Below are 139,354 nucleotides of genomic sequence, written 5' to 3' on the forward strand. Positions count from 1 at the left end.
AGCTAGCTGCTGTGAAGGCCCAGCTGCAGAAACCAGGCTGGGGGAGACTCTCAGGTTCTCTTCATCCCAGGGGAGCAGCCTGGTTCCTAGGGGCCAGCCTCTCTCTGCTCTGAGCAGGGTCCAAGCGGGCGGTCTGAAATCTCCAAAGCCCTGGGCAGACTGGACCAGGCGGGGCCGGGGAGCACCTGTGGCAGGATCCCTGCGGCAGCTCCTCCCCGCCCTGCTTGGGGCCGGCTGGGAGAGCTGACAGTTCCAACAGCTGATAAGGAGGAGGAAGGTCAGAGGAGACGGTTCTTCCTGGGGGTGGGATGGGCAGGCTGCAGGAGCACAGCCAATGATTCAGGGGCCGCCGCCCAGGTCATCTGATGGGAATGCAGAGGCCAGGCTCACTAAAAACCTCCCTGCCCTGGCCGGGTGCTGGGCTGTGGGGCTGTCCTGAGGCACTATGAGAACCGCGGCGGCTCTGCAGCAGGTGGTGGAGCCAGGATCCAGCCTCCCCTCCTCCCGTCCCTGGCAGGGTAAGTTCCAGAGTGTTTCACCGGGTCTGTGCCTGGAGAGGCTTCCCCACTCCCCCAGGCTAAGGCCCCAGCCCCATCAGGTGAGGCTGGAGAGGGTGTTCACTCGGCAGGGTGCACCCAAAACTCGCCTGGCCAGGAGGACTGCTGCCTCAATGGGGTTCCAGGGGAAGGACCAGCCTGGTGTTCCCATGTATGAGAAATGGGCCAGGAGCCTGGTGGGTGGAGCTGGACGCTGTCAGGGTGGCAGGGTGAGGTGGGGGCACTGTGTCCCCAGGATCCTGATGACTGGGCTGGCAGGGTGCCTGGTGGAAAGGTGAGGGCTGAAGAGGTTGTGGCCAGGGGTTCTGGTGTCAGCTTGCCACTGACTGATCCCACCCTCTGAGCCTCAGTTTTCCCATCTGTAAGATGAGCCATGGGTGTTGGTGCCCAGGGCAATGTCTGCACGTGGCCAGCAGCCATAGCTGGTGGTAACAGTGCAGTGCTGGTGACCCTGGAGGGGCCAGAGTCATGCTCCCCTGCACCCCGTGCCTCTCATGCTGCCCCAGTCCTCCCGCTATACCAGTGCCTGGGGTCTTGGAGGGGTTCCAACGGCTCCCTGCATCTCTGAATCCTCAGTCCCCCTCATGGGGCCAGGGTCCCCACCTGCCACTGGGGATGAGGCCACCTTCTCCCAGGGCTAGACATGGGTGGGTTTTGAAGGAGGCAGAGGCTGTCGGGGCAGTGAGGAGGGGCACGTGGCCTGACCCAGAGGAGGGCAGAGGAGAGGCTGTCCTGGGGATGAGGAGACTCTGTGACTCCGGGGAAAGTATGGGGCCTCTGTCAGCCCCAGTGTCTCAGCATGCCACCCGCCTGGGGACCTTGCCTCCCTCTCCTGCTGGGGCTGTGGAATGATCTGGAGCTTTCTGTGGCAGCAGCAGCCCCGGGCAAGTTCTGTTCACCAGGAAGGAGCCCGTCCTCATCCTCATCCTCGTTTACAGAGGAAGGCTGGGGCTCAGGGTGGCAGAACTGGCCAGGGATCACAGGCAGGTCCCGCCTGGGGCTAAGCTCCCCTTCCAAAGGCCTGCCTCGGTTTCCTGGTGCTTCGGGGGCAATACCCAGAAACTGGCCCTACCCCAAGTGTCTCTGTGATTAACTCATTCCCTGCAGAGTGGAGGGAGGCGTGGCCCAGGGAGGCTCCTGGGCTGGCCTGAGGTCCATGGCAAGGGGCCCCAGGGTGTCACCCAGGCAGTCGGCTCCAGGCCTGGCTGGGATCCCGCTGAGACACTTGAGTGTCTTTAGGCCTCAAAAGTTCACCCTCCAAACACGTCGCACTTGTTCCAGCCTGCAGGGACTTTTTGTTTCTTTGTTTATTTTAATAGACCAAATTCTTTGGAATCCTTTTAGGTTGACAAAACAGTCAGGAAGACAGTTCAGAGTTCTCATAACACCCCGCCCAGCCGCCTCTATTATTAGCATCTTACCTCCATAGGGTGCGTTTGTCACAACTAATGAGCCAATACTGATGGCTTGTTACCAAGGGCAGCTCACACGTGACTCAGATTTCCTTAGCTTTACCCAGTGCCTTGGTCTGCCCCAGGACCCCACGCTGCACGTGGTCCCCTCCTCTCACCGGGCTTCTCCGGGTGTGATCGCCTCTCACACTTTCCCTGGTTTTGCCGGCCTTGACAGTTTTGAGGAGCGGTCGGGATTGTGCAGGGTGTGCCTCAGTTGGGATTTGTCTAGTTTTTCTCATGAGTAGACTGGAGTTATTATGGGTTATTGGGGGACAGATCTCCAAGGCACAGTGCCATGCGCACCACATGGTGCCAAGGCCACACACTGTCAGCAGGACTCCCCACTGTTGACCCGGACCCTGGCCACCTGGCTGAGGGGTGTTGGTCAGGTTTCTCCCTGTAAAGGTCCCTTTTCCTCCCTTCCCTCCGGTCCTCTCTGGAAGGAAGTCTCTTCGTGCGGCTCGCATGTAAGAGTGGGAGTCATGGTCCCCGCCTTCAGAGTGGAGCCTCTCCATCAATTATTTGGAATTCTTCTGCCCAGGCGATTGGCCTCTCACCCTGCATTTACTCAGTCATTCCGTCACTGATTTATTTGAGGATGGATTTGTGGATATCTATTTTACATTTTGGGTTATAATCAAGTACTAGCTTATTTTTGCTCAAATTACTTTAACTCTTTCAGCTAGCTCCGTGTCCCTTTGACAGGTGAGATTTCACGCCTTCCCCCATGCAGGCACGGACTCACTCTCCTGGCACCCCAGGCCAGGCTCGGCTTGTCAGCTTCCTGGCACCCCAGGCCAGGCTCAGCTTGTCAGCTTCCTGGCCCAGTCCTAGAACCCGCCATTTCTCCGAACCCTAACTTTTGCTGCTGGGGAAAGGCATTAGAAACTGAGATCTGTTTGGGTGCTAGGCGTGCTTACTGCCGTGTGGGCATCTTTGCTTCCTGAAAAAAAAATTTTAAGTATTTTTATTTATTTTTAGTTTTAGTTTTTAGTTTTAATTGTTTTTTTTTTTTTAAGCATCAAGTCTCAATGTATTGACCAGTTTTGCCTCAAACTCCTGGCCTCAAGGGAGCCTCCTGCCTTAGCCTCCTAAGCTGGGACTTCAGACAGATGTCTTTTCTTCCTCTCCCTTCCCTTCCTCCCTCCCTCCCTTCCTTTCCTTCCCTTCCCTTCCCTTCCTTTCTTCCCTTCCCTTCCCTTCCTTTCTTCCCTTCCCTTCCCTTCCCTTCCTTCCCCTTCCCTCCCCTCCCCTCCCCTCCCCTCCCCTCCCCTCCCCTCCCCTCCTTCTTCTCTCTCTCTCTCTCTCTCTCTCTCTCTCTCTCTCTCTCTCTCTCATTTTGAGATAGTCTCACTCTGTTGCCCAGGCTACATGCAGTACAGTGGTTCGATCTCAGTTCACTGTAGCCTCTGCCTCCCAGGTTCAAGCAATTCTCCTGCCTCAGCCTCCTGAGTAGCTGGGATTACAGGTGTTTGCCACCACACCTGGCTAATTTTTTGTATTTTTAGTAGAGATGAGGTTTCACCATGTTGGCCAGGCTGGTCTTGAACTCCTGACCTCAGGTGACCCACCCACCTCGGCCTCCTGAAGTGCTGGGATTCCAGGCGTGAGCCGCCGCGCCCGGCCAGATGTCTTTTTTTTAAGGCCGTCTCAGCTGCCGGAGCATGAAGGCCTCTATGCGCGCATTTGCCACGTCTACATGCACGTCTGAAAGTCTGCCTAGATGCAACATCTGTATCTCCATGAGGTTAAACGTGAGTTCATCCTGACGTCTCCAACTCAGAGCTGTTATGAGCAGGTGGATTCCAGCCTCCTCCCCGCTGGTGGTCTGTAGCCACCCGTTCCAATGCTGGGAAAGCTGGCCTTCACCATCATCCATTCATGGATTTAACGGTTCTGTTCCCCTGTACATGCACAGAAGCATCACAATGGCTGACCCACGCCCCTGCGGGAGGCAACTTCATTTAGTTTTTGAGACAGGCTACCGCTCTGTTGCCAAGCTGGAGTGCAGTGGGGTGAGCGTGGCTCTCTGCAGCCTCGACCTCCCAGGCTTAAATGAGCCTCCTGGATTAGACTCCTGAAGCTGGCACTACAGGCACATGCCACCACACCCAGCTGATTTTTTATTTTTTGTAGAGACAGGGTTTTATCCTGCTGCTCAGGCTGGTTTTGAACCCCTGGGCTCACGTGATCCTCCTGTTGTCTCAGCCTCCCACAGCGCAGGGATTACAGGTGTGAGCCACTGTGCCCGGCCGGAAAGCAACTTGATCGGCCAGAGCACGGCGGTCCGGGGCTCCTTTCGCCTTCAGTTTTACAGAGTCGGTGTGACCTCCTTCCTCCCACTTCAATGAGATTGTTGTACACAATTGTGACACGGTTAATCGCTTTGTCACATTTCACATTCATCCTGGGATTCCCCTGTCCTCCTAAGTATTTTAAAAATATAATTTGCACACATTTAGGCTCCCAGTACCGTCAAGCTCAGTGTCTTTTGGGAAACGGAGTCAGGTATCCACGGTCACAGTGTCATCCGGAACAGTTCCAGCTCCCCGAGAACTCCCCTGTACCCCACCTACCAGCTCCCCACTGTTGCCAGTGCACTCATCCTCTGGCGAAGGATGCATTGAAACCCCACCCTCAGACATAAAAGGTGGCAGATTCTCTGCATCTTGCTTTTCTTCTGCTTAACGTGTCTAAGGGGTCTGTCCTCGTTGACGCTCAGAGAAAGCCTTGGTTCTGTCTCGCCGCTGCCCGCTACCTGTTGTGTGGCTGGAGTGTGATTTATCTGACACCCAGGTTATTTCCAAGGCATTGCTGTTAGAAATGGCCGCATGTGCAGCCTCGTACCAGGCCATTTCCGAGGTCATCTGCAGGGCAAACGCCCAGGAGTGGGGTGCCGGGCAAAGGGTCGGCATAGTCGTGGCTTTATGAGCGTTGGTCATTGGCCCTCAGGTCGGCCCCGCTGGCACCGTGCTCTCGGTGGCCTGCCTAGGGTGTGTCCCTGGATTCCGGGTGTTGCGGCAGGAGGTACCACAGGGTCCCTGGGAGTCTTCTCGCACTCTCTGCAGGGGAGAGATTGAGCAACGTTTCCTACATTTTAGGACGAAGGACAGGAGCTCCGCGCCAGCCCCTCGCTGTTTTACTGTGGTGTTGTCCGTCTTTTCCTCCGAGGCTTGAAGCAGAGGCCGGTCAGCTTCTCTCGAGAGGTTGAATGATCAGCAGCTGCTGGGGCCAGCCTGACTCCGAGCCATGTCCAGCAGCAACATTTGCTTATTGCACATTAAAAGTAAAGGGACCAAGGAACATAAGACAAACTCCAGTGCAAGCGCGGTCACAAGGATTCCTGCCAGTCCTCCCCAGACCAGTGCAAGCGCGGTCACAAGGACTCCTGCCAGTCCTCCCCAGACCAGTGCAAGCGTGGTCACAAAGATTCCTGCCAGTCCTCCCAAGACCAGTGCAAGCACGGTCACAAGGACTCCTGCCAGTCCTCCCAAGACCAGTGCAAGCGCGGTCACAAAGATTCCTGCCAGTCCTCCCCAGACCAGTGCAAGCGCGGTCACAAGGACTCCTGCCAGTCCTCCCCAGACCAGTGCAAGCGCGGTCACAAGGACTCCTGCCAGTCCTCCCCAGACCAGTGCAAGCGCGGTCACAAGGACTCCTGCCAGTCCTCCCCAGACCAGTGCAAGCGCGGTCACAAGGACTCCTGCCAGTCCTCCCCAGACCAGTGCAAGCGCGGTCACAAAGATTCCTGCCAGTCCTCCCCAGACCAGTGCAAGCGCGGTCACAAAGATTCCTGCCAGTCCTCCCCAGACCAGTGCAAGCGCGGTCACAAAGATTCCTGCCAGTCCTCCCCAGACCAGTGCAAGCGCGGTCACAAGGACTCCTGCCAGTCCTCCCCAGACCAGTGCAAGCGCGGTCACAAAGATTCCTGTCAGTCCTCCCCAGACCAGTGCAAGCGCGGTCACAAGGATTCCTGTCAGTCCTCCCCAGACCAGTGCAAGCGCGGTCACAAGGATTCCTGTCAGTCCTCCCCAGACCAGTGCAAGCGCGGTCACAAGGACTCCTGCCAGTCCTCCCCAGAACTGCCGAGGTCAGGAAAACAGGGACATCTGAAAAACTATCCCGGCCAAAAGGCACCCAAAGACGCCAGGCAGTGAAACCAGATGTGGTGTCCCCCACGAGCTCCTGGGTGGGGCAGAAGACAGATGCTAGGGGGGAACTGAGGAAATCCAGTGTGAATTGTGAGTAACAATAGCAGGTCCAGGTGCTTTTACTGAATGTGACGGGTTGTCACGGGGAGTTTATGCCAATGCTCTGCACTGGCTTCCCAACTTTTCTATCTAAAATTTTAAAATGAAAGTGAAGATGAAAAAAAAACTTTAACAAAGCCGGGCGTGGTGTCTCACGCCTGTAATCCCAGCTCCTCGAGTGGATGAGGCATGAGAATTGCTTGAACCCAGGAGGTGGAGGTTGCAGTGAGCCGAGATCATGCCATTGCACTTCAGCCTGGGTGACAGCGAGACTCCGCCTCAAAAAAATAAATAATAAATAAATAAATAAATAAATAAATAAAGTAAAAAGCCACTTGAAAGAGTGAAAACAGCCCAGATTGTGCTTGGCACTTGGTAGCGTCTGCCCAGAGCACAGCAGCCCGTCCCCAGGGCCTGCTTGTTCTGGCCCAGGGCAGCCATTCTCTCTGGGCCCCCACCTTAACCTCAATCCCACGGGGCAAGGACTGTTGCGCCATTACTTGGATAGGGTGACTGCAGGGAAGCGGCTTAGCTAAGGCCTCCTGTTAGCAAGAGGCCAATCTGGCATTTGGGTAACTCATCCATGTCGAATGCTGAGCAGGGGGCCAGGGCCAGCGTCGGATGCTGGCTAAGTGCCTACCATGTGCCAGGCCCCGAGGTGGGAAGGCTGAGCCCCATCCTCACAGCACTGGCGTGAGGACATGGGAGGTGCATTGTCACAGCACAGTGACAGGAGATGGTAGCGCCCAAGTGAGGTGGGGGCAGAGGAAGAAGTAATCTCCCCTCCTCCTTGGTCCCTCCCAGAAGTAAAAGCAACCCAGAAGCATTTCCACACGTGAAATATTTCATGAATATTTCACGTGTGGAAATATTCTGCAGAGTGCCTCCTCCAGGCAGCCTCCTCGGCTGTCTACAGGCGGGACTGGGGGTGTGCAGGGCTCCCCGCTGCTGGCCCCTCTGCAATGGCTGCCCTGGCCCAGCTGTCCCTTCTGGTTCCTTGACTGTCTCCACCATGAGGCTGAGGCTGGGGTCTCTATAGGGTGGCGGGTGCCTGACTCATTCCAGCGGAGGTGGTGGCCAAATGGGGCAAGGAAGGATGTGTAAGAGTTTCCCGGGCAGCCCTGGGAGGAAAGCAAGCCCTCCACCTGTGGAATGCCATGTGTGGGGATGTGCAGGTAGCCCCCTGTTCTGAGGGAGTGTGGGGTGGGCAGTGAAGCTGCAGAGGCCCAGGCTGGACTGAGGAGCCCCTGAGGCATGCCTGCCCAAGCTGGGGTCTCTCCTGCCTACGCACTAGTTTCTGCCCGTGCCCCCCCACCAACCATGTGCTTCAGTTGAGGAAATTCCCTGGGCCTCTCTTGCCTACCCTCAGGTTCGTGATTAGAATCTAAAACCCAAGATGGCTGAGGCCAGGGGCCACTTTGGCAGGAGCCCTGTCAGTCCCCAACAGAGCCCAGCAGACTGCCTGGGCGCAAGCTCAGAACCCCGGCCTGGAGAGCCTCTGTCCTCTTTGGATCCCTGTTGACCAAAGGGGGGTGCCTGGTGAGGTCCGCTACCCTGTCCTGCAGCTCAGCCCCCTCCGTGGTAAGAGAGGGCCGGGGGCTGGCAGTGCAGACCCTCCTCACTGTGGCTCCTGCTCCTCCGTCCCCTCCCACTCCCCTGTCCAGCCCCGATCGCTGTGCCTTTGCCTATCCCGGGACTCCTGCCTGGTCTTCCCTTGCCCTCTCTGACACCTACCATCCTTCAAGGCCCTGCTCAAATGCCACTGCCTCCAGAAAGCTTTCCCTGACTGCCAAGCACAGTTAATGTTCTCACTCGTACCCCCGCCACCCAGCGCCACTCCCGTTCCACAGGCTCAGTTGGCTCTGTCTGATGTGTTCCTCATATTAGACTGGGGCTATGGGTTTGGGGGAGGAAGACCGTGAGAGTGAAGCACACTCCTGCTCACATCACAGCAAGGACACCTGCTACCAACAGGCCTCGTCACTGAGGCTGTTGACCCCGGTCGCCTGACCGATGGGTGTTGGTTGGGTTTCCCCATTTCCACACTGTCCTCTGTGGAAGAAAGCCCCATATGCAGCCCACGCCAAGGGAGGGGTTCATGCTCTGCCCCCAACCTAAGGTAGTCGGAATTCTGCCTGGGGGTCTGTCTCTTCTCCCCCATTTACCCGGCTTCTCCCATCACTTATTTGTGCCATGGGACCTTATGCATGTTTGTTTTCTATCTGGTGTTGACATTACTCCTGCGTTACCTGTGTTTCATTGCTCACATTGTCCCAGCTTTGGCCCCTGGGAGCTCTTTCAGTTGACGCCCATGTCCCTTTGTCATGGTTCCACCATTTTGGGGATCTACCAATTCATTTAACTATGGCTCACACTTCTGAAATTCCTGGTGCTACAAGACACTCCAGGCCCAATGTGATTATTTCCTGCCGGGGAATGTATCTCATGAATATTTCATGTGTGAAAATATTCTGCAGAGTGCCTCCTCCAGGCAGCCTCCCCAGCTGTCTACAGGCAGGACTGTGGGTGTGCAGGGCTCCCCGCTGCTGGCCCCTCTGCAATGACTGCTCTGGCCCAGCCGTCCCATCTGGTTCCTTGACTGTCTCCACCATGAGGCTGAGGTTGGGGTCTCTAGAGGGTGGCGGGCACCGGACTCATCCATGCTGGATGCTGAGCACGGGCAGGGCCAGGTCAGGAAGGCAGGTTGGACCTGGGCGATGCCTCCTGCTGATCATGCCCCGCTGAATCGTAATGACTACAACCGCTCTCCTCTGTGGAGCCCTCCTCTGAGCCGTCAGGTGCTGGGCCTGGGCAGTGCCCGTAAAGCAGCTCCCCTAGGGGCTTTGAACCCAGGCTTCAGAATCTGCTCTCCGTCATTGCAGCCCAGCATGTTCTGTGCTTGCCAGTGGGGGAGTCTCTCTGTACCCACTGTGTGGTACCTGGACCACTACGCTACCCTTGGTGAACAGGGGAGGGCTATGCCAGGGTAGAGTGGCTGAGGCATGTGTCCACCCTGCAGCAAGTGAGGGGAGACCCCGGGACCCACACTTGGCTGGGCACCAAAGTGGTGGGCCCCACCCCTGTGACACTGCCTAGGAGACACCCCAGCTGGTCAGCAGGCAGGTGAGGCAGCAGCTGTGGACACTGGGCCAACAAGGGGCTGCTGCCTGGAGCCTGCACTGGGCACCTGTCATGAGGCAACCCCCTCCCTGTCTCTCTGGTGTCCCAGGGAAGGTGCAGCCAGGGTGTGGCCAGATCCTGCCGGGCGCTGCTCACCGGGGACATGTGGTGGGAGAGCTTGAGCCCCACCTGGGGCAAGCCCATGCCCACTTCAAGCCGGTCGTTCCCTCCCACCAGCTGCCCACACAGCTTTGCCACAGCAGAAGTGCACCTGACTGGGCTCTGTCCCCTCCTGCACATCTGGCAGAGGTGAACCCTCTCAGAATTCATGCGGCTGTTGGCTCCCACCTGGCTTGAGCAGCCCAGAACCCTGTCACCAGCACTTGGTTTGTTAGTCATTTAGCAAACGCTTGCAGAGGGTGGAGTGGTGCTGGGCACGGGGGCCACAGAGAGCAAGGCCGGCCAGCGCCCTCCTAGGAGGAGCCCGAAGTGCAGGGGACCTGCTTAGGAAGCAAGTGGCGATGCTGGATGATGGCCCCAGTCCCAGGAGGGCTGGAGCATGCTCAGGCTCTCCAGGGCCCAGGGCAAGGGCTGGCTGGGCTGGTGGCCAGGGTAGGCTTCTCTGAGGAGGCAACGCACCGAGGTCACAGCTGGAGGAGAAGGGGCAGCAGGAAGCAGTGGGGTACAGATTCCAGGGCAGGTGGCGGGGGTGTGGGATAGCACAGGGTGGTCAGAGCCCACCGTGGGGGGGAGGGGAGGGGGAGGGGAGGGCAGAGTGAGGCTGGCAAGGGTGGCTTGGATGTAACCAGGTGGGGAAAGAGAGGGGTCATGTGCCAAGTGCCTTGTGGTGCCCTCTACTAAGACACAGGGCAGGGGAGAGGCAGGTGTCCAGTTCGGACGGGTAGTGTCTGGACTGGCTACCGGCCATCAGAGAGGTGGAAACCCCTGGAGGAGCTGCTTTATGGGCACGCTGCCCAGGCCCAACACCTGACAGCGTGGAGGAGGGATTCCACAAAGGAGAGGCGGACGGTGGCGCTGGCATGGGCATTCAGTCTGAGCTGGAGCCTGGGGACCTCAGCAAAAGCAGATGGCTCCGAAGTCCCCGCTGGCCTGAGCTCCCTACACGGAGTGTGGCCCTTGGAGAAGGGGAGGAGGGAGGAGGAGGCTGGGAGGCAGGAGAAGGTGCCCAAAGGGTGAGGTTCCTGGGCGGACCAGTGGCCCTGAGAGGCAAGGAAGAGGCAGCTGGGAAGGGACTGCTGGGCTTGGCCATGTGGAACGCACTGGTGACCTGCGCATGGGTGGCTTTGGGGAGCATGGGGTCACATCAATTCGAGGCCAGAAAGTGGGGAATGGAAAACAGCACTTGAGGATTTTTGGGAGGTGGCCAGGCAGTGCAATGGGGCTGCGATTGCCAGCATTTCATTCCTCCCCCCGCCCCCTCCTCCCCCCCCCCCCCCCCCCCGTGACATCTGGCCCAGTCCAGGTGGGCAGCAGGGGACCTGCAGGAATCCCCCTCAGGGCCCTCCTCCCCTCTGCCTGCAGTGACGTCAGCCTTGGAGCCTCGAGCTTCCCCGAGGTGTGTCCAGGCTGGGAGGATTCTTCACTCCTCAGGAGGAGCTGGGGGAGTGTGTGCCCGGGCTGCGTTAATGATTGTGTAAGCCAAGGTCGGGATGAACCCCTGACCTTCAGGCTCTGCAGAATGCTGGGAATTCCAGCTGGGTCCCATCCCTGAGTCAGGAAAATTGGGGCTCTGAGGAGTTCGGGCCTATGGGATTGCGGGTCCTGGGGACTCATCTGTAAGCTGGGATCTGTGTCCCCAGACTCCTGGGAGAATGGCCTCCTCGAGGCCCCTGCCACGTGCCCTCTCCTGGGGCCTTCTCGTCTGTGCACCCTCTCTTGGTCATCCACACCTCGCCAGTCGGCTGGTCCACCAGTGTGTTTCTGAGACTTGGCCTCTTCTGGCTCTGTGATGTTTTTTGGAGAAAGAACCCAGCTCTGTGGCCCTGGCTGAAGTGCCGTCGTGTGGCCTCCACCTCCTGGGCTCAAGCAATGCTCCCACCTCAGCCTCCCGAGCAGCTGGGGCTACAGGCATATACGGCCATGTCCAGCTAATTTTTTGTAGAGACAGGGTTTTGCCATGTTGCCCAGGCTGGTGTCCAACTCTTGGACTCAGGCGATCATCCTGCCTCGGCCTCCTAAAGTGCTGAGATTGCAGGTGTGAGCCACTGCGCCCAGCCCTGGCTCTGTGATCCTAGCCTCCCCACACCTCTGTTCCTCGTGGTTTTAAAGGCAGAGATGCTGGCAGGAGCTGCGGGGCTGCCATGGGGGCCTGGGGGAGGCAGTGAGGGCACTCTGGTCAGCTTCCTCCAAGAAAGGAAGGTCCCTATTCTGAAAGCTCCGCTGGGGAAGCAGCTGGCCTCCCTCACCACCCCCCAGGTGAGAGTGCTGTGCTGAGGGGTCTCGGGTACCTGGTCAGAAGGCCAGGCTGGCCCAGGGAGGAGGAAGGACTGTGGACCTGCTGGGCCTCAGTGTCAGCAATTCCCTGGGCTCCAGGGTGACGCCGGCCCAACGGAGCAGGACATTCCAGCCAGTTGGGGTGGATGTCTTCAGTTTCAGCCCAGGCAGGAGAACTGCTGACCACTTCCTGCAGGCTCTGACCCGGTGGCCCTGCCACCCATCCGGCCGGGGTGGCCATCGATCATCTGGAAAGTCCAGGAGCCCTGTGTCCGTTTTGCAAAGAGCAGTTCCTGAAATCACCGGGCCTAGAGCTCGGCTCATCTGATCAGGGACCGGTTTCAGCAGCAAAGGCCAGAAATAACACATGTTCTGAGCACGGCTGAGTAGGGCACCGTCCTAGCCCTTTCTGGGGGGATGACTCATGACACTGCCATCCAGCGCCCGCTGCTATGGGGCCCCAGGCTAGCAGCTTATCACGCCGGCCTGGATATGCCTGTCCTCCAACTTGGGTGCGTGGAGGAACCAACTTGGGAAGCAATCTCGGGAGAGATTTGTGCCGGTCCTTCCCTCTTGTCCTCGTGTCTGAGTCGGGCTTGGGAAGGCCTTGGGGGGTGTGCGGACATCTTTGCTTGTTTGCATTTCTGCGGAACATGCTTTCAGGAGAGAAAGCATTTTACACGGGAGGAATCGGAGGCCGGGAAAGATGACGGGGCTGCTCAGTGTGGAGCTGGGCTCTCCAGGGGCAGGAGATGTCTCTGAGTCACCTTTCTTTCTTTCGTTCTTTGCTTCCTTCTTTCTTTCTTTCTTTAATTTATTTTTTAAAATAAAATATGAAACGCTTCACGAATTTGCGCGTCATCCTTGCGCAGGGGCCATGCTAATCTTCTCTGTATTGTTGCAATTTAAGTATATGTGCTTATTTATTTATTTTTGAGGCGGAGTCTCGTTCTGTCTCCCAGGCTGGAGTGCAGTGGTGTGATCTTGGCTCACTGCAACCTCTGCCTCCTTGTTCAAGTGATTCTCATGCCTCAGCCTCCCAGGTAGCTGGGATTAGAGGTGCTTGCCAGCATGCCTGGCTAATTTTTGTATTTTTAGGAGAGATGGGGTTTTACTCTCTTGACCAGGCTGGTCTCGAACTTCTGATCTTGTGATCCACCCGCCTCAGCCTCCCAAAGTGCTGGGATTACAGGCGTGAGCCACCACGCCAGCCTATTTATTTATTTCTATTATTATTATTTTTGAGATGGAGCCTTGCTCTGTTTCCCAGGCTGGAGTGCAATGGCAAGATATCGGCTCACTACAATCTCTGCCTCCCAAATTCAGGTGATTCTTTCCCCTCTGCCTCCCAGGTAGCTGGGATTACCGGCAACCACCACCACACCCAGCTAATTTTTGTACCTTTTTTAGTAGAGATGGGGTTTCACCATGTTGGCCATGCTGGTCTCAAACTCCTGACCTCAAGTGATCCGCCCACCTCGGCCTCCCAAAGTGCTGGGATTACAGGCATGAGCCACTGTGCCCAGCCCTGAGTCACTTTTGAAATGTAAGGGCCATGGAATCACCAGGAACTGTCCTTCCTGTGACCTTGGGTAAAGGTACTTCTGAGGTTATAAATTACAATCTTGCTACCAAGCACTTGTCTTTGCTGTCTCCTCTTCCACTCTGAAGGCGCTACCTGGTGAGTGGCTTCTCTGTGCACAGGTTTTCGTGGTCACACAGGTGTGACCAGGGCGGAGCAGCGGAGTGGGGCCGGCAGTGATGGACCACGTCCCGAGCCTGTTTCGCAGCACAAGACGGCCTCGGTTCTGTGGTCCACAAAGCACACCTGACCAGATCTGGCCCCCGGTCTTGTATGATAGATAAAGTTCTATTGGCAGGTGGCCACACCCGTTCACTTATCGCTGTCTGTCTGCTTTGTTGCTCTAAGGGCAGGGTTGTGACAGACCTGAAGGCTGGCAAAGCCAGACCCGCTTCCCCCAGCCCTGCCCAGAGTGCATTTTGCCTCCCGAGTTCTGGAACGACCTTGGAGGCTCCCGTGAGCCTATTCCTGTTGGACAGGGCCAGTGGGAGAGCCGGCAGCTGAAGTAGCCTGTAGCCCCCAGGTCCCTGCATTCCTGAGAGTCACTTTTATGGCAGTTGTAGATTAACCCCTCAGGGTGCGAATGTGCTGGCCTCTCCTTGGCTGCCAGAGTCCATAGTCCCCTGAAGTGGCTGTGGGAGATTTTAGCACTCTGCCTGCTGGGAGCACAGTTGTTTGAGCTAGCCCTGACCCCTGAGAAGCCCTTTACACTCCCGCTTTGCCTGGTTCCTCTCCCTCCAAGTCTCAGCCCACGTGCCTCCTCTTTCAGGAAGCCTTCCTCGATTTCATCCTCCTCTCTTTCCTCCCAGGCCTCCCTTTGCTGCTACATGGAACATGCCTTGCCATCCTGGTCAGTTTCCCGGTCAGTTTCCCCGACTTGTCTGTGAGCTCCTCCTGTGAGCGGCCAAATTGTGGGATGGGTGGGGGTCCCAGAAGGCAGAGCTGGAATGGGGGTGCTGCCATCTCCAGTGGCAAGTGGGGCTCCAAACCGCAAAAAGCAGCATTACCTGGAGGTGGGGGAGTGGGACCAACTGCAGAGGTGCAGTTCCCTCCGAGGGATGAGTCCCAGGAACCCCCGCTGGTGTAGGGGCAGGTGTGGATCACCTTCCGAACCTGACATGATTCACTCGTGACTAGGCTCTGGGACAGCGGGATGAAGACAGAAGCCGCCCGTGCCTTTGGATAATTGCAGCTGTCATTTGCTGCAGGAGGCTGAAAAACACAAAGGCAGAGCCCCTAGCCACAGCACCCCCAGCAGCCTCCCAGAGGGAGGAGCCTGAGCCCTCAGGGCTGGGGCTGCGGGAGGTGGAAGGCAGGGCCCCCTCTTCCCCACCCAGCATCCCCGGCCTCAAGGAGCCTGGTCAGCACTCAGGGTGTGTCTGAGGCTTTGGCAGGAGCTGTCCTGGGACCTTCTGAGATGGATAATTAAAGGGGCTTCCCTAAAAAGCCACAGCTGAAGGGTGTGGCTGGGGGGCTTCACACCCGCGGTGCACATGTGGGCCAGATTTGTTTTTTTCTGAATGAAGGATGCAGGAACAGGTCCGGTAGCTTCTTTGAGTGACCAGGGACAGTCACAGGAAAAGTCTGAAGCCACACTCACTTTTCCCAGGCTGTGGTGGCCATGCCTGCCACTTCTACATTGGCTAGAAATTGTGTCCCCGGCACCTCATCTGCCCAGACTCCTGAGCAGCCAAACCTGGGGCAGGAGACATTTGCTGAAAATGAGCTTGTTCCTCTCTCGGCGACAGGAGCCTCTCCTTGGGGCGGCTTGTTTTACTTTCTCCCTGACTCTGACCTATCTGCTCAGCAGCTTCCCAGCCCGGAGCAGAACGGGGAACTGGGCTAGTATCAACGGCCGGTGGAGAGACGGAGAAACTCTAAGACTCGCCTCGCCTGGCAATGGGTCACTTTGCCTCATAATTCAATCAAACACCAGCTGGCCCCAGAGATCAGGGAAAGGGACAGAGGAGGGCCACTGCTTTCCAGAGCACCATCGCAAAGATTAACTCTGGGGCTTGGTGCTCGAAAGCGTGCGTGTTAGGCTCCCTGGAAAACCCCAGACTCTTGGGAAGGACTTGCTCCCGGGGGTTTCCAGGAATTGAGGGCACCACTGCCTTTGTCTCTGGCTGCTCAACTCATACCTTAGAAAGCCCCAGAGGGCAGTTGAAGGAGGGGTGAGGGACACAGGTTTGGTGCTGGAAGGACTGGGATCTGGGCTGGTTCTGCCACATAGGAGCTGTGTGGCCCTGGCCAGGTCATGCCACTTCTAAGCCCTCTGTGAATCAGACCAGTGGGCATCAGGAGGCACTCACCAGCAGGCATCAGGAGACACTCAAGCTGGTGGGGCCATTGGCAAGCCCCATGTGATGACAATCCTCTTGAAGGACTGAGCATCTTCTTGGCAAGTGACAATTTGAATTTACTACAACCACGTCAGGGAGCAGAAGTGTTGAGCTGCAGGGCACTTAGGAATCTCCAAGCCCAACTCTACCACTTGCAAGATGGGGAGACTGAGCCCAGAGGAGTGACAGATTGTGCTGGGAGAATTGATGGCTGAGCTGGGGTTCGGGCGGGCAGGACTCTATGTGCTTCTGCCCCAGCGTCTGCAGCCTCCAGGTGGGCGTGCTTGGACAGCCCGAAGCCATGAAGGCTCAGGTCCCTTCCTCTGGGAGGCTGCTGGGTGTGCTGTGTGGCGTCAGGGTGCTCTGTGCAGTCGGGGAGGCTCTCGGAAAATCCCCCCAGCCTTGGGCCAGAAGTGCAGCTGCAGAGACAAACAGGATACGGGGTCTCCAGCCACAGCGGGGGACAATGGCCAGGAGAGGAAATGTCTCCAGACCCGTGTGTGGAGGTTGAGCCCGTCTGGGGGTGTTTTTTTCAACGTGGTTTCCAGAAAAACAAACACAGGCGAAGCCAAGCATCTCTGGCTAGGAGAGGAAGTGTGTTCTGCCCACTCTGGAGAATGGGCGGAGGTGTGAGCAGGCAGGAGAATGGGGGGCACCTGCTTTGAGTCTTGGGTCATAGACGGGAAACTGAGGCCTGCAGGAGGAGGAGCTGCCACAGGCAGGCAGCAAGTTGACGCAGGTGGTCTCGGGCCCACTCCCCACTTCTCTGCACAGCCCCTTGCTCTAACATACAAGCAGAGGCACAGGCAGCCCCATCCCACGGTGGGGCGACGAGGCCAGGGCACTGGTAGCAGGTGCGGACCTCCCAGGGGCGTTGGTTCTTCCCCACCTGCCTGTTGAGCATTGCTCCTCTGTGCTCCTTTCTGGGCCAAAGCCGTGAAGAGGACCCGGCACAAGCATTTGTCACACACGCAGAATCTCAGTGTGACGGATCCGTGCACCTGTGCTTGGCGTTTTGGAAAAGTCCTCAAGTCGAATTTAATCTTTATGCAGAATCCCACATCCCCGCCTGCTCACACCCAGCGCGACTGGGAGGGAGTGACCGCTCCATGAGGTTGTGTTGACAGATGCGTGTGCCTTCAGCCTGCCCAGTTCCTGTATGTAGAGCCCAGGCTGGAGATGAATTGGATCTCAGTGGAGAAGCCTCACTGGACGGGGTAGGGAGTCACAGAGGTTGCAGGTGGCACTGGTGGGGGCGTGGGGAGAGGAAGACCTGGGGAGGTGATGTTGGGTGCTTCTGTGGGTATCCACAGCTCCTGGGCACTGGGGCAGCAGATGTCTTGGGGGTGGCTGCTTGCCCAGGAAGGCACCCCACACAGAGGAGAGGTGGGTGTCCAGAGTTGCATCCATTCTGCAGGGAAGTTGCCAGGAGAATCTGGCTCCCAAGATGCTCTGGGCTTCGGTAGTGGGAGCTTTGTAAAGGGGGACACATTACCCAGTCAAGGGCTGAGCCGGGAGAGGCAGAGGGAGCTGGCAGGGTCGGACAGGACGCAAGTTGAGCTCTGGTGGTGGGGGGACGGTGGGAGATGGGGCCGGCAAGTGTCTGCAGGGAAGTGTAAGAAAGGTGGACCTTGCACTGTCCACCCCCGAGGCCCAAGGAGGGGACTGGCAGGACACCAGGCTCGAAGGACTGCAGGCGGCTGAGGTTGAGGGGGCTCTGTTTGGGGACTGATGTTCCCAACCACACTGTCCCATGCCTGCTCCACAGCTTAAGTACCGAGCTGACCCCAAATCCAGTGACACTTCTTTGGAATGAGGGTGTTTGCAGCTGTGATTTCCTCCAGGGTCTCCGGGTGAGATCATCTTGGGTTATTTAGGTGAACCCCAAATCTAGCAACAGGGTGCTTAGGAGAAAGGAGATACAGACACAGAGGAGGAGGCTGGGCGAAGACAGAGGCAGAGCCTGGAGCGAGGTGACCTCCAGCCAGAACATGCCTGGAGCCCCGGAGGGAGTATGGTCCTCCCCACAGCTTGACTGCGGAGTTTCAGCCCCAGAACTGCCAGAGATGACACTTCTGCTGTCTGGAGTCTCCAGTGTGTGGCACTTGGATGTGGCAGCCCCAGGAAACTGACAGAGTGGCCACCAGAGCTGCCCTTCAATGTGGCTGGAGAGGCCACCGTTTTCCTCCTCAGACACAGGCCGGGCCAGGGAGCTGCATCCCCACAGGGAGGAAGAGCTGGTCTGGGAGCTGCTGCTCCTCTGCCTGTCACTGGAGACTCTCTGAAAGTGTCCCTTTGTGCCTCTGAACTCCCTCTCCCCACCCCCACCATTGTGTGGTCACCAAGCATGTTGGTGGCATGGAAGGTGGGGTCTGGCCAGGCCAGGCCAGGCTGGGGAGCCGGGAGGCTGGGCCTGCCTGGGCCCCTAAGGGGCTTGGGCCTCCCATGGACTCTCCTTGGGGCCCTTTTGGGGCAGCAAGTGGACACTCCTGGGGCATCTGCAGTTGCACCCTTGTCCTGGGCCCCGGCCTCGGTGGGGAGGAGGGAGGGTGGGACCTTCGGCTTGCTGTGCAGGATGCAGGGAGTTGAGGCAAGGGACGGCCCCCAGGCAGAGTCTGCGATTAGAGAAAGGTGAACGGGGCGGGGTGGGGGGGGAGCCGAGGATGAAGGATGCGGGCGTGGGCTGGGAGTGGCTTTGACCTGAGTAGCTCACCTGGGGTGGGAGTTATTAGGCCCAGGGCGACTTCACGCCCAGGGGATCAATATCTGAGCTATGTTTGGCTGTCAGGACTGGAGGAGGGAACTACTGGCATCCCATGGGTGGAGGCCAGGGACCAGCTAAAACCCTCCAGTGCATGGGACAGCCCCCCCCCCCAAGACAGATGTGGCCCCAAATATTGGTAGTGCCAAGGTTGAAAACCCCAGCCCTAAAGACTTGAGAACCAGTGGGACCTGGTTCCAGTCTTATCTTCTAGTTGGTCACTGGCCTTAGGCATGCCACATGCCCTCTCTGAGCCTTAGTTTTCCTGTCTGTGAGATGGACACGTTACTATTTAACTTGAGGATTTTCCTGCTTTTATTAAACCAGGTGTGTGTAAAGTGCAGGGTGGAGGGGTCCCTCCCACTCCCTCTTCCTAGAGCTGGCTGAAGCCAGCAGCCCACACACCCACCACATGGGTGCCCACGCCTGTGCTGGCAAGGGCATCAGAGCAGGAGGACAGGCGGGGCCCACAGGCCAACCTGAGCTCAGTTCTGCCTCTTGTCTGAGCTGTGAGTCCAGTCCAGGCTCCCTGAGCAGACAGGGGTGAGATTCCATGCCATGGCCTTGGGTCTGCCTGGCCAGGAAGGTTTCTGCTCTCAAACCTGGCTCAGGCCTGGAGCCAGAGGGAAGGTAAAGAGGTAGACCCACTGGGACAGGCCAGGTTCCAGGAGAGCCTGCGGGGAGGAGGAGGGCCCATCTCTTCCCCTAAATGTTCCCATTGGAGCCAGTGCCCCAAACAGCACCCGGGGCAGAGGCGAGTGAAGTGTGCAAGAGCGTTTGTGTGCACCTGTGTACCTGTCCATGTGTGCACACACATGTGCTAGTGAGTCTGTGTGCATGAACGTGTGTGTTTGTATGTGTGTGCATGTGTGAGCAGGCCTGTGTGTGTGTGTGAGTGTGTGTGCAGGCCTCTGTGTGTGTATGCGCAGGCCTGTGTATCTGTGTGTGCGCAGGCCTGTGTATGTGTGTGCGCGCAGGCCCGTGTGTGTGTGTGTGCGTGCAGGCCCGTGTGTGTGTGTGTGCGTGCAGGCCTGTGCATGTGTGTGCGTGTGTGTGCAGGCCTGTGTATGTTTGTGTGTGTGTGTGTGTGCGCATGGGCCTGTGTATGTATGTGTGCGCAGACCTGTGTATCTGTGTGCACGTGCAGGCCTGTGTGTGTGTTTGCGTGTGTGCGGGCCTGTGTATGTGTGTATGTGTGCATGTGCAGGCCTGTGTGTGTGTGCGTGTGTGCGCAGGCCTGTGTGTGTGTGTGCACAGTAAGTAGAAGAGGAACAGAGAGCAGAGCTGAGGTTGGCAGGGCTGGAGGGCCGGTGGCTGGTGGACTTCCCCAATCTCAGCCTGGCCAGGAACTGGGTGCTCCGGCCTCTACTACAGAGCCTGGGGGCTGGGCAGCAGGCGGGCAGGGCAGCACCTGGAGCCGGTCCAGGAAAGAGCTAATGATCAACTGGTGCGGTGTCTGTGCAGCCACCCTGGGCCTGCCTCTCCGTCACTGGCCCCCAGGCGCAGGGAGGAAGTAGGGCAGGAAGCAGGAGGCGGAGGCCGCTGTGCAGTCAGCCTGGCTGTGGGCGGCCCCTGCCTGCTCCGTCCAGCTGGAGACAGCCCCGTGGGGCCAGCCAGCGCTGGGCCAGGAACGGCCACCTGGTGCCTGCCAGCTACCGCCCTGTGGGCCTGGGAGCTGCCTCTGAGGAGCAGAGCGCAGGTATGGAGGTGGGGGGACTCCGGGACAGGCGGGTGTGGACTGGCGGGGCAGCCTGCTGTCTGTGGGTCTTTGCCATGGTTGAATCTTTACACTTTCTTGAGGACTTTTCTGACCTGTCTGGGATTGGGGTGGAGCAGAACTTCGAGCCGGGAGCCTAGGGGAGGTCGTGGGCACCCTCCGCAGACCCCACGCAGAGCTCACAGCTGCTGGTGGCGCTAGTCTGCAGTGATTGTGGGCAATCTCAGCTTTGACAAAGCACCCTTGCTTCTGGGACTGGCCTAACCCCATGCTGGCCCTTGGTGCGAGCAGCTCTGGGGGTCTGGGAGCAGAGCCAGTGACAAGGATTCCGGGTCCAGCGGGTCTCAGGTGTGACCCCCAGCCCTGGATTAGCTGGACCCATGCTGCCAGACCCATCAGGGTGAGCCCGGCGCCTCTGAGCCTCACCCGGCACCGTGGTGGCTGTAACTGGCCACTGACGCTGCCACCTGGGTCTCTTTTCCAACAGCCAAATGGACCAGAGACAGGGGCTCCAGCCTGAAAATTCCAGGGAGGACCTGGGCCCAGCTTTCAACTGTAGGTGTGCCAGGGCGCATGGTCCTATGTGTGTACACCGCCGAAACCCCTCTGGGCCTGGGTGTGGCCCCCCAGGAGTCCCGGGAGCCCTGCTCTGTCTGTGAAGCGGGAGTTACCGAACTTTTGCTGTTGCTGAGGCTCAGATGAGATGAATAGCACAGTGACGCTGGGGGGAGTCAGTGGTGCCGGCCAGTGCCAGGGCCAGGGGCAGCCTGCATGTGGGCCAGCCACTCAGGGTGTGTGTGGCCTCTCAGGGCCAGGCAGCAGGCTGATTTAGGGTGTCTAGGTTTAGGATGGGTATATGGGGGCTGGGCTCAGACCGCCTGGGGTTCAGCCCCACCTGTGCCGCTGGGCTGTGTGACCGTGGGCAGGCAGAGTCACCGAAGCTGGTGGCTCGCCTGTGAAAGGAGCACGGCGGTGCCTCCCTCCTCCAGGTGAGCCGAGGACGCCGTGAGCACCCTGCAAGGCCGTAACTATGTTAATGTCAACACGGCTGTTGACAGCGATGACAACTGTGTCCTGCGATGGGCGTTGGGCGGCGTTTTACGCATGAAGACATCACTTGCTCTTTCAGCGACATGGGGGAGGATGGCCGCACCACACGCTAGAGAGAGGCAGGGCCAGGAGTGCGCGGGGTGCCGGGTTCCCTGGCTGCCAAAGGGCATGGCAGGGCCCTCTCCAGCGGGTTCTCGCAACTCCGGAGGTCAGAATTCCGAACTCAAGGTATTTCTCGGAAGGCTCCTGGGCGGCTCCTCCCTGCCTTTTCCCTCTCCCTGTGGCTCCCCGTGCCCTTTAGCTGTGATTTGCATCACTCCACCCTCGGTCCCGTCGGTCACATGGCCTCCTCCCCGGCTCCTCGGGGTGCCTCCATGTCCTCTCTTTTACTCACGAGGAAGCCAGGCCTGGATTTAGGGCCCATCTCATCCAGAATACCCTCAGCTTAACCCAAGTTAATGTCACCTGCACAGACCATTTCCAAATAAGGCCCCATTCTGAGGTTCCTGTGGGCATGAATTTTGAAAGGACAGCGTTACCCCAGGATTCGAGGTGACAAGCCCACCCTCCAGAGCTGCTTGGTGGCGTAGGCCAGGTCTCAAGGGCCGTAAGTGTTTGTTCAGTAAGAGCCTGGCAAAGGCTTGGCCAAAGCTTCCCGAACCTGTTCAGGGCTGGCTGGGGGCCCCTTCCTACTTCTTCCAATCCAGATTCACGGGGCCCTGGCTGCGGGCCAAAAGCACTGTCCCTATAACCCACCTGACCCATTCTCCCGGCGTGTATTTTCACTGGTATTTTCCGGCTCAGTAAACTGAGGATGGAGAGGCCTCCCAGACACCCGGGCTTGGCCCCACACCTCCCTGTTCTGGAGCCAAACTCCACCACTTCCCCCAGGGCTGGAGGCTGTTCTGACCCATCCAGGGCCCCCCAAGTGTCTGTCCCGATGAACAAACAGGATACAGGCGGGAAGGAGAGAGTCCTGCAGGCTGCTTGGTGGTGCCCAGCCTGGCAAGCTGGCCCCTGGGAGCGCCAACACCTGCCCGTGGCTGGGGGCTCTGCTTGTGCAGCTGTGACGGGGCCTACAGGACTGAGGGAGGGGGAGCTGGGGAGATGGAGCTCACTTCCTCATCGCCAGGCTCTACGCAGGAACTCCACGCTGAGGGTTGTAACAGCAGGAGGGAAATTCCCTGAGCCTGGGGAGCCCTCCTTTCCTACGAGACAGTCTCTGATCAGCAGCCCTTGCCAGGTCCATAGAAGCCCTGCATGCGTTTCCAATAGGCCCACTGCTAACACCCGTGGCTGGGAGGCAGGCAGGTGGCAGTGGATGGCGAGAGTCTGCTGGGACCCCTGCTCCACCTACAGGGACACAGACCTGGCTCCTGAGGGGCAAAGAGGCAGAGATGAGAGGACGAGGACCCCGAGGTCAGGTGTTGGGAGCTAAAGGCCCCATAAACCAGGAAGCTGGCACGTCCAGGGAGTGGATTCCAGCACTTTGTTGGGCTGCCTCTGTGTGCTTCCGGAGAGGAGACGGGAAGACAGCTGGCCTCACAGGCCAGGACTTCCTGGTGCCGCCACAGACCCGGGGCCAGGCGGTGGCACATGCAGCCACAGGCGCCGGGACTGCAGTCTGGCAAAGCGAGGGCAAAAGCAAAGTCCGAGCCTGGGCCAGGGCGGCCGGGGCATCCCGCACTGCCCCGGAAGGTGCCCAGAGCTCTCCAGGCATGACCAGGGTCCCAGGACACAGGAGCAGGGAGGGCAAAGGCCCCAGGCTGCACAGGGCATGTGACCACTTACAGATGCCCCGCGGGGCGTCCACTGCCAGGCCGTGTTCTGCTCCTGCAGCTCTGCGCATGCTTCCTCCTTTGGAGAGCAGGTCTCGAGGGCCGCACCCTACTGCGGCTGCAGGGGGAGCAGCTTCCCTGGAGGGCCTCTTGGGTGCCTCTTGGCATCAGAGGTCTCCTGATTCACCGCCCCTGGTTCCCGCAGGTGCAGGTCTGGGTCGCTGCCCCTCAGAGATGGTTGGGGAGTGGGAAGGATTTGGCCGTAGACTGACCAATCAGGTTACAGCTAGAGCAGGTGTAAGGTGGGAGGGGGCGTGCAAGGCCACTTCACAGCCAGGAGCTGTTGCCTCTGCAAGCTTTGCTGGCCTGGGGTTGGTCCCACCGAGGCCCTGCACTCTGAGCATCTCCAGGAAGCCTTCCCTGACTGTGGGATTCCCTCCCCCGCCAGGGCTAGGGGACCCTTTCTATGCCTCATAGAACCTGCCTCATGGAACCATCGCTATTCTGTGTCTAAATTCCCAGTGGAGCAGGGCTGGGTCTTCCTCCCTCTGTTCCCACTGCCTCGCTCAGAGCTCGCATGGTGCAGGGGTGGGTGGCGGTTGTTGAAACCAAAGACTTGAGACTGTGGGCTCCTCCCACGCCTGCTCTGCCGATGGAGCCCAAAGTGTGCGGTCAGCTGGGGCCTGGGTGGCCATTTCTCAGGGTGACAGCCATGTCTGTGGGGGCGGGGGGGATGGCTGGGGTGCATGACACGCACCCGTCCCTGCCTGCCACTGACTTGCCTCCCACGAGGGTTTCCTCATCCTGTACTAAATGTCACGGGGGAGCTGCCTCTTGGGGAGCAGCCTCTGTGAAGGGACCCGTTGCCGCAGTGGTGGCCCGAGCCGAGAGCAGTGCCGGGATGGAGGAGGCACTCAAGGGTGGGGAGCAGGCAGCAGGGATGGCAGATGGAGTGTGTGCTTCTGTTTTGATCTGACCGGGGTGTGTGCGTGCGCGTGCGCATGCTCATGTGTGCGCACCTGCATAGGTGAGAGAGTTGCCTAACCCCTCAGAGCCTCGGTTTCCCCATCTGTGCTCCGGGGAGGTAGGCCTTCCCTGGGGGTTGCTGGGCCAAGGTGTCTGGCACTGGGAGGTGTGCCTGTTGGCACCCACTGTCCTGGGGCCATGTGAGGTCAGTCTTGACCGCCTCTGGGTTTTCAAGCTCAGAGCCTCAGGGTGTGGGGGCGGGACTGGGGGTGCTGGGGAAGGAAACTGGGCGCCGTCTGTGCTTGCCATATGCTGAGCCCCGCTGCTGTCTCAGGCACGCTCAGCTGCCCCTGTTTAGTAAAAATTTGAGGTGGGGAAGCAATCAGCCCAGTGTCCCTGGCAGCTCCTGCTTCCAGTTGCTCTGCCCCTGCAAGATATTCTGAGCAGACGCTGGGACGGATTGCCGGTGCGTGGACTTGTCCCCCTGTTCCCAGCTTCAAGCCCCAGGGCTGCCTCTCTGCCCTTCCCAGGTGCCCCACGCCCAGGGCCTCCTGCATCCCCTCACAGCTGCGTCCTGTGTCCCTGACTGCAGACCCCACGCGTCTGGTTTGCCTCCCAGTCCCCTGCCACTTTCCCTGCCCAGAGACCAGGGTGGAGATAGAGATGGGGACAGGGACGGGAGGCTCTGAGGGACGTCCTGGCCGCTGGCAGGCTCCAGCCTGGGGGGCCCGTTGGGGCTCTGAGGCCTGGATAGAGGCCCTGCCCAGCTCTGGGTGTCCTGACCCCAGCATCCACCACAAAAAGGGCAGTGGGACAGCAGGAGGCCAGACCCGCATTTTTGCCCCAAACAGAGGTCAGAGGCTGCCTGGGTCTCCGTGCCCTGCCTGCAGAGGGGATTTTTGCCGGCTGCTGGGGGCAAGGGGACAAGTCCACGTGCTGGAGAGTGTGTCCCAGTGTTTGCTCAGAATGTCTCGCAGGGGCGGGGTGATGCGGGGGCAGGTGCTGACGGAATGCTGGGCTTAGCTCTTTCCACCTCACATTTCCACCACGAAGGGGCAGCGGAGCCTGCATTAGCAGCAGAAGGGAGAGGCTTATCACCACACATGACAAAGCCCCTTCCCCTTCCTCCGCATCCCCATAGCTCCCCGAGGCTCTGGGCCTGAAAACAGCCCAGTCCATGGCATTCTGCGGGGCACGGTTGACCCTTCCCCCCCACAGTCAGGGACCAGGGCTCCCCACAGGACTGGGCCGTCCCTGTGGGCACAGCAGGTGTCTTGACTACATGCTTGCCATCCTCCCCTCCTGAGGCCAGAGCTGAGGAGGACGTGGCTGACCCCGTCTCTGTGGCCACAGCTGGGATCTGTCCCCTGTATGCCTCAGCCCTGGCCCAGGCGGCTGGCCCCATGGCCCCTGCGCCTGCACGTGACACCTGAAGGGGGACTCTGTGTCCTTCTGTGACTTCTGACAGGCCACCGAGCCCTGACTCCCTCAGCAGGATCTGTAGGGCTTGACGGCCCAGGAAAGAGGCAGTGACCCGCTCCTGAGGAGGGGCCCGAGGCACCCAGGAGCTCTGTCTCAATGGAGAAGGGGCCTCCAGGCAGAAAACCAGCAAGAGGAGGCCCCGTGGAGGACAGGAGCACAGCAAACCCAGAAAGGAGAGGGGAGACCCCGCAGCGGTGGGGATCACGGCCACAGCACGGGGTGTGGCCACCTGCTGCGGTGAGGGCCCCACTGGGTCTGAGAGGCGCAGGCACTCCGCAACGCCTGGACCCCAGCCCTGGCCACAACCTCCGTGCTGGTCCTGGAGGGGCTGCCTCTGCTGACCACACCCCCTCTGTCCACAGGGCCAGGCATGTGAAGCCTTCATGGGTCATGGAGAACCTCCCTGCCATGACCACTGAGGAGCCAACCCCCAGGGGGAGGGGGCCTGTGGGGCCGGCGGGAAGTGGCGGCAGCCAGGACCAGGTCCGGACTGTGGCCATGAGGCCCTCTGTGAGCTGGGAGAAAGCAGGGCCTGAGGAGGCCAAGGCGCCGGGGAGAGGCGGTGAGTCCACCCCACCCTCACCACCCACTTCTCCACCCATCCCTCCCCACCTATCCCTCACCTCGCTGTCTGCCTCTGGGCCTCCTGGGACTGGGGCTGGGGCTGGGGTCTGCTCTCCGGCACTTCTCCCTTTCCTTCCTCTGCATGTTTATTTATTATTTTTTTTATCTATTTTTTTTCTTTTTTTTGATTGATTGCCTCGATCATAAATCTTGTGAAGTCACTATTTATCTATTTTTTTTTTTTTTGAGACGGACTCTCGCATTGTTACCCAGGCTGGAGTGCAATGTCGCCATCTCGGTTCACTGCAACCTCCACCTCCCGGGTTCACATGATTCTCCTGCCTCAGCCTCCCGAGTAGCTGAGATTACAGGCACATGCCACCACACCTGGCTAATTTTTGTATTTTTAGTAGAGACAGGGTTTCATCATGTTGGCCAGACTGGTCTTGAACTCCTAACCTCGTGATCCAACTGCCTCAGCCTCCCAAAGTGCTGGGGTAACAGGCGTGGGCCACCATGCCTGCCCCCGCCCCCCGCCCACCCCGAGTGTGTCTACCAGGAGTGACTGCGCCGGCTGAGTCACTTGAGAGGCCAGGGCCCAGCTCATGTTTTTCCAGGTGTGCGTCAGTGATAAGAAAACTGGCAGAGATCAAGGCAGGGGCCTCTGAAGCCACATGTTCAGAGACACTCCAGACACAGTCCCATGGGTTTGGCCTTAGAACCCCCGGGAGTCCTCAGGATGTGGCATCCCTTGTCCCCAGGAAGCACCCAAGGTGCAGACAGGGAAGGGCCAGGCCAGGCCACCCTGCAGTCAGGGACTGGGCCGGGACGTGTGCCCAGTCTCCTGAATCCCTCCCCGTCCTGGGACCCTGAAGGGGAGGAGGAGAGAGACAGGGGAGACCAAGGCCTGTATGGCCCCTCCCCAGCCAGAGACAGCTGCGACTGTGACCCCCTCCCTGGGCCTCCTCCTGTCAATGCCTAGCTTCAGCCTGGTCCCCTTGTAGCTGCCCCCATCCCTGTCTCGGGACTCTGGGGCTTGGCAGGGGTAGCTGCTCCGTCACTGCTCAAGGCATCTATGAAGGAAGATGCATTTGGACCATGGCATCCATGGCTCAGTGCTGTCGCTGGCCCAGAGCCTGTGTGGGGAGTATTTTATACCTGTGATCCTGCCCTGAAGGGTGGACGGCCTCCTGTGCTGAATCACAGGGGAAGTGGTCTGCAGGCACTGCCTGTTGGCCAGGAAGGGCGGCTCGGAGGGCCGGGGCGGGGCCCAGCCTGGGGAACCCACCCCCGCCATGGAATGGAGTTCCCTGCAGAGCAGGCCTCCCGGAAAGGAAGAGGCTGGGCCGTGCCCAGGCCCCTGAGAGCACAAGGAGACTGAGACGCAGGAGGGCCACAGGCCAGCCTCGAACAGAGCCAGTGGGCCCAGGCAGGACCTGGGAGCTTCTAGGGTGGGGAGTGCTGGGAGTCAGAGCCTTTGGCCGGAGCGGCTGGGGTTTCCTCCTGCAGAGGCTCAGCCAAGTACCGAGGCATCGTCTCTGCCTGGAGCCCATTTCTGTGGGCCCAGCTGATGCAAGCTGAGGAGGCTGGATGGGCCGTGGGAAAGCTGGCCTGGGGCGGGGCTCCTCCTCAGCGCCTTCCCCTCCCCATCTTCTCCAGGCAATTTCAGATAGACAGCGAGGCAGCAGCCAAGGCTAGAGATAATTCCTTTTGCTCACATCCAGATGCCTCGAATGTTCACGTCTTATCACTTTTACTTTCTGTGTGTACTCGTGTGTGCGTGTGTGTGTGTGTGTGTGTGTGATTTTCTTCTGACCCTTTTGGGAGTCAACTGTGGACATGCTCCTCCTTCATCCTAAAAGGTGTCCATAGCTCTAAAACCAGGGAAGCCTCTTAATAACCGCATTGTCATTATTTCAAAGTCAATTTCCCGGTTTTAATAACGCCGTAACTCATCTGCGGACCTCATTCAGATCTTGCCGATTGTCCCAATAATATATTTCATAGCAAAAAAGAAGAAGAATTCCTGGGCCACCCCTCGTGCTGGTGCGACCTCTCTGAGGCGCCTTTCCATCGGAGGCTGCGGTTTGGAAGAACGCAGCTCGTTTCTTTTGTAGACTGTCCCTCGATTCGAGTGCAGCTAATATTTCTCAGGATCATGTCAGGGATTTGGGCAGGAACCCGCAGAATGACGTTTCCTCACTGCAGATGGTGTGTGTTAGTCTCTGGCTGCTGATGCTCATTTTGGCCGTTGGTGAAGGGGCAGCTGCGTGGTTACTCTCCCCTCTGTGGTTAGTAAGTAGCTGGGGGATGACACTGAAACGGCGTGAATATCCTGTTTCTCATCAAACTCAGGAAGCACTACCCTCTCCTCACCGGTGAGCCTGCCTGAGATAATCCTTGGGATGGGAGCTTCGGGGCGGTGACTGCTGAGGCCTCCTGTCCCCGCTCAGCAGTCCGCTCTCTTCTGTAAGGGGCCTCCTGTCCCTGCTCGGCAGTCCTCTCCCTGCTATAAGGAAGAGCCTGCCCGCTCCCCACTTACTCACTGGTTGATTTCAGCGTAGGCTCACACATCTTTACCTGAGTCTCCGGACTACATGCATCATTACTTATTTTGCCACGCGAATCACCCTGGATGTGGGTTTTCCACGTGTCCACCTCACTCGGTGGGCTCGTTGTCACTTTGCTGGACACGAGGCGTTCCGGGCTCAGCTGGCACTTTACCTGGCACGGCCCTGGGAATGGCCGTGTCCGCAGGGAGCCCTGGCTTCTGAACTGGAGGATGGGGTTTAGAAGCCATTGGGCCGGACCTCTGTCAACTTCAATAGGGGTGGCACCTCGTTGGAGAGGCCGTGGAGGAGACACAGAGCCAGCGACCGTGACAGAGGGTTGATGGAGAAGACTCACACACCGGGTGGTTCCGTGGCAGTGGCCTGAGGGCACCGCCGTGAAAAGCGGGCCATTGATGGAGCATCTGCTCACAGCCTTCCTCCAGCACCCTCCACCTGGCAACCCCCGTCCAACCCGTCCAAACAAAGCATCCGGGTCTGCATGGCCTGCATTCCACAGGATAAGCCAGGGGCTCAGATCTTCCTCAGATAGGGAGTGAATCTCCAGGCTGGCCGCTGCTGGATTCTTTGGCTCAGAAGTCCGAGCACACATTCTTCTCGGCCCACGGGGGTGGCTGTGGGGTGTGCTTCACTTACCACTGTCAGGTGCACCAGCCAGCAAGACCAAGATCTGATCACACACACCTCTTTCCTTTTGAGACATTCCTTCTCCTCCCCATCCCCCTCCTCCTCCCCTCCCGTCCCCTCCCCTCCCTGTTCCCTTTCTTTCTTTCTCTTTCTTTCTTTCTTTCTTTCTTTCTTTCTTTCTTTCTTTCTTTCTTTCCTTCTTCCTTCCTTTCTTTCTTCCTTTCTTTCTTTCTTTCTTTTCTTTCTTTCTTCTTTCTTTCTTTCTCTTTCCTTCTTTCTTTCTTTCTCTCTTTCTCTTTCTTTCTTCTTTCCTTCTTTTCCTCCCTCCCTCCCTCCTTCCCTCCTTCCTTCCCTTTCTCCCTCCTTCCTTCCTTCTTGCTCTGTTGCCCAAACTGGGGTGCAGTGGTGCAATCTCAGCTCACTGCAACCTCTGCTTTCCGGGTTCAGGTGATTCTCCTGCCTCAGCCTCCCAAGTAGCTGGAATGACAGGCACCTGCCACCACGTCTGGCTAATTTTTGTATTTTTAGTAGAGATGGGGTTTCCCTTGCTGGCCTGGCTGTTGTTAAATTCCTGACCTCAAGTGATCCACCCGCTCAGCCTCCCTGGTGCTGACATTACAGGCGTGGCCGCCGGGCTGGACTCATTAGGGACATTTCTGAACCCCACTGTGTGCCTGGCTCTGGGCTTGGGCGGGGGCTGCAAAGCCAATGAGGCCTAAGAATGGGCTGTGGCCACACAGGGCAAGCAAACACCGCTGCAGCCCGTCAGCAAACCCTGGTGTGAAATGGCACCATCGCCATGCAAGGTCCAAGAGCACTGTGGCTGAGCTGTGGCCAGGGCTGTGAGTGAGGTGCCAGGAGGCCTCACAGTGAAGACCAGCTGCACGGAAATGTACTACCTCTGCTGCAGTCCCAGCTTTTCCGAGTCATCCCCTTGGATCCTGAGGCCTCTGCCTGAAGAAACCTCGCAGGGCCGAGAGGAAGTGCCCCGGCCAAGATGCAAACTCTGCAGGACCAATGGCCCAAGGGGCAACCTCCAGCGGGGAACCCAGCAGCCAGGGGGGTCCAGGTCCTGCTTCCCGCCTGCACAAGCCATGAGTCTGAGCCCGTCTGTGGGTGGCAAAATAAAGTCCCCCAAAGATGCTCCCATCCTTAACCCCGGGACCTGCGCCTGCATTACGTCATCCAGCAAAAGGGACTTTGCAGATGTGATGGAAGGCAAAGCCTGGAGAGGGAGAGGTGATGCTCTCGGGGGCTCCCAGGTGCTCCGGGCAGGCCCTCTGTGTAATCACAGGGCCTTTGCAGGAGGAAGGCAGGGGGGAGATGTGCAGACACAACAGAAGCAGAAGTTGGGGCCACAAGCCAAGGGATGTGTGCAGCCTCTTGAAGGTGAGGAGTGGCTTCTCCCCAGAGGCCCTGAAAGGAGCAGGGTCCCATCCACACCGTCACTTTAGCTCTGTGGGACCCACTGGAACTCCAGAGTGGCGGGATCATTCAATTGATGTTGTCCTAAGCCACAGAGTGGGGCAGCTCGTCAGGGCAAGGCGGGACATGCAGGCAGCTTCCCTCCTTGCTGGGCTGTGCGGGGCCTGGAGGAAGGCAGCTGTGGGAAAGCGGCTTGTGCAGGACACAGCTCACCTCTTTTCTTGCAGAGATACCTGGGGCGTTTACCTGGTCTCCCCTAATCCTGGGAATCTTCTGTGTTGCAGGCGACGCTCCTCCTGCCCTCGTGGATGGGCCTGCTGCTGGGACCCCTCCCTGCCAGATGGGAGCTTATCCCACAGGTAAATGTCCTTGGCCCGAAGCAGGGATTCAGGTTTAAATCTGGGCTGTGGTGCTCCCTGGGTGTCAAAGACTGTCTAACTCAGGGCTTCTCAAAGAGTGGCCTCAGACTTCCCACCTTAAATCACGGTGGGAATAGAAAGAGAGGCTTGTTAAATGCAGATGCCCAAGGCCTGCTCCCAGAGGGGGACACAGCCCCTGGGGGCTCCCTTAGGTGTTCCTGTGTATATCTGCACAAACAGGGGACACAGATCCTGAGGACTCCATGGGTGACACCCTGGGGAGGGGCTTCACAAGTCCCATATGGCAAGAAGTAGATGAAAAGGCCAGGCAAAGTGGCTCACGCCTGGAATCCCAGCACTTTGTGAGGCCGAGGTGGGCGGATCATGAAGTCAGATCAAGACCATCCTGGCCAACATGGTAAAATCCTATCTCTACTGAAAATACAAAAGTTAGCTGGACGTGGTGGTGCGCACCTGTAGTCCCAGCTACTCGGGAGGCTGAGGCAGGGGCATTGCTTGAACCCGGGAGGCAGAGGTTGCAGTGATGAGATCACACCACTGCCCTCCAGCCTGGTGACAGGGCAAGACTCCGTCTCAAACACAAACAAAAAAAGGGGAAGTGGACGAACGTGCCCACTGCATCGTGGGGCAAGGTGTCCAGGCACAGGCTTCCCCTGAGTGGGATCTCCATGGGGCACGGGTGGAGGGAGGCGGCCCTGGGCGAGGGAGCAGAGCCCACAGAGGGGGCCCAGGAAGCTTCGGGCTGTGGAGGTGGTAAGAAGTCCTTTACCCTGGAGACCCTCAACGCCGGCTGGGGAGGAGTGGAGACCCTGAATCCATTGCTGGCTTTTCACCATTGCTGTGACAGTTACCTGTCCTCTGACTTTCCTACTGTGTGGCCAGCACGGCTGGTGGCCACTCAGGATGACCAGGACATGTTAGGCAATGGGAAAAATGCTTTAGAATTTGATAAATGCAGGCCGGGAGCGGTGGCTCACACCTGTCATCCCAGCACTTTGGGAGGCCAAGGCGGGTGGATCACTCGAGGTCAGGAGGTCAAGACCAGCCTGGCCAATATGGTGAAACCCCATCTCTATTAAAAATACAAAAATCAGCTGTCACGTGCCTGTAATCCCAGCTACTGGGGAGGCTGAGGCAGAAGAATCACTTGAACCCTGGAGGCAGAGGTTGCAGAGAGTTGAGATTGCACCATTGCGCTCCAGCCTGAGTGACAGAGAGAGACTCTGTTCTCAAAAAAAAAAAAAAAGGAAAAAAAAAAGAAAATGCAGTGCCCACCCTTTTACGGGGAGCAGGAACTTCAGGCTAAGATGGGTTGTAAAATGATGGGCTGGTACCTCCTCCTGGGGGAGTGGATTCCAGGTTCCAGAAGTCTCGGGGGGTGGGGAGGTGAGGGTGTTTCCTCCACGGTCCCCTGCAGAAAACTCTCAGGCAGGTGCTTCAAGCTCATTCAAAGGTGCGAGAGTCCATCTCTCTCTGTCTCTTCGCCATCTCTCTCTAACCCTCCCTTCCTCTCCCCCTCTCATTTCCTCCCCTTTTCCTCCCTCTCCCCCTCCCATTTCCACCCCCTCCCTTCCTCTCCCCCTCTCATTTCCGCCCCTCTTCCTCCCTCTCCCCCTCCCATTTCCACCCCTCCCTCCTCTCCCCCTCATTTCCTCTCCTCTTCCTCCTCCTCCCTCCCGTTTTCTCCCCCTCCCTTCCTCTCCCCCTCTCATTTCCGCCCCTCTTCCTCCCTTCCCCCTCCCATTTTCTCCCCCTCCCTTCCTCTCCCCCTCTCATTTCCTTCCCTTCTTCCTCCTCCCCCCTATTTTCTCCCCCTCCCTTCCTCTCCCCCTCTCATTTCCTCCCCTTTTCCTCCTCCCCCCAATTTCTCCCCCTCCCTTCCTCTCCCCCTCTCATTTCCGCCCCTCTTCCTCCCTTCCCCCTCCCATTTTCTCCCCCTCCCTTCCTCTCCCCCTCTCATTTCCTCCCCTCTTCCTCCTCCCCCCCATTTCCACCCCCTCCCTTCCTCTCCCCCTCTCATTTCCTCCCCTTTTCCTCCCTCTCCCCCTCCCATTTCCACCCCCTCCCTTCCTCTCCCCCTCTCATTTCCGCCCCTCTTCCTCCCTCTCCCCCTCCCATTTCCACCCCTCCCTCCTCTCCCCCTCATTTCCTCTCCTCTTCCTCCTCCTCCCTCCCGTTTTCTCCCCCTCCCTTCCTCTCCCCCTCTCATTTCCTCCCCTCTTCCTCCTCCTCCCTCCCGTTTTCTCCCCCTCCCTTCCTCTCCCCCTCTCATTTCCTCCCCTCTTCCTCCCTCTTCCCCTCCCGTTTTCTCCCCCTCCCTTCCTCTCCCCCTCTCATTTCCTCCCCTCTTCCTCCCTCTTCCCCTCCCGTTTCCGCCCCCTGCCTCTCTTTTCTCCTCCTAGTTTCTCCCGTCTTCCTCCGTCTCCCCCTCCTGTTTTCTCCCCTCTCCCTGCTCTCCTCCTCCCCTTCTCTCCTCATTGTCTTCCCCCTCTCTCTGCTTCTCCCTTGGGGCACCCCCTCCATAGAGGGCCAAAGCCCCTAGAATGCGGCTGCCTGTAGCTCTGGGGATGAGTGTTGACCTGGAGGAACAGGAAGGCTTTTTTCTCCGCGGTTCCAGGCACCGGGAAGGGATAGCGCACAGGGCAGACAGGGTCACAGCGTGGGAGCCTGTATTCTGGTGGGAAATCTCCAGCCTCGGAGAGTGAGGAGGGACGTGGATCTCAGGAGTTCCACAGCCCCTGCAGTGGGTGGCCCCCAAATGGGACACTGCAGACAGAGCGCAAACCAGCTGCTGCAGAAGTTTCCGCTGGATGGTGCCACAGGGACAGCCGGGAGCAGGGCCGATGGGTCCGAGCATGCATGTCATGTCAAAGCTCTGCACGGACCAGGGGACAGACAGGAGGGAGGGCCAGGTGTGGACAGACAGGAGGGAGGGCCAGGTGTGGACAGCTGGCTAGGGCAGACCCGCCGGGGCCCAGAACCACGATGGGGATGGGGTGGGGTGGAGGGTGGAGCCCACGGGGTTTGCTGGTGGCTGATGTGGTGTGTGAATGGGGAGGTGTCACTGATCTGAGCTCGGGATGGTACAGGGGGGCCTTCTGCCCTCTGAGAGACGGGGAAGAATTGGAGAGGAGCTGGCTTAGGTAGGCGGAACTGAGATTTCCAAGGTGCTTGTGGGGTGTCTGCTGGAGGTGGGTGCCCCCATGGTCCCAGAGTTCCCCCTTTACAGTCACCATGGGGGTGGAGGAGGGGCTTGCTAAATGCAGATGCCCAGGTCCTGCACCTGCAAGTTCCAAAGCAGCAACCGTCTGGGGCAGGCGCTGGGGGGCAGGATCGGAGGTCATGGTGACCGGGAGGAGAGAACATTTGTGTGCAGTGGTTGCTGTGCTGGCCTACAGGGGACACGAGTCTGCTTGTCCCCATCACTCTGTAGGACAGGCACTCACCCGAAGGAAACAGGCTGGGATCGAAACAACGGTCCAAGGCCTTTGCAGGGGTGGGACAAGGTTGGCAACCCAGGGCTTGGGCTCCCCAGGCCGTCGGGGTCAGGTATGTGGGTTGGAGGCTGGTGGGGGAGGACAGTGACCCACAGACCTTCAAGCCCAGGCCAGGCCAACTGCCCAACCTCCATCTGCCCCTCCAGACTTGACCCTGCAGCTGCTGGCTGTACAGAGGAAGAGTGGGCTGCAGGATCCCAGCCTGCAGCAGGCTCTGCGGGGCCAGCTCCGCCTTCTGGAGAATGACAGCCGGGAGATGGCCCGCGTGCTTGGGGTGAGTAGTCCTCTGGGGCCTGGGCAGGGGCAGGAGCTGGAGTTGAGGGGAGGGAGGGGCTGGGGTGCAGTGCCTGGGACCAGGGACACAGGAGGCAGGTCTCAGAGATGAGAGTTGCTCAGGTGGCCTAGGAGGCGAGGCTGTGATCGCCAGGGGCAGTGAGGGGTTGTTTCTCCCACTTGCCTCGTGGGGGGCACGTGATTGTCCCTCTGCTCTCCCACAGCCCCAGCCCTGATGACCACTGAGCTGTCCCTTTCTTCCCCTGCCCTCCACCCTCGAGGACTGTCAAAGTCTCTTTGATGGGGAGTTAGGGACAAGTGTGAAGCTAGTCTTATTTTCTTCCTGGTGACAAAGCCAGCCTCCCTTGAGCCTCTGTACACACCAGCATTCTGGGGAGGAGGGCACAGGGTGTGTCTGGGCCTGGCAGACCTCCCAGTGGCTGAGGGCTGGGGGCTTGGGAGCCGGGCTGGGCGTTACCAGCACTGACTGGGGTTGGACCAGCCTGGCCTTGGCTGGTGCCCGTTAGCCTCTGTGAACCCCCTTCCTCAGCCACATAGTGGGGATGCTTAGAATCACATCCCCAGGAGCCGACTTGAGGGTTATGTGATTAACTCACACCAAGCACCTGCAGGGTGCCTGCTCAACATGTGGGGCTGTGGTGGGCGATGCCAGGCACGGGTGAACTGGGTCAGCATACTGGTTCCAGGCTAGAGTCTCAGCTGAGCGACTTACAGAGGTAAGACTGTGGATAAGAAATTAGGCCTTCAGGGGGCATGGCAACTCACACCTGTAATCCAAGCACTTTGGGAAAACGAGGAAGGAGGATCACTTGAGCCCAGGAGTTCAAGACCAGCTTGAGGAACATAGGGAGACCCCATCTCTACAAAAAATAAGAAAGTTAGCCAGGTGTGATGGTGCACACCTGTGGTTCCAGCCATCTGGGAGGCTAAAATGGGCGGATGACCTGGCCCAGGAGGTTGAGGCTGCAGGGAACCGTGATTGTGCCACCGCACTCCAGCCTGGGCAGCAGAGTGGTACCTCAGCTCTAAAGAAACTAAAGAAAAGGCCAGGTGTGGTGGCTCGCACCTGTAGTCCCAGCACTTTCGGAGGCTGAGGCGGGTGGATCACAAGGTCAGGAGTTCAAAACCAGCCTGGCCAAGACGGTGAAATCCTGTCTCTACTAAAAATATAAAAATTAGCCAGGCATGGTGGCGGGTGCCTATAGTCTCAGCTACTTGGGAGGCTTTGGCAGAGAATTGCTTGAACCTGGGAGGTGGAGGTTGCAGTGAGCCGAGATCACACCACTGCACTCCAGCCTGGGCGACAGAGCGAGACTCTGCCAAAAAAAAAAAAAAAAAAAGAAAGAAAGAAAGCAGCGGGACCTTATTTTTATCTCTCAAATGGAGACTCTAATAGTGCCCCCCAAACACACGCTTCCTGAGTTGTAAGAGCTCCGGTGTTAGCTGCTGTTATTTTTTGTGCCCCTATCAACACTGATTTATAGAAACCAGAGGAAAGGGGATGTTGGCGGTGGGATGGAAATCAGAGCTGGCACTGCAGGTGGGGCCAGGGCCACTCAGGGCTGAGAGCACAGCCGGGTGAGAAGACAGGGCATGGGGGCCACGTGAGTTCTGGGCAGGGCAGGGGCTTTTCCCCACAGGCTCTGGGGAGCCACGGCTGGCTTGAGAGCAGGGGAGGAGGCACTGACAGGCTGGGAAGGAATCTGCCCTGGGCATGTCACCCCCCGCCAGGGCCACAGCAGCCAGATGTCCCTGTCATGTGGACCCCGTCCTCCTGACAGATGCCCCAGAGCTCCGGGGACCTCTGGAATTCCTGTATCTTCCTCTGCAGGAGTTAGCAGCCAGGCTGCTGTCCATCCACAGTGACCAGGACCGGATCGTGGTGACGTTCAAGACTTTTGAAGAAATCTGGAAGTTTTCTACCTACCACGCTCTTGGTAAAGAGGTGACCCTCCCAGAATCAGTCATGGGGACACCCGTTGGAAGACGCTGGTTACACACCATGCACTTCAATTACAAATTGGTGCTCTATTTATTTACTGTTTTGAGATGGAGTCTTGCTCTGTCGCCCAGGCTGGAGTGCGGTGGCGCAGTCTCAGCTCACTGCAACCTCTGCCTCCCGGGTTCAAGCGATTCTCCTGCCTCTGCCTCCAGAGTAGCTGGGACTACAGGCATGTGCCACCACGCCCAGCTAATTTTTTTTATTTTTAGTAGAGACGGGGTATCACCATGTTGACCAGGCTGTCTCAAACTCCTGACCTCAGGTGATCTGCCTGTCTCAGCCTCCCAAAGTGCTGGGATTACAGGTGTGAGCCACAAATCTGTGCTTTAGAATAGGCTGGTTCACAAAGGCCCCGCTAGTGGGACGGCGACACTGGCGTGCGCACCTGCTTCTCCGGGAGAAACGTCAATTAGGCAAATCCGAGTCGTACACGGATGCAGGTCTTTGTTGCAAGAATGATTTAGGCTGTGCTTCTAGTTACTTCACACGCTGCCCTCTATGATTTCACTCAACTAGAACTTGAGAGAGGCTGGCATCCAGGGGCCTCGGTGGACCGGGAAAGCTGACCCACGCGAGCTCTTCCTGGAACATTCCCTGTTCCACTGGGAGGTATTCCAGGCTCTAACGGAGCCTCCTGGGGATCTTTCTACACTACCTCACTTTGAGGGCTGAAAAAATTAGGAATAATAATCCCAGCACTTTGGGAGGCCGAGGTGGGCAGATCATGAGGTCGGGAGATTGAGACCATCCTGGCTAACACAGTGAAACCCCGTCTCTACTAAAAATACAAAAAATTAGCTGAGAGTGGTGGTGGGCACCTGTATTCCCAGGCACTTGGGAGGCTGAGGCAGGAGAATCGCTTGAACCCAAGGCAGAGTTTGCAGTGAGCCGAGATCGTGCTATTGCACTCCAGCCTGGGCAACAGAGGGAGACTGTGTCTCAAAAAAAAAAAAAAAAGAGAATTGAGAACTGTAGCCACAATTCCCCGAGCACGTGTGAGCAGGGCCGACGCTCTTCCCACTGTAGACGTGGGCTCCTTGGTCGGCTCTTGGAGGAAGTGGCTTATCCTTGGCTGCCCTTCCACCGTGATGGCCACAAGGCAGGGGCATCCATCCACAGGGCAGCAGACTTCCCATCCCCGTCCTGCAGAGTCCACGCTACGCTGAGTGGGGGGAGGATCCTCACATCACTTGTCTGTGCCTTAAGTGTGCACGGGCCTCCTAGTCGAGCTGCAGTGAACGAAGGCTCACTGCCCCAGATGGGAGGGGGGAGCTCGTAGCATCCCAGAAACAGGTTTCCCTTGATAGAAATGGAAACAGGGATTGGCTCAGGATGTGGGCGGGGCTCACGCAGGTGCATTTTAGACCCACCTTGCGGCTGGCCCACAGCCTCCGTGGCCTGCACAGCCCCCAGCCACATGGTCTCCGTCTAACAGAGGAGAATACGGAGGCGTGGAGAGGTCAGATAACTTGACCATGGTCACCGCTGGTGGGCGGTGGAACTGGGCTTGGCCTCTCACAGCCCAGTCAGACCGTGGCTGCTGGGTGTCGCCAGTACTGTGGGCACCCCAGGGCCGGTGCGTGTCCTCCATGACCTCCCTGGACCTGGTCAGTGCAGGGCTCAGCCAACATGGGGCCACACGGGCTTCCCTGCTTCCCTGCCCGTCTTCTGGAGCCCACGGGTGGCTGGTCCTGGCCAACATGGGGCCACACAGGCTTCCCTGCCTCCCTGCCCCTCTTCTGGAGCCCATGGGTGACTGGGCCTGGCCTCTGCAGGCTTCACTCATCACTGCCTGGCAAACCTGCTTGTGGACCAGGCCTTCTGGTTGCTCTCGCCCAGCGAGGAGGAGGAGACGGCCATCCAAGTCCACGTGGATGAGAATGCCTTGAGACTGACCCACGAGAGCCTCCTCATCCAGGAAGGTGAGTGCTGTGTGGGGCAACAGCTGAGATCCGGCTGTGCTGGGCACACCTGGGGCCGTGGGGTGAAGGCCTGGGTCCAGCTGTGCTGGGCACGCCTGGGGCTGTGGGGTGACAGCCTGGGTCTGGCCGTGCTGAACATGCCTGGGGCTTGGGCTGTGGAGCCTCTGGAGGTGGAGGGGTGCTTCAGGCAGGGAGGTGTGCTTGGTGTGGCACTGTCACTTAGCTGTAGAGACCTTGGCCAGCCGCAGGGACACAGAGATGCCTGGGAACCGGCAGAGGAGAGGTTCTGTCTAGTGTGAGCCCCACCGCCTGTCCCTCACGTGGCTGCTGTGCTGGCCTCTTGGTTGGCCCCGAGTCTGAGGAGGGGACATGAGGTTCCCTTTCCTACCTGACTACGGCAGGAGGGGGCCTGCCAGTGGTGACTGGGCTGGCCAGGGAAGCCCGTGCAGGAGGGCTCTGGGGATCCCACATCTGGCTCCCCATCATGCAGGCAAGGAAACCGAGGCCCAGCCTCACACAGCACATGGAGGCAGAGCTGGGACCCTGTCCTAGGCCTGCTTCCCGGTTGGGCCCCTTTGGGTTTCTGTGCCTGCAGACATTGTGGGGGCCACTCCTGCGGGTGCTGCCTTTGCTGTGTGTCCAGCAGGGGTGTGGGGGGCAGGGCCAAAGCTGCGCCTGGTCTGGCCACCCTCAGTGAAGCCCTCCGTCCTTTTGAAGGGCCCTTCTTCGTTCTGTGTCCTGACCACCATGTGAGAGTGATGACGGGTCCCTGGGATTCAGGACTTGGCCCCCAGGCCCTCAGGCAGGCTCCAGGGGCTCCCCAGGGAGAGGCGGCCCCAGAAACAGACGCTTCACCGCCGAGTCCCAGCGCATCCTCTGAGGAGGTGGCAGTGGCAGCCGCCCCGGAACCTTTGATTCCATTTCATCAGTACGTACCGGCCTTTGCTGCTCGGAGAGCTGTCGGCCTCACCGAGACCCCCAGGCCTGGGCTGTCTGGAGGTCAAGGGGGTGGACAGAGAATGGTGGGAGCCCCAGACAGACCTGGCCCTGGCCTTGTTTCTGCTACTTCCCAGCTGTGTAGCCTCAGCAAGTCAGTCTACCTCTCTGGGCCTCTGGCCTGCCAGCTGCACGACGGGCCAAGGACATTCACCCAGCAGGGCTATCCTGGGTTCTATGGCACAGGAGGTGCAGCGTGAGCTCTCACCAGGCACATTTGAAAAGCTTTTTAGGAAGTTACATAAAACGTGTATACACATAGGGAGGAGGCACACGGGACCCACAGGTAGAGCCAGGGGATGTGAGGACAGGTGACATGCTAGCTCCTGTTCACTCGCTGAAGCAGCGGGGGTTAACATGGCTTGGAGCCTCCTGGTAGCCAAAGCAAGGAAAGAACCTCAATCTCTTGGTCTGCAGCATCTCAAGTGCCAGGCTGTGGCTTGAGACCCAAGAGGAGCTTCTCCTAAGAATCCTCCCTATGTGCTGTGGCCAGTGCTTACCCAACAGCGGACGCTGAGTGTGTTCTGTCATCTGGGAAAGAGGGACTGTCAGGCATCTAGTCCAGTTTCCTTTATTTTTCTGGCTGAAGAAACTCAGGCCCAGAGAGAGGAGTGATCTCTCCAGGTTATCTGGCAAAGTTGCAGTGGCACCAGGATTTGAATCCAGGCCTCCAGAGCCCCAGGCTGGGGTTTCCCTCATGCCTCACTGTGTGGAGCTGGGGGAGGGCAGATGTTTTGGGGGTCTGCAGGGCTCCAGGTTCACAGGGAAAGTTGTGTTTCTGTGCCTAGGCTGAGGGGCATAGGGCTCCCTGGAGGCAGTGTCACACACACTGAACCTGAAGGCCACACACCCGGACAGGCGTGTGTGTGTGTGTGCACGTGCACATGTGTGTGTCGGGGGAGGCGAGGGACCTGCTCAGGCTGTTGGGGGCTGCTGATCTGTCCAGTCTCTGCACAGAATGTATCTGCCCCACATTTGAAATCCCGCAGCAAAAACCTCCCTCTCCCGGCTCCAGGTGGGCTCTTAGGGTCCCCCAGGACCCCATCGATGACTTCATGGGTGGCCCTGTGATGCGTGACGACCCGCGGATGGGTAAGTGTCTCCATGGGCCTCTCTTGCCCAGGGAAGTTGTGTGCCAGGGAGTGGCACCAATATTTTGGAAGTTGCCCTAGATCCTCCCCAAGCCAGGGTGACAGCTATTAGGTGGAGCAAAAATATCTGCAGTTTTTGTTCTTACTTTCAATGGCAAAAACCTCAGTTACTTTTGTACCAGCCTAATCTCCAGCCTGCAGGATCATAGCTATGCAGGGTCATAACTGACACTCAGGAAGCTCTGCGTGGGGGGCTGATGCTGCCTCACAGGATGCTCCGTGAAGCTGCTCCAGGGCCCCTGGCCACTGTCTCCAAAGAGCTCCCAAATGTCACTTCTCAGACAGGGCGACACGACAGTCCCAGACTCGATCCTCCTGTCACCGCATGAAACACCTAGAAGGCCCTGGGCCGAGGTGGGCTGGCGTCGGCTGAATTTGCCACGCTCACTGACAGAGGACCGTGACTTCATCCTCTTGTGAAACGTTGGCACTGCCAGCAGCCCTTCTGCTTGGATGCCAGGTCCAGCGCTTTTTGCTCTGTGCCAAGCTGCCAGTGTCTGGGTGGCTGGTGCACCTGTCGGGGGGACAGAACCCCATGCCAGGTGGGGTGGGGAGGAGGTGGGGCTGGGGATCGTGGCTGCAGGAGGAAAGAGCCCAGCCTTGGAGGCTGATGGTTGAGGCTCATTTATCAATGAGGCTCTCCAAGCCTCCATTTTTCTCATCTTCAATGGAGGGATCAAAACACTCCTTCTGGTTGGGTGCGGTGGCTCATGCTTGTAATCCCAGCACTTTTGAGAGGCCGAGGTGGGGAGATCACCTAAGGTCAGGACTTTGAGACCAGCCTGGCCAACATGGTGAAACCTTGTCTCTACTAAAAATACAAAAATTAACTGGGTGTGGTGGCAGGTGCCTGTAATCCCAGCTAGTTGGGAGACTGAGGCAGAAGAATTGCTTGAACCCGGGAGGCAGAGGTTGTAGTGAACCGAGATTGTGCCACTGCACTCCAGCCTGGGCAACAAGAGCGAAACTCCGTCTCAGAATCAAAGAAAAAACCCACCCCCTCTGAGGACCATGTAGACTTCCCCTCCTTCATTGCAGAGGCCAAGCTTCACTACAAACCTCCTAGCAGCCAGAAGATGAATTCCCCAGGGTCCAGAGTAGCTGGCTGCCATCGGCCCTGTCTGCCTCCTCTGGCCCCATAGGGTCTCCCTGGCACTCACCGTGTGGCCTTCTTCCACAGCTATGGGGCTGGCCTCGGCGTTGGCAGACTTCCAGGGCTCGGGGCCTGAAGAGATGACCTTCCAAAGTGGCGACCTCATTGAGATCCTCGGGGCGCAGGTGCCCGGCCTGCCCTGGTGCGTGGGCCGACACGCAGCCTCGGGCCAGGTGGGCTTTGTGCCCAGCAGCCTCGTCAGCATGCAGGGCCCAGTGTCCGAGTGAGTGGCGGAGCCCCTCCCCTTCCTGAACCCCCCCCATCATACCTAAGGGGACATTGCTGCCGTCCACCTGGCTTCCAGGGTCACAAGCCTGGAAGTCACTGTGGACAACCCCTAGTCCCTTCCCTCGTCCTCAGGCTGCTTCCCCCTTGGCCCCAGTGCCTGGCCCCAGGGTCCCCTGGTGTCCTTCCTCTGGGCTGCTGCAGAGAGAGTGTTCTCTTGAATGCACACCTGTCCACGTGCTTTATCTTCCCGTGGCCACCATGATAAGACGCTGCACACCCAGGGCTTCACGCAACAGAAATGTGCTCGTTCAGAGTTCTAGAGGCCAGAAGTCTGAAACCAAGTGCCAGCAGAGCCACATTTCCTCGGAGCCTCTAGGAGAGGGTCCTTCCTGTCTCTTCCAGCTCCCAGCTGCCCTGAGCATTCCTTGGCTTGTGGCCGCATCCCTGCACTGTGCCTCCTCTCTGCATGGCTGTCTTCCTCTGCGTGTCTTCTCTGTTGTCTTCTTATAAGGGTGCCCGTCTCCTAGGGCCCATGTGACTCCAGCCTCTCTTCATCTTAGCTGAACTAATTACATCTACAAAGATCCCTTTTCCAGAAAAGCTTACCTTCTGAGGTTCCGAGAGGCAGGAATCGAAGGGTGCGATTTAATCCAATACACACCTCAGTCGCTCTCCTCCATAAGCCCTGAATAGCTTCTGGGTCCGGCCTCACAGGCCCCCATGGCCAGGTCAGGGCTTGCCATCAGCTCACTCGAGTGCAACTGTGCAGAGTAACTTGCACCTTCTGAAACTACTCTGGGTGACACGTGTGTCCTTCTGCCTGGGGTTGCCCCTCTCACCAACCCCCCTGTTCTCCTGGGGCCTCCCATCAGCCCCCATGGCTCCTCTGTGGGGACACTCTTCTGGCCATATGCCTCTTCCTATGTGACTCCCACCCGGCCTGTGACCAGGCTTCCCCAGCGAGGAAACTCCAAAAGATTTCCTTGCTCACTTCTCTGTCCTCACTGCCTGGTGTGAGCAACAGCAGGGGGTCTTCGGAGAGGGGTCAGCTGTGCCCATCCTTTGATGGAATTCTGTTTCCCTGGACTTGACCTTCTTAAGGCCTCAGTCAAGGAGCCCGGGGAATGTGGGTGCATGGAGAGGCCACTTTCTGGGTCATGTGACCCTGGTCCTGGCCTCACCAATGAGAAGCTTGTCTTCAATGTTCCTTTTCAATGTTTGGAGCTGCGACAGACCAAGACCTCTCAGACCAGGTCTCGGTGGCCATTGGTCACCATGCCTCATCAAGCCATTTATTTGTTCCCCTGTTGGAAAGGGTCTGTTTGCTCTGGTAACTCTGGCACCTCTGCATCAGAAGCAGCTGGAAGCTGGCCAGGCCATGCGCTGATGTCAGGAGCTAGACCAGCCGTTCTCAAAGCATGTTCCCATCCACAACTCCATCACAGACCACGTCATGCCCTAGGAGGGGGCAAAGCACAAGCAAGACGTCTTTTTCCTGTTGAAATGCCTTTTCCATACCTACTGAACCTCCAGAATCCTCTTCTCACACAACCCTGTTCGCTTTTGGCTGAGCTGGTGTTCCACGGAGCCCTCTTTGGGGATCCTTGGTCTAGCTGATTCCTACCATCTCCAAGGGAGACCCAACTTCTCAACAGGTCACTGGGGTCGGTGTGAAGACAACATGTACTGAACTTACAAAGGGTCAGAGAAGAGCCGGGGAATGAGCCAGTTTGTACCCTTCCTCATTTAACCCAGAAGGATGACGGGGCCGTGTGCCATTGGTCCTGTCCACAGCTGGAGCACCTCTGACTTCTCTCATCCACTCAACAAATGTTTGCTGAATATCTTTCCTATTCTACACCCTGGGTTTTCATCTTTTGTTTAATGAACAACTTGGTGGCTCTTCTTTTATTTTTCTTTAGCTTTATTTGTGACACAATTTCAGACTTAGATGAAACTTGCAAAAAGAATGTTACATTCCCACGTGCCCTAGCCCGGACTGCACAAATGTTAACATGTTATGACTCTTGCTTTGTGACTTTCTTTCACTTCTATTTTTTTTCTAAACCCTTTGAGAGTAAGTTGTAAGCATGATGTTCCTTTACCCTTAAACGGGCAGAATGTGGTTTCTGAAACCAGGACATCTGCTAACGTAACCACAGCACAACTGTGAAAATCGGGAAGTGAACACTGATTCAGTGCTGCTATCTGTGACCTTATCCAGATTTCACCAGCTGTCACAATGACGCCCTTTATACACAATGAAAATTTCAGACGTGTGTCTCTTCTGATATCTTGTCTTTCCTCCTTAACACGAGACAGCTTTTCAGTCTTTCTTTGAAGTTTTTAAAGAATATAGGCCTGTTATTTTGCAGAATGAGCTATAAGCTTCTCTGAGTTTTTTTTTTCAATCTCAATAAGGTGCATTTCAAAGTTTCATATTTTACTGGTGATTTAGTCGTATAAGCAAAAAATTTCCCCCTTTCTTCCTCCCTCCCTCTCTCCCTCTCTCCTTCTCTCTCTATTCCTTCCTGCAGCTCCTGTCCCTGACTATGGGAGTACCCTGAGTTTATGCTGGGCACTCAGGGGAGCGCTGGCAGAGGTTGTACAAGAAGCAGTGGGAGTTTACAATGTGGAGTGATTGGACTGGTTCTGCCTGCAGCTGTCACACGGGGCTTCATAAGGGAGGGGACATTTGGGATGGGGCTTTGAAGGCTGCCTAGGAGCTCACTGTCCTAAGATGCCAGTACTTGTTTGCATCTGTTGCAGCCTTTCCTGCTTCTGGGTATCTGCCCCTGACCACATAAGCACCCCTTGAGGGCAGGATCTGTTTTTTGTTTGTTTGTTTTTGACAGAATCTTACGATGTTGCCCAGGGTGGAGTGCAGTGGCGGCACAATCTCAGCTCACTGTAACCTCTTTTTCCTGGGTTCAAGTGATTCTCCTGCCTCAGCCTCCCGAGCAGCTGGGATTACAGGCTCATGCCACCACACCTGGCTAATTTTGTATTTTTATAAAGACAGGGTTTCACCATGTTGACCAGGCTGGTCTTGAACCCCTGCCTCAAGGGATCCGGCCACCTGGGCCTCCCAGTTCTGGGATTACAAGCATGAGCTACTTTCTGTTGCTTTTGTTGTTGTTTTTGAATCTCTGTCTCCACCCCGGCTCCAGGACTGTCTGTCAAATCAAGGAATGAAAACGTGTGTTAGTGTGAAACGCTGACTTTGGAAATACGTCATTTGAAATAAAGTACTTTATTTTTTCCAGGTTGGAAAGTGCGATTTTCCTCAGTGAGGAGGAAAAGTCATTCTTCAGCAAGGGCCGCTTTTCTGAGGAGGATGCCAGGCAGTTGCTGGGGCAGATGTCGGGCACAGATGTGTGCAGTGTGTACAGCCTGGGTGCGTGTGGGTAACGCCCATGGCAGGGCTGCTGCCCGCCCCTTCCCCTCCACAGTGCCCGCTTCCTTCGTCCATCTGCAGATAGTGAGTGGGCGCCGAAGGGTGAACAGACAGAGGCTGCCGCTGCCTCCAGGCCATGAAGGGGCTGCAGACAAGCCATGCAGGAGAGAGGAGGGGTGGGGGGCTGGGGGCACAGGAATGCAACCCTGAGGCTCTGGCGGGCGTCAGGAAGCCCTTCCTGCCCTGGCCGCAGGCACCTGCCTGAGACTCTGGGTGAGGCAGAGGGTGTGGGCCTGGTTCTAATTTGCCAGCCCTGAGGACTTCTGTCAGGCCCAGCCCTCTGCCTACTGCACTTTGCCTGAATGAGAGTGACTTTTCTCCTCGTCGCAAGGCAAAGAACCCAGGCTGTGGTGTGGCCTGCTCACCTGGCTGCCAGGGGTGCCAGGGTGGGACCCCAGGGCTGCCGCCTCCTAAAGACAGAGATAGTCCCTCTGACCTCAGTGCCGCTCTGTGCTCGAAAGGTTTCTTGGGGGCTGCAGTGCAGTGCATAGATACGGGCGGTCTCAGTGTGGATAAACACAAATGAGCCTCACACCTCCTTTTTTTTTTTTTTTTTTTAAGGGCCTTGCTCTGTTGCCCAGGTGGAGTGCAGTGGCATGATCTTGGCTCGCTAAAACTTCTGCCTCCCGGGTTCAAGCCATTCTCGTGTCTCAGCCTCCCAAGTAGCTGGAAGAGGCGTGAGCCACCACACCAGGCTAAGTTTTGTATTTTTTGTAGAAACGGGTTTCACCATGTTGGCCAGGCTGCTGTCCAACTCCTGACCTCAGGTGATCTGCCAGCCTCAGTCTCCCGAAGTGCTGGGATTACAGGTGTGAGCCACTGCGCCTGACAGCTACACACCTACTTGTGTACCTGTGTAGCCATATACACACACAGACATGAACACACAAATACACATGTGCATACACACTGTGTGCATGCACACACACCTCGTCTACATGTGTGCACATGCACATGCACCTGCACAGGTGTACACGCACACACACACCTGCATGAATCCCACACATATGCACACACATGTATAAACAGATACGTTTCTACACACACTTGTTTTCCCGCTTGCTCAGAGACATGCATTGCAAGACCTGTTTTTCCCAACAATATTAGATTTAAAATCTTTAGACCTGGTAAATCAACTTCCCTTCGTAAATGGACAGACTTAGACTTGACCTTAGCGCATCAAGGCTCAGAGGCCCCTGGAGCTGTCTCCTGTCCTTTTAGGAAGCAGGCTTGGGACCCTCCATTCTATGCAGGTGCAAGTGTTGTGGGTGGGGTGTTGCAGGGTGCAAGTGTCGTGGGTGGGGGGCATTGCAGGGTGCAGGTGTCATGGGTGAGGGCGTTGCAGGGTGCAGGTGTCCTGGGTGGGGGCTTTGCAGGGCGCAGGTGTCCTGGGTTGAGGTGTTGCGAAGAGCAGGTGTTGCAGGGTGGGGGCATTGCACGGTGCAGGTGTCATGGATGGACTGTTGCAGGGTGCAGGTGTTGCAGGGTGGGGGCATTGCAGGGTGCAGGTGGTGTGGGTGGGGTTGTTGCAGGTGCAGGTGTCGTGGGTGGGGGTGTGGGGGTGCCGCAGGGTGCAGGTGTCGTGGGTGGGGGTGCCTCAGGGTGCAGGTGGCGTGGGTGGGGGTGCCGCAGGGTGCAGGTGTCATGGGTGGGGGTGCCTCAGGGTGCAGGTGGCATGAGTGGGGGTGCTGCAGGGTGCAGGTGTCATGGGTGGGGGTGCTGCAGGGTGCAGGTGTCATGAGTGGGGGTGCTGCATGGTGCAGGTGTCATGGGTGGGGGTGCTGCATGGTGCAGGTGTCATGGGTGGGGGTGCCTCAGGGTGCAGGTGGCATGAGTGGGGGTGCTGCAGGGTGCAGGTGTCATGGGTGGGGGTGCTGCAGGGTGCAGGTGTCATGAGTGGGGGTGCTGCATGGTGCAGGTGTCATGGGTGGGGGTGCTGCAGGGTGCAGGTGTCATGGGTGGGGGTGCTGCAGGGTGCAGGTGTCATGGGTGGGGGTGCTGCAGGGTGCAGGTGTCATGGGTGGGGGTGCTGCAGGGTGCAGGTGTCATGGGTGGGGGTGCTGCACGGTGCAGGTGGTGTGGGTGGGTTCTTGCAGGTGCAGGTGGCATGGGTGGGGTGTTGCAGGATGCAGACATTGCAGGGTGGGTTGTTGCACCTGCAGGTGGCATGGGTGGGGGTGCTGTAGGGTGCAGGTGGCGTGGGTGGGGGTGCTGCACGGTGCAGGTGGCGTGGGTGGGGGTGCTGCACGGTGCAGGTGGCGTGGGTGGGGGTGCTGCAGGGTGCAGGTGGTGTGGATGGGGTGTTGCAGGTGCAGGTGTCATGGGTGGGTGTTACTGGGTGCAGGTGTTGTGGGGTGGGTACATTGCAGGGTCCTCCCCAGAACTGCATGCCTGTTACCCCAGTCCACAGTGCTTGACGCTGCCACATCTTTTTGCAGCTATTTCTCATTTGATCAGCTTGGAAACACAGTAAGCAGTTAGTGCCAGCCACTTTACGAGGGTGGAAACTGAGAGCCGGGAGCTGCTTGCTCTGGGATGAGGAGGGTGGGGGTGCATGGCGGAGCGGCAATGATTTCTGGGCTGTTGGATTCAGAGTTGCTGCCCGTTCCATGTGCCCTGCCCCCTGATGGAGCTGATGGAAGCCAAGGGCATTTTCTCCAGTGATGATGGGAGGATGTCTCCAGAGGATGGGAGAGTGGAGTCCTCACTGGGCTTGGGTGGGGTGGGGCCTGGAGATGCTGAAAGACGGGAATTCTTTGACCCCGTAGTTAGTGCCTCTCCCTCAGGTGTCAGAAGTGCTCCTGTGCTGGTCTGCACCTGCACACTGCAATGCCCTCACCCCGCAACACCTGCACCCTGCAATGCCCTCACCCCGCAACACCTGCACCCTGCAATGCCCTCACCCCGCAACACCTGCACCCTGCAATGCCCTCACCCCGCAACACCTGCACCCTGCAATGCCCTCACCCCGCAACACCTGCACCCTGCAATGCCCTCACCCCGCAACACCTGCACCCTGCAATGCCCTCACCCTGCAACACCTGCACCCTGCAATGTCCTCACCCCGCAACACCTGCACCCTGCAATGCCCTCACCCCGCAACACCTGCACCCTGCAATGCCCTCACCCCGCAACACCTGCACCCTGCAATGCCCTCACCCTGCAACACCTGCACCCTGCAATGTCCTCACCCCGCAACACCTGCACCCTGCAATGCCCTCACCCTGCAACACCTGCACCCTGCAATGCCCTCACCCCGCAATGCCTGCACCCTGCAATGCCCTCACCCCACAACACCTGCACCCTGCAATACCCTCACCCCGCAACCCCTGCACCCTGCAATGCCCTCACCCCGCAACACCTGCACCCTGCAATGCCCTCACCCTGCAACACCTGCACCCTGCAATGCCCTCACCCCGCAACCCCTGCACCCTGCAATGCCCTCACCCCGCAACACCTGCACCCTGCAATGCCCTCACCCCGCAACACCTGCACCCTGCAATGCCCTCACCCTGCAACACCTGCACCCTGCAATGCCCTCACCCCGCAATGCCTGCACCCTGCAATGCCCTCACCCCGCAATGCCTGCACCCTGCAATGCCCTCACCCCACAACACCTGCACCCTGCAATGCCCTCACCCTGCAACCCCTGCACCCTGCAATGCCCTCACCCCGCAACACCTGCACCCTGCAATGCCCTCACCCCACAACACCTGCACCCTGCAATACCCTCACCCTGCAACGCCTGCACCCTGCAATGCCCTCACCCCGCAATGCCTGCACCCTGCAATGCCCTCACCCCGCAATGCCTGCACCCTGCAATGCCCTCACCCCGCAATGCCTGCACCCTGCAATGCCCTCACCCCGCAATGCCTGCACCCTGCAATGCCCTCACCCCGCAATGCCTGCACCCTGCAATGCCCTCACCCCGCAATGCCTGCACCCTGCAATACCCTCACCCTGCACCCTGCAATGCCCTCACCCCGCAATGCCTGCACCCTGCAATGCCCTCACCCCGCAATGCCTGCACCCTGCAATGCCCTCACCCCGCAATGCCTGCACCCTGCAATGCCCTCACCCCGCAATGCCTGCACCCTGCAATGCCCTCACCCTGCAACCCCTGCACCCTGCAATGCCCTCACCCCACAACACCTGCACCCTGCAATGCCCTCACCCTGCAACACCTGCACCCTGCAATGCCCTCACCCTGCAACCCCTGCACCCTGCAATGCCCTCACCCCGCAACCCCTGCACCCTGCAATGCCCTCACCCCACAACACCTGCACCCTGAAATACCCTCACCCCACAACACCTGCATCCTGAAATGCCCTCACCCTGCAACACCTGCACCCTGCAATGCCCTCACCCCACAACACCTGCATCCTGAAATGCCCTCACCCTGCAACACCTGTACCCTGCAGTGCCCTCACCCCGTGACGCCTGCACCCTGCAGTGCCCTCACCCCGCAACACCTGCACCCAGCTCAGCCTGGCAGGGCACCAGAGGTGCTGGCAGGGGTTTTTGATTACTTCTCTTTTCTCCCTTTCCAGACTCAGTGGAGGAAGCTGCGACTGAGCAGCCCCAGGAACAAGGTGGGTTCTGCTGGTGTCTCAGGCTTCCTCTCGTTATGAGCTGGGCCTTGGGGTAACGCCGAGGGAGGTAACCGAGCTGAGCACGCAGTGGGCTTTGGGTGCGGCTGTCACCCCTCTGTGGGTGTGGGTTGCTGGCTTGAGGGAGGTCGCCTGAGGTGGGCCCAAATCTCCCATTCACTGAGGCACTGGAGGCTGCGGGGGGCACACTTCCAGTGAACATGCCAGCCCCTGCCTGGTCGCCCACCGAGGCAGTCCTTTCTACTGCCTGGGCCCACATGTGGCTGTGGGTTCCTTTCTCATGACCTGGAGAAGCTGCAGCTTGCCCTCTGCTCTGCCTCAGAGAGGTGAGGCCACTCTGACCTCATGGGATGGCCGGATTCTGAGCCTTAGGTTACAGCGGTCTCAACTGAGGTCCCTCAAGGGTCTGCTCTTTCCTGAGAGAGACCCCCCATCTCCCCTCTACAGCTCTGTCTTCTCTGCACCCAGGGTCCGTGTGGGGAGAGCCTGGGGATGTGGACACAGTTCCCTTTGGGGTCAAGGGCCCCCGGAAATTCCCTGGGAATGGGATCCATCCGAGCACAGGCAGGAGGTCCCAGAGGAGGCCTGAAGCCGGTGGGGAAGGGAGGGCTGTTGTTGGCTTGCCTGGGGCAGGGGGTGCTTCCACAGGCTGCCCAAGTCCCCCCAGAGCCAGGGTAGCAGCTGGGTGGGGCCCTTTGCCTCTGCTGGGCGGGAGATTTCTCAGCTGGTCTAGTGTAGTCGAGTCAGACATTTGCCCCTAAACTATATTTCATATTTTTTATTCCAAGGCTTTACAGATGAATAAGGAGACAGTTTGTATTAAAAATATTTTTTGCACATGAGGTTGAAACAGAGAGTCTGTTTAAATCGAGATTCTTTCCTCCCAGGTTTTCCGATAGGAAGTGCTTGTTTGCTCACCTCTGGGAGGGGGTTTGGCTGGGAAGGCACAGGGGGCTGTGCGGGCAGCCTGGCCTGTGTTAACCCTGTAGGAACTGTGGGCCTCAGGTTTTCAGACCACTTAAGGTGAAGGTGGCCACAGGGGTCTGGAAGCTTTCCCATGCTTCCCGCGGGGACGGTCCCTTTCCTTGCATGGAGCTGGGCACATGCCTACGACATCCCTGCCCTCTGCCGGGGGTGGCTTTACCAAATTTGCATAGCGGCTTTGGAGCTGATCAACAGCTCTGACTGGTCGTTGAGGATTTCATGGGTTCCTGCACCCCACTGGGGGGCCCAATATGCTGACAAAAATGAATCTGTAGTTGTGGTGCTGTGCATACTCTGGTCCAATTAAGTGGCTTTGATTCGTTTTTTGTCTTTTTTAAAAATTTTATTTATTTATTTTTTGAGTCAGAGTCTCACTTTGTTGCCCAGGCTGGTCTCAAACTCCTGGGCTCAAGTAATCCTCCTGCCTCGGCCTTCCAAAGTGCTGGGACTACAGGCATAAGCCACTATGCCTGGCCTAAGTGGCTTTGATTCGAAAGGGAAAGATACCTTCACAATCTCCGGGGATCACTGAGCTGACACATAGTCTCCTAAAACCATGCTGTCAAATGGGCGAAGGAGGAGAACGGGGAGATTGGCAAGCTGGTGGGGCAGTATTGTCCAAAGGGTGCTGCGCCAGGGACACAGAGGCCGGGGATGCGGGGACCCTGCCCCCAGTGGACCCTGGACTCACATCTGGACTCTAATCTGTCTAGGTGTTTTTGTGACTTGCAGAAATACCTCTACCTCGCCCGAGCCCGGAGCCGCAGGAGATCCTGCAGAAGGTGAAGAATGTTCTGGAACAATGCAAGACCTGCCCAGGCTGCCCCCAGGAGCCAGCATCCTGGGGTCTCTGTGCGGCATCCAGCAACGAGAGCTTGCAGGACCTGGAGAAGCCCTCCTTCTGCTTGGAAGCTGAGGACGACTGGGCGGACCCGGAGGCCCTGAGCTCGCTGCTGCTATTCCTGAACGCTCCCGAGTACAAGGCTGGCTTCCGTGGCCTGTACGACGTGGCGCTGCCGTGGCTGAGCACTGTGTTCTGCAGCTGCAGCGATGAGGGGGAGGTGGCTGGGCGCCTGGCACAGGCCCGGGGCACGGCCAAGAAAGCCGGCCTCCTCATGGCCCTGGCCAGACTGTGCTTCCTCCTGGGGCGGCTGTGCTGCAGGAGACTCAAGCTGTCCCAAGCCCGGGTGTACTTTGAGGAAGCGCTGGGGGCCCTGGAGGGCCGCTTTGGAGACCTGTTCCTGGTGGTGGCCGTGTATGCCAACCTGGCCAGCATTTACCGGAAGCAGAAGAACCGGGAGAAGTGTGCCCAGGTGGTGCCCAAAGCCATGGCCCTGCTCCTGGGCACGCCCGGCCACATCTGCAGCACCGAGGCGGAGGGGGAGCTCCTGCAGCTGGCACTGCGGTGGGCAGTGGGCGGCCAGAGCCTGCAGGCCGAGGCCCGGGCCTGCTTCCTGCTGGCCAGGCACCACGTGCACCTCAAGCAGCCCGAGGAGGCGCTGCCCTTCCTAGAGAGGCTGCTGCTTTTGCACAGGGACTCGGGAGCCCCAGCGGCTTCGTGGCCCACGGACTGCTCCCTGCTCCTGGCTGACATCTACAGCCGCAAGTGCCTGCCCCACCTGGTGCTGGGCTGTGTCAAGGTGGCCTCATTGCGGACGCAGGGCTCACTGGCCAGCTCGCTGAGGAGTGTGGACTTGGTGCTCCGGAACGCTCCCCAGCCCCACGGCCTTCCTGCCCAGACTTCCCACTACCTCAGGCAAGCGCTGGCTTCCCTGACCCCAGACATGGGCCAGCCACTGCGTGGCCCCCTCTACGCCAGCCTGGCCCAGCTGTACAGCCACCACGGGTGCCACGGCCCCGCCATCACCTTCATGACACAGGCGGTGGAATCCAGTGCTGTTGCCGGAGTCCATGCCATCGTGGACCATCTGGTGGCTCTCGCCTGGCTGCACGTGCTGCACGGGCAGAGCCCGGAGGCCCTGGACATCCTGCAGTCTGTCCAGGATGCGGGGGTGGCCGGCGAGGACCAGGAGGGGGTGATTGCCAACATGGTGGCCGTGGCCCTGAAGAGGACCGGCCGGACGAGGCAGGCAGCCGAGAGCTACTACCGCGCCCTGCAGGCGGCTCAGGGCCTGGGCCAGCGGAGGAACCAGGCAGTGGTGCTAGCCAACTTCGGGGCTCTGTGCCTGCACGTGGGTGCCAGCAGGCTGGCGCAGCACTACCTCCTGGAGGCTGTGCGGCTGTTCTCGAGGCTGCCTCGCGGGGAGTGTGGCCGGGACTTCACCCACGTGCTCCTGCAGCTGGGCCACCTGTGCACCCGCCAGGGCCCTGCCCAGCAGGGCAAGGGCTACTACGAGTGGGCCCTTCTGGTCGCCGTGGAGATGGGCCATGTGGAAAGTGAGTGACCCGGTCCCTCCTGCATGCCTTCCGGGGCCACTTGGGGTTAGGGCACACCTGGGGGTTGTGATTCAGACACAAGCGGTGGTTTTTCCACCATCAAAAATGCTGAGTCATGGCAAACAGCAGATACTGGCAAGCGCCCTGCAGACAGGTGGTTCCCATGCAGGGCCAAGCCCTCTGTGCCCTATCAGGGGTGCCAGCTCTTTCTGGTTTGCCCAGGGACCATCCTACCTTGAGTCCTGCACGCTGGGAAACCCTGCAGTCCAGGCAGTGGGGCGATGGGTCACCCTAGACGTAGCCTGGGGAGCAAAGCAGGCTCCGCTGAGCTGGGCCTTAGGGCCCCTCCTCGAGCCAGGCCCTGACGCCAGTGCTTGTGCCCATGTTATCTGCTTGGCATCTCGGCAGCCCTGTGCACCTGGCATCCCACTTCACAGAAGGCTCGAGGGCGGGTGGTTACCCAAAGCCACCGAGCAGTTCATGCAAAAGCAGCTCGCTGAGCGGAGTGTGCCAGGCCCCACCCACAAATGGGGCTCGTGGGGTCCTCGGTGGGCAGGGGCTGAGCGTGGGAAAGTGACCTTCTGTCCAGAGAAGCCACAAAAGGGTGAGTGTCGTGATGGCGGGGCAGCTCTTGGCCCCGCGTTAGGGAAGTCTCTTTAGTCTGGGACCGGAGGGTTGACAGGATTTAGACGAGTACTAGGTGGTGGGTGAGGGGTTGGTGCTGTAGCTGTGTGAAGGCCCGGGGTGAGGGAATGGGGGTGAGTGAGCAGGTGCGTGAGCGGGGGTGGGTAAGCAGGGGTGTAAGCAGAGGCGAGTGGGCTTGGGGGTGAGTGAGTGAAAATGTAAGTGGGGATGAGTGAATGGGAGTGTGAATGGGGGTGAGTGGGCAGAGCCTGTGCAGGGAGGTGCAGAGCTGGGAGTGAGTGGGTTGGGTGCTGGACGGTGAGAAGCTCTGCCGGGGAGCTAAGCAGGGCCTGGGGCCTCAGGCTGTGGCTTAATCCTTTTCCTAAAAGCACTGGGGAGCCATCAAGTGCTGTAGAATACTCACTGCAGCTGTGAGCAGTGAACAGACAGTAGGTGGACAGGGCTGCTGCAACCTAGACTGCAGGGTGTAGACGGAGGAAGCTGAGTCCACAGAAGCGGCCAGGACCTGGGGTGCCGTTGTGGGTCCCCTCTGCCCTGCAGCGCTTTGTCCATCCTCCCAGGATGGATATCCCGGCATACTGAGACCACTCAGGGGTACCTCCTGTGGCCCGGCTCAGAGCCCCAGGGCTGTGGCCAAATCTGTCCATTTCTCAGCACAGGCCTGGCACCCGCTCCTGGCCCTGGGAGGGACGAGCTTTCAGAAAGGATGTGAGGGGGCCCTGGTCCTACACATCTGCCCAAGGAGGGGTGGCAGGGTTCAGACCCAGGCGTCTTCCGCAGGGGCATTCTCTGACTAGAAGGGGACCTTTGGGACCTCCAGGAGGAACTCAGCGCCCCAGCCCCCACTGTGGCCTCCAGTGGGTCCTGGCCACATTAGCTGGTGGCACCTCCTTCTATGAGGCCCTCCCCCAGGGTGTGATTCAGACTTGGAAACACAGGACAGGGGACAGGGGTCACGTTTCCCTCTCCCCACCCCTTGCCGAACAGCCCGGGAGACCGAGCACAGGCTGTACCCCACATGCTCACTTGGGGTCAGTTTTGCGTCACTTTCCGTAGTCTGTCTTTCCGGAATTGGCCGCTGCATCTGGATGATCTGACTTGGTGTACAATTGTTCAGAGTCTTCATGGAATCCTTTGATTTCTGTCAGGTCGGCAATGACATCCCCTCTTCATTTCTGATTTTAGAAATGTGGGGTTTTATGTATTGATTTATTTTTAATAGAGATGGGGTGTCAGCACGTTGCCCAGGCTGGCCTTGAGTGCTGGCCTCAAGCGATCCTCCCACCTCGGCCTCCCAGAGTGCTGGGATTACAGGCGCGAGCCACGGTGCTCAGTCTCTGATTTTCGTCATTTGTATCCCGTCTTTCTTTTCTTGGTCAGTCTGGTGAAAGATTTGTCAACTTTATTAATATTTTCAAAAACACAACTTTTGGTTCTGTTGCTTATCTGTGTTGTTGCCCCGTTCTATTTTGCTTCACATATTCCACATTCTAACGTTTATTATTTTCCTGCTTTTGCTTGGGGTTTAGTTCATTCTTCTTTTTCTTGTCTGTCAAGGTGGGAGTTTAGGGTTTTTTGTTCTGTTTTGTTTGAGATGGAGTCTCGCTCTGTCACCCAGGCTGGAGTGCAATGGCGCGATCTCGGCTCACTGCAACCTCCATCTCCGTGGTTCAAGTGATTCTCCTGCCTCAGCCTCCTGAGTAGCTGGGACTACAGGTGCGCGCCACCACGCCAGGCTAGTTTTTGTATTTTTAGTAGAGACGGGGTTTCACCATGTTGGCCAGGATGGTCTCACACTCCTGACCTAGTGATCCGCCCACTTCGGCCTCCCAAAGTGCTGGGATTACAGGTGTGAGCCACGGCGCCCAGCCAAGTTTAGGTTTTTGATTTGACATTTCCCTTTGAGCACTGCCTTACTTGTATCTTGGAATTTTTTGAGATGCTGTGCTTTGTTTTTCTTCTGAGACAGCATTTTGCTCTGTTGCCCAGGTTGGAGGGCAATGGTGTAATCTCAGCTCATTGCAGCCTCTAACCAGGTTCAAGCCATTCTCCTGCCTCAGCCTCCCAAGTAGCTGGGATTACAGACATGCGCCATCACACCTGGCTAATTTTTGTATTTTTTGTAGAGACAGCGTTTCACCATGTTGCCCAGGCTGGTCTCAAACTCCCGGACTCAAGTGATCCTCCTGCCTCGGCCTCCCACAGTGCCGGCTGACAGGTGTGAGCCACCGCACCCCGCCCCTGCTGTGCTTCCGTGTTCATTCTTCTCCAGCTAGTTTCAGCTTCCCTGACGATCTCTTCTTGTTTAGGAGTGTGTAATTTCCACATATTTTTGCATTTCCCAAATTGTCTTCACTGTTGATCTCCAGTTTCACGTCCGTGCCACTGAAGATCACCTCTGCTTTGCTCTCAGGCCTTTTCCACTCACTGAGGCTCGTTCTGTGGCCTGGCATGTGGTCTGTCTTGGGGGCTCTCCCGTGGGCGCTTGTATTCTGATGTTATCAATGTCCATTTGGTGCACCTGGTTCCTGGTGTTAATCTCTGGCATGTTTCTGACACTAGAAAGTCAGAAGCTTTCCACTGTTCCCAGCACCCTGGCTTTGGGAGAGGCCAGGAAGCCAGTGGGTTTGGAGCCTGGCTGCCTGGGAGGAGGAAAGGCGTGGGAACGCCAGGGGCCGGCTTTGAACCTCATTCCCTCAACATGATGCTGTGTGTGGCAGACACGATGCTTGGCTTTGGTCTCTCAGGATTCCATCTGCGACAAGGGCTGTTTGTGCCCCCGGTCTTGTCAGCTAGGGCTGAAGGCAGCCATGGTCCTGGCCAGAGGGGCTTTGTGAAGCAGGGGCAGGGCCTGACCAGGACCTCAGCCCTGGGGGTTGCAGAGAAGGCTGGTGCTCTCCCAAGCTGTGCCCTTGTCACGGTGTGCTCAGCGACTACCCTTGCAGTGGTTCCAGGCCTGTCTGCGCTCAGTGTCCTGCCTCTGCAGTCCCAGCTCACAGAGGCGTGGAGAAAGCAAACACACCACAGGGTCCTTTGAGCCCGGCCAGCCTCGCTGCAGTGCTGGGAGGCTGATGTCTTCCTTTTTGTCTTCCGTCCAGGCCAGCTGAGGGCCGTCCAGCGGCTGTGCCACTTCTATAGCGCCGTCATGCCCAGCGAGGCCCAGTGTGTCATCTACCATGAGCTCCAGCTCTCCCTGGCCTGCAGGGTGGCCGACAAGGTGCTGGAGGGGCAGCTCCTGGAGACCATCAGCCAGCTCTACCTGTCCCTGGGCACCGAGCGGTGAGGCCTGGTTCCGAGGTGGCAGGGGGCCGGGGCGCAGTGGAGCAGGGCAGGGTGGGGGCACAGGGAAGCTGGCCCAGGGCCCCAGCAGCACTCTCCTTGGGGTTATTTGTTTCATTGGCATTGGATGCTCTGAGCTGGCGGGCCTTGGGTCGACCCAGGGCTGCATCTGGAGAAGACACAGGCCGTATCTGGGAGCCGGGGAAATGGAGCACGCCCCTCCTGCAACAGGGCAGCATGATGCCTGGTTCCCTCACGATGTCCTTCATCCTTTCCGTACCATACTTGTTCATCCCGGCCCTCCCAGAAGTCTGGGAAGGGCAGGACACTGTGCACACAAGAGGGCCGTTCCCAGACCCCACATTCGAAATTCATCTGTCTCCAGACCCACGGGAAGAGGCAGACTGGTTCCAGGACGTGGAGCACTCATTCTGACACCTGTGTCTCACGCCAGGGCCTATAAATCCGCTCTGGACTACACCAAACGGAGTCTGGGGATTTTCATCGACCTCCAGAAGAGAGAGAAGGAGGCACATGCCTGGCTGCAAGCAGGAAAGATCTATTACATCCTACGGCAGAGTGAGCTGGTGGACCTATACATCCAGGTGAGCGGGAGGACCTGTACATCCAGGTGAGCGTGAGGACACAGACGGCCCTGCACAGGCTCTCTCCACCCACCCGTCCATCTGTCCATCCATCATCCATCCACTTACGTGTCCATCCATCCATTTACCTATTCATCCTACCACCCACCCGTCCGTCCGTCCATCATCCATTCACTCAGGTGTCCATCCATCCATTTACCTGTTCATCCTACCATCCACCCATCTGTCCGTCCATCATCCATCCATTCACGTGTCCATCCATCCATTTACCTATTCATCCTACCGTCCACCCGTCCGTCCGTCCATCATCCATCCATTCACATGTCCATCCATCCATTTACCTATTCATCCTACCATCCACCCGTCTGTCCGTCCATCATCCATCTACTCATGCGTCCATTCATCCATTTACCTATTCATCCTACCATCCATCCATCCCTCCTTCCATCATCCATCCATTCACCAATTTGTCCTTCGGTCCATCCATCATCCATCCATCCTTCTATCATCCATCCATTCACCTGTTCGTCCTTCCATCCATCATCCATTCATCCATCATCCATCCACTCACCTGTTCATCCTTTCATCATCATCCATCCATCTGTCCATCCATCCCTCCATCATCCATCCATTCACCTGTTTGCCCTTCCATCCATGATCCATCCATCCATCTTTCCATTATCCATCCATTCACTTGTTCATCCTTCCATCCATCCATCCATCATCCATCTATCCATCCATCCATCTATCCATCCATCCATCCATCCTTCCATCCATCCATCCATCTATCCATCCATCCATCCACCCTCCATCCACCCTCCATCCATCCATCCACCCACCCATCCACACTTCCATCCATCCACCCATCCACCCATTCATCCATCCATCCATCCATTCATCCACCCATCCACCCATCCATCCATCCATCCATCCATCCATCCATCCATCCACCCATCCATCCATCCATCCACCCATCCAACCATTCATTCATCCCTCCATTTATTTGTCTGTCAGTCCATTTGTTTATTCATCCATCTATCCATATGTACATACATACATCATCCACCATCCATCCATACATAGATACACACATCATTCCACCCACCTATCCATTCATCCATCCACCCTCCATCCATCCATCCATCCACCCATCTGTCCATCCATCCATCCATCCATCCATCCATCCATCCATCCATCCATTCACATATCCATCCATTCATTTGCCCATCCATCCATCCATCCATTCATCTGCTTATCCATTCATCAATTCATCTTCTCATTCCAAAGCCACTGCTGAGCACCTGCTGTATGTCTTTCCCCTCCTTCCCACTGGTTCCCTCATATCCTCCCCAAATGCCCAGCATCTTCTCCCTGAGGGCAGAGGCATGGGCCGCTCACAGGCCCAGCACCTGATGGTATACAGCACATGCTCAAATAATGTGTCCACTCAGTTAACACAGAGGAACTTGCTCCAAGCAACACATGGCACATCTCCCTACAAAAGGCATCTATCAGCAGCTGTTTTCAGAGGCCTTCCCAAACACAGTGTGATTTGGAACAAATTGGGAAGCCCATGAGCCTGGTGAGGCTTTCATTTTTGAGCACCTGCTGTATACCTGCTCAAGCTGAGGAGAAGGATCAAGCCCACCCATGAACACTCTTGATGTGGGGCCCTGAGCTGTGGCAGGGATGTGGCAGCACAGGAAGGAGCAGGGGCTGGGCTCCCAGCAGTCTGGAGGCCCAGAGGCTGCTGTGAGTGCAGGGGGAGTGGGCTAGGCCTAGCCCTGGGGGCAGGATTCACAAGTGCGGAGGCCCAGGCACCGGTGGGAGCCTGGCACTGTCTGGGAACAGCAAGCAGTGGGGTCTGGCCAGGTCACAGGCGAGTCACAGGCAGGCTGGACCGCTCAGCCATGCACTCCGCGGGCATTTGCGGAGCATCTGCTGGGGGCCAGGAGCAACAGGAGGCCCTGACCACTGCAGAGAAGCCCATGGCTTGGTCCCTGGCCTTGTGGAGCTGACCTTCCTGGCGGGAGAGACAGGCGACCCTGACTAGCTAGACACCTGCTCGGGGTTCGGAGGGGAAGGACCAGGACAGGGGCAGGATGTGTGGGAGCCCTGAAGACGCTGGGGCAGAGAGTGCTGAGGTCAGCACGTTGTGAGTGGGTTGGAGGCTGGCCCTGGGCTCCGTCCCCAGCTCCCCACCCGTCCTTGCCTGCCGGCTCCTGGGCTGCAGCTGCACAGGCACCTCCTGGCACTCAGCTGCGTCCGGTCATCGTCCTCATGCCGGCAGTGGCGGCAGCCCCAGCACACAGGGTCTGAAAAGCTGAGGTGCACCTACAGTGTGTGACAGGGAGAGGCTGGTGGGGGAGTCTCACCTGGGTGGGCGTGGCCACCTCGCCAGGGGTGGGTCTTGAGGGAACTTACACTTCCTTGCAGGTGGCACAGAATGTGGCCCTGTACACAGGTGACCCCAGCCTGGGACTGGAGCTGTTTGAGGCGGCTGGAGACATCTTCTTCAATGGGGCCTGGGAGCGGGAGAAAGCTGTGTCCTTCTACCGGGTGAGCTGGCCTGAGGGCTGATGCGGGTTGGCCTTGGGGGCACCTTGAGGGCTGAGGCACGATGTGGCAGGGCAGAGGCCTCCCACGTGGAGTCAGGGCTGCCCCATGCATGTGCTTAGTTTCCTAGTGGTTTCACCGGGAGGGATATTGACTGCGCCCCTGCCCGGATCAAATGCTTGGGCCCTGGACACAGCAACGGGCTTTCCCTTCACCCAATGATCTCAAGCAGCCATGGTGTGAAGTCCCGTCCCCATTTCCCAGATGAAGAAACTGAGGCTCAGAGAGGCACGGGGATGTGTCAAAGGACACACAGCATGTCAGTGGGAGACCCAGGGACAGGGTCCAGGTCTGCAGGCACCCCGAAGCAGGGACGGCTTCTCCCTTCCTCTGAGCTTGAGGCGTGGCTCAGCCCTGGGCACAGATAAGTGTGGTGTTCTTAGAGCTGAGAGGAGTGCTGGGTCCCCTCAGCCAGACCCCTGGTGCCCAGGCAGGAGGGGCTGCTCTGAGGCTGCTGGGCATGGCTGGACTGCCTCAGGTGACCCTTCAGCCCCCAGTGTGGGTGTCTGCTCCGCCCTTTCTCTCAGGTCACAGAGCCTTGTCAAGGCCCACGGGTAGCTGGGGTGTGGGAAACTCCAAGCACGTGTTTGGTTCTGAGGAGGGCGATGGGCAGGGTGGGTGCGGGAAGCCTGACCCCACCTGCCTGTGTGGTAGGACCGGGCCCTGCCCCTGGCAGTGACGACGGGCAACCGCAAGGCGGAGTTGCGGCTGTGCAACAAGCTGGTGGCGCTGCTGGCCACGCTGCAGGAGCCCCAGGAGGGCCTGGAGTTCGCCCACATGGCCCTAGCACTCAGCATCACCCTGGGTAAGCCCCGGACCCCGCGCTGCCGGGACCCACACTTTGCCAGAGCGCAGCCTGCAGGTCTGCAGGGCAGGAGCCGACACAGCTGCCGGGCTCTCTGGTCTCCTTTCCAGGCAGGCAGATCTGCCTAGCTGGCTCCCCCATCCGGCCCTGGGCACAGCCAGAGGTCTCTCACGCAGTGTAGAGCTCCCTGCCTGGCTGAGCTCTGCTTCCTCTGCCTCCTTCCCCCCGCCGACCGTAAGGGCTGCTCAGTGTGCCCTGCCTTCCAAACACTCCAGGCATCTGGTCCGTCCCTGAGTGCGCCGGGGAAAGTGGCCATGGCCTCATATGCACTGATGGATCCCTTTCTGTGTGCCCTTCCCACCTTCATCAACCACACAGTTCTCTGGCTGATGAAATCCCAGTTCCCCTTCCAGCAGCTTGCCCCTTAATGCCAGTCATCCCTGGTGCTGTGCTAGGGTTGTCTTTCCTCCTCCAGAGAGGGAGCCCTGAGCAGGCTGCATGCCCCAGCGCCTTGCGCCCCATGGCCTGGCACACAGTAGGTGTGCAGCTGTGTGGGAATGCATTGAATGCAGGCTCCACGCCCCTTGCCCTGGAAAGGGGAGGATGCTGGAGACTGCCCAGGTGGGCTTTCGCATTTTCGGGGGCACCTGGAGTTCAGGCACGCAGTGACTCCCCAGCACCAGGGGCTCTGATGATGACACGCCCAGGAAGAGTTGAATGTCACGCCTGTGGGTTGTCTGGAGCCCTGGTGCCCGGGAGTGTCTGGGCTGCATGCCTTTTGGGCTCCCCTGGTTAAAAGCAGTGGGCAGAGGCAGGCGGCTGTGTGTAGGCACAGAGCTGGGCCATCCAAGTCCACTTTGCCAAAGCCTCACAGTAGACAGGGGCAGGATTAGTTCTGCTTTGCAGATGGGAAAAGTGAGTCTGGGAGCCCCGAGGGACTGGCCGGGGCTGTCTGGGTGACCGCAGGTGCCCGGAGGCGGGCCAGGTGCTGCCGGGGTCTGCATGCCTCCTCCTGAGGGGCCTGTGCCCTGCCTGCCCCAGGGAGCCCTGTTCTCACACCTGCTCCCTTGGCCTGCCCTCCAGGGAACCGGCTGAACGAGCGGGTGGCCTACCACCGGCTGGCCGCCCTGCATCACCGGCTGGGCCACGGCGAGCTGGCGGAGCACTTCTACCTCAAGGCCCTGTCGCTCTGCAGCTCGCCGCTGGAGTTCGACGAGGAGAGCCTCTACTACGTGAAGGTGTACCTGGTGCTCGGTGACATAATCTTCTATGACCTGAAGGTGGGTGGGGAGGGGCAGGACTGGGGTCTCCCGGCCCCCTTGCAGTGCGATGTCCACCCAGACCCCAGAGGCCTGGGTTCCAGCCTTCCTTAGGAATGGCCCAGTGGCCTCCCTGGAGCTCTGCGCCCGGCCGGAGGAGCCAGCAAGGTTAGCAGACACAACCCATCTCCCGAGCTGGCCAGGCCCTGCCCTCAAGAGCTCAGCCTCAGCCAGGAAGGCTGACACATGAGCAGCCTCTTTTTTACCCACTGGCAGCCACTGGGTAAAGAAGAGGGATTGTAGTCATGGGGGCCCTCCTGGAGGAGGTGACACCAAATCTGAGTCTTGACAGTCAAATGTCAAGTTGCAGTTAACAAAGGAAATGGGGTTGGGAGAAAGACATTTGGGGGACGGCATCCTCACATTGAATCTGCTATGCAAGATCCAACCCAAATTCCATCGCTTCCTCTAGAAAGCCTGCCCAGGGTGCCAATTTGTACTGAGCAACTCCTTCTGGAGTCCTGAGACACCTTGAATTGTCATATCACCCAGGCAGAGTGGGGTGGGGCGGATGTCTTACCACCCTGCTTCACAGGCAGCGAAACCCCAGCTCAGGGCGCGTGCAGTGGGGTGGGGCCCCAATAGCCAGGCTGAGGCTTTGCTGGGTCAGCGCTGGGAGCTGTGCTCCCTCTGCTCCCAGCCCTGCAGGGGTGAGAGCTGGGACGGGATGGCTCCAACATGGGGTGTCACCACCCCACTGCCCTGCAGGCACCCGCCCCTCCTCAGCATCGCTCCGGCACCGCATCAGTGCTCCTTGTGGGATGAGGGGCCAGGGCGCTCCAGTCCAGGGACTGGAGCCCCCTCTTGGGGGCCTTAAAACAACATGAGAAGGTGGGGCAGCCCTAAGACCCCGCCCAGTATCCCTCCCACAGGCCTGGGGCTGCTGGGGAGGGCGACACCTGGTGGTCAGAAGTAGTCCCTGTGACCTCCCAAGTCCCAGCCAGACAGGGAGGTGCCAGGCAGCAGGTCCAGGGGACACTGCTCTCTGCTCACGAACTGACATGGGACCCAGGGGACGGGCCTCCCAGAAGGGGGCTTTATCTCTCTTGGTCATGCCCACTGCCCACTCCGCCCACCCAGGAGGAAGGGAAGGGCCTAGTCATCCCTGAGAGGCAGAGGTCCGCGGCCGGGGTTGAGAGGCAGAGGCCTCCTTCACCTCCCTCCCATGCACAGCCCTCTGGGCCTCATCGTGACTGTGCTGTCACTGCAGGCCAGTGTCCCCCACGGAGGTCCCCTCGGAGTTCCCCCAGGGCAGCTGTCTTTCCAAGGCCACACCCTCCTCCTGTGTAGGAGACGCTGAACCCTGGGCCCAGAGGGGTGGGAGAGAAAGCCGGACTGGATAGGGTCTGGAAGGCCAGCAGAGAGGAGGGTGAACAGGCATCTTTGTCGACTGCCTCTGAAATGGGGTCCCATTTAGTCTACGCATGAGAGTGAGCGCTGGAACAGGGTGGATTGGGTGTGCCCTGACACCCACCAGCTGCTGCACACACCACAGGCACATGCAAATGCACACACGCACACACACCAGCACATGTGTGCACACAGGCACAGGCACGAACACAGGGATACACACAGGCACAGGCACACACACAGGGACACACACAGGCACAGGCACACACACAGGGACACACACACACAGGCACAGGCACATACACAGGCACAGGCACACACACAGGCACAGGCACACACAGGGACACACACACAGGCACAGGCACACACACAGGCACACACACACACAGGCACAGGCACACACACAGGCACACACACAGGCACAGGCACACACACACAGACACAGGCACATGCACACACAGGCACAGGCACACACACAGGGACACACACACAGGCACAGGCACACACACAGGCACAGGCACACACACAGGCACACACACAGGCACAGGCACACACACAGGCACAGGCACACACACACAGGCACAGGCACACACACAGGCACAGGCACACACACAGGGACTCGCAAATGCACATACAGGCACAGGCACACACAGGGACTCACAAATGCACATACAGGCACAGGCACACACAGGGACTCACAAATGCACATACAGGCACAGGCACAGACACATACACATGTGCACACACAGGCACACACAGGGACATGCACACACAAATGCACACAGGCACACACAGGCACATGCACACACAGACACACCCACGCACATACACAGGCACACGCATACAGGCACATGCACACATAGGTGTGTACACACAGGCATATGCACACACAGGAACACATAACCACATACACACAGGCATATGCACACACAGGCACACACAGGTGCATACACAGGCATGTACACACAGGCACACACAGGCACAGGCACACACACACAGGTACAGGCACACACAGGGACTCGCAAGTGTGCACAGGCACACATACACATGCACGCACACAGGAACACACTCGGGGACATGCACACAAGAACACACAGGCTCATGCACACACACAGGCACAAATAGGCATGCGCACATACAGGCACACACAGGCTCATGCACACACAGGCACAAACAGGCACGCACACACAGGCACACACACAGGCACATGCACACAGAGGCACATGCAGACACAGGCACACGCACACACAGGCACACACAGGCTCATGCACACACAGGCACAAACAGGCACGCACACACACAGGCACACACAGGCTCATGCACACACAGGCACACACACAGGCACACACAGGCTCATGCACACACAGGCACACACAGGCACACACAGGCTCATGCACACACAGGCACACACACAGGCACACACAGGCTCATGCACACACAGGCAAACACACAGGCACACACAGGCTCATGCACACACAGGCACACACAGGCACACACAGGCTCATGCACACACAGGCACACACACAGGCACACACAGGCTCATGCACACACAGGCACACACACAGGCACACACAGGCTCATGCACACACAGGCACACACACAGGCACATGCAGACACAGGCACAGGCACACCCAGGTGCACACACAGACACGCACACACATGCTTTGGCTCTTTCTTTCCTTCAGGAAGCCCTTGCCTCCCACCCCAGGCTGAGTCCGGGGCCTCCCGGGCTCCCCATAGGCTCCCAGGCTTTCCTCTGCCACAGCCCTGGCCACTCTGTGTGGTCAGTTTTCACTCCCAGGTTCCCCAGACTGGTAGCAGCCGTGCACCTGGCACAGTCCAGTGTTGGGTGGGGCTGGGGGGCGTTGGATGCACCCCTGCTCCGTTCGTGGGTGGGCAGTGAGGGAATGAACCGGCTCTGCGTCTTGGACTTTGTCCTTGGCCCTGGGGGCTGTCTTGAGATGGTAAAGGGAGCTGGGCCAGGCATGGGTCTTGGAGAGGTCCCTTGGGTGACCCCCATGTGGAAGAGGCGCCTGGGGAGAAGCTGGGTGAGGGATGGGAGGGTCAAGGAGGAGGTCTGAGAGGCCACATCCCAACCCAGGGATGGTGAGTTTGAGCCAAAGATGCATCTAAAATGGTAGCAGAGGTCTGGGGAGTCACTCTCTGTCCCTATTTCAGAGAAGAGTCCCAGAGATGACACCTGTGAGATACTTTTGCACCTGGCCAGGCCAGTGGAAGGGCCTGGAAATGGTCATTGCAGACAGGGGTCAGAGGGAAGCCTGGGTCACTCAACAATGCTGTGCCCCTGCTGTGGCTGGGAGCCACGGGTCCCGTATGGGACTCTCAGAGCAGACAGGATCCACCCCAACTGCAGCCCACAGGGAGAGCAGTCAGTGCCTGCAGAGAGGGTGGGGCTGGGGCAGGAGGCTTACGGTGGCTGAGGTGTAGGGACAGTCAGTAAGGCTTCCAGCGGGTGTCAGGGCCTGCAGCAGTGGAGTTTCACAGGTTTTGGGGCTCCTGGGGTGAGCTGGTGCTGGCGGGACATGATGGACAGACCTGGAGACAGGAATGGCCTCTGTGGAGACGGACTTCAAGTCCCCTTTTGGCTGAGCATGGCCTGTCCCCTCCAGGACCCGTTCGACGCGGCTGGGTATTACCAGCTGGCACTGGCGGCTGCCGTGGACCTGGGCAACAAGAAGGCACAGCTGAAGATCTACACACGGCTGGCCACCATCTACCACAACTTCCTCCTGGACCGAGAGAAGTCGCTCTTCTTCTACCAGAAGGCCAGGACCTTTGCCACGGAGCTCAACATCCGCAGGGTCAATCTGCCTCCCCTGCCGCTCTGTGGGTGGGCCCCCTGGCTGGCCCCCAGCCACCCTCACTGAGGACAGCATCGGAGGAAGTGGGTTTTGTGCTGGTGGTGGCGGGGGGTGGGTGCGGTCTCCTGCCTCTCCTGGTGTCTCCAGTGGCTCATTTTCCAGGAAATGGAGGCATGAAAGCAGGGGTCAAATAGCAATAAATGGTTTTGTTTTTGCAACAACTTACCGAAGTCACAAAGGCACCCTTCCCTGGCGTGCTTTCTGGGCCTGTCTGGGGGCCAGCCCCCTTCCCTAGGGCAGCCCTGCTGCTATATCCTGACCTTGGGTATGAGAAAGACCCTGAGTCCAACAGACTTCGGCCAGGTTGCCATGAGCCTCGGTTTCCTTGGCGGCCAGAAGGGAGACGGTGGAGGTACTCCCTGGGCAGGTGCCCGCTCTGAGCTTTTGCCACAGGTCTCGTGCCACACTTGCCTGTAATCCTCAGGCCACTGTGCCCGGAGGTTGGGGCTGTTTGTGCCCCTTTGAAGAAATAGAGGCACAGAGAGGTTAGGTGTCTGTCCCACCATCACATAGCAGGTAGGGGCTAAGTAGCAGAGCCCAGTGCGCTGACCACCACACCACCCTACCAGCCAACTGCCAGGAAGGTGCCACCCATTAGGATCCAAGGGCAGCTCCTGGACCTCCCTTGTGGTGTCAGGAGAGCCACAGGCCAGTGAGGGTGGCCCAGGTGATCCCCTATTGAGTGTCCTCTGGTCCCACACTTGGCTGGGCCAAGCCTGGCCAATCCCACCTCCAGCCACTGGTCAGCCCTGCAGGAAGTGAGATGCAGGGCTCCCTGCCTGTGTAGACGCAGCCGCCTGGTGTTGAAAGCCTCATCTGGGCTGCCCCTGGCCCTCCCCACGTACCGCTCCCGTTCCCGCCCCAGCCCTCATCCCAGTCCCCAGCAATCCTGGGTTTTCCTTCTTAGAATCTCTTGGCCCCAGGAAACATGGCTGACATGGTCCGTTTGCCAGTTTACATCAAGGAAACTGAGGCTCAGAGGCTGCGGCTGTCCCACGTGATTCTCACACCACTGCCCTCTCCCAGGCCCCTCTTTTAAACACCTTTTAAATGGCGCGACATTCACATAGCATGCAATTAACTATTTCAACGCGAATAATGTGATGGCACTCGTGCATTCACAGTGCTATGCAGCCACTCGCTCCATCTAGTTAAAAATGTATTCATTGGCCGGGCGCGGTGGCTCACGCCTGTAATCCCAGCACTTTGGGAGGCTGAGGCGGGAGGATCACAAGGTCAGGAGATCAAGACCATCCTGGTCAACATGGTTAAAACCCATCTCTAAAAAAAACCAAAAAAACGTATTCATCTCCCCAGAAGAAACCTCCCATCCCCACTAAGCAGTTACCCCTGCTTGGTATCCCTCAAGCCCCTTGTCTAATGGAAGGGGAAACCGAGGTCTGAGAGACACTTGCCAGTGGGTGGAGCTCTGATAATAGGGGTCAGGCGTCCACCTGCTGGTTCAGTCTGGGTTGTTTTCCACCCAGCAGAGGTGGCAGAGCCAGGAGGCCCTGGGAGCGCGGCAGGGGAGCCCCATCCTTGCCGCCGCCAGAGCCCTGCCCCGAGCCTCCCCGCCAGGTGGCAGCAGAGAGCTTTCCAGAACCATCCTCGGGGCTGGTGGGAAGCAGCGGATCAGCGCTGCTGACCAACCTCATCTTGACCCCAAACCGCTGTCTCTGCGGGTTGGGCTTGGGAACTGGAGCGGAGGCAGCATGATTGGAAACTTGAGGACGGCACGGCCGGCTGGGCCAGCGGGAAGCACCGTCATGGTTACTGAGGACACGGACCTCCTGCCCGCCAGGCCGTGCCTGCGGCCATGTCTCTCGGGTGGGGCGCGGTCTGCAGGCCTGGGTCACTCTCAGCCCCCCACCTGCCTCAGAGTCCAGGGGGCTTTGGAACTGTGCCTCCCCATCTCCACCCACCCTGCCTGGCCCCTTGAGGGTACTGGCTCCCAGAATCCTGTTCCTCCCAAGCAGCAGAGCCTGGGGGACCAGAGGAAACGATGGGTCTTCCAGCCCCGATTCAAACCCCAGCACACACTCACAGTCTGTGGATTCGGGGTGAGGGAGCTGATTTCTCTGAGTCCTGTTTGGTCACCACTAAAATGAGGCCCACACGCTGGAGCAGAGTGGCAGCCCCAGGGATAATACCCCCTACTCCCTAGGAACACTCTGCCCAGGGCAACCTGCCAGAGGCATTGGAACCACAGCCACTCCTTCTTGAATGGGGGCTGGGTGAAATGAGGCTGACACCTGCTGGACCGACCTGCTGGGCCGCATTCCCAGGAGGTTAGGAATTCTTAGTCACAGGATGAGATAGGAGGTGGGCACAAGACACAGGTCACAAGGACCCTGCTGATGAAGCAGGTGGCAGTAAAAAAGCCGGCCAAATCCCACCAAACCAAGATGGCGATGAGCGTGGCTCTCCTCACCGCTCATTATATGCTAATTAGAATGCACTAGCTGCTAACGGCCACTCCCACCAGCGCCATGACAGTTCACAGATGCCGTGGGGACATCTGGAGGTTTCCCTATATGGTCTCAAAAGGGAGGGGAGGAGCCCTCAGTTCTGATGAATAGTCCACCCTTGTTTATCGCGTGATCAAGAAATAACCACGAGAATGGGATGCCAGCGGCCTTTGGCCTTGGGGGCTGCTCTGCCTATGGAGTAGCCTTTTTTTTTTTTTTTTAATGAAATCTGGCCTTGTTGCCCTCCAGGCTGGAGTGCAGAGGTGCCATCTCCGTTCACTACAACCTCCGCCTCTAGGGTTGTGATTCTCCTGCCTCAGTCTTCCTAGTAACTAGGATTACAGGCACCCGCCACCACGCCAGGCTAATTTTTTGTGTTTTAGTAGAGACAGGTATTTTGCCACGTTGGCCAGGCTGGTGTTGAACTCCTGACCTCAGGTGATCCGCCTGCCTCGGCCTCCCACAGTGCTGGGATTCCAGACGGGAGACGCTGACCCGGCCGGAGCAGCCATTCTTTGATTCCTTTACTTCCCGATAAACTTGCTTTCACATTATGGACTCGCCCCGAGTTCTTTGTTCTGTGAGATCCAAGAACCCTCTCTTGGGATCTGGATCGGGACCCCTTCCAGTAACAAACTCCCTTAACCTCTCAGACCCTCCGTCTCTTCCCTGTAACCAGAGACAAACCCTACCCCAAGGTTCCCAGAGTGAGGAGAGAACGCCTGGGAAACGAGGGCCACAGCGCTGGCGTGTGCAGAACCAGGCAGCCAGTCCCTTCGTGGTGGGCGGAGGTCAGGGCTCAGCTGGCTGGGGCCCAAGCCCACTGGTCCCCAGCCCCACTCTGCCCTTCGGAGGCTGGTTCCCGGGCAGCAACCCCCTTCCGCAGAATGGGCATGCGATGAGGAGGTGTGCAGTGGGCATCTGCCCGCCCTATGCAGCCAGTGGTCTCCCAGCTCAGAAGCCAGCTGCTCTGGCTTTAGAGAGAGGTGGCCATGACTCCCAGTCAACTCAGTCACCTTCCCACACACATTCAGCAAGCACCCATGGCCCGGGCTCCAGGAACTGCCTTGGGCAGGCGCAGGGAACTCCAGGACTGGGGCTGAAATCACACTCCTTGCTGGGGTCCCTAGAGACTCTCCCCTGAACAGAGAAGGAAAGTACCTTGCCCACGGTCACACAGCACCCTCTCCTGACTCAGAGGCAAGGGAGCTCCACCCAGCACAGCCTCCTCCTCTCTCCTGGAGCCCACGTCCTTCCCTGCACTCGTTCATCCAGGGGCAAATATCAGCCGAGTCCAGGGTGGACCTTTGTTTTGGATGAGGAAGCTGAGGCTCAGAGAGTGATGGTCACCATCCCCAGGGAATCAGCTGCCCTGCTGTTCTCTTAAACAGAGAGATCACCATCTCCACGCAAGAGAACAGCATGAGCAGCCAGCTCTGGGCAGGACTGGGCAGCATCCAGGCCACCATCCCAAGAGTGCACAGCAGGTCTGTGTCAGCCTCATCTTCGACACGGAGCCCAGGAGTTGAGAGCAGGTGGTTTATGGCCCAGCGTGAGGCTAAACTCTCTCCTGCGCAGAGTTCTCTGAAGATGGGAGAGGACACCTAAGGCAGAAGTGAGCTCCCCATCAGCAGAGGGGTTCAAGCAGGCCATGAGGGTCTCCCGCATGCGTGGAGCAGTGTGTCCGAGTGATGCTAATGAAGGCACCTTTGGACTCCAGTTGGCACCATCAATGATCCAGGCTGTGTTTCCACGGAGCTTGGAAGCAGTCTGCTCGAATGCCCTGTGCCCAGCGCCCGGCTGGGGGAGCAGGGGTGTGGGTCCAGGCTGGGCAGCTGGCGGGCCCTGTGCCCCAGCAGCAGGGTGGGGACTATGCAAGCTCAGAGGCAGGAAGCAGGCTTGAGTCCCGGCTCTGCCTCTCTCCGACTGAGTCTGACCCAGAGCACCCCGCTGTGGGCTCCCCTTCGTGGGCCTAACCCCTCTGCGAGCCTCAGTTTCCTCATCTATAAAACAGGATGAGATGTGCCTTGTTGAGCTGTTCGGAAGATTGACAGCACGGTGGGAAGCACGGTTTCTGGGGCTTGTCAGGCCCTCCAGGGTTGATGTAAAAATACAGTGAAAAGAATAAAATGCTTTCACCCAGACGGAGGTGCGGGCAGGCAGAATTGTAAAGTGACCCTGTGTGTGTCCTTCCCTTCAGCGCAGCTGAGTCTGGGCTTTGATAGGACTTCACTCTGGGATCAGGTTTCATTAGGTGGGAAGGGTGAAGGGGTCTGCAAATGTAATTACGGTCTCTAATCAGTTGACTTGGAGTTAGTCAAAGGCAGATGATTACGGACAGCTTGACCTAATCAAGTGAGTCCTGTGTGAGAGGGTTCAGCTTTCCCTGATTCTCTTACTTGTCTGGAAGGAAACAGCTTTGGGGGACTCCAGCACAGTGAGCAGCAGGCTCCCCACAGAGAGGCTGGCCCAGCTGGGAGCTGCAGGCTCTCCCGGGAGCTCAGTGGTCCCCAGCCAGCAGCCCTCAAGCACAGAACTGAATTCTGTCAACAACCATGTGAATTTGGAAGGACGCTGAGTCCTGGGGATAACCACAGCCCAGCGGGCACCTCAATTACAGTGTGTGGAGACCCTGGGCAGAGAATCACGTGAGGCTTCTGACCCAAAGAAAGGAGCGTTGCTTTCGGCTGCTGCATGTGTGATAATTTGGTACACAGCATAGATAGCAGACACAAGCGCAAGCCCAGGAATGGGGAAGCTGAGCCCTAGGCATCCCTCCAGCCCTGACCGACTCAGTGGGCAGTAGGCCTGGCAGCCCTTCCCGAGGCCGCCTCCTCGCCCGCCCACCTGCCTGTTCCAGCAGGTTCACTCCTCACACGGAGGTCTTCACATTCGGCTCCCACACCAGGAATTAAGGAAGAAGGGAGAAGGAGTGAGGCAGGAGGACAGGACATTGCGGCAGCCAAGGCTGGGATGTGAGCGAAGGGACGGCAGGTGCGGCCACTTCCCATAAGCCAGAGAGCAGCAGGGCAGCCGGTTCCAGGCAGGACTGGGCGGCACCCAGGCCACATGCTCACTTCTGTGATAACGAGGCAGAAGTTGCCAGCCGAGTGTCCGCTTCACCTTTATGGACAGCGGGACAGTTCTTCGTACGGTGTAGCCAGCCGGGGGCCTCTCAAGGGCACCCGGGGTGTTGGCGAGTTCTTCAGCTTACCAAACAGGCAAACTGGGGGGGCGCTCGAGCTGGCTGGAGCCGGCTCCCACTCTGTGAATCGCACTTTCGCTTCTTGAGGAGATCCGTGATTCGGTCGCCCCGATCTTTGCGTGGTCTCTCGTTGTTTCTCTCGTGGCTCTGCTTGTGCATTTGTTCCATTCGTTGCTCAACATGCCAAGAACCTGGACAGCTCACAGTGATGACCTTCCATCGGGGAGCAGGGGGGCAGGTCTTGGGACCCTGGGCTCCACCCTCCACCCAGCTGTGTGACCCCGGGCCAGCCTGGGCTTCAGAAGCCTCCTCTGCAGAGCAGGGGACATACTTTCTGAGCCCTGGTGTGAGGCCCTTTGACCACCACCTCCTGTCCGGGCCCCTGTTCATCCGCAGCTGTGCCCACCAGGCCAGCTCTCAGTACCCAGCCAGAGCCAAACACAGGATTTCACAACCCAACCGCTTCAGGCTGCGTCTGTGCGGCACCCCAGGAAGAGACAATTCCAGGGCCAGGAGAGCTCCAGGAAACAAGGCGGACCTCGCCCCTCCCATAGCAAACAGGGCAGCTCCTCATCTGTGACGGTTCCCTTAAGTCTGGACGACAGAGTGAGGAGACCTCTGGGGACCCATCCTTATGGGGAGGGCCGGGTTTCCAGAGAAGTCTGAGACGGAGGCAGCTTTCACAATGCCAGTGCCCCAGGTTTCAGGCCAGGCGCAGCTCCTCTGGGGAGCATAGTTAATGACAGTCCCCTCGCCCTGTCCCCAGAACTCCAGGGACTCCAGGAGACCCAGGGCAAGCCTCTCCCTTCACCTCCCGGTTCCAAAGGGGAGCCCCTGTGTGCAACCCCACCCCCTGTGCAGGAATGCACACCAGACTGGCTGGCTCCAGGCCAGCAGGGAGGACCCCGCTGTGTGGCCACGGCTCACACTATCAGGCCCTGGGAACACGCCCATTCCCGATACAGCCTGCATCCAGGGTGGAGGGCAAAAGTTCTGACCTAAGCCTTGTTTCCAGCATGAGCCTCAGGGGCCCCTCCTGGGATGGGCCGGGGTGATGGAGGAGGAGTGGCGTCACCTCCCCACATGGGTCTCAGATGCTCAGGGATGGCCCTCCCTGTGTGGGGGGCGGGGCGGGGGGAGGACCTGGAGGGAAGGAGTTCCTGGGGCCACTGTGAGCTCCGCCTTCACTCTTGTGGGAGCTTCACCGCAACCCCCGACCCTATAGGGACAGATCAAAGGAACCTCCAGAGCCACCTATGCTCTGGGTCCCCACTAGTGGTCAGTGCTCTTAGCGGAGGAGAGATGGTGTTGACTTCAACCTGACCAGGGCTTTCTGCTTTACCTAACAGTGGACGCAGGACACATTCCATTCGAGTTCAAGAGCAAGGCTCATCATGTGGTTCACATTCTCCCGGAAGTCCCAAACCAGGCAGCCAGACAAGGGAAAAGAAAGCAAGTCCAAGGACTGTTAAAGAAGGAAAAAACCGGCCGGGCGCGGTGGCTCAAGCCTGTAATCCCAGCACTTTGGGAGGCCGAGGCGAGTGGATCACGAGGTCAAGAGATCGAGACCATCCTGGTCAACATGGTGAAACCCCGCCTCTACTAAAAATACAAAAAATTAGCTGGGCACAGTGGCGCGTGCCTGTAATCCCAGCTACTCAGGAGGCTGAGGCAGGAGAATTGCCTGAACCCAGGAGGAGGAGGTTGCAGTGAGCCGAGATCCCGCCATTGCACTCCAGCCTGGGTAACAAGAGCGAAACTCCATCTCAAAAAAAAAAAAAAAAAAAAAAAGAAGGAAAAAACCTCCATAATTCACAAATGACAGAGTTGTTTACCCAGAAAATCCAAGACGTCACAGGCAGCTTTTAGGGCCACTAAGAAGCCAAGTTTCCTGGGAAAAGAGTAAACTAAAGTCAGTTTCATTCCTGCAGACCCACAACAGCGAGTTAGGAAATGCGATGTTAAAATGATGCAATGTGGATATCAGGAAAATACACGCGTGTGTGACGGTCACTACCAGCCGTCCACTGGATCCGACGGAAGGATGCAGAGTATTGACCCTGGATGTGTCCGTGAGGGCGTCGCTAAAAGAGATTAGCATTTGCGTCAGCGGGCTGGGGAGGCAGACCCACCCTTAATCTGGTGGGCACCGTCTAATCAGCTGCCAGAGTAGAAGCAGGCAGGAAAACGTGAAAAGGCGAGACGGGCCTGGACTCCCAGCCCACATCTTTCTCCTGTGCTGGATGCTTCCTGCCCTCAAACATCGGACTCCAATTCTTCAGTTTCGGGACTGGGGCTCGCCCTCCCTGCTCCTCAACGTGCAGACGGCCCGTTGTGGGACCCTGTGATCAAGTGAGCGAATACTTAATAAACTCCCCTTTATATGTATATATATGAATGTATATATGTGTAAATATAGACACATATATACATATATACAAGTATACTTCTTATGTGTGTATACGTATATATGTATGAACATGAATAATGTATGAATATGTATGTATGATGAATATGTGTGTGTATCTATATTCATATATATGCCCCTATATAGATGTATATCTCCTATTCTGTCCTTCCGGAGAGCCCTGACGAATACACTGTGTCTAGGAATGAATTAACCAAATATTTACTGTGCTCATGGGTAGGGAAATGCAATACGGTGAAGACGCCAGTTTTCCTCAAATTAATTTGTGGCTTTACGGCAATTCCAGAAAAATCCTCAAAGGTGTATGTTGAACTTCACAAGCTGATTCTGAAATATAGGCAGAGGACCAGAAAATCAGGATGAGCTACAGCTCCCCACGAGCAGCAGAGACAGGGCAGGAAGCTTTGGCCTTCGAGCCTGGATTATGTATTATAAAACAGCCTCACTATCACGGGGTAGTGTCAGCACAGGGATTCTTTTTTCCTTTTTTAAAGCAGAAAAAGGAAGGCTGGAATTGAATTAGCAAATAGCTCAACACCCTACATCAAGCGTGCTGAGCTGGAGGGAGAAGCTGGGTTCTTCAGTAACCAGTGTGGGGGCAAGTGATGGTCCCAGCATGAAATGGGCCTCACATCCTCCTCAGAAACCCATTCCTGCCACATCACAAACCCAAATATGGAAAAAAAAAATACATTAATTTTTTTTTTTAAATGAGGCTATTGGCCAGACATGGTGGCTCACACCTGTAATCCCAGCACTTTGGGTCAGGAATTGGAGATCGTCCTGGCCAACGTGGTGAAACCCTGTCTCTACTAAAAATACAAAAATTAGCCGGGTGTGGTGGCACGCACCTGTAGTCCCAGCAACTCTCGAGGCTGAGGCAGGAGAATCACCTGAACCCATGAGGCAGAGGTTGCAGTGAGCTGAGATTGTGCCACTGCCCTCCATCTGGGCAACAGAGCACAACCCTGTCTCAAAAAAAAAAAGAGGAAATCGTCATGAGCCAAATTGGGAAAGACTTTCTCAGACAAGGCATGTAGGACACAGAAGGAAAACATGACTAGGCTTGGCTGCATGAAAACTCAAACCACTTGCTGGGAAAACTGGCTAGCCACGTGCAGAAAGAGGAAACTGGACCCTTACTGACACCTTTCACTAAAATTCACTCCAGATGGAGTCAAGACTTAAACATAAGACCTAACACCATAAAAACCCTAGAAGAAAATCCAGGCAAAACCATTCAGGACATAGGAGTAGGCAAGGACTTCATGACCAAAACACCAAAAGCATTGGCAACAAAAGCCAAAATAGATAAGTGGGACCTAATCAAACTCCACAGCTTCTGCATGGCAAAAGAAACAGTCACTAGAGTGAATTGGCAACCAACAGAATGGGAAAAAACGTTTGCAGTTTACCCATCTGACAAAGGGCTGATATCCAGAATCTACAAAGAACTCAAACAGATTTACAAGAAAAAAACAAACAAGCCCATTCAAAAGTGGGCAAAGGATATGAACAGACACTTTTCAAAAGAAGACATATATGAGGCCAACAAACATATGAAAAAATGCTCATCGTCACTGGTCATCAGAGAGATGCAAATCAAAACCACATTGAGATACCATCTCACGCCAGTTAGAATGGCGATCATTAAAAAATCTGGAGACAACAGATGCTGGAGAGGATGTGGAGAAATCGGAACACTTTTACACTTCTGGTGGGAGTGTAAATTAGTTCAACCATTGTGGAAGACAGTGTGGTGATTCCTCAAGGACCTAGAAATAGAAATTCCACTTGACCCAGCAATCCCATTACTGGGTATATATCCAAAGGACTATAAATCATTCTACTATAAAGACACATGCACACATATGTTCACTGCAGCACTGTTTACAATAGCAAAGACTTGGAACCAACCCAAATGCCCATTGATGATAGACTGGACAGGAAAAATGTGGCACATATACACCATGGAATACTATGCAGCCAGAAAAAATGATGAGTTCGAGTCCTTTGTAGGGACATGGATGAACCTGGAAACCATCATTCTCAGCAAACTGACACAAGAACAGAAAATCAAACACCGCATGTTCTCACTCATAGGTGGGTGATGAACAGTGAGAACACATGGACACAGGGAGGGGAGCATCACACAGTGGGGTCTTTCGGGGGGAAATAGGGGAAGGACAGCAGGGGTGGGGAGTTGGGGATAGATAGCATGGGGAGAAATGCCAGATATCGGTGATGGGGAGGAAGGCAGCAAATCACACTGCCACGTGTGTACCTCTGCAATACTCTTGCATGTTCTTCACATGTACCCCAAACCTAAAATGCAATTAAAAAAAAACCTCAAACCACTGAGCGGAAAAGATACCCCGGCCACAGAGGAAAGACAGGCCCCTGCTCGGAGAAGACACTTGCAGTGCAGGTGTCAGTCAGGGTCCGCTGGGGAAAGGGAGCCGACAGGAGATATATATATATACACGCACACGCATACACACATGGGGAAATAAGTACACATGTACATCATATGCATGTATACATACACGCGGATACATGCACACATAGGGAGACTGCTTATGGGGATTGGTTCATGTGACTTTGGAGGCAGAGAACTGCCAGGAGATGCTGCCTGTGAAGCTGGAGACCAGGAGAGCCAGTGGTGGGATTCCAGGTCTGACGGGCTGAGAACCAGGGGAGCGGACGCCCAAGGTTAGGGAAAGACAGATGGCCCTGCTCAGCAGAAGACAGGGAGAGAGGATTTACCCTTCTATCACCTTTTCGGCCCATCTGGACCCTCAGGGAATTGGATGATGCCACCCACGTTGGTGCTGATGAGGGTGGCCTTTTTGAATACTATGGATTCAGATGCTAAACTCTTCTAAAAGTGCTCTCACACACAGCCCTGGAAATATTTTACCAGCCCAGTCAAGCTGGCACAAAATGGACCCTCACCACACATATCCAAAACAGCAAGGACGATGAGCGTGGTGGGAGAGACAGAGTGTATCACACGCTCGTGTGTAGCACAGGAGCTAATAGATTGGTTAGATGTCATTGTATGTAGTATAACTTCTGTAAACATCATATATCACCAAGTACACGCATGCACACGCACAGTTACAGACATCGGTTAACGACAGGGACACGTGCTGAGAAACGCGACGTGGACGCGTTTGTGGAACACCATGGAGTGCTTACACACACCCAGATGGTCCGGCCTACTCCACACCCGGGCATATAGCAAAGCCCCCTGCTCCCGGGCCGCGCACCTGCACGGCATGTGACTGTCCTGAACACCCCAGGCAGCTGGAACACCAGGGTAAGGATTCATCTAAACATCGAAAAGGTACGGGGAGAGTGGGGCAGCCCCCATAGAGCTGTCCCTGCAGCCTCGGTGCTGATCGGGGATGTTGGCTGATCCCCCCGCACATGGGACCTACAGCTGCAGGGCTGGGGGGCGCCCCTGGCTCCACTGTTCAGAGCTCATGGCCGTTGGGAAGTCAACCCCTTGGGGTCGTAGCTTCCTCCTCTGCAAAATGGGGACAGTGATACTGATTTCAGAGGTTCCTGTGAGGGTCATGTGGGGCTGTGTTTGTAAAGAGCAAGCCCTCAATACACAGTGCTGTTACTGTTATCTTTTGCTTTTCTTTCTGAAACAGGGTCTTGCCATGTTGCCCAGGTTTGTCTTGAACTCCTGAGCTCCAGTGATCCCCATGCTCCGGCCTCCTGAGGAGCTGGGACTATGTCCCAGCTGTCATTGTTACCTTTTTTCTTTTAAAGATGGAGTCTGGCTCTGTCCCCAGGCTGGAGTGCAGTGGCACAATCTCGGCTCACTGGAATCTCTGCCCCTTGGTTCCAGTGATTCTCCTGCCTCGGCCTCCTGAGTAGCTGGGGCTATAGGTGCGCACACCACCCCCCAGATAATTTTTGTATTTTTACTAGAGATGAGATTTCACCATGTTGGCCAGGATGGTCTCGATCTGTTGACCATGTGATCCACCCACCTTAGCCTCCTAAAGTGCTGGGATTGTAGGTATGAGTCACCATGCCTGACCTGTTATCTTTTTACTAGCAAAAGCCTGGACAGGAGAGACCCGTGTGCACGGGCAAAAATCTACCCACCTCTGTGCACGGGCTGCACTCCACCCTTGGCCTGGCAGGCTGCTACCAACCCTTTAGGACCTCATGTGAATGACCCCTTTACAAGCCTTTCCTGCCTGCACTGCCCCCTGGGGGTCAGAAGGCAGGGGCATCAGCCCTCACTGGGAGGCTGCAGGGGAAGCCAGCCAGGCTGCTCCGTGCCACCAGTCCCCCCTCATCACCTGTGTCCATCTTGACATGCCGAGGCTCTCGCTGACCCTTTGTTTATTTCCGTGTTGCATGAGGACCCTTGGTGCTTAGCTCAGGGCAATGAAACTGCCATTGCAATTCGGAGGCAGAACTAACAGGCAGGCCTGAGAATTGGTCGGGCTGAAAACCCCGCTCTGCACTCCAGGAGGCCCGTCTGTTTTCCAGTCCCTGCCATAACGAGTCACCACAGTGTAGAGGCTTGGAGCAGCAGACGTGGCTCCTCTCACGGCTCTGGAGGCCGGGCGTCCACATATGCACCTCTTTTTTTTTTACTTTATAAGAATTAAAAAATATTTCTTCTTTTTAAGATGGGGTTTCACCATGATGGCCAGGCTGGTCTTGAATTCCTGACCTCAGATGATCCACCCACCTAGCCTCCCAAAGTGCTAGGATTACAGGCGTGAGCCACCGCGCCCAGCCCACATATGCACATCTGTGGCAGGCAGCTCTGCGTTCCAAAGCCGGCCCTCATGCTCTTAGCCATGGGAGGCTGACTGCCCTCAGTTTCCCCACCTGTCATGTGGATGGCGAGAACCACAGAAGGGTTCCTTCCTCTCCCTCCCTGCCTTCCTCCCTGCTTCCTCCCTTCTTCCCTTCCTTCCGTCCCTCCTTCCCTCCTTCTTTCCCCTCTCCGTGCCTCTCTTCTCTTCTTCTGTCCTTCCCTTTTCCCTCCTGCTCTTCCTGCTTTGACTGTCTCCATGTGGAGGGGCGCGTGAATAGGAGGAACTGCCTTATCTCTGTTGTGATCACGGTGACAGCACTGGGCATGGGGTGCTGCTGGAGGTTTGGGGGGCTCACTTCTATCCACCTCCAGAGCAGGCTTCCTTGTTCCGAGCAAGCGCCCAGAATGGCCCCCGGAGTGTCCCTGCCCACCTGTGACTATGCGAAGGTCCCAAGCCCTCAGGGAGAAAGAAGGTCAGACACTGACTCCTCTCTGGAGTCCACACAGACAGGGCCCTGGTGCCTGGGTGTCCAGGCTGGGGTTGCAGGCTGGGGCTTGGGAAGGTCAAGACCCTCTGAGTTTGCAAATTAGCCGAGGTTCAGAAGGAGCTTCAGTATTGAAAGTAAAAAGAGCTGGTCAAACTCTGTGGCTGAGATGCCGATGAATGAGGATACAGAGCTGAACAGATGGGCATTGCCAGCGAGGGAGAGAATCTACTTTGTGTGAAATAGTTTCGTATCTGAAAAACTTGTTTTCACATAGATAATTTTCTTTTAATCAACAGTGACTTGGAATTGAGAAGTATGGTTGTGTGTGTGTTGCGTGTGAGAGGGGGGAGAGGCTCTGCCTGCACTGGACCCTCCATTTTCCTCTTACTAGTGTGTGGGCGTCTTGGCGGGTCTGTGTGTCCTAGCCTGTGCCTCTTCTTTCTGTTTCAAATAAAACTCCACAGGATTCCACTGTGTGCCTGTGCCACTGGCTTAATCCACTCCTGCTGCTATCACGGAATCCTGTGGCCCGGTCAGCTTATGAGCAACAAACCCTTCTTTCTTTCCATTCTGGAGGCTGGAAGGTCCATGCTCAAGGTGAAGTGGATTCGCTGTCTGCTGAGGGCCTGATTCTGATTCTTGGGTGGGCGCCTTCTCGTTGCGTCCTCACCTGGGGGAGAGACTGGCCAGGGGCTCTGGGGAGCTGTATCCAACAGGAGGGCTCCACCTCCATGGCCAGGGGCTCTGGGGAGCTGTATCCAACAGGAGGGCTCCACCTCCATGGCCAGGGGCTCTGGGGAGCTGTATCCAACAGGAGGGCGCCACCTCCATGACCAGGGGCTCTGGGGAGCTGTATCCAACAGGAGGGCGCCACCTCCATGGCCAGGGGCTCTGGGGAGCTGTATCCAACAGGAGGGCGCCACCTCCATGACCAGGGGCTCTGGGGAGCTGTATCCTACAGGAGGGCGCCACCTCCATGACCAGGGGCTCTGGGGAGCTGTATCCAACAGGAGGGCTCCACCTCCGTGGCCAGGGGCTCTGGGGAGCTGTATCCAACAGGAGGGCTCCACCTCCGTGGCCAGGGGCTCTGGGGAGCTGTATCCTACAGGAGGGCTCCACCTCCATGGCCAGGGGCTCTGGGGAGCTGTATCCAACAGGAGGGCGCCACCTCCATGGCCAGGGGCTCTGGGGAGCTGTATCCAACAGGAGGGCGCCACCTCCATGACCAGGGGCTCTGGGGAGCTGTATCCAACAGGAGGGCGCCACCTCCATGACCAGGGGCTCTGGGGAGCTGTATCCAACAGGAGGGCGCCACCTCCGTGGCCAGGGGCTCTGGGGAGCTGTATCCAACAGGAGGGCTCCACCTCCATGACCAGGGGCTCTGGGGAGCTGTATCCAACAGGAGGGCGCCACCTCCATGACCAGGGGCTCTGGGGAGCTGTATCCAACAGGAGGGCACCACCTCCATGGCCAGGGGCTCTGGGGAGCTGTATCCAACAGGAGGGCGCCACCTCCATGACCAGGGGCTCTGGGGAGCTGTATCCAACAGGAGGGCGCCACCTCCATGGCCAGGGGCTCTGGGGAGCTGTATCCAACAGGAGGGCGCCACCTCCATGACCAGGGGCTCTGGGGAGCTGTATCCTACAGGAGGGCGCCACCTCCATGACCAGGGGCTCTGGGGAGCTGTATCCAACAGGAGGGCTCCACCTCCGTGGCCAGGGGCTCTGGGGAGCTGTATCCAACAGGAGGGCTCCACCTCCGTGGCCAGGGGCTCTGGGGAGCTGTATCCTACAGGAGGGCTCCACCTCCATGGCCAGGGGCTCTGGGGAGCTGTATCCAACAGGAGGGCGCCACCTCCATGACCAGGGGCTCTGGGGAGCTGTATCCAACAGGAGGGCGCCACCTCCATGGCCAGGGGCTCTGGGGAGCTGTATCCAACAGGAGGGCGCCACCTCCATGGCCAGGGCCTCTGGGGAGCTGTATCCAACAGGAGGGCGCCACCTCCATGACCAGGGGCTCTGGGGAGCTGTATCCAACAGGAGGGCGCCACCTCCATGACCAGGGGCTCTGGGGAGCTGTATCCAACAGGAGGGCGCCACCTCCATGGCCAGGGGCTCTGGGGAGCTGTATCCAACAGGAGGGCGCCACCTCCATGACCAGGGGCTCTGGGGAGCTGTATCCAACAGGAGGGCGCCACCTCCATGACCAGGGGCTCTGGGGAGCTGTATCCAACAGGAGGGCGCCACCTCCGTGGCCAGGGGCTCTGGGGAGCTGTATCCAACAGGAGGGTGCCACCTCCGTGGCCAGGGGCTCTGGGGAGCTGTATCCAACAGGAGGGCACCACCTCCGTGGCCAGGGGCTCTGGGGAGCTGTATCCAACAGGAGGGCACCACCTCTGTGGCCAGGGGCTCTGGGGAGCTGTATCCAACAGGAGGGCGCCACCTCCGTGGCCAGGGGCTCTGGGGAGCTGTATCCTACAGGAGGGCTCCACCTCCGTGGCCAGGGGCTCTGGGGAGCTGTATCCAACAGGAGGGCGCCACCTCCGTGGCCAGGGGCTCTGGGGAGCTGTATCCAACAGGAGGGCGCCACCTCCGTGGCCAGGGGCTCTGGGGAGCTGTATCCAACAGGAGGGCGCCACCTCTGTGGCCAGGGGCTCTGGGGAGCTGTATCCTACAGGAGGGCGCCCCTCCATGGCCAGGGGCTCTGGGGAGCTGTATCCAACAGGAGGGTGCCACCTCCTTGGCCAGGGGCTCTGGGGAGCTGTATCCAACAGGAGGGCGCCACCTCCGTGGCCAGGGGCTCTGGGGAGCTGTATCCTACAGGAGGGCTCCACCTCCGTGGCCAGGGGCTCTGGGGAGCTGTATCCAACAGGAGGGCGCCACCTCCGTGGCCAGGGGCTCTGGGGAGCTGTATCCAACAGGAGGGCGCCACCTCCGTGGCCAGGGCTCTGGGGAGCTGTATCCTACAGGAGGGCGCCCCTCCATGGCCAGGGGCTCTGGGGAGCTGTATCCAACAGGAGGGTGCCACCTCCTTGGCCAGGGGCTCTGGGGAGCTGTATTCTACAGGAGGGCGCCCCTCCATGGCCTCACCACCTCCTCACACTGTCGCCTTTGTGGCTGGGATCTCAACCTATGGGTGTGGGGTGGGGGAGAGCAGATGTTCAGTCCATGGCAGCCGCTGTGGGCTTTCCTTCATCCGCTTTTGGTGAACGTCCGCTCTCTCTGTTCACTGCCATAAGCAACACTGCAACGAACATCTTTTGTCTTTTTCTTTTGAGAGAAAGTCTTGCTCTGTCACCCAGGAGGGAATGCAGTGGCACGATCTCGGTTCACAGAAGCCTTGAACTCCCATGCTCCAACAATCCTCAGCCTCCTGAGTAGCTGGGACCACAGGTGCACATCACCATGCTTGCTAATTACAGGCAGGAGCCCCCTCGCCCAGCCTGGTTTCTCTTCTATACAATGCAATACACGAAGAGGGGTGGGCATGTTTCAGAGGGCACCAGAAGCAGGTGGGCTCTAAATAGGGCATCGCAGTGAGAGCAGCATGCGCCACGCCAGCAAAAGATCACAGTGTGGTTCATCAGTCTGCTCAGAGAACCCCTGTTCTTTGAGGCCCTGCCGGTGCTGGGTCTGGGGTAGGCGGAGAGGTGCAGAGATAAATGATTCATTTCATACTGTAGAGCGGAGGTGGATGCTGCCACTGCTTGCCTGAGGCAGACAGACAGGAACTGGGCCACAGAGAAGGTGAGGAGGGAAATCCTGCTTGGGGGCGAGAGAGGCTTCACAGAGCAGGTGCAGTGCAGGGTGTGACACCTCAGAGTGTCCTGCCTCCCTGTCTTCCCCCTGCTCCCTGAGTGCTCCTCATGCGTCCCCAGGACTCAGGGCGCTGGGGGAATATGTGTTAAATCACACAGGAAAGAGCAAACGGGTGATGATGTGGGAGGAGGAGTTCCAGGCAGAGCCAGCTAGAGGGTGAGGCCGTCTGGAACAATGACCTGTAGGGTGTGACGGCAGCATGGGCTGCAGGGAGGGTTTGATCAAGCATGCTGCCAGATGGGAGGGTTTCAGTGTGAGCAGCTGCTGGCCAGACCCCAGGCATCATCCGAGGGTGGACAGGAGTCACGCTGACACAAGTGTCTGTGGCATTCCCCCACTCTCTGACCCCCTTCACATGGCCTCCGCCCGTGTCACACAGGAGACTCATCCAGCACCAGGAACCAGTTACAGGGAGGCAGCTTCCTAAACCTTTTAACACATGGAATGCCTTTTAAAGATAGTGTTCAAGCACATCAAAGATACATAAGAGAGCCCTCCTCCTGCAGAAAGAAGAAACCTGGTAAAAGCTTCCCAGGAAGCAAGCTGGTGCTCCACGCCGGGCGTCTTGGAAGAGCTGATATTCATGGCTCATTCTCACCTTATTCTTACCCAGCAGAAGCCCTCAGCTGTTGACGCCCAAGACGGCCATCACAGGGTTAGAAACCGGGCCCTCAGCGATGGGGCTGACTGAGCAGAGCGTGGCCCACACCCACTGGCTCAAGTGGAGCTGTCCAGAGCGTGTGTTTGAAAGGTTTTTTTTTTTTTTTTTTGAGACAGATTCTCACTGTCACCCAGTCTTGGGTGCAGTGATGCAATCTCAGCTCACTGCAACCTCTGCCTCCCGGGTTCAAGTGATTCTCCTGCCTCAGCCTCCCAAGTAGCAGGGATTACAGTCAGGTGCCACCATGCTTGGCTTGTGTGTGTGTGTGTGTGTGTGTGTGTGTGTGTGTGTGTGTACATATATATATTTTAAGACTCAGTCTCACTCTGTCACCCAGACTGGAGTGCAGTGGCGCTCCTAGGCTCAAGTGATTCTCTTGCCTCAGCCTCCCAAGTAGATGGGATTACAGGCTTGTGCCACCAACCCCAGCTGATTTTTGTATTTTTAGTTGAGATGGAGTTTTATCATGTTGGCCAGGCTTGTCTCGAACTCCTGACCTCAAATGATCCACCAGCCTTGGGCTCTCAAAATGCTGGAATTATAGGCATGAGCCACTGCACCCAGCCTAATTTTTATATTTTTAGTAGACATGGGGTTTCACCACGTTGGTCAGGCTGGTCTTGAACCCTTGACCTTAAGTGATATGCCCACCTTGGTCTCCAAAATTGTTGGGATTACAGGCATGAGCCACCACTCCGGGCCAAAAGAAGTTTAATAAAAGGATAATTCGCCTTTTATTTATGAGTCAGTGGCCAGGTGTGGTGGTTTATGCCTGTAATCCCAGCACTTTGGGAGGCTGAGGCAGATGGATCATTTGAGGTCAGGAGTTTGGGACCAGCCTGACCAACATGGTGAAACTCCGTGTCTACTAAAAACAAAAAAAATTAACCAGGCATAGTGGTGCTCACCTGTAATCCTGGCAGCTCAGGAGGCTGAGGCAGGAGAATCACTTGAACCTGGGAGGCAGAGGTTGCAGTGAGCTGAGATCGTGCCATTGCACTCCAGCTTGGGCAACAAGAGCAAAACTCTGTCTCGGAAAAATCATAATAATAAGTCAAATAAGTAGAATATTTCATATAGCGTGAGCACAGTGACAAAGCTAAGTGTGTGTGATGCACAGACCCTGCTGTTCAGTTGCCTTCGGGTTCTCTACCCCTTTCTCTGCCCTTCCTCAGTCTGTTCTGTGTCTCAGGAAGAAAACATTTCCCAGGCTCCCTTTTTAACCAGCTTCCTGCTAGGCTCAGCTGATGGGAGAGCCCCAGGTGAGAGGCTGGGAGACGCCAGGGTGTTTCTCCCGTTGTGCACACACATGACTCCTACACACACTCTGATATAGGTTGGCTCTGTCCCCACCCGGGTCCCATCTTGAGTTCCCACGTGCTGCGGGAGGGACCCAGGGGGAGGTAAATGAATCAGGGGGGTGGGTCTGTCCTGTGCTGTTCTCGTGCTGGTAGGTAAGCCTCATGAGATCTGCTGGTTATCATAAGGGAGAGTTTTCCTGCACTAGCTCTTTCTGCTTGCTGGCATCCCTGTAAGACGTGACTTGCTCCTCCTTTCCTTCCGCCATGATTGTGAGGCTTCCCCAGTCACGTGGAACTTAAGTCCAATTAAACCTCTTTCTTTGTAAATTGCCCAGTCCGGGGTATGCCTTTATCAGCAGCCTGAAAACAGACTAATACACACTCCCTTTGTGACCCCAGCTCCTGCCAAAAGACCCTAGCCCAGGGGTCCAGCAATCCCACCTCCTGCCTCTGCTGCTCCAGTCCTGGAGAGGTGGGTAACAGCCCGCTGCTCTGTGCCTCAGTGTCTGTCCTCTGAATGGCTTTTCTGTCCCTTCATCACCTATGTAACCAATACCCTGAGTTAATCACCTGTCTTAAGTACCCAGCGTGGTTTCCATCTTTTAGGCAGAGGTGTTTTTTCCTTTTTCCTTTTTTTTTTTTTTGAGATGGAGTCTGACTCTGTCGCCCAGGCTGGATACAGCAGTGTGATCTCGGCTCACTGCAACCTCCGTCTCCTGGGTTTAGTTGATTCTTCTGCCTCAGCCTCCCAAGTAGCTGGGATTACAGGTGTCCACCACCACGCCTGGCTAATTTTTTTGTATTTTTAGTAGAGACGGGGTTTCACTGTATTGGCCAGGCTGATCTCAAACTCCTGACCTTGTGATTGGCCAGGCTGATCTCAAACTCCTGACCTCCTGACCGCCCGCCTCAACCTCCCAAAGTACTGGGATTACAGGCATGAACCACCGCACCTGGCCTATTTTTCTTTTAAAATAATTATAGATTGACAAGACATTGCAAAGATAGGAAGAGAAGTCCCATGCACCCTTTCCCCAGCTTCCCCCAGTGATCTTATGTGAGTACAGTACTATATGGAGGCCAGGAAATTGATGTGGTGACAATGCGTGTCCTTAGTTCTGTGTCATTTTATGGGCACGGATTCCTGTGAGCACCACCACCATCAAGACACAGCAGTGTCCCCGGGCGCAGTGGCTCATGCCTGTAATCCTAGCACTTTGGGAGGCTGAGGTGCATGGATCAACTGAGGTCAGGAGTTCAAGACCAGCCTGGCCATCATGGTGAAACCCCATCTTTAAAAAAAAAAAAGACACAGCAGTGTGACCCCCACAAAGCCCTCCCTTGGATGTCCTGTGGTGGCCACACCCACCTCCCCCCGCACCCCAGCCACGGTCATTCTGAACTTCATCCCTATGGGTTTTTCAGTTCCAGAAATGGAGTTTCGCAGTAGGTGACGTTCTGAGATGGGCTTTTCCAGTCAGCCTTGCTGTGGCCGTCGGCCGTCTGCTCCTTTTTATAGCTGAGCCGTGGCCGCGGTGGAAGGTGCGTTCTGTGACTGTACCCGCTCATCCAGCACGCCTGCTTGTTGACGGTTTCTGGCTGTTACAAATCAAGCTGCAGTGAACAGTTCTGTACAGGTGTTTGTGTACCTGTGTCTTCAGTCCCCCGTGGTGATCGCCCGGGAGCCAAGAGCCGGGTCACATGGGCACGTTTCGGATTCTTAGGAAATCGCCAAACCATTTTCCGCGGTGGCTGCGCCCTTTTACATTTCCCTAGAGGGTTTGGATCAGTTTGCAAATCTAGAAGAAAACCACAAAACGATGCTTATTTTTGGCTGGCATCATTAAATATAACTGTTATTCCTTGAGTGTATTTGCCTGTATCTTCCACATTTTATAAAATAAACGTGTATTCTGCAACCAGAAGGGTAGTCTGTAAAAATTACTTAACAAAAAGAACAGGCTCATGAAATTATGATTTTTAAAAGGAAGATACTGCAAGGTCTGTTGGTATGATTTTAACTATGTAACGCGCACTCACACGCACTTGGGTGCACACACATTTGTGCACACAAACAGACTTGTGCGTACATACACTTCTGCACACACACTTGGGCACACAAACACACTTGTGCAAACATGCTTGCTCGCACACACACGCGCACACAAACTCATGCTTGCTCACACACACTTGCACACACAAACTCACGCTTGCACGCACACACACACAAACACAGCCCAAGGCTGGAGTTGAGGGGAGTAATCCGGATGTCACAAGGCCCCTGCTGACTGGAGATTCAGGTGCGGTTTCTTGGGGCGGTTTTTGGTGGCTGCAACCACACCAAAAGCAACCACACACTGGGTGGGTTAAAGCAACAGAGATGTGGCCCCTCACAGTTCTCTGAAGGCCAGAAATCCGAAATCAAGGTGTGGGCAGGGCTGTGCTCCCTCCAAAGGCTCCGGGGAGGATCCTCCTGCCTCTTCCAGCTCCTGGTGGCCCCGGGTGTTCGGCCATGTCACTCCAGTCCCTACCTCCATCTTCACAGAGCCCCCTCTTCCCGCTCCTCCTCTGCGTATCGCCCGCTCCTCCTCCATGTGCCTCTCGTAAGGAGGATCGTCGGGAAACTCTGGGCCTTCTGGCTAATGCAGGATGATTTCAACTTCACACCTGCAGACACTGTTTGCAAACATGGTCACATAGTGTCGTCTGGGGGCTGAGACATGGGCGTATCTTTCTCAGGGCCAGCAGTCCACCTGCTACACAGGGTGACGTTTTAAACGTCTGCCTACTTGGTCTTCATACATATTTTCTAAATTACCCACAGTGAGAATGTATATGTTTTGTTTGCTTATTTTTCTGAGACGGGGTCTCACTCTGCCACCCAGGCTAGAGTTCAGTGGTGTGATCTTGGCTCACTGAAGTCTTGACCTCCCAGGCTCCAGAGTAGCTAGGACCACAGGCTCGCGCCACTACCCCTGGCTAACTTTCTGTATTCTTAGTAGAGACAGGGCCTTGCTATGTTGCTCAGGCTGGTCTCAAACTCCTGGACTTGTGATCCACTTGCCTTGGCCTCCCAAAGTGCTGGGCTTACAGGCATGAACCACTGTGCCTGGCCTGAGAATGTACACTTTTTTTGATGATGAATGATTAGTAATAATGCTACCAATAATAAACAGTTGCGATCAAGTCAGAGACGAAAACGGAGAGACGGTTGAGAGCCTCCTCAAACACCCCCGCCGCGGCTTAAGTGCTTGCCAGTTCTCCAGCCCTGTAAACCTGCGGGGAGCTTCCCGCCCCTGGGCATTTGCGAGCAGCCTTGATTACATTTTCTCGGGGTAGATTCCAGGGACACTTTGCTTTCAGTGGCTCTGGAATCTCTCTCTCTTAGATTCCAGGGACACTTTGCTTTCAGTGGCTCTGGAATCTCTCTCTCTCTCTCTCTGTCTCTCTGGCCATCTCCCACACCCCGCACTCTGTGAGGCACCCAGCCCAGGGATGGGGGGACGTGGAGGCTTGCTGCTGAAGATGCTCGCAGGATTGTCCCCGCATCTAGGTGGCTTCTCTCACGGTGCCTGCATCTGAGCCACTGCCACTTCCTGATGGGGCTACGAGGCAGGTGCACGTCCAGACACCTAGACCGAGGCCTGAGGGGCCACGTGCATGGACACCGTCCTTCCAGTCTTTCCGTGGACAATCTCTCCACGCGCTGTGGTGGAACGCACTGCTCTCAGACACAGCCGAGCACCTCTTTCTTTCTTTCTTTTTTTTTTTGTCTTGTTTTTTTGAGAAAGTCTCACACTGTCACCCAGGCTGGAGTGTAGTGGCGTACTATCGGCTGACTACAACTTCTGCCTCCTGGCTTCACACGATTCTCCTGCCTCAGCCTCCCAACTAGCTGAGATTACAGGCACACACCACCATCCCCGGTTACAAAAAGCTTTTTGTATTTTTAGTAGAGACGGGGTTTCACTATGTTGGTCAGGCTGGTCTCAAACTCCTGACCTTGTGATCCTCCCGCCTCGGCCTCCCAAAGTGCTGGGATTACAGGTGTGAGCCACCGTGTCTGGCCCTGAGCACCTATTTCTGAAGGTTCTGAGTCTCCAGGGTCCAACCTTTCCTTGAAGCTGTGCTATGTTTTCATTAATTTTTCTCACTGAACACGTGAGTACAAAGAGGCACGGCAGGAAATGCCCTGTTCCCAGACACAGCCCTCCCTGCTTCACTGCGAAGAAGCAGCTCCATCCCCGTTTTCCCCCAGGGAATCAGGGACCATCGCCCTGGCCTGTGGAATCAGCATCTGGGCCCATTTGTTCAGCCTGGCGTGCGCAGGGACACTTGGCTCTCACTGCCTCTGGAATCTCCCTCTCTTTTTCGCTCTGTCTCTGCGGCCACACCTGAGGAACCCGAATGCCAGGTGGCAGGTTCGTCTTCTGCTTGATGGGACTCTTACTGTGTCCCCTGTTGGAAGCATTCCTGCCATGGGAACAAAGACTCCCACCAGCAGAGCTCAAAGAAAATATGGATTTAGGCTTCACTGACAGTGGCACGGGCTTTAGTCCAGGTTGCATCCCTTAGCGGGGAGGCCCAGGGACAGTGTGTGTCCTGGGGACGGCGATGCTGAACCTCTCTTTTTTTGAGATGGAGTCTCACTCCCAGGCTGGAGAGCAGTGGCACAATCTCACTGCAACCTCCACCCCCTGCGTTCAAGTGATTCTCTTGCCTCAGCCTCCCGAGTATCTGGGATTATAGGCAGCTGCTACCATGCTTGGCTAATTTTTGTATTTTTAGTAGAGATGGGGTTTCACCATCTGGGCCAGGCTGGTCTTGAATTCCTGACCTCGTGATCTACCCACCTTGACCTCCCAAAGTGCTGGAAAAACAGGCATGAGCCACTGCGCCTGGCCAGCAATGCCTAACCTCGATAGTGACAGAGAAGGAAGAATTGTCTATATAATTCGAGTGGAGAGGGCACTGCAGGGCAGGGGCCTGCAGGCTGGAGAGAGAGGAGGGAACTGGGGAGCCACAGCAGATGGAGAAGGGAGGCTCCAGAGCCCTGCACTCCACCGCCAGGGCCAGGCTGGCGGTCGTCAGCCCAGGCCTGTGGGCAGGGGTGCTGGGAAGCAGACGCCTTGGGGGTGAGGTCACGGACCGTCAGTGGCTGTAGTGAGGGTGGAAGTGCGTAGTCTACACACAGACACCATAAGTCTGCACTGACCCAGAGACCCACAGATGGGGGTGGGTGCAGCGGGGGCTCCTCTTGGAGCAGGAATCCATGCAGCTGCATGGCTGAAGCCTCCTGCCCGCTGTGCAGGAAAATCATAGGGGCCGTTGCCACCGCTGGAGGGAGCACCCAGCAGCCCTGCAGGAACCAGCAAGGCACTCGTGTCTGCCCTCCAGGGTGCCCTGGGACTCCTCCACAGCCGCTGGGTGTTGCCTCTTTAAGGATTTCTCATTGTACACATCCACAGGGAGGTATTCAAGATTAAATGGGCATTGTCTGTGCAAGCCCAGGTGCCATCAAGATGCCCTCTGCGGACACAATCCTGGTGGGGCCACCGCCTCTCTCAACCCCAGCTGCTCCCACCCCTGCCCTTGCCCTTCCACCCATGCAGCCCCCAGCACCCCTGCAGCCCCCAGCACCCCTGCCACGCTTGGCATCTCATCCAAACCCTTGCCAGGGTCTGCATCCTGGGCCTGACACCGCTCTAGCCCACCCACCCCCACTTTCACCACCTGCCGCTGCCCCACACTTGGCCAGAAGGAGCAATTCGAGGCCTTCCCTCCCTCCTGGCCTGTCCCTGCCACCCCATTCCCAGCAGTGGGGCGTTCAGGACAATCACGGGCTGACAGATGGCACAGTCAGCGCCACCATCAGCACCCACTGCTGGGCCTGGGAAGTGAGTTCTACCCAAACCTGCGTCCGGTCCAGGGAACAGGGCCCAGGGTCCCGGAGTCCAAGGCCCCAGGTCAGCCCCGCCCCTCCGCCCACCCGCGGTGACCCTAAGCAGGTGATCAGGTCTCCTGGACCCTCCGCTCCCTCCCTCACAGGTTCCCACCAGCCACTGCTGACCTGGGTGCCTCATGAGGCCTCAGGCAGTGACAGAACAGGCACCACTGGGAGGGTGCAGCCGTGGGGAAGGGGCAGGCCGAGTCCCCCATCTCAGCCACAGCTGGGGACATGGACTGCTGTCTGCAGCTCGAGGCCTGCAGCGTGGAGGCCTCCCAGGGCAGAGGCTCTCCCAGGGCCCTGTGCTGGGTCCCAGCAGGGCAGCTGTGTGGCTCTACCCAGTGAGCCTGGACTGCAGTGTCGCTAGCCAGGGCGTCTCAGTGGTGGCTGAGGTTGCAAGAAGGTGAGGGGATTTCCCAATTCCAAATGTTGCCTCCCTCACTCCTGTGCCAAGCCCCCAGCCTGACTTGTCTGACCTCTCACCTCAGGCCCTGGCTTAGGTCGGGGTCCCCCCGATGCAGACCCGAGCCTGACTTTGACCTGACCTGGTGGTGCAGGTGTGGAGGGGTATGCTACACTTGGGGTGGCACTGAATGGCTCAGGGCTGGAGGGCACCGGGGTCTGCACTGCACCCTGACACAGCCCGGGAAATAGAGTGTGTGCACGTGGGAGACAGACAGATACATGAGAGACAGAGAAACACACACACAGAGACACAGGGAGAGACAGAGACACAGAGGGGGACATGGAGACACAGAGAGACAAACAGAGATACAGAGAGAACAGAGACATACAGAGAGACACAGAGACACAGAGAGAACAAAGATAGGGACAGACAAGAGACAGGGACACAGAGAGAGACACACAGAGACATAGAAACAGTGACACAGAGAGAACAGAGACACACAGAGAGACACGCAGAGACACAGAGAAAGACAGAGACATAGAGACACAGAAAGAGAGACAGGGATACAGAGAGACACAGAGACATACAGAAAGTCACAGACACAGAGAGACAGAGACATACAGAGAGACACACATAGAGAGACAGAGACACAGAGAGACAGAGAGTGATTGAGGGATGGAAAGAGACAGAGACAGGTGGAGGGACAGGGCCAGAGCCAGAGCAGTAAAGCGATGTCACAGGACGAGAGCGTCTGGGGACCCTGGGGAAGGTGTCTTTGTCACTCTCCTGTGTCTACAACTCGATAATTATCTCAAATGAAAGTTCAGAACACAGGAAGGAGGTGCATCCCGGAGGAGGGATGCGGGGCCACAGTCGGGCAAGAGGGGGGCCTGCGGGGGGTGGGCGCAGGGCCCACAGTGGCAGGGGGCAGCGGGATCGGGTCGGCCGCTCCGGGAACCGGCCTTCTTTCTGGGGTGCTAAGAACGTTTGACAATTGACAGCAGTGATGGTGGCACATGTGTGGATGGACCAAACACTGCTGAATTGCACACTTTACAAGCATGAATTGTACAGATTGTGAATTATCCCACGAAAAGCTGTTGCATATATATATATATGTATGTACATGTTACACAAATTATATTTCCAAGAAGGGTTCAGGCTGCAGACAGCGGAAGGAGTGCCATATGAAAAGAAATATTATATAATACATAATTTATATTAAAATATTATATATTATGTAATATTATTTTATTTATTTTTATTTTATTTTACTCTATGTTACATAAATTTTATTATTTATAATTTTATTTTATATTATGTATAATTTTATTTTTATTATATATATATAATTTTATTTTTACGTATTTTATTTAAGACTTCTTGCTGGACGTGAGAGAGGAAGAGGCAGCACAGGAAATCCCAGTTTCCTGACGGGGTGTACCCTGCCCCGCTGTGAGGCCTCAGCCCCAGCTGCTTTCTCCTCCGGAAGGAGGAGGCTTCACTCCAGCAGGTACGACAGCCCCTGCACCCATTTGCTCAGCAGAATGGAGGCGCACATAGCCAGGTAGCATGGGAGGGCGTGTGCTGGAAACTAGGGGCTGGGAAGACAGGTGGAGGGACAGTTTCTGGTGATGCTGGAGCTGGGCGTGGGAGTCAGGCCTGGGAGGGATGTAGGAGGAGGAAGTCCCTGCGGCGGGGGTCCTGGGAAAAGGGAGGCCGGATGCACCACCGTCCCCACCCGTGGAGTCTTCAGGATGAGGGTGGGGCTGGCTCCCAGGGCTTGGGAGGGAGGGGTCAGGTTGGGTGGGAGGAGGCCTGTGTGTTTCAGATAGAGAAGCCTGTCCATGGGTGTCAGTGGCAGGCATTTTGCCCAAGGTTGTCTTAGAGGTGGCGGCATTTCAGGATGAGGGGTGGGGTGTCGCTTTGCGTCGGAGCCTCTGCATTCTTCCCTAGGACATGGGATTAAACCCCACCCAGTCAGGGAGCGGTAAATGCGTAGAACAGCTCAGCATTTGCACTGTGGAGGGGGCGCCTGAAGAGCGCCCATTTCCCGCAGGAGCCCTAGGGTCACCAGATGCCTCCTGCCCCTCAGGCAGATGCCCCACCTTCTCGGCCCTCTTCAGTCTCCAGGTCCCTGGGACCCAATGGATGCAGCTCAAGCGTCCCTATCCCACCCTACAGAGCAGCGTGTCCCCACCCATCCCCGACAGCTTCCCTATGCCTGACACCCAGGTGGCCAGAGCCACAGTTTAGGCCATTACCTCACCCCAGCTCTCACTGGAGGATGGAGGCCTCAGGTGACCCCTGGCCAATGGCCCCTCAGTAGGTGGACAGCGGCACCGTCTTCGGGCAGGTGGGACTGGCAGTCCTGGGAGAGCCACCTCCTTGGACAGGAGGCAGAGGCGGCTCTGGTCCAGGATGTTCACATTCGACCCCTCCAGCGGGGCTGGGTGGAGTCAGGGTGATTTCCAAGAAGGGTTCAGGCTGCAGACAGCCGAAGGAGGAGCGCCATATGGAAAACGAAAAGGTGGCCTCTGCTCAGCCGCGTGGCCCTGATTCATCATTTCATTTCGTCAGCCAGGGCGGGTCCCAGGCCCTCGAAGCCATCTCCCCACTCCTTCCCCCTCCTCTCAGCCTTCCTCCTGTGAGACTCTACATAGCTCTGCACAAGATGAGTCCCTCTGCCTGGGGTCCAATCCAATGCTGCAGCTCACTCGCTGTGTGACCTTGGACGAGCTGCTGGGCCTCTCTGTGCCTTGCTTTCCTTATCTGTGCAATGGGTACAGCAAGAGTAACACTTCCTCTGTGTAATAATGCGCTAGAGCGGGCCTAGAGTCAGAACCAGAGCAACGCCATTTTATAAGACAAAGCTGTTTTTCCAAAAATCTGCCCCATTCTCCAATAACTGCTGACCTTGGCTTCTGTAAGCAAAACTGCCAGCCTGCTCTAAAGAATGAACTGTCTGGCCTTTGCTTATTCGTAGTTACCAAAATAAGCGTCTGTAGAGTTGCTTGCCCTGCATCCACTCAATATGTGGTTTTTCAGCTTAAATACCCTGATCCCCCTGAGTTCGGGGCCACGGGTTGGAGAGACGTGAGTCCTCTGTGGTTGCTGGCAATAAAGACCCTGCAATCTGGCATACTTTTGTCTTGGTTGATTATTTCAATCTCGAATCCAATACTTCAATAAGGGCTAGACACCTGCACAGCCCCTGAAACACGGGACATCGCGGAGGCTCAGTCAACGTGACCTACTGGTATCAGTTAGCCTGGTTGTCTCAGCCACCCACTTCCTCTTTGTGGGCCTCAGTTTTTCCTTCCATAAAATGGGTATGGAACGGTTGTGTGATTCTGGGAAAAGAACATACACTTTGGGGTCAGACACAATTTTCCTTGAAGCCCGGGTCCATCACCTGATGGCTGAGGGCCCTTGGGGAGGTCATTTAAACTCCCCTAGCTCAGCTTTCTACACCCATAAAATGGGTATAACTGGCATCCCCTGGAGGGGTTGTTCCCAGAACTTACAGAAGCACCCCAAGAAGGGCAGAGCTGATGTCAGTGTTGGGAGCTGCAGAAAGGGTGGCCCATGTCACAACCTACACCCCCCTTCTCATCTGCCTGAGCAGAGCCCATGCTCTGAGTCACCCACTCACACGGGCCGCCAAGTATTTTCACAGCTGATGAAGGTCTTCAAGGTCCCTGCAGCTTTGTAAGTGGTGACCTCATCTGACGTGAAGCCCAGACTTGGGCAGGGGTCGAGCCAAAGGGCAGAGCCTGCCCACAGCCTGGAGGCTCAGGGCAGCCACTGCTGTCCAGCTCTGGGCAGAGACAGAGGGACGGGATGGGGACATGGGATCCTGGCACGGGACAAGAGGACCCTGGAAAGGGATAGACCGTGGCCCAGCCCAGGCCCAGCCTGGAGGGAGTGAATTCCATTCCACTGAGGATAAGCAACATCTCATCTTGTGCTTGTTTTTAAAGAACAGTCAATATTTGGGGCAGCGTGACAAGGGGCAGGAAGTAGCAATGAACGAAGGAGGGATGCAGATTAAACAACCTTCCTGGCACCGTTGAAGAAGGTGCTGAGACACCACAGGCCAGAGGGCCGGCCCTGCACCTGCACACGCTGGCCTGGAGAAGCCCGAATCTGGAGCTCTGGGCTGATGACAGAGGCGGTCCCGGTGCCCAGAGTTGGGGCTGGGAGGCCCGAGGTTTGCTGAGTGAGAGGCAGTGCAGGGCAGGAGCTGCAGGGGGCGCGGCTCTCCTAAGGACAGCGCCGGGCTCCAGCCAACTTCACTGGCCACTGTGAGCCCCACCTGCCCATTGCAGGGAAGAACAAAGGCCACCCCAGGGAACCGCATCCCAGCTGCAGAGTAGAGAAGGGTGTTTTCACTCTGTCCTGTTTCCCTCTCTGTACAAGGGGACTAAATCCACTGTAAGGTGGTCAAGACAGGTGATTGCTGGGGACAGCATGGTCTCAAGGGAGGAGCAAGGACTTGACCTACGGACAGACCTGACCTGAGGCCTGCCTGCCGAAGCTCTGACCTTCTCCTCCCCAGCCCTGTTCTAAGGATCCCAACGCCCACCTCTCAGGGGCCTCGGGAAGACCGGGTCAAGTGTATATAGAGCACCCCAGCGGCCTCAGGTCCACACATCCTCAGCTGTCATCCCTTGGAAACTGTGAAAGGCTGTGCAAAGTCTGACCTGCTGCAGCAGCTGGTCCTGGACCCTCTCTAAGACTCAGTTTCCCCATCTGTAAAAGAAAGCTTAGGGGAAATGAGCTCTTCCCGGGGACTTCGTTTTCTGTGCACTGGAGGATCCAGGGACGGAAAAGTGCTGATCTTCAGGGCCAGGTGTCTGTGGGATGACACAGCCCTCCCCCAAAAAGCCAGCTCTGGGTCACAGTACCCCCCCCAAGGCTTACTCGAGGGGGAGGCATCCTAGCATGTGAACACTCTCCTTGCCCTGTGGGCAAGCCCAGCCTGCAGAGACTGGCACCAGAAGCCCTGGCCAAGGTTGAAGGAGGCCCAGCCCAGCCCAGCCCTGAGGCCCCAGCTCCTGGCATTCTGGGCCATTCCAAGAAATGGGCTGAAATTTTCCACATCTTCAAAGAGGCAGAAAGGCAGGTCCTATTGCCCCTTGCTGAATGGCCTTTTAGGAGAGGAAGCCCTAGGACCCTTCAACCCCTCACTCTCTCTGGGAGCTATGGAGGCTCACACCTGGAGCCCCGCCTCCTCCCCCCTCATCCTGTCTGATGGGGCCACTCCTTGACAGTGCCCAGGCCTTCGAGGACACAGAGCCCTCAGGGATCAGGCCCCTCCACCTTCCCACTGCCCTAGACCCTTTAACCTCCAGCTCCCCCTCCCTCCTCTGTGCCAGAGGGACCCCTCCCCATTCTTACCTTGGGCGCCTGTGAACCTGGATGGAAAACATCTATATTTACACCAACAACTGCAACGGAAGTCCAGTGCTCATTCCTTCTGGGCTACAGTTGGCCCCAGCCAGCAGGGCCTGTGGCTCCGGGGCCGGCAGAAGCGGAGATGTTTTCACCTCCATGTCACCGCCCTCACGGAAGGCGTCTCCAGTGGCAGCCCTCTGCCCGGGGCTTCTGGGAAATGTCCACTGGTATCAGACGGCAGGTCAGATCCTGTAATTTGATAAAAAAGCCCATAGGCCACACAGTCATGAATGTTTCATGTATTTTGATAACTGTGTTTTGATGGTATTGTTCCCCTTGGTGACCCCGTGGCCTTTGTTCTATGTGTTTAACTGTACTGATGGGCATGGTTCTGGGAAGGACTCCCAGCCTTCACCATGCAGCCCAGGGGACCAGGGACACACAAAGTGTGAAGACCCGCAGCTCCGGGGCTATGCTCATGGCTTGTCTCCTGCCGCCTGGACCTGCTTTTGCTTGGGAGTCTCCGCCCAGGTCACGGCCAGCTCCCCCTCCCCATCCTGCTGCTGCCTGTCCAGATCCTCTCCAGGCTTGAAATTCACCTCCAAGGGGGGTTCTGCCCTCTGTCCAACTTCCCGCAGCCTTCACTCCTTTAGCTGATGCACTTTCACCAGACTGTGACCCTCCTGATGGGACCTGGGTCTGAAGGGGCCCCGCAAAGAGTGCAGGAGGAATGACGAGAATGGAAACGGTTTCCCGTTCTGTGGACAGCGAGGACTCAGGAGCACTGCTCAGCCCTGGCCTCCGGGTTTCGTTCAACAACGCTCTGAAGTCGAGAAGTGCTGTCAATTCCCTTCCTGGAGGAGGAAACTGAGGCACAGAGGAGACTGGACCCAGGCGGCCCTTCCACAGCAGGGAGAACATATCCCCCAAGGTTTCTGGGATAGGCTGGGCCCGGGGGTCCCCACCAGAAAGGACTCCGGCATGACGGTAGTCCCCGGTTTCCCCACCAGGCTGACCAGAGAAGGCCTGCCGGGTGGGTCCAGGCCCGGAAGGCCAGGCGTGGCCCTGTTGGGGCCTGGGCGGGGCTGGCGGAGGGGTCGGACCGCCCCTTCCAGCGGGGGCGGGCTGAGCGGTCGCCTTTAAAGGAGCGGGCCAGCCGTCCGCGGACAGTCAGGCTGGAGCGAGTCGAAGCCCCTCAGCTCCCCGCACCCCGGTGATGCCCCTGCCTTCTCGACGCCCGCCAGCCTGAGCCGGCGGCGCAGGTGGCCGCGCGCCCGCCCCAGTTCCATCCGTAGGCGCCTGGCGCCCGGCCCCGGAGCGGCCTCGGTGTCCCCTCCGGCCCCTGGCCGGTCTCCCACGCCTCCACCCGCCGCTGGCCCGGCCGCCATGCAGGCGCGAGCGCTGTTCCTGGCCGCGCTGGTCGCGCTGGCGCTGGCCCGGGAGCCCCCCGCGGCGCCATGCCCTGCGCGCTGCGACGTGTCGCGGTGTCCCAGCCCCCGCTGCCCCGGCGGCTACGTGCCGGACCTCTGCAACTGCTGCCTGGTGTGCGCCGCCAGCGAGGGCGAGCCCTGCGGGGGCCCCCTGGACTCGCCGTGCGGGGAAAGCCTGGAGTGTGTGCGCGGCCTGTGCCGCTGCCGCTGGACGCACGCCGTGTGCGGCACCGACGGGCACACCTATGCCAACGTGTGCGCGCTGCAGGCGGCCAGCCGCCGCGCGCTGCAGCTCTCCGGGACGCCCGTGCGCCAGCTGCAGAAGGGCGCCTGCCCGTTGGGTAAGCGCTGGGGTGCCAGGGAGGACGTGAAGCCTTCTTTCTCTTGGGGAAACTAAGGCCAGGAGTTAGGGCCGGGCTCGAGGTCGCCACTGCCTGGACACCACTGGGCGGCCCTTCAGAAATCATCCCACCAGCCCTCTGGTCTTTCAGGTGAAGAAACTGAGGCCCAAAAACGTAAGCCACTGTCCTCAAGGTCACAGAATCAGAGTCAGAAGGGAAACCTGTGGTCTCTGGGCCACTCGAGGGGGCTCATCTAGGACTGTTTCCAGCTCTGGTCTCTTCAGAACTGGCGTCTCGTGCCCATTCCCCGGGTCCTCGGACCCCTGCTCTGTCTGGGTATTGGGTGAAGGGCGCTCTTTCCTGCTGTAAATCTCCAGCCTGGGTGCCCTCTTGGGCGATGCCCTGTGACTGGGTTAAGTGCGTGTGGGAAGGGTCAGCCTGCAGGTCCTGACCTGCCGCATCAGCTCTGGGTTGCTTCTCGCCGTGCAGGTTGACTCTGTGCATGGAGGAAAATGCTGGAAAACCTGTTGTACCTTACCCTGTGTGGGGTGCCTCTTAGGAAGGCAGGCTCTGCTGTGGCTGGACGGGGGCTCTCTGAGGATCTTCGCGGGGCCCCAGATGCATGGGTAGGGGTCAGCCCCTGTGTGCCATCAACTTGCAGAGGGCAGGCGAGACTCAGTAGCAGCCAGGACAGGCTCCGTGGAGCTTCGGGAGCACCGTGGGGAGCACCAGCTGCCGGGATGCCTGGGAAGCCTGCAGAGGGCTTCCTCCGTTGTCTGCGGTACTCTCAACGCAATTCCAAGTACTTTTGTGGCCTACAAAGGTTGGGAAACCGAGCGCTGTACTCCTGTAGTGGAGGCTCACGGGCTGAACCTATCAGAGGTTCTGAGAAAACCTGTAGTGTTCTCAAATGATAAAATCCAGGGGCTCCGAAGAGAATTTCAGCCGAGAGCTCTTTTCTCCCAGCACGCTGGGGTTCCTGGGAGCCCGTGTGGGAAGCGTCACTCAGGACTAGCTAGGATTATGTGGAAGAGCCACTCGGGGTTCAGCAGGGAGTCTCAGTCTGTCTGGCTGGTACAACACTTGAGATAGATGGTAATTTATACAGGACAGAAATGTAGTGTTTCTCACAGCTCTGAAGGCTGGGAAGCTCAAAACCAAGGTGCGGGTGGGCTCGGTTGTCTGTTGAAGGCTGCACTCTGCAGAAGGGAGGAAGCTGTGTCTCCCCCGGCAGAAGTGCACGCAGGGAGCAGGCCGGACAGCCTCTCATAAGGCACTTCAGCCCATGCTTGAAAGGAGGGGTACTGGTGACCTATCACCTCCTAAGTCTCCACCTCTTCACCCCGTCACATTGGTGACACCTCTGTTCTGGAGGGAACACCTTCAAACTATCATGGGGGTGAGGGTGATGAGGGCTGGCTTGTGTTGAGGCTGCCCAGGAGGCCGAGGATGCGGGTGGGGCTGTGGGGTCTCGGAGATGTCATTGACTCAACGCCTGCTGCGCTGTCACTGCGGCTCATTACTTTGGGGCTTGGTGCTGGGGTGCCCGTCCTGGGCCTGTCCACTGCAGCCCCGCTGTGTGATGAGGGCCGCCTCCCTACCCCGCTCCCCGCTCCCTGCTGTGGAAGGCACCATGAGGAAAAGGCTGCAGGGCTGGGGCCAGCAGGGAGCCAGAGGGGGCCTGGCTTCAGAGACACTGACTCCTGGAGTCTGTGTCATGAGGTGCCTTCTCTGTGTGCCTGGCTGGCCCCAGGCTAGTGACGGGGCAAGCGATGCGGCAGACCCCGCTGGTGCCCTCAAGCCTCACGGACCATCGGGGAGCAGAGGGAAGGTTGTGAGGAGGGAGAGTCTGATACCCACAGACAGGTGCAGGGGGAGCTCGGAAGGCCAGGACGGCCACCAGCGTTGGGCCATGGGCTGAGGCCTCAGTGCTCCGAGTCTGCGGTACCAGCGCGCCTCTTCCTGAGGAGGTGACCTTAGACGACTTACTCACCCTAAGTTCCCATGAATGAGAAGTGGGGGCGCACATGCCCCTTGCCTGATGGGTGACCGCCAGGCGGCGTTATTTCACATGCCAACACCGTGGCAACTGCGCCCAAATCTGTCTCACCCGGCCAGGTCAGGAGAGGCTCTGCAGAGGAGGCACTTCTGTGCCGAGCTGGGGAGGAGGAGTGGGAGCTGCCTGGGGAAGGACGGGAAGGGTGGAGAGGCATGAGGAAGGCAGAGGCCTGCACGGGATCCGAGAGCCCAACGGGTCGGGGAGGCAGTGGGCATCTGGGGCTGGGTAGGCAGGGCGGCAGAGAGAGCAGGCGGGAGGCTGCTGGCCATCTCCAGGGTGGGGCTCACACTGTGGGTGGTGTGCAGCCCTGCCGTTGTAGCCCAGTGCGCGGGGACCTTGGACACCCAGCTTTCAGCAGGGTGACACCGAGCATCCACTCCTTGCGGAGGCCTTGGGTGTCCAGCCTCTCCCCAGCCCTGTCTCATTTCCCACAGCGAGCCTGGCCCTTTCCCAGGCACCACAGATGTGCCGCCGGAGGCTGGGAAGGGTGAGTGTCTGCTCTGAGGCCACATGGTCAGGAAGTGACCCAGTGGCGGGGCCTGGCCTGGGTCTGACTGTCTTGGAAGGCTGTGCTCTGTGAGGCTCCTGGATTTGCTCTGCAGGGGGTGGCAAGGCCCCTGAGGCTGGAGGTCGGGTCAGGCCTGGGCCCCTGACTCCATCAGGCTCGGCCTCCATGGAGTATCTGGTGGCAGGTCTTCCACCCTCCCAAGGGCCCAGCCAGAAGGTGTTGGGTGCCGGCCACACTCACTGGTGTGTGAGGCACTGTCTGCCCTGGGCATTTGTGGGAGGAAGTCGTACAGGTGAGGGCAGCCTCCTGTGGGCTGAGGTTCTCCTCTCCCCACCCCTCGGCCAGCTCCTCCGCCTTCTCCTCCCACCCTCTGTAGTCAGGAGGGTCTCCTCGGTCCCTTCTCATCCCCCAGTGAGCTCATCTGCCATTAAGTCCTCCCCATGTGCTGGGACTTCGGGCCCTGTCTCCAGCCCCCAGGTCTCTCCTAAGCTGGAGTCTCATGGAGATGCCCGCGGAGCCCAACTCTTCCCAGCCTCACTGAGAGGAGCACCAGGCTGTTCGGTGGGGAGCCTGGGTCCCCTCTCCACTCCGCGCCTCATTCTTCTGTGCACCAGGTGTCCTCTCAGCTCACCCACGAATGTCTCCTGGGGTGCCTTGACCTCCCCCCCACCATCCTCCATCCCATCACTCCTCTCACAGCAGCCAGCATTGCCTTGGTCAATCCCTCCCGCCTGTCACCTGCAGGCTCCCCCGCAAGGCACCCCAACACGTCCCTTGCCTCACAGGGCCCTGCGCCTGCCCCCTGGCCTGCACCCCTCTGTTCTGTCTCCCGCTGTCTCCTCTTTCCCACCCCAGGGCCTTTGCACACACAGCACCCGCTGCCCAGAGCTTCCTTCCCTCACCTTCTCGTGGTCGGTTCCCCATCCTGCCTTGGCCCGATGTCCCACAGCTGCTGAGTCACCTGCCCTGACCACTGTGCCCAGGTCATCTTTTCGTTGCCTGGTGAGCACAGCCAGGGTCTCCGGCAGGTCCTGTACACAGCCATGCTTGTCAGTCAGCTTCTTTGTGTGACCTCCATCTCCCCAGGCTCGGAGCCTCACTGGGCAGGGGCCGGGGCCAGCGCGTGGCCCCTCTGTAGATGACATGAAATGCGAGGATGGCCCATGTGATGTGGAATCTCCTGTAACCCTCCCGGCCTTCTTGCATACCTCCAGTGATGGAGGCTCACCACTTCTCAAGGGAGCCCTTACACATTCTCAGGTGCATGCTCAGGCAGCGCGGTGGCACAGAGCGGATAAATATCCATCCCTGGGTTGGTCAGCGCGGGGATACATGTGTTTCTGAGGGCCTGCTCAGAGCAGAGGTTTCCCTTTGCGTGTAAGCAGAGCCCCGAGGCCACGCAGCCTCTCCTCTGGCTGCAAACAAACAGGCCTCGGAGGCTGCCACCCGCTCAGAGTGTAGAGTCGGGGGCAGTTTACAAGGTGGCGTTTCACAATCGGCTTCCATTGTGCAGCCCCAGCAGGTTCTGGCTGCATCCCCAGTGCTGCTTATTGAAGAACGTGGGTTGGCTTTTGATTTGTAATCCTCTTAGCAGCTTCCTGGGGCTGCACATGCTGGAGTTCAGCATCTGGGACCACTCAGGCAGGGTGACGCCTCCCCTCCGGCCCCGCCCACTCCCGCCGGGGCAGCCTGGCCGAGCCACAGCATCTGGCAGCGGGTGCCGGAGGACTTGGAACCCCGGCAGAGCTGCTTGGCCAAGAGCTTTCTCCAAGGCCACCGGGAGCCCGAGTCCAGCGGGAGTGGAGCTGAGACCAGGACGCTGTGCAGCTGCCCTTCCTGCCGGGGCTTAGCAAATGCACCCTCGCTGACCCGTGGTCCTCCCCCAGCATGCCTCTGCCCTTGCCTCACACAGCGACCTGAGGGGACTTGGTGAGACCAGGACCTTCCCTGCCGAAAGCCGGGCCATGGCTCCCATGGCCTCAGGACTAAGCATAGCCTCCTGGCGGCCTTGCAGGCTTGATGCCCCCAACCTCTGCCTCCTGCCCACATCACCACAGCCGCAGACCCCTGTGAGTCCTCTTCCTGCATTGTGAGGGACGGATGACAATGGGTGGAGCCCAGAAGAGGAAGAAACCACCTTCAGAATGGAGACAGGGATAGATCAGAGAGGGCTTCCTGGAAGTGGTGGCATCTAGTTGTGGAGAGGTGGGCTCAAGGAGACCTGTGCCCCTTTGGCCTCCCACAAATTCACCAGGGCCTGCCAGGTGGTCTGAACGCCTCCCACCCAGGCTTGCTTTGAGGGAGGGAGGCCACCAGGTTTGACAAGGATCGAGGGTGTGACACTGGCTGTGTTCCAGGCCCATGAAGCCTCTGGCACATTGTTGGGGTGCTGGTGTCCTGGCTGTCTGTATGAGAAAGGGCTCAGGGAGCTGGAGGAAGCTGCCCTCAGTCACTCAGGTAGGAGGAACGGCTCTGCCCTGAGCCCAGGTCCCCTGGCTCCCCAGCCAGTGCTCTGAATGCCAGGTCGGCCCCTACACCTTGGGGAAGTGACCGCCTTGCTTGCTTTTGATGAGGGTGTTTGTGGAACAGTGGGTGAGACAGGGATTAAAATCACAGACCCCTGTCCCTGGTGCAGCAAAAACATGGCAAGGACACGTCCATATGTGCCCCAAGCTGAAAGTCAGGTCTAGCACAGGGGTAGCAGGTGACTCGCTGGAATTGTGCAGTGTACAACCTGCGCACCTGTGTGCCTTACCCTGCTCCAACACATAGTGGGCAGAGCGCCAGGACTGGGTCCCGGTCTGTCCCGTGTGTCTGGCTGCCCAGGGCTGAGTCCCAGCCCTGCCCCAGAAATCTCTGAAGCTCTTTGCACTTTGGTTTCTTCATCTGTGAAAAGGGGATAACAGTGGCACCCTCCTCGCTGGACAAGGGACAGACGAGATGACGGACTGAATGCGCTTTGCTGGGCGCCGGGCGGGTAGATGTTGAAGTGAAAGGATGGCCAGTGGGCGTGTCTTACAGAAGTGCTGTTTGTGAGAGTGAGGGAGAGGGGTCGAGGAAGGGGAGGAGCTGGAAGGCAGCTGTTTGTGGAGGTGCTGCCAGCACTGGCCCTACCCGAGGGAGTGTCACTGGCCCTGGTCAAGGCAGGGAGGGCTTCCTGTATGGAGGGCCAAGGGCTGCCTTCCTTGCCTTCAGTGGCGTGGATGCTCAGAGGCCTGCCTGGCCCATGGTATGTGCACAAGGCCCAGCCTTCTTGGTCAATCACAGGCAGGCTGACGGCAGCATCTCCTCCTCCTCCTCCAAGGGCTGGCTGTGGCCCAGCTGGGTGTGGAGTTTCACAGCCAGAGGAGCCAGGCTGGCCCCACACTGAGGACGGGTCCAGGTTGAGTTCTCCTGGAGCTGGATAGGCAATTACACGCGCCAAGGCCAGCACGGAGCGGGGAAGCGCCAGGTCAGGGCTTGAGGGGCCTGCTACGCACCTGGACGGGTCCCATGACCTCTCTGAGCCTCGTTTCCTTGCCTGAGAAATGGATTCAGTTCCTGTCTTGCAGAATTGCTGCAAGAATTCAGTGAGATCACGAACTTCAGAGCCCAGCCTGACGTCCCATGCCCAAATCGGGTCCCGCCTTCGAGGTGCGGCCCGTGGCGGGGGAGGCATTGGGTTGCTCTGGGCCTGTGCCACAGCCCCCATCACGCCTGTGTTCCGCATGGACAGGTCCCTGGGCTTGACGGTGGCAGACAGCAGCATCCGCCGCACAGGGAACCACAGCTGGACCTGAGGCTTGTGGGGGCACAGTTCACTTGGGGGCATGGCTGGGGGGCACAGTTCACGCGAGGACAGGCAAGCTTTCCAGAAGAGGAAAAACATGGGAAGCTGTCCTGGGAACTAATTAGACCCAGGAGGCCGCCCCTTGTGGTGGGCGGAGCTGGGGGGGCTGTTGAGGGCCCCCCCACGACGCTCCTCTGTCTCTGAAGAGCATGCATTCGCTCTCTCATTGGCTTCCTGCCCACTGCTGCTGCCCAGGCCCATCCCAGGCGCAGGAGTGCAGGCCATAGGCACACCCCCAAGGAACCAGCTTTGGGAGGGGTACAAGGTGCTTTGCGCCCAGAGGGTGAGGTGGGTCACTGCGCCTACAGAGTCACGGCAGGCTCCCCGGAGGAGGTGCTGAGGAATGACAGGAAGGGCATTCCTGGCAGAGGGAACCACATGTGCAAAGGCACAGTGACACTTAGAAGCCTGCATGCACAGGGACCAGAGCCAGGGTCCACAGGGGAGGGTGGCAGCAGGTGAGGCTGCAGGTGTCAATGGGACCAGGACACCCAGGCCTTGAATGCCCTGCTAAGAGGTTGCACTATAGTCTGTAGACCATGGTCACAGTTATGGACAGATGGGCACAGCCTGGGACCCTGGGCCATCTACTGGTGGCTCCTCCATCCCCAGCTTGCAGCTGACCCTTGGGTGACAGAGGGGTCTGCTAATTGAAGGGGGCAATAAAAGAAGGGGCAGTGACCTTAGAGATGGAGGAACAGAACTGGGTCTCAGTCCCAGCTCTGCACATTATGTGCTAAAGGGACTGATGCATACAGTTGGGCAGGTTGTACACTGCATAACTCCAGGGAAGCTGGCCACTCTGATCTTTGTCGATAAGCGCCTGGAGTTACACAGTGCACAACCCAAGCAGCAGCACAAGGTATCCCTGCGGGGTATCTGGGCCTCAGTGTCGCCATCTGTTCCATGGCAGTTATGACTCTCCAGAGCGGCCACATGGTCCTCCCTCAGGGTCAGCCACGGTCCCCCAGCACTCCTGGGAGCCCAGTTAGGCAGGGCCGTTGGAGCTGGAGCCCTGGCTCCCTGTTTATCTCCTCCCACCGTGCTGCACCCCTTCCTCTCCTGGGAGGTGACACGGGACACCTGGCCTTGAGCCCTGATTGCTCTGCTCTGTGTCAGGGTCCTCCCGACTGAAACTTCCAGGGCCTTTACATTCCAGTTTATCAAGGAAAAAAAAAAAAAAGGCTCATGGCTGAATCTGGTTGAGTATGACTGTTGACTTCAGAGCTTTGGCTCGAGGATGGGGTGGGGGTGGAGGCTGTCAAAAACCCCCAAATAAACAGAGTCAGCTTCCCAACCCTGGGGCCCACGGCTTTCCTGTGGAAAGAGGCAGTGAGAACCGCATGCTCCCTTCCCCCTGATTCACGGCTGATTCATCTGCATGTTGGGAGGAGGAGCAGGAGAGTGGGGGCCCCTGCCCCAACGACACCAACCATGGAGGTCCCCTTAAAGAAACAGGGCCTGGTGAGGCCCTGCAGAGGTGCCCGGGCCCTGGGGTCATTAGAGCCACCAGACCTGGGACAGTGCCAAGCCTGCCCTTCCGCAGTGAGTGATCTTCGCCTCTGAGCCTCCGTCTCCTGGGCCATAAAATGGGCCGACGCTGCTGCTTTTGTGAGGCTGCTAGGAGATTTGGTTATTCGGTTGACCCACATTCTTTCTGCAGGGTGCTGTTTGCAGACCTACTGTGTGCTAGCTCAGGAGCATCAAGCAGGGCACCCTTGAACTTCTTCCCTTTGTCTTCCTCCCCTCCTCTGTCTGTCCCTCCTCCCTACCCCATCCCTTCTGAAATGTCTCAGCAGCGGCCTCACCCTGTAGCTGGTTACCAGGGCTGTGTGGGAGTGAACCAGACAGTCTCTGTTCCAAAGGAGCCTGGGGTGTGGGGTGGGCACGTGCGAGCTTCTCTTCGGAGACTCTGTGGGAAACGGGCCGCCTCCCAGCCCAGCCCCATGGCCCCTCCATCTCAGGCCTTGCTCTCCCTCCCTGTTTTCTTTTCTCTTTGAAAAAGTCACTCTAACTTTATCCCAACCCCAAATAACCACCATGTAGTAGAATTGTGATGTTTCCTGCCAGGCTTTTACTTAATGAATATTTTATAGAGGGTTTAAAAACAAATCATCTCCTATAAAATCGAGTGTCACCCATTTTATGTGACCTCTGGGAGACCACACTGGGGAGAAAGTTCTTCAGCGGAGGCCGAGGTGCCATCCAGAACTCAGGCGGCTGGGCAGAGCTCAGGGCCCAGCAGCCCAGGGGCTTCAGGGGGCCCTGGGGCTCAGCATTGACCTCAGCTCTGCCACCCCCCGTGGTGGGACCAGGTCAAGCAGGGAATGGACAGGGTGGGGCCAGAGAGCTTTGCGGCTCTGTGTGTTGGAGTGTCTGAGTCCAGGATGGAGACACGCAAGAAGGCAGCCTTTCGAATCCCCTGTGGGAGGAGACGCCCTTGCGTTCCTCCTCCTGTGTTCACACTTCGCCCAGATCCCCGTCTGCCGTGGCTGCCTGCACACGCAACTCGGGCTCAGCCTGTGGCTCCCCCGTGCTGTGCCCCTGCCGGTGGGCTCTTCCAGGCCTGGGTCAGGGTGTGTCTGCACTCACCTAGCCACCCCCTGGGCTCCCTGGTGCCTCATCCCAGGCGATGCTGTGCTGTCTACCACTGGTCAGTCACTGACTTGACCCTCGTCCCCAGCTGAACCGCTGTGTCCTCAGCGGGCATCACTGGTGGGCACACAGAATGCACCCCGCACGTGTGGATTGAATGAAGCTGTGAGCAGGGACAGATTCGGTCCAGCTGGGAGAAGGCTGCTGGGGGGCTGCCTGGAGGAGGCAGGATTAGGACTGGGCCCAGGACCTGCCAGAACATCTTGGTAGGGAGAGTGGAGAGGTGTCGTGCAGGGGGAGGTGTAGAGAGGTGGGTGATGAGCAGAAACTCAAGAGTCGGTGGCCCAACAAAGGCCACATGACGGGAAAAGTGATACGGTCCCGACTGGGGGCTGTGCCCGTGCCCTGGCGCTTCTCCCCCAGTGAGGCACGTGGGGTGCCAGTCTCAGGCCCCAGGGCACACAGGGTAGCGGCAGGCCCACTGAGTCTTCCCTACTGGAGGGAGGAGGGCTTGGGCTTGGGGTTGCTCTGGGGTCCCTCTAGGCCATGGGATTGTTGGTCTGAGGGCATTTGTGCTCTGAACCTCACCAGGGTGGCTGGCTTTGTGGCTGGTTCCCTCCTCTCTGGGGGCTAGAAAATCAGCTCAAGTTCCCAGGGGCAGGGAAGAGGCTCGGAGAGCATGGCAGCTTCACCTCACCGAGGCAGCCACCCTCTTGTAGGTGTCAAGTAGGGTGGCACATCCCTCATGGAGGCAGACGTGGCCACAGAGAGCCCTGGGCACACGCAGGCCCCGCCCTGGGGGTGGTTGTTAATGTGACCTCTGACCCTTAGACCCCGCCCTGCCGTGTAGTTTGATCTGTGATGAGCCCCGCAGTGGCCGGCATCTCCCAGCCAGGCTCTAACCAGCCCCGGACAGGCAGTGGCTTTGATCCCGGCTGACTGCCGTGGATGAGGGAGGGCTTGTGTGGCTGGTACCCACAGGCCGGTTGAGAGGCAGACATTGGTGGTCTGGGAGAGGCAGCCCCTCCTTGCCCTCCCAGCTCCAGTGCTTGAGCCAGCCACCGGGTCCCAGCTCAGGCTAAAGGGCTCTTCGGGGCCTTGGGGAGCCGCAGGGCAGAGGTGGGGGCCCCCAGGGAAAGGGTGCACTCAGCTTCTGGATCTCCCCTCCCAGCCGTGTGTCCTTGGGCATGGGGGCTCTTCTTACAGAGCCTCAGTGTCCCCACTTTTATAATAGAGGCAAAGGCTCCTCCCCCGGCTGCCCCTGGAGAGTTGGGGGAGTGACTCGGGATGTGCATTTGCCCTGCGGTTATTCCTGGAGCTCGGACCACAGCCCGGGCCCGGCTCCCACAGTTGCATCCAGCAAGGTAGCTCCATGCTTTTGGACAATCTGGAAAACCAGATTTTCCCTCAGTCCCTGTGCTTGGCCATTTCCCAGTGATCAAGAGTAACATCGGCTGCAAAAATGGACATTGTGGACCTCACCAAGGTGTCTGGGCGGGTGGGTATCCCCCGGGGCAGGGACTTGAGCTTCACAGCCCTCCACCCTCAGTTCCCACAGATGTGGGAGGAGGGCGTCTTCAGTCCCATTTTTCAGATGAGAAGCTGAGTCCCAGAGAGGGCAAGTGATTTGTCTGAGCCCACACAGCTAGAAAGCAGCCAGGCCCAGCCGAACCCCTACTGTGTGCAGCTCCCAGCCCAGTGCTCATTCTGGGACATGGTAGCCATGAGCAAGGCTGAGCAGTGTGGGTTCCAGATGGTGGGAACCAGAGAGATCCCGGCACAGGCCCGCACAGGGGACCCCAAGGGCTGTGGGCCCCGTGCCCCTGCATGCCTCAGGCTTGTGGTCCTGGCAGCCACCGCCCCCACTGCTGACAGCAGCAGGAATCTGAGCCCAGGAAGACTCCAGGGAACTTTGTGAACTGTCTGGCAAGTCGGGCTGGGGTGTGGCCAAGTTAGACTCAGATGTGGGGCCCTGTGGGCTCAGAAATTGACACCCTGTTGGCCCAGAGGGGTCTCACTGTGGCCAGGCCTGGGTAGCTCAAAAGGGACGCCTGGAGGACTCCCACTGCACCCTCATCTGGACACTGCCATAGCCCCAGGGCTCAGAGGGGCCAGCTGGAGCATGAAGAAAGGGCGGTTCTCTCCTGCAAGGGTATTGCTGTAGCATGAGGGAACAGACAAAGCCCAGGGGATTCTCCCAAGGTCCAGCCCTAGCTTCACTCCCCTGTGGCCCAGGGCAGTGTCCTAACCTCTCTGAGCCTCCTGACCAGCCTGGCGGGGTCCAGTGAGGTGGGGCAAGGAAGCCCAGTACCTGGAAGCCTTTTTTAACCATTCTCGGGGTGAGCCCCCTTCCCAAATGCCTGGTGTCACTGCACTGCTGTGGGGTAAGGGGTCTCCAGTGGGCTCAGTGTGGGCTGAGGTCGGCTCTGAACCCAGGCAGCGGTCTCAGGAAGAGACTCCTCCTCCTGCCCCCTGGGCATAGGCCTTTGGGAGCCGGCTGCATCCAGGTCTCACCTCTGCACCTGGCCCTTCCCGCCAGCACAGGTCTCCACCAGCTGAGCAGCCCGAGGTACAAGTTCAACTTCATCGCTGACGTGGTGGAGAAGATCGCACCAGCCGTGGTCCACATAGAGCTCTTCCTGAGGTGGGTGGAGACCCCTCGCCCCGCCCCGCTTCCCGGCGTCCACTGCACAGCCGACAGCTGCTGGGGCCCAAGGCAGGCCGGACTCTGCAGTCTGGGCCACAGAAGCCGGAGTGGCCTGGGGTCAGGCTGACACCAGTCACATCTCCCGGCTGCCCGTGTGCCCCTGGGGAAGGACATCCTGAACCTGCTGGAGCCGTAGGCACCAGGAAGGTGCAGGCGGTGGTGCTGTGGGTCTTTGTCCCTTCATGCTGCCACCCATGCTACCGGGTGCCTGCGACCTGTTTGTCTTCCCGAGGGGCCATGCAGTAAAGCAGACACAGAACCCAGTGGGGGAGATGCCGGAAGGCAGGAGGTGTGTGGGCAAGGAGCAGAGGCACGGCAGGTGGAGAGCAGGGCTCGGGGCAGTGACCCGGGGACTCGGGTGGCCTCACAAGCTCAGGCTGGAGTAGGCAGCCCGCGAGTTGAGCCAGTGGGTGCAGGACAGTGGGGACAGCTCAGCAAGCACCGAGGCCCATGTGGCCAGAGCAGGGAGGAATGAGGGCTGGGCGAGTGAATGCACCAATCAATGCACGGAAGAGTGAGGGGAGAAATGCGCGAATGAGGAAGTGGCAGAATGAATGAGTGAGTGAAGGAGTGAGTGAGTGAGGAAGTGGCAGAATGAATGAGTGAGTGAAGGAGTGAGGGAGTGAGGAAGTGGCAGAATGAATGAGTGAGTGAAGGAATGCGTGAATGAGGAAGTGGCAGAATGAATGAGTGAGTGAAGGAGTGAGGAGGGAGGAAGTGGCAGAATGAATGAGTGAAGGAGTGAGGGAGGGAGGAAGTGGCAGAATGAATGAGTGAAGGAGTGAGTGAGTGAGGAAGTGGCAGAATGAATGAATGAATGAGGGAGGGAGGGAGTGAGGAAGTGGCAGAATGAATGAATGAGGGAGGGAGGGAGGGAGGAAGTGGCAGAATGAATGAGGGAGGGAGGGAGGGAGGAAGTGGCAGAATGAATGAATGAATGAGGGAGGGAGGGAGGAAGTGGCAGAATGAATGAATGAGGGAGGGAGGGAGGAAGTGGCAGAATGAATGAATGAGGGAGGGAGGGAGTGAGGAAGTGGCAGAATGAATGAGTGAGGGAAGGAGGGAGGGAGGAAGTGGCAGAATGAATGAATGAGGGAGGGAGGGAGGGAGGAAGTGGCAGAATGAATGAGTGAGGGAAGGAGGGAGGGAGGAAGTGGCAGAATGAATGAATGAGGGAGGGAGGGAGGGAGGAAGTGGCAGAATGAATGAATGAGGGAGGGAGGGAGGGAGGAAGTGGCAGAATGAATGAGTGACAGAGGGAATGAGTGAATGCACAATGGAAGAGTGAACGAATGAATGGAGTCTGTCAGGAGGGAAGCAGGATGTCGCAGCCTGGGAGAGGCTGTACATGTAGTGTGCACTGTGTGGCCTCACAGCCCCCCTTCCCCCGCCCCTGCCATCCTCCACAGCAAACCCTCTCCTAGCAGATGCACAGGCAAAGCCACCTCCCCTTCTTCCCACAGGGCCTGCCCCAGTTCCTGGCACCATCCCCAACCTCTGCTACCTCCCCGTCTCAGGGACTCTCTGAGCTGGTTCCGGGGAGCCCTGCCCTTGGAACCTGCCACTGTGCAGTCTGCCCAATGTCCAGTTGCTCACACTGGATCCTGGGGGCTTGTCCCAGATTGACATATCCTGTGGAAGCAGATGGCGTGCCTCTTCTGAGGTTTAGAGTGTTTCTCTCATCCACCTTTCCCGGCCCCTGGGTATGGATGGAGCCGGCAAACAGCCTGACGAGGAGGCCCCGGAACTGAGCCTCATTCCACCCTGACAGGGATCAGACTTCGAGTCCGGGCCGACAAGGAGCTGGCAATGAGCAGTCACCAGGGGCACCGGCCAGGGCTCCAGGGACTTGCTTGTTTGCACGGCACGCTCCCTGGGACCTCCAGCCTCCCTGTCACCAGACTCCACTGCCCTAGGCCGGGTCCTGAGGACCTGGTGGCTCATCCGGAGATTTCAGGAGCAATTCCTGCTCCCGCACAGCGTCCCTGCTGGCTGGCTCGGCGTTTGTCTGGTCCAAGCCCAATCACTCAGCATCACTGCCCCTCTGCCCTCACCATCTCGGGCTGTCCGGCAGAGGCTGTGCTCCTTGAATGGGGGTGCCAGAGCAGGTGACGGGCGCATAGCACCTCAGTGTCATATCCTCCGCACCTGCTGGGAGCTCCCTGGGCTGTCATTTTTCAAAACAGCCCTGGGGGTGCCACCCATGCAGGACCCACAGCCCGGTTCCACCCTGTCCAGTGCCTTGCGCTGATAGGCCTCTCACCGCCCCCTTGGCAGCACACTGACCCCTCACTGCCCTTCCCTCGCCCTGGGCCCTGAGACATGTCACTGAGGAAATTATAACTGGATGCACTAAGTGGCAGGTTGCTGGCCTTCCACGAGGCAGGGATGGGGGCAGCATCTTTCTGGAAGGTCGCAGCCACCAGGCTCTGAACCAGCTAATTACTGACTACAGCCTGGCTGGGAGGCCATTTCCACCCTCAGAGCCTCCAGCGGCTGGTGCCCTGAGTGGGCGGGTGAGACTGAGCAGATAAGATGAGATAGATGCTCGCGGGGCACGGGGGCCTCCTGGCTGTGACCCCTCACCTGGGGTCTGGGTGTGTGCATGGAGGCCAGTGGGTGGCCATGGGCATTTTCTGCTGACCCCACAGGTGCCAGGCCCTGGGAGGCACACTGGGACCTCCACAGGCAAAACAGGTGCAGGTCCTGCTCTGGGGTATATGCAGAGTGGGTGTCACAGGAGCTGGCTGCAGACGTGAGTGGACAGATGCTGGGGCCACTGTGTGGGCTGGCTGAGTGGCCAGATGCCCGGGCTGCCTGGGGGCAGACCCCTGCTTTGCCCCTGGCCCATCTGCCTGACCCAGGCAAGTAGTTCAGCATCTCAGGACTCAGTTTCCCCACTGTGAGGTGAAGACCTGCGAGTTAGAGATGACAGCAGTTTCTTGTGGCTGCCATAACGAGGTACTCTAGACTGCGTGGCTGAAAAGGACAGAGACATTTGCTCCACAGTTCTGCAGGCTGGAAGTCCTGCTCAAGGTGTGGGCAGGGCTGCTTTCTTTCGGGGGATGTGGAGAGAGTGTCCCAGGCCCCTCTACTGGTGCTGGTGTTTTCTGCAGTCCTTGGTGCGCCTCGGCTTAGACCCCTCCTCTCTCTGGTCCCTGTCTCCATCAGCTCACGGCCCTCCCCTCTGTGAGTCTGGACTTCCTTCCTCTAAAGCTGCCCCGGACCCACTGTGATCTCATCTCAACTTCGTGATATCTGCAGAGACCCTGTTTCCACATAAAGTCACATACATGGGGCTGTGGTGTTAGGACTTGGCCACATCTCTTGGCGGGGACATAGCTCACCACAGCACCACCCCTGTAGGGCGCCCATGAGCACTCAATGGCCTGGCTGCTGTTCCCGGTCCCATGGCTCATGGCAACATGCCTGTACCCTGCAGACACCGTCATCTCCTTGCCTGAGCTGGGCGCTCCCATCCCGTGCTTGTCTCGCGTTGTCCTCGCTCATCTCTGCTGAAGACGCTCAGGGAGTGAGGACCTGCTCTGGGCCAGCCCTGAGCCGGGGTCCGGAAGACCCCACTCTGGAGATGGTCCTAGGCTGTATCTGGCGTTCAGCCTCCTCCCCTGCTGGGCGTGAGGCTGTGGCTTCTACGCAGAGCTCTGTTGAGAACTGGGGATTGCTGCCCATCAGCAGACACCAGTGCAGAGCCCGGCCAGCTCCCTGCCATTCACAGAGAGCGGGACCCAGGCTGGCCTCATCGGTGCCTGTGCACCCCTGCCCTAGGGGCGTGGAGGGTCCAGGTCCTGCCTCTGCCTGCTGCTGGCACTGCCACGTTTGAGGCTTCAGGCAGCCAGCCTGGGGATGGGGGCAGAGGGAGGTGGGAATAAGCTTTCCCAGTCTCCCCAGCACTCACTTGCTCTGCCTGTCAGAAATCTGCCCCAGCCTCTGGGGAGCCTCCCTTCCTGGGCACCTGCTGCAGCCCTGGAGGACACTGTGTGTGCCCCGGAGGATGCTGTGTGTGCCCTGGAGGACTCTGTGTGTGCCCCGGAGGATGCTGTGTGTGCCCCGGAGGATGCTGTGTATGCCCCGGAGGATGCTGTGTGTGCCCCGGAGGATGCTGTGTGTGCCCCGGAGGACTCTGTGTGTGCCCCGGAGGACGCTGTGTGTGCCCCGGAGGACGCTGTGTGTGCCCCGGAGGACGCTGTGTGTGCCCCGGGGGACTCTGTGTGTGCCCCGGGGGACGCTGTGTGTGCCCCGGAGGACTATGTGTGTGCCCCGGGGGACGCTGTGTGTGCCCCGGAGGACGCTGTGTGTGCCCCGGAGGAAGCTGTGTGTGCCCCGGAGGACGCTGTGTGTGCCCCGGAGGACGCTGTGTGTGCCCCGGAGGACTCTGTGTGTGCCCCGGAGGACGCTGTGTGTGCCCCGGAGGACGCTGTGTGTGCACCGGAGGACTCTGTGTGTGCCCCGGAGGACGCTGTGTATGCACCGGAGGACGCTGTGTGTGCCCCAGAGGACGCTGTGTGTGCCCCGGAGGACGCTGTGTGTGCACCGGAGGACGCTGTGTGTGCCCCGGAGGACGCTGTGTGTGCCCTGGAGGATGCTGTGTGTGCACTGGGGTTTTCCCTTGGGGCCAATTATTGCCCTGTTTGTTGAGAGGTGTTTTGGAGCCCAGGTGTCACCACTCAGGCCGCTGAGTGTTGTTTTCTCTTTCCCATGGGGAGACCAGGGCTCAAAGAGCTTCACCGACCTGCCCACGGCCAGGCTGATAATAGGTGGGGCCTGGATTTGAGATTAGCATCCTGGTCTGTCTGGCTCCATGCTCCGTAGTCGGGGTGGTGAGTGCACGCTGGGCGTCACCGACACTTTGCAGGCAGCCTGTCTCATCTCGGCGAATTGCATCACCTCTTTATGGCTGTGAATAGGTGCAGGCGAGGTGACTGGGCCAGGTCACAGGGCCAGGATTCAAATGGGGGCTTGAGGGACTCCAGACCTGTGTTCTGTCTGTGGCACGCTGTCTCTGCTCCTCAATGACCAGCCCCGCCTCTGTGCCCGATTCCCCGCATCCCAGCCCCGCCCTAAACGCCTGCCTGTGTCTCCCTGGCTGCAGACACCCGCTGTTTGGCCGCAACGTGCCCCTGTCCAGTGGCTCGGGCTTCATCATGTCAGAAGCCGGGCTGATCGTCACCAATGCCCACGTGGTGACCAGCAGGAACACTGCCTCGGGCCGGCAGCAGCTCAAGGTGCAGCTGCAGAACGGGGACTCCTACGAGGCTACCATCAAAGACATCGACAAGAAGTCTGACATCGCCACCATCAAGATTCACCCCAAGGTGGGTGGGCGTGGGCGAGGGGCGGAAGCACCTGGGGCTGGGCGTGGCGGCCTCCTCCCAGATGCCAGTCCCCAGAGTCGAGCTAGCCCCACCTGCCATCGGCCAGTGGGAGGAACCAGGGACCAGGGAGGACTGGCACCTGGCCCAGGGTCATGGCTCAGATAAGACCTGGAGCCCAGGTCTTTGGACTCCTTTCCCTGTGCTCCCTGAGCCGCCAGGTACAGGGCAGAGGCAGGAAGCATGCGGCCCACAGTGGGTGGGCTGTGGTCCCGTTCTGCTCCCCTGTGGAGGCTCTTCACGATGCCACCTGGACCCACTACTGGGGATGCAAGTGCCCCACGGGATGGGTCCTGGGTGTGGGCATGGAGCCCAGTGGGGAACACTTGGGACAGGGTCCCCATCGCTCCGCCTTCACATATGTACCTCCTACCAGCTGCCCAAGCAGAGCCCTGCACTGAGGCCCCCATAGTCCTCCTGTTCCTCTGCCAGCTGTTTGTGGAAGGCCTGCTTGTGGGTGGGCGCTGGCCGCACTCCTCTAATTCCCACCCAGGCCTGGGAGGAAAGGGCCTATGTGAGTCCATTTTCACACTGCTGCAAAAAACTACCTGAGACTGGGTAATTTATGACAAAAAGGGGGTTCCTTGACTCATGGTTCTGCAGGCTGTTCTCATGCTAGTGAGTTCTCATGAGATCCGACTTTTTTTTGAGATGGAGTTTCACTCTTGTTACCCAGGCTGGAGTGCAATGGCGGGATCTCGGCTCACCGCAACCTCTGCCTCCTGGGTTCAGGCAGTTCTCCTGCCTCAGCCTCCTGAGGAGCTGGGATTACAGGCGTGCACCACCGTGCCCAGCTAATTTTTTGTATTTTTAGTAGAGACGGGGTTTCACCATGTTGACCAGGATGGTCTCGATCTCTTGACCTCGTGATCCACCCGCCTCGGCTTCCCAAAGTGCTGGGATTACAGACTTGAGCCACCGCGCCCACCCTCAGGAGACTCACAGTCGTGGCAGAAGGCGAAGGGGGAGCTGGCATGTCTTCTCAGGGCAGAGCCAGAGAGAGAGTGAAGGGGGGAGTGCCTCGTTTTTTTTTTTTCGAGACGGAGTCTCGCTCTGTCGCCAGGCTGGAGAGCGGTGGCTTGAACTCGGCTCACTGACCTCTGCCCCCCAGGTTCAAATGGTTCTCCTGCCTCAGCCTCCTGAGTAGCTGGGACTACAGGCTTTTGCTACAACACCCGGCTAATTTTTGAATTTTTAATAGAGACATGGTTTCACCATGTTGGCCCTGCTGGTCTCAAACTCGTGACCACAGGTGATCTGCCCGCCTCGGCCTCCCAAAGTGCTGGGATTACAGGTGTGAGCCACCATGCCCGGCCAGTACCACATCCTTTTAAACCATCAGATCTTGTGAGAACTCACTACCACGAGAACAGCATGGGGGAAACTGCCGCTGTGATCCCATTACCTCCCACCAGGCACCCCCAACACATGGGGATGACAATTTGACATGAGATTTGGGTGGGGACACAGAGTCAAACCATATCAGGGCCCTCATTATCTTGGGATTTCAGGTGGGGAAACTGAGGCTAGGAACTTCAGAAACTCGCCCAAAATCACAGCACTCTGGATCAGGGCCGCTGGGCTAGACCCCAGCCTTCCTCCAGCTTGTTCGTGTCTTGACCAGTGCCGTAGTGATGGCCCTGGGGACCACAGTGGAGTTACCTGCGGCCTTCCCAAGCCATGAAGTCACCGAGTCCTACGTCTCAGGCCCGTGTTAGACCCGGAGCTTCTCTCGGGCTGGGAAGTCCACCTGGCTGGGTTTGAGTTTGGCTTCCTGTCTGTCTGAATGAGTTTACGGCACTTGTGATGAAATCTTTCGCCAGGGCGTTTCCTCTTGCCCCATCAAGGGAGCGGAGATTTCGTGGTTACAAGGAGTTCCCCTGATGTGGACCTTTCCCTGCATTTCAGCTCTTTCACAGTCGCTATGGAGTCTGGGGGCATCACCCCCATTTTAAAGACAAGGAAATCCACTGAGGGGTGTGCTCAAGGATGAGAGTGGGCACATTTTCTTTTTTTTTTTGAGATGGGTTCTTGCTTGTTCAGGCTGGAGTGCAGTGGCAGCATCTCAGCTCATGGCAACTTCTGCCCCCCGGGTTCAAGTGATTCACCTGCCTCAGTCTCCTGAGTAGCTGTGACTACAGGTGCATGCCACCATGTCCCGCTAATTTTTGTATTTTTCGTAGAGATGGGGTTTCACCATGTTGGCCAGGCTGGTCTCAAACTCCTGACCTCAGGTGATCCGCCTGCCTTGGCCTGCCGAAGTGCTAAGATTACAGGAATGAGCCATTGTGCCCAGCCCCCAAATTTTCTTTTCTTTCCTTTCTTTTCCTTTTTTTATTTCTTAGACAGGGTCTTGCTCTGTTGCCCAGGCTGGAGTGGCACAATCACAGCTCACTGCAGCCTCAAACTCCCGGGCTCAAGGGATCCTCCCACCTCAGCCTTCTGAATAGCTGGGACTACAGGCACGCACCACCCCACCAGGCTAATTTTTAAATTTTTGGTAGACAGGGTCTCATTGTATCGCCCAGGCTGGTCTAGAACTCCTGGGCTCAAGCAATCCTCCTGCCTGGCCAGAGTGTTGGGATTACAGGCGTGAGCCATGGTGCTCAGCCAACAAATTTTCCGTGAAGCCAAATGGTAAATATTTCCTCTTTGCAAGCCCTGGGATCTCTCTCACAACCGTGCATCTCTGCTGTGGCAAGAACGAAGTCTTAGGCTGCACAGGTGGGTGTGGCAGAGGTTCAGCGAAGCTTGATTCACAAAGCAGGCAGTGGGCAGGTGGCATTCGGGCCTTGGGCCAGTTTGCAACCCCTGCTCAAGGACCCCGTGGGGAGAGGAGAGCCAGACCAGGGGTAGGTATGTCTCTCCCCTTCCGGCGGCTGTGGCAGAATGCTGGTAGGACTGGTGGCATGGTGTCCAGGTGGGGCTCAGCCACTTGTGGCCAACAGGTGCAGGCAGAGCTACTGCGACTCATGTCCTGCAGGCCCTGCGCCCAGGGCCATGATCGGACAGTAGAAACGCCCTCCGAGCCCCTGTGCACAAAACTGAGCCACAGGAAAGGCTCCTGACCCGCACCTGGGCACCCTCCTGGGGTGCAGAAAGGATGAGCTGACCCTGCCCCAGCTCATCGTCTCCCGGGGGCTTCAGACCTTGTTATTCTGCGTCTTCAGCTGCTCAGCAGCGGACAATGTCATGTCTCTGGGGCCTCGCCTTCCAGTGAGCAGGCCTGGTTCCACCACTGGGGATTCTCTTTGCCACTGACTGAAGCTTCACGAACCCCACAGCAGCACAGAGAATAGAGGAGCAGCCTGAGCCTTCCCCACGCCAGCGCCTGCCCAGCGGGGGCTGCTTTGATCCTGTGCAGGGCTCCACACCACCCCACTGTGGACAGCTTTGTCCTTGTATTGAGAGCTGCAAAGAAACTTTATTTGACATGATGGCATGCAGTAAAAGGGAAGAGGCCTGAAACGGTGAGACGGGCCAGGGGCCAGGTGTAGTGGAGCCGTCTGGAGGGTCAGAGGCATGGGGTCCTGCCCCACTCTCCTGAGTTGGGGCAAGGCCCATGTGACCTGGCAGGGTAGTGCCTCAGGGTCCCGGGAGCCTTTTCCCCACCTTCTCTCAGCGGCACAAAACCAGGACGGGCAGGCTGATGTGGGCATCAGCACAGAATCGCCGTCACCTATTTATCACACGCGCATGTGCGCGTCAGGCACCTTCTCACAAGCACCCGGGAGCACCTTCTCAGAGTGTGCGCCACGCAGCTTCTGGGACACGGAGAAAGTCTGCTCTCTGAGCTCCCAGGCTACTTGCAGAGCCAGATAATCAGCTGCTGGCCCCATGCAGAAGCAGGAGAGCTGCTGGCCCCATGCAGAAGCCCCCTGCAGTTGTCTCAGTGTGCAGGGCGGGGGGTGGAGCTTGGCTAAGTGGCTTCACCTCTCTAGGCCTCCGTGCCCTGTGTGTCTCTTCTGGGAGATGGAATGAAGCTAGATCAAGGATTTCAGAACTGGGGCTCCCGGAGTCCCTGGCTGGGCTCCAGGGGCCTGCAGATTTCTCGCCATCAAATGCATCTGTTCGTGTGTGGTGCATACGGTGTGGTAGTTACCAGATGTCTGCAGCCTTTACCAGATTTTTAGAGGACATGTGACCATCAGATCATTGGGCTCAATGACCTTGGAAGCTGTGCTGAGCTGCACGCTCTGTATACCGCCCATGATGAGCGCCCGTGCCTGCCCTGGGGAGCCTTTGGTCCCTGGCACAGCTGAGCCTCTGTCCTGAGCTGCTCTTAGCCTGGCCCTGGGTCTCAGCAGAGAGCTGCCCTGGTAGTGGTCTGCACTGGCGGCCTGCCTGGGCCTTCGTAGTCCTGGCGGCTTTGCGCAGATGTACCTGCCTTCCCTGGGACCCCTGCCGGGATCTGACTGCCGTCCCCACTGAAAGCAGCTAAGCCTCCCTCTCTGTCTTCTCTCCCCTAGAAAAAGCTCCCCGTGTTGCTGCTGGGTCAGTCGGCTGACCTGCGGCCCGGGGAGTTTGTGGTGGCCATCGGCAGTCCCTTCGCCCTGCAGAACACGGTGACAACCGGCATCGTCAGCACCGCCCAGCGGGAGGGCAGGGAGCTGGGCCTTCGGGACTCCGACATGGACTATATCCAGACGGATGCCATCATCAATGTGAGTCCCAGGGACAGGAGGCCGGGCACCTGCCATCTGTGCCCAAGACCTCGAGGTAGCCTCTGACTCGACTTGCCCCCGCTCCCAGAGCCATTCTGTTACTTGGCACATCCACTTGCTAGAAAGTTCTCTCTTTACATTCGGTGGAGCGCTAACCCTGTGACTTCCTCGTCAGAGGCTGCTGTCCACGCTGGGACAGCCCTTCAGAGACAGAGAGGCGCAGCCGTGGCCTGCAGACAGCTTTGCCCAGCTTACACACCCCGGCCAGCGTTGCTTTTCACTGATTGTGATTATGTCGGCGGCACCTTTAGCATTCACAAAGCACTTTGCCCAGATGCCCCAGATCACGTCTGTCCAGTTTTGCCGCAGCTCTGGCGCTTGGCTGAAACCTGAGTCTTTGTAGAGGCCCCCAGGCTGGCAGGATGGGAAGTAACACCCCCGTTCTCCATGCGCCAGGCGGTGCTGCCTGGCCTCGAGGGTGGAGATGCCGGTTTGTGCAGACGACAGTAATGGTCAGACCCTGGTCATCAGGCGCCTGTGGGCCTCGGCCTTCTTATCTGTGAAATGGGGACAGCATTGAGGCCTTTCGATGCTGACAGGCTGAAATATGCTTATGTGTCTCTGCACTGGTTAGAGGTAGAGTTGAAAGAAGGAGCTCCAGGAACCCCCAGGCGGGGTCAGGCACAGCTAATGCTGTCTCCTCCCCTTGCAGTACGGGAACTCCGGGGGACCGCTGGTGAACCTGGTAAGTGTCTGCTATAGCCAGAATCTCAGAATCTCCAGGTTTCTGGGGCTCTTCTCACATGGGGGCACTCAGCCTTGAGGTGGGACAGGCCCCACAGTGTGGTTCTACAACCTTTACACCAACAGTCAGGAGTGTGGCTGGGCCGAGGCCTGGAAGGGGGACAGACCAAGGCACATGCTGCCCAGAGCACCTCAGGGAGGCTGGTGGCCACTGGGAATGAGGGCTTACCCACCAAGCAGCAGCTCGGTCCAGGGCCATGTCCCGGTCAGGGGATCTGGGGCAGGGGAGACGCAGGTGTGGGGCTGCTCACCCCAGGCCTCCCTGCCCTGGATGTACACACAGGATGACAGGGGCACCCTCATTCTCTTCTATCCCCCTCAATCACCCCTTCCCAATAGTATCTTGGGCCTCAAAGTCAGGCTCAGCCTCATCCCAGGTGAGATTTTTCCAGAATAAACCAGGAAGCTTGGTTCAGAGCTCCTAGGCCTTGAAGAATAGGACAGTCCCATCCCTAGAGCACCTGTCCATGGCAGGGGAGGTGTCCAGATGTGAACAAGCACAATGGGAGCCACATGAGATGGCTCTGGAGGAGGATGCCAGGCAGAAGTCCTGACAGCTGATGGGGGATCAAGGAGGGCTTCCTGGAGGCGACAGCATTACACAACACTGTTGAGATTGAGGAGGACTGGGCACAGGAGAAAGAGACCCCAGGGGGAAGGCACAGCATGAGCACTGGGGAGGCTCTCAGAGGCTTAGGGTGAGGGAAGTCAGACAAAGGGGCAGCGACAGGGGCTGGTGGCCTGTGTCCTGCTGCCTCAGGCCTCGTGTGCAGATGGGGCTTCTCCCTGTGTGCCCAAGATGTCTTCCAGGCTTTTGTCAGGGTTGAGGGCATGCCCTGGTTTTGGGGAAGCTCGTGTGTGTGGTTTAGGCTGGAGGCCAGGAAGCCAGGCCCTGGAGGCTACTCCATGTGGTCCAGGCAGTAGAGACGAGCACAGAGGGCCAAGGCCAGACACAGAACTCAGCCCACGGCATCGCACACTGGGCTGCTCTTCCTGCCTCATGAGCTTTCAGGGACCAGGAGGACAAAGGGTACCTTGATCCAAGACTCTGCCCTGGGGCCCAGAGGGTCCCCTGGTGAGCTGGCCAGGCCCTGGCCAGGAGGGCACGGCCACGGGTACATGCCAGGTGGTGTGGGGCTCCTTTCCAGCCGCGTACCCGAGTGTGAGGTCCCTAGGGGCAAGGTGAGATCCTGCCCAGGTGGCACTAGACTCATGGGGGGAAGGGCAGGTTGGGAGGGGCTCCAAAGAGAGGGAGTGGGGAGTCAGTGAGCTCCCCTGGCCTCACCCACCAGACCCCCGCTTCTGTAAGGAAAGGATAGATGGAGTCTCAGTCCCCGACACGCCTCACCATGTTCCTTCCCCTCTCAATCTCTCCAAGTGTGGCTTGGCACTGCCCTTGGCCCAGTGGCCCTGCTTCTTAGAGGCAGAGTGGCCAGAGCCTGGGGACAGGCCTGAGCTGCAGGCTTCCCTGGAAATACTCTCCAGGTCTGGGGAGGGGCGTCTCCAGGGCTTGCAGAGGTGGGTCACTGACCCAGGTGTGGCCCTGAGAGTGACCTTTTCAGGAGAGTCAGGGCTTTGGGGATTGGCAGCCAGGATCCTCCTCTAGAAAGAGCCATGGACACAGTGCTTTGTTGGCAGGGGTTTGCCTGGGTTCCCCCAACTGATGCCTGCTCTTACCTTCCTGCCCAGGATGGCGAGGTCATTGGCATCAACACGCTCAAGGTCACAGCGGGCATCTCCTTTGCCATCCCCTCCGACCGAATCACGCGCTTCCTCACAGAATTCCAAGACAAGCACATCAAAGGTAAAGAGCTCACCTGGAGGGGCCAGAGGCAGAGGCACTAACCCCCCAGCACTGGGGCCAGGGCCCGTTGGAGGTCCTGGGTGAACCTTGCTCACTACCGGCCAGGTCCTGTCTTCCACCCCGAAGCTAGGAGACCCCCGGGACAGCTTATTCTCAGCCTCTGGCAGGGTCTTCCCCCCTGCCTATCATCAATTCGTGGTCACATTCACCCCCTGCCCCTCCAAAGCGATCTCCCTTTGTCTGGGGATCTCTGATCTCAGCTCCCACCATCAGTTTCTTGCACTTTCTGGACTCCTCTTATCTGGGCTCTCCCTTAGTTGTCAGCTGTTTCTTTCCTTCCATCCATCTATCCATCTATCCACTCACCTATCCACTCATCCATCCATCCACTCACCTATCCACCCATCCATCCATCCATCCACCCACCCATCCACCCACCCACCCACCTATTCACCCATCAATCTATCCATCCATCCACTCACCTATCCACCCATCCATCCATCCATCCATCCACCCACCCACCCACCCACCCACCTATCCACCCATCAATCTATCCATCCATCCACTCACCTATCCACCCATCCATCCATCCATCCACCCACCCATCCACCCACCCACCCACCTATTCACCCATCAATCTATCCATCCATCCACTCACCTATCCACTCACCTATCCATCCATCTATCTATCCATCCACTCACCTATCCACCTGTCCGTCCATCCATCCATCCATCCATCCATCCATCCATCCATCCATCCACCCACCCACCCACCCACCTATCCACCCATCAATCCATCCATCCATCCAACCACCCACCTATCCACCCATCCATCCAACCACCCACCTATCCACCCATCCATCCATCTATCCATCCATCCACTCACCTCTCCACCCATCCACTCACCTATCCATCCATCCATCCATCTACCCACCCACCTATCCACCCATCAATCCACCCATCCATCCATGCATCCATCCATCCATCCACCCACCTATCCCCCCATCAATCCATCCATCCATCCATCCATCCATCCATCCATCCATCCATCCATGCATCCATACATCCACCCACAGCTTTCCACCCATTTACCCATTCATCCACCCATCTTTCCATCCATCCATTTACTATCCATCCACCTATCCATCATCCATCCACCCATCTATCCACCCACCTACCCAGCCATTCACCCATTCATCCATCCACCTATTCATCATCCATCTACCCACCCACTCACCATTTACCCATTTATCCATCCACCTATTATCCATCCATCCTATATCCAACCATCCACCCATCCACTCACGCAACCACTCATTTCTTCTTTCACCCAACAATTCTTCCATCATTCATCTATCCATCCATCCATCCATCCATCCACCCATCTATTCATCCATCCACCCGTCCACCCACCCACCCACCCACCCACCCATTCACCCACCCATCCACCATTTCTTCCTTCATTTTTTCCTTTCTTTCTTCTCTCTTTCCTTCCACCCCTCCACCCACCCACTCATTCACCTGTCACCTACCCATCCATCCATCCGTCTGCCCACCTAGATGTCCCTTGATCCCTATCCCTCTATTCTTCCTTTCTTCCATCATCTGCCCACTCCTGAGTACTCCCGCTTCCAGGCTGTGGGCCATGCAGATCACATGGTAGAGACTCCTCTATGCAAGGGTAGTTCAATATCCTGGTCCTTGGAAGTCACCCTCTTTCAAGCCCCCATTTCCTCACCCTCTTCCAGTAGGGATGTCCAGCCCACCCTGCCCACACCTAGCCTGCCATGAGCACCCATCTGGGAGAGGTCTCACTGGGGCACTTGGCAACTCTCCCAAGTGAGAGGACGCCCATCCCCTCCTTCAGTGGGTGGTCACAGCCACCTTCCAGAGCAGGGCTATACTTCTGATTGCAGGGCCTTTTTTGGGGGCCTCCACCTCCCCACTTTCTCTTCAGCCCTAGTGAGCTTCTCCCTCCTGCCCTTGTGTCTCCCATGCCCACCTCCTGGTCAATGCCCAGGCCTGACTCAGCAACTCACACTGCCACGTTGCTTTCCTGTCTCCTCCCAGCCCCCTCACTGGCAGTTCATTGAGAGCAAGGGCTTCCTCATGCTTGTCCCCTCCTCCATGACCCCGCCAGGCAAGTACATGGACCCCAGTGCAGCCAGGCCGGTGCCATGAGGGCTGGCCACAGGAAGAGCTGCTGTTGAGGATGCCGCCACTGTTCTTCTGTGTCCATTATGGGAAGGCGATCTGGAGCCAGGCAGAGCCTGTCTTTCCCAGGGAAGCTGAAGTCTTCTTCTCTTGAACAGCGGGCGCCATCCGACCTCTTGAGCCCATTCCCTGTTGGCTTCTAGGAAGCTCAGAACTAGATCCACGGGTACGCCCAGACCTCCTTTCCCTAATGGAGCTCCTTTCCCTCACGACCGAGCCTTTCCTGTTGAATTGTCCCGTTCTCCGTGGGCGCCTTTGACTGTGGCCCATTTTCTGGAAACCAGGGGAGCTGCTCTTTGCACACACTGAGCCGGGAGGCGACTTTCTCGGAAGTGGGCGGCAGCGTCCTCTTCCCTTCCTGCCGCTGTTTCTCCTCTCAGCCGGGACCCCCCAGGGTCTTTGTTGTACAGGGACTGTCCGAGTTAGTGCTGACCTCATCCCAGACCCCCGGGAAACGTCCCCTCTCCCCAAGGACAGCGCAGACCGAGGAACCTGATAACCTTAGCTGCACGGCACAGCTGCAATTTTAAACTCCCGAAGTTGACTGCTGTTTGTATTTGCTTTTCTTTTTTATTTAATAAAATCCAATGATCCAAACCCAGTTAAAGTTCTTTGAAGTGAACAATCTTTTTATTAAATCAAGGACACATTAAGTGCATTTCTTATTCTCATCTGGGGGGTGGGGTGCGGAGGCCTCTGGGGGGCTTTCAGGTAAAGAGTGGCCACCATGCATGTTTGGGGAGCCCCAGGAGGGCTTGGGGTCCAGCCAGTCTTAGGACCAGAGTGTAGCCCCACATGGGGTGGGGCCCTTTATGGGCATCTGCTCCTCTGTGGACTGTGGGGGACAGCGCAGTTCATAGGTGGGAGACCTCTGGCCTGGGAGGTAACCCCCTCATTTATCCTGTGGCCCACATGCCAAGGGAGAGCTGCAGGGAGGGGAGGGAACAGGGGAGTGGGCATGCGCCCTGGTCTCAGACATCATAAGATACCCCCGTCTCAGAGGCCTCATGGTTCCTCAGTCTCAGAGATCACAGGGTCCCCTGTTGTCAGAAACCAAAAGGTTCCCCAGTCTCAGAGGTTACAGGGTCCCCTGCTCTCAGGCCCCCATGCTGGGTGGAGCCCTGAGTCCTTTCCAATAGAGGAAAAGCCTGGCAGAGGCAGCCCAGCCACCTGGCAGGAGCAGGGCTGGGAGCAGGACGGGAGGGGAGCCTGATGGCCTCGTACATGGTGTGTGTTCCGCTCACCTCTCAAGTTCAAGGAGAATAGGCTTCAGAGTCCTGATCCTGAGCTCCGCCAGTCCTGCCTTCCCCACCTCCGGCCCAGGGGCATTACTGGGCCCCTACCTTCCCACGCACACAGTGGGTCTAAGTCAGCGGGAACCACAGCCACTGTTCACGTGCCGGCTCTGCCTCAGACTCCGGTGGGCTGTGAGCCAGACAGAGGTCCTGCCCTCCCACTTTCCTCCTAGCAGGGAGGTGGGCCACAAAAGCACCCCCAGATGCCACAGATCAGAGTGAGGGGCTCTGGGAGGAGGCTGGGGCCTCGAGGGCGAGGGCTGCACGGGATGATCCACCTCTGGCAGAGACTGTGGGAAGGGAGCGGGGCAGGCTCTGGAGGTTGCAGGGGACCCCCAGGCAATGGGAGCAGGAAGCCCCTATGTCCCGAGTGGGCTGTGTGGGGACCTGTTGAGGATCCGGTCTGCTGGATTTAGAAGCCACCTGGAGAGTGACTCCCCGGATTTACGGCTCCAGCCTGGCCCCTCCCACTCCAGGCTCAGACACCTGCCTGTGGGACATCCCCACTGATGTCTCAGCAGCTCCCACTCTCAGGGCACCTGACAGACCCCTGCTCCTGCAGCCCCTCCTGCTGTCCCCACACAGCTATGTCAGCCTCATCCCTCTGAGGACGAGGGACTTCCCACACCTCTCACCCACTGTCAGGGAGTCCACTGGCCCAGCCTTCAGGACACATCCACCCCTGGGCCTTTTTGCCACTGCGCCTCCACCTCTGGGTCCAGCGCCGGGGCACCTGCTGCTCTGGACCATTGCCTCTCCGGGCTCCTCCGGCCGCTGCCCCGTCCCCCACAGACCCTCCCGCAGCCAGAGAAAGGCAGATAACGTTTGGTGTCGGGGTCAAATCCAAAGCTTCCCAGGACCCACTGGACCCAGTGTCAGGCCTCCCCGCCAGCTCTGGCCCCATCTCCCACGTGCCTTACATCGGCCATTCATCTTTGGTGTGTTTAAATATTTGGCCCATTTAAAACGTTTAGGTTATTTGTGTTCTTATTAGCAGGTTGTGAGGGTTCTTCTGCATTCTCGATAGGAGCCCTTTATCAGATAATCGAATTTCAATTATTTTCTCCCGCTCTGTGGCTTGTCTTTTTGCCCTCTGAACAGTGTCTTTAAAGAGCAGAAGTTTGGCAAATTTTGATGACGTCTATTTTCTTAGTTTTTCATGCATTTGATGTTGTATCTAAGAAGTGTTGCTAACCCAAGATCAGAAAGATTTTTCTCCTACAATTTCTTGTATTTTTTTTTTTTTTTTCTTTTTTGAGACGGAGTTTAGCTCTTGTTACCCAGGTGGAGTGCAATGGCGCGATCTTGGCTCACCGCAACCTCCGCCTCCTGGGTTCAGGCAATTCTCCTGCCTCAGCCTCCCAAGTAGCTGGGATTACAGGCACGCGCCACCATGCCCAGCTGATTTTTTGTATTTTTAGTAGAGACGGGGTTTCACCATGTTGACCAGAATGGTCTCGATATCTTGACCTGGTGATCCCACCGCCTCGGCCTCCTCTCCTACAATTTCTTATGGAAGGTTTACTTTTCCAGGTTTCAGATTTAGGATTATGATGCACTTTGAATTATTATATTTCTAAAACACGCGAAGTATACATCGAGGTTTGGGGCTTTTGTTTGTTTGTTTTTGCCCTGGAAATTCAGTTGCTCTAGCACCATTTGTGGACAGACTGTCCTCTACTGAGGGGCCTTCACACCTTTGTCAAGAAGAGAGTGGCCGTGTGCCGTTCTAGCCGTCTGTCTGTATGCCGGCCTTGCACCGGCCGGCTCGCCATGGCTTTCCAGCAGCCCCAGCAGGCAGGCGGTGCGAGGCCCCTGACTTCATTCTTCATTCTCCAAGTTGCACGGGCTCTTCAGACCCTCTACATTTCTATGTGAATTTCAGAATAAGCTGGTCAGTTTCTACAGAAAGAAAAATAACGCCTGCTGGTGATCTGGAGAAATTTGGCATTTTAACGATGGCAACTCTTCCGACCTATGAATGCAGGACGCCGGTCCCTTTATTTATACCTTCCTTCACTTCCCTCCACAATGTTTTGTAGTTTTCAGTGTACTGGTTTTGTGCATTTTTCATCAGATTTATTCCTAAGTGTTTCTTAATTTTGGTGTTACTATAAATTATGTATTATTTTAAATTTCCGTTTCTGGTGGTTAGTTAAGAGAATATTCAAATTAGAATGATTTTTTTGAATGTTCACCATAAGATATCTTGCAAGCTCAGTAACTCACTTCCTGCTTCTAGAAACTTGTTTTTGTAAGATTCCCTCACATGTGCTGCATAGACAGCTGTGCCGTCTCTGAATAAAGACAGTCTTACTTCTTCCTTTCTGATCAGAATGCTGTTTTCTTCTTGCCTGGCTAGAACTTGCAGTAATATATTGAACGAAAGGGGTAAGAGTGGACCTCTCATCCCGTTCCTGGTCTTGGGGAGAAGACACTCCGTCTTTCACCGTTAAGTGTGCCATTGGCTAAAGGTCTGCGTGGGTATACTTCATCAGGGTGAAACGTTCCCTTTGGCTTCTGGTTTTCACTGGGAATGGATGTGAGCTTTCCTCAGATGCTTTTTGTGCATCTTTTGAGACGATCATGTGCATTTCCTTTTTAGCCTGTTAATGTGGTAGATTGCACTGGTTGATCTTTAAATGTTAAACCAAGTTTGCACTCCTGGGATGAACCTCACTTATTTGTGATGTATTATCCTTTTTCTTTTCTTTCTCTCTTTTTTTTTTTTAGATGAAATCTCACTCTTTTGCCCAGGCTGGAGTGGTGCAGTGTGCAGTCTCAGCTCACTGTAACCTCCACTTCCCAGGTTCAAGCAATTCTCCTACCTCAGCCTCCCGTGTAGTTGGGATTACAGGTGCCCACCACCATGCCCAGCTAATTTTTGTATGTTTAGTAGAAATGGGGTTTCACCATATTGGCCAGGCTGGTCTCAAACTCCTGATCTCAGGTGATCCGCCCTCCCAGGTCTCCCAAAGTGCTGGGATTACAGGTGTGAGCCAGCGTGCCTGGCTGTATTATCCTTTTACATGTACTGTTGGATTTGATTTTTAAAAGAATTTTTGTGTCTATTTTCATGAGGCATACTGGTGTAGTTTTATTTTCTGATTTTGACATCCAGATAATGCGGTTAGAAGTAGCCACGTGTTTTCAGTATTCTGGAGGAGTTTGCATAGAATTGGTACTCTTTCTTCCTTAAACGTCTGCTAGAATTCTCCAGTGAGATCTTTTGGGCTTGAAATTTTCTTTGTAGGAAGATTTTTAACTCCAAATTCAATTTCTTTAATAGATATAGTGCTATTTGGGTTATCTGTTTCTTCTTGAATAAGCTTTGGTAGTTTGGAAATTTCAAGACATTTGCTCCTTTTGTCTAAGTGATCAAATTCCTTTACATCAAGTTGTTCATAATATTCTCTCATTATCCTTTTAATGTCTGTAGGATCTGTAGTGATGTCACCTCAATATTTATAATTGTCTTTTCATGATCAATCTTGCTAAAGTTGTATCCATTTTATTGATCTCAAAGAATCAGCTTTTAGTTTTTATTTTCGCTATTGTTCTTTTTGATTTACATTCTTTGTTTCATTGATTCAGACCCTTGATTTCATTGAATCACACTCTTATCTTTATTATTGATTCACACTCAGCTTTAGTATTGATTCATACTCAGCTTTACTGATTCACATCTTATCTTTATTATTGATTCACACCCAGGTTTATTATTGACTCAGCTTTATTGATTCACACTCAGATTTATTATTGACTCAGCTTTATTATTGATTCACACTCAGCTTTATTATTGACTCAGCTTTATTATTGATTCACACTCAGCTTTATTGAGCCACACTCTTACCTTTATTATTGATTCACACTCTCAGCTTTATTAGTGATCCAAACTCAGCATTATTGATTCACACTCAACTTTATTATTGACTCTGCTTTATTATTGATTCATACTCAGATTTATTGATTCACACTCATCTTTATTATTGACTCAGCTTTATTATTGATTCACACTGAGATTTATTGATTCACACTCAGCTTTGAGTCACACTCTTATCTTTATTACTGCTTCACACTCTCAGCTTTATTATTGATCCAAACTCAGCATTACTGATTCACACTCAGCTTTATTATTGATTCACACTCATCTTTATTATTGACTCAGCTTCATTATTGATTCACACTCAGATTTATTGATTCACACTCAGCTTTACTGAGCCACAATCTTACCTTTATTATTGATTCACACTCTCAGCATTATTATTGATCCAAATTCAGCATTATTGATTCACACTCAGCTTTATTATTGATTCCCACTCATCTTTATTATTGACTCAGCTTTATTATTGATTCACACTCAGATTTATTGATTCACACTCAGCTTTACTGAGCCGCACTCTTACGTTTATTATTGATTCACTCTCAGCTTTATTATCCATTCATACTCTCAGCTTTTTTTTTCTTCTGCTTACTCTGAGTTTTCTTTGGTCTTCTTTTTCTAGTTTTTAGGTTGGAAAGTGAGTTTACTGATTTAAGACTTGTCTTCATTTTTATTTGGTTGAACATAATTTCTAATTTCTCTTTTGACTTATTGATGAGTAATTCAGAGTGTATTATTTAGTTTCCAAGTATTTGGAAATTTTCTAGATACCTGTCATTAATTGTGGTCAGAACTCTTATCTAAAATTAAAATTCTTAATGTATCGATTCTAGCTTATTTCTGGGCAAGAGAAACCTGTTAAGTCATAGACTGGAGCAGCTGGGGGGACCGAGGCACTGTCTCAGTGAGTTGTGCATGCAGTGCCCCAACCACAGGGCCTGGCATATGGTTAATACTCACTGGACATTAACAGCAAATATTATTTTGGGAGAGGCCAAGAGGAGGTGAGTTCAGTTCCAAGCAGGGAAAATCTGGGAACCAGCAGTATAAAAGCTGGAAAGGAGTGCCCCACTGGCCGCTGGTGTTAGGTTGGAGCTCAGCTAGGACAGCAGATGTTGGCGCTGGCGTGGATGGATGCAGGATGGGGTGGACATGAAGCCACCTTGGGGTTAGCCACAGTTGAGCTAGAATGCCCCTCAGCTCCATGATGGCGGTCAGGAGAGGGCAGCTCTGCCTGACCATGGGGGAACTGAGGTGGCTTGAGCAGAATGACAGCTGCTGCTTCCTGGTCCTGCAGGGGAATTTCTTTCCTCTGCCTGTCCCCTGAGGACGAGTGGTGGCTTCCACAGCAGTCCTAACCAAGTCTCACTGTGTTTCATTTCCAGACTGGAAGAAGCGCTTCATTGGCATACGGATGCGGACGATCACACCAAGGTGAGTGTCTGAAGAGTGCTGTTCCCTGCTGCCCCTTCATCTCGTCCCTCACCGGGGCCCTCCTTCCAAGCCCTGGCCAGCTGTGCTTGGCTCCCTGCAGGTGCCCAGATGGGCCAATGCACTCAGGCTTCTGACCGCTGCTCAGGCTAGCCCTTCTGCTTGGAGCCTTTCCCCACTTGCCTGATAGATTCCTTCTGCTTTTTCAGGACCCCATTCAGACGCCATCTCTTCCCCATGGCTGCTGTAACAAATTACTACAAACCTAGTGGCTTAAGACAGCAGAAATTTGTTCCCTTGCAGTTCTCAACTCAGGGATCGGAAGTCAAGGGGTCGGCAGGGCTGCACTGCCTCTGAGGCTCCAGGGAAAGCTACTTCCTTGCCCCTCCAGCTTCTGCTGGCTCCAGGCATCCTCGGCTTGTGGTTGCCTTGCTGCAGTCTCTGCCTCTGTCTTCACTTGACCTTCTCTCTGAGTATCTGTGTACACATCTCTCTCTCGTGTCTCTTATGAAAACAGACATCATTGGAGTTAGGGCCCACTCTAAATCAAGAAGGTCTCCCCTCAAGATTTTCCACTAATGACCTCTGTAAAGGTCCTATTTCCAAACAAGGTCACATTCTGAGGCTCTGGGTGTACGTGCATGTGGGGGAACACCATTCTGCATTCCCAGGACACTCAAGTGGGAGAAGGTGCCTCCTCATCACACACAGAGCCCTGGCCTCCCTCCCCAGACTTGAATTCATCCTGCTGTGTCAGAATCACCTGTTGTGGGAACGCCCCACCACACCCTGCCACCTACTTGGTGTCACCTCCTTGGGAGCAAGTACTGTGACCTGCTATCCCTCTACCCTTTCCCAGTACCAGGTCCACCCTGGAGCAGGCACCTGAAAATGCTGAATGAGTGCAAGAAAGAAGGGGCTGGGGGAGAGGAAGGGGAGGCAGGGTAGAAGGGAGACTGGAAGTGCAAAATTGAGCCTCAAGGTTTGAAGAAGGGAGAGGTCACAGCACTGGGAAACTGGGAGAATTCAAGAACACTCAAGTGACCATTTCCTCAAACCAGAGTCCCTACAGCTGTCATTCCTCCTGTTTCACGAACTCTGCTAATCTGTGAATGACATTTGAAGAACATTATAATCAACACCAGTGCACCAACTTATCTTTTGTTTCCTTTCTGTCTGTCTCTTTTATTCGTCTGTCGTCCCACTGCTGTTCGGTCTTCTGTCTTTTCATTCCATGACTCAGCATTGCCTGTCGATTCCGTGACTCAGCATTGCCTGTCGATTCCGTGACTCAGCATTGCCTGTCGATTCCATGACTCAGCATTGCCTTCTGTCCATTTCTCCTTCTATCCACCCATTGAGCATCATTCCTTCTTCCATCCATCCATCCATCCTCCGGCCCCCCCCTCCCACCTGTCCACCCATTCTCTCTCTTCTCTTCACGCTTCTAACCAGTCATTGCTACCACTTTTCTCTTGAGAAGCACGTCTGGTAGCGGACACAGAGTGGCAAGTAGTGGGACAAGACAGTGTGGGGCCCAGAGGAGCCTCCTTTTCTGGCCTGGTGCTGGAGGGCGGGAGGGGCAGCTTCATACCAAGGAGCTAGGCAAAGGCTCCAAGGAGCGGCCTTGACAGTGAACTCTTTCCAGCCTGGTGGATGAGCTGAAGGCCAGCAACCCGGACTTCCCAGGGGTCAGCCGTGGAATTTACGTGCAAGAGGTCGCGCCAAATTCACCTTCTCAGAGGTAGGCTCTGCCAGAGGAGACAAGGAGACGGAGACTGACGGAGGAATGGGGCAGGTCTGGGTCTTGGGCTGTGGCTGCCCCACTGACCTCATGTGACCTTGAGCTTCCCAGCAAAATGATGAGGAAGGGGCAGGTGGATTCTAGCATGTTCACTAAGCCAGGAGAGGCTGGAGACCTGAACCGTCCCTAGAGCCCTGACTGCGTCTGTCCGAGGTCCAGAGTGTCATTTCCTTTGAGAAGCAGAGGCTCAAGAGTCCCTGTTGGGCTAAGAACCTGCTCCAAGCCAGACTCTTTCACCAGCTGGGGGCCAGCCTGGGTCTTTCTGGGACAGCTTCCTCATTGTAAAATGGAGATAATTCAGCCTATTTTTTTTTTTTTTTTTTTTTGAGACAGAGTCTCACTCTGTTCCCGAGGCTGGAATGCAGTGGCACGATCTCAGTTCACTGCAACCTCCGCCTCCTGGGTTCAAGCGATTATCCTGCCTCAGCCTCCTGAGTAGCTGGGATTACAGGCATACCACCACACCTATTTTTTTCTTTTTATTAGAAATGGGGTTTCACCACATTGGCCACGCTGGTCTTGAACTCCTGACCTCAGGCGATCTGCCTGCCTTGGCCTCCCACAGTGCTGGGATTTCTACCCCTGGGGGCACTTTGTCAAGATTAAATAGAAAAAGCATTGTTTTCTTTGAAGTCTTCCCACACTAGAGAAATGTTGAGCCTGGCAACACCACAGGCTGAGGCAGGCATGTGGCAACATGACCACATGCTGGCGTGGCTGACCCATCCCCACGAAGGGCTCCAAGCCAGCCGCCTCCCTCCTCGGCCTAGGCCTTCATCTGCAGTGGGAAAAATCCACGAATAAGTGGACGCACACAGTTCAAACCCACCTGGTTCAAGGGCCAGCTGTGCTGTGCCTCTGCAGAGTCTGGGCTTGAAGGTGGGTGGCCCTACGTGACCTTCTGCCATGAGCACAGATGGCACACGTGTCCTGCCCATAGCAGGCCTGCAGTAGAAATGGTTGAAATGGTGTGACATTTTCCACACATGTCATCTCAGTTCATCCTCACTGCAGCCAGGAAGGTGCAGGCTCCTGCCTCACCCATTTTACAGATGGGGGCACTGAGGCTTAGAGGAGTTACCCTTCTGGGCCACGCAGCCAGCATGTGTGGGTTCTGATGCTGGTGCCCATGCAGCTGAGCACCGGCCCATCACCTTCCTTCCCGGCAATGGGGAGGTCTCCGCAAGGCTCATGCAGAGGGGAGGCTGGCCCCGCGAGCTCTGCCTCCCGCAGCAGAAGTCCTCCTCACTGCAGTAACAGCAGAACCTACTCCTGGGCCTTTGCAATTTGCAAAGCACGTCTGCACATAGGACCGTAGACATGAAAACTGAGGCTCCAAGGGACAGCGTGCCTGGCCCAGCTAGGAAGCCTGCAGCAGAGCTGGAACCCACCCTTCTGATGCTTGTGAGAAGGGGTTTGAAAGGTCGTTTGCCTGTAGTCTCACATTGGTTTTCTTCTGGAGTGAGAGCCTTGAGGCCGGGGCACTGTTCCTTCCCACGGAAATGACTTTTGTGGAAATGTCGTCATTGACCCTAACTGTGCGTCGCCCTGGGCCGGGCCTGAGTAGCCTGTGCCTGGAGAGCCTATGCCTGGGGAAGCTGTGCCTGGGGAGGCTGGGACTGGTGAGGCTGTGCCTGGGGAGGCTGTGCCTGGGGAGGCCGGGACTGGGAAGGCCGTGAATGGGGAGGCCAGGCCTAGGGAGGCTGTGCCTGGGGAGCCTATGCCTGGGGAGGCTGGGCCTGGGAAGGCCATGAATGGGGAGGCTGTGCCTGGGGAGGACGTGACTGGGGAAGCCGTGAATGGGGAGGCTGTGCCTGGGGAGGCCAGGACTGGGGAGGCCGGGACTGGGGAGGCTGTGCCTGGGGAGGCTGTGCCTGGGGAGGCCGGGACTGGGAAGGCCGTGAATGGGGAGGCCAGGCCTAGGGAGGCTGTGCCTGGGGAGCCTATGCCTGGGGAGGCTGGGCCTGGGAAGGCCGTGAATGGGGAGGCTGTGCCTGGGGAGGACGTGACTGGGGAAGCCGTGAATGGGGAGGCTGTGCCTGGGGAGGCCAGGACTGGGGAAGCCGTGAATGGGGAGGCTGTGCCTGGGGAGGCCAGGACTGGGGAGGCCGGGACTGGGGAGGCCGTGAATGGGGAGGCTGTGCCTGGGGAGGCCAGGACTGGGGAGGCCGGGACTGGGGAGGCTGTGAATGGGGAGGTTGTGCCTGGGGAGGCCAGGACTGGGGAGGCCGGGACTGGGGAGGCTGTGCCTGAGGAGGCCAGGACTGGGGAGGCCGGGCCTGGGGAGGCCGTGCCTGGAGAGGCTGGCGTGGTGACCCGGTCTCTCCTGTTGGCAGAGGTGGCATCCAAGATGGTGACATCATCGTCAAGGTCAACGGGCGTCCTCTGGTAGACTCGAGTGAGCTTCAGGAGGCCATCCTGAACGAATCTCCTCTCCTGCTGGAGGTCCGGCGGGGGAATGACGACCTCCTCTTCAGCATCGCACCTGAGGTGGTCATGTGAGGGGTGCGTTCCTCCACTGCCAAGCACCAGAACCTGCGGACAGCGGGGGACACCACTCCCGAGATCAGGACGAAGGACCACCGTCGGTCCTCAGCAGGGCAGCCGCCTCCTCCGGGCTGTCCAGGGCAGAGCAGAGGCTGGGCTTGGCCAGGGGCCAGAACTGCCGCCTGGGGAGCGTGGGATCCACATCCCAGTGCCAGGGAGGGAAGCCCAACGTCCCCTTGTACAGATGCTCCTGAAAGATACTTCCAGGTTCTCGGGATATTCACAGAACGGCCTTCTCCAGAGGTCCCCTCCTCTCCTAGCCTCCCGCCTCTGTGCCTGTAGACACCCATCTGCAGCACCCCCTGCCCCCCACCTCCTGCTGCAGGTCCGGGCTGCCAAGCCTCTTCCCCCCCTGACTAACGCTTACCTGACCTGAGACCCCGGCTTCCTTGTGCCCCAGGACTTACCAAGCCGTAGGGCTGGGGCTTCTGCCTGCCAGCCTGGGGTCTCTGGAGAGCAGGCCATGTCTGAGCCCCTCAGGGTTGGGGGTCCAGCCTGGAGCAGGCGCTGAGTGACTGTCCCCTGGCTGCGGAGCTGAGCCCTGCCCTGCAATGAGGTTTTCCTCCCCAGGCGGGCAGGAAGCCACAGGGAGCTTGTGGAAGGTCGGCTGCTGCCTCCGGAAGCTTCTCCCCTCCAAGGTGGCCACAGGATACCCTGCAGAGGACAGTGGACACGGGCCTGTGGGGTGTGAGGACTGAGCCGGCTTCCCCTTCCCACATGGCTCTGGGTTGCAGCAGCCACTTGCATGGAAGTGCCGCCTGGAGGCAAGCAGGCTCCTGGGCATCACCCGGTCCTCAGGGTAACACGTGTGTCCAAGGGGCATGTGTGAGCTTTTCTGTAAAATCGACTCCCAGTGTTGCTTGTACTGTATGTTTCTCTACTGTATGGAAAATAAAGTTTACAAGCACATGCTTCTCAGCCGACAGGGGCACTGGGGCAGCCTCCCCACGGCTGGCCACGGTTCTTCCTGGGTATCTATCTAACACATGACTGGGCATCCCTGCTCTAAAGACCTGCGCCTTTAGAGGGTTTCCACGACAGCTGAGCATTGGGGCACACCAGGTCTCAGGGTTGTGTGGCGCTACCTGCGCCTTTAGAGGGTTTCCACGACAGCTGAGCATTGGGGCACACCAGGTCTCAGGGTTGTGTGGCGCTACCTGCGCCTTTAGAGGGTTTCCACGACAGCTGAGCATTGGGGCACACCAGGTCTCAGGGTTGTGTGGCGCTACCTGCGCCTTTAGAGGGTTTCCACGACAGCTGAGCATTGGGGCACACCAGGTCTCAGGGTTGTGTGGCGCTACCTGCGCCTTTAGAGGGTTTCCACGACAGCTGAGCATTGGGGCACACCAGGTCTCAGGGTTGTGTGGCGCTACCTGCGCCTTTAGAGGGTTTCCACGACAGCTGAGCACTGGGGCACACCAGGTCTCAGGGTTGTGTGGCGCTGCAGAGGGCTGGCTCTGAGTCCTGCAGCCATGGCAAGCCCTGGCTCCACCTCTTATTTCCAGCTTCATGGTCTTGGGCAAGAGATGTCCCCTTCATCCCTGGCCTCTGCCTCTGTACAGCAGGAAGGCTGGCTCTGCTGAATTTCTGGTTGCCCCCAGACGCAAGGTGTCAGGTACAGCCTTGGGAAACCACCTGGCTTATGGGGAGCTCCCACTAAGCCCCACTGTGAGTGTCCAGTCATATGACAAAGTCTTTCCTTGTGCTATTTCACCCTCGCTGCAATGGAGAAACTGAGGCAGAGAGTGATTTCAATGAGCAGGAGGTCCAGGGACACAGCTCCCAGTGTCTGGAAGCAGAGCACTGGGAGTTGTGAACTTGCCCCCGCCCTCTGCTCCACCCAGAGTGGGCCACCCCCGCC

The 139,354-nt window shown here is 57.4% G+C and overlaps 2 protein-coding genes and 1 pseudogene across 11 annotated transcripts; 2 read left to right on the top strand and 1 right to left on the bottom strand.

Annotated features, from left to right (window-relative positions):
- Positions 1-419: 419 nt before the first annotated feature.
- On the top strand, positions 420-67,429 carry SH3TC1 (SH3 domain and tetratricopeptide repeats 1). 8 transcript variants are annotated; one of them, XM_078367638.1, is made up of 20 exons: positions 20,104-20,219; positions 20,725-20,792; positions 21,227-21,515; positions 25,876-26,075; positions 30,984-31,058; positions 34,723-34,850; positions 36,702-36,807; positions 38,648-38,794; positions 39,512-39,722; positions 40,806-40,882; positions 42,122-42,317; positions 45,589-45,719; positions 50,330-50,371; positions 52,106-53,770; positions 57,514-57,694; positions 58,149-58,299; positions 60,736-60,858; positions 61,570-61,720; positions 62,804-63,000; positions 67,020-67,429. In XM_078367638.1, exons 4-20 carry the CDS (start codon positions 25,904-25,906, stop codon positions 67,275-67,277), a joined length of 4,011 nt encoding a protein of 1,336 aa, XP_078223764.1. In that variant the 5' UTR covers positions 20,104-20,219; positions 20,725-20,792; positions 21,227-21,515; positions 25,876-25,903; the 3' UTR covers positions 67,278-67,429. The 8 variants fall into 8 exon arrangements, 7 of the variants coding, with proteins under 7 accessions (XP_054109486.2, XP_054109491.2, XP_078223764.1 ...); XM_078367639.1 differs by lacking the exons at positions 20,725-20,792; positions 21,227-21,515 and adding an exon at positions 31,299-31,476; XM_054253511.2 differs by lacking the exons at positions 20,104-20,219; positions 20,725-20,792; positions 21,227-21,515 and adding an exon at positions 420-518.
- Positions 12,663-12,754, bottom strand: LOC118152506 (U6 spliceosomal RNA; annotated as a pseudogene).
- Positions 67,430-99,356: 31,927 nt separating the features above from the next.
- HTRA3 (HtrA serine peptidase 3) lies at positions 99,357-138,402 on the top strand. 3 transcript variants are annotated; one of them, XM_002746022.6, is made up of 9 exons: positions 99,357-99,959; positions 111,495-111,594; positions 116,768-116,990; positions 121,517-121,711; positions 122,424-122,456; positions 124,205-124,319; positions 133,097-133,145; positions 134,791-134,886; positions 137,283-138,402. In XM_002746022.6, the coding sequence occupies exons 1-9, from the start codon at positions 99,575-99,577 to the stop codon at positions 137,446-137,448; spliced, it is 1,362 nt and encodes a 453-aa protein (XP_002746068.1). In that variant the 5' UTR covers positions 99,357-99,574; the 3' UTR covers positions 137,449-138,402. The 3 variants fall into 3 exon arrangements, with proteins under 3 accessions (XP_002746068.1, XP_008991921.1, XP_008991920.1); XM_008993673.5 differs by lacking the exons at positions 133,097-133,145; positions 134,791-134,886; positions 137,283-138,402 and adding an exon at positions 126,390-127,134; XM_008993672.5 differs by lacking the exons at positions 133,097-133,145; positions 134,791-134,886; positions 137,283-138,402 and adding an exon at positions 126,460-127,134.
- The last annotated feature ends 952 nt before the right edge of the window (positions 138,403-139,354 follow it).

This window comes from Callithrix jacchus, chromosome 3 (assembly GCF_049354715.1).
Source record: "Callithrix jacchus isolate 240 chromosome 3, calJac240_pri, whole genome shotgun sequence".
Classification (NCBI taxonomy): Eukaryota; Metazoa; Chordata; class Mammalia; order Primates; family Cebidae; genus Callithrix; species Callithrix jacchus.

Coding starts and splice junctions, on each gene's coding strand:
- SH3TC1 (XM_054253511.2), top strand. CDS start 25,904: ATGGAGAACCTCCCTGCCATGACCACTGAGGAGCCAACCCCCAGGGGG. Junction 34,851..36,701: donor AGATGGCCCGCGTGCTTGGG/GTGAGTAGTCCT, acceptor CTTCCTCTGCAG/GAGTTAGCAGCCAGGCTGCT. Junction 39,723..40,805: donor CCTTTGATTCCATTTCATCA/GTACGTACCGGC, acceptor TCCCGGCTCCAG/GTGGGCTCTTAGGGTCCCCC.
- HTRA3 (XM_002746022.6), top strand. CDS start 99,575: ATGCAGGCGCGAGCGCTGTTCCTGGCCGCGCTGGTCGCGCTGGCGCTG. Junction 111,595..116,767: donor CACATAGAGCTCTTCCTGAG/GTGGGTGGAGAC, acceptor CCCTGGCTGCAG/ACACCCGCTGTTTGGCCGCA. Junction 116,991..121,516: donor CCATCAAGATTCACCCCAAG/GTGGGTGGGCGT, acceptor TCTCTCCCCTAG/AAAAAGCTCCCCGTGTTGCT.